The sequence below is a fragment of the Mesocricetus auratus genome, unplaced genomic scaffold (genome assembly GCF_017639785.1).
Source record: "Mesocricetus auratus isolate SY011 unplaced genomic scaffold, BCM_Maur_2.0 Super-Scaffold_100013, whole genome shotgun sequence".
Classification (NCBI taxonomy): domain Eukaryota; kingdom Metazoa; phylum Chordata; class Mammalia; order Rodentia; family Cricetidae; genus Mesocricetus; species Mesocricetus auratus.
Genome location: NW_024429196.1, coordinates 44,601,095 through 44,743,452, shown reverse-complemented (window position 1 = coordinate 44,743,452; position 142,358 = coordinate 44,601,095). Strand labels below are relative to the sequence as shown.

The window sequence follows — 142,358 nt, the reverse complement described above, 5'->3', positions numbered from 1 at the left end:
AAGCATTCAAGCAATGAAAATCTGACCTGATTGGAGAGCAGCCAGGCAGTGTGCTTTTAATCCACGGCTGTTCTCAGCCTCCTTCTCCCAAAAGCTAGGGTTCTTTTCTCTTTGATGCCATTTGCTCTTAGTTCCATCCAATCTAATTTGTCCACAATGGCCTTGTCTCTTGCCGTGCCAGGGTAAGGAAAGAGTGACAGACAACCCACTGCCACTCCTTTTCTCCACAAAAGCAATACATCAAGTCCCACTTTTCCTTTTTCTGATCTCTTACACAATTCCTGTTTGTTTTCTGTATCCCGGTTAACACCTTCATTGTTCATGTGTGCTGTGAATGATCAAACAGATATGGGGTGTTGTGGTCACTCTTAACAAAGCTTTCAAAATCCTTCCAGAGGGATTGCTACACAGATGTGAAAGGCACCATCTATGACTACGAGGCTTTTGCTATTAACGGGAAGGAACGCATTCAGTTCAAGCAGTATGCAGGCAAACACGTCCTCTTTGTCAACGTGGCTACCTATTGTGGTCTGACAATGCAGTACCCTGGTAAGAATTAAGAGTCATATGACTCTATGACAAAATTTTTCAGCTGACGATATTCTAAATTACATTGGGAATTCTATTACAATTTTATGTGTCATAGTAATTTATGTCATTCTCTGATGTCTTAAATTGGCAAGCAATGGCCCACACGTTAAACCTAGTCAGTTTATTTTTGTAAGGGCTTCATTGGAGCACAGCATATCCTTACCTATGGCACAACATATCCCAAGGCAGAGGTCAGTAGTTCTGTGGATACTAGTGAAGGGAAGCATGTGATCTGCAAAGCCTGAAACACCTTTCAGCTCTCAGCAGAAGAAAACAAAACTGCTGGTTCTATCCCTGGGGAGGCCTGGTGTCTGCTTTGAGATTGACACTGGAATCAATATATATTAATGAATTTGATACTTCTCAGAAAATTCCAGAAGTGTCCTTGGCAAATATAGGAGAGAAGATCCATGTTTTTTGAGACTTTTCCAGAGAAAGCTATAATGACCATGAGAGGGCCATGGGGACTTTTACCTGGTGTGGCGTATGATTAGAGTAGAACCTGATGGAGAGGACTGCTGGCTGCTTGAACTGATAAGGCCTGCTTGTGAATTACGGTGTGCAGTGTGCTTTGCAGAAGTAATATTTTCATAAGGAACAAAAGTTAAAGGAACAAAAAGTCTTAGCGTAAAAACCTCTTTCCTTCTTGCCCCTCTGAAAAGACTAGCGTGTTTGTGAAAACATTCTTTCTTCTGAAGTCTCTGCCATCAAATATTGTAAATACTATCTGATGACTTCTAGATTAATAAAGCACATTTGAAGTCAGTCCAATTCCTCATTCTTTTCCACTTGAGCCAAAATCCATCATATCAGCTTATAGGGACCTTAAAAATGAATTTATACCCTGGCATGATGATGCATAGCTGTGATTCCTATACTGCAAAGGTTGAGAAAGGAAGGTCATGAGTCCTAGGCCAGCCTGCGCTAATAGGACGACCATATCTCAAAGAGAAAAAAATCAATGTATTTAATTGCCACGTAGCATGTAACAGATAAGTAATCCTGGAAGAGTTGCTATAGGGCTGAAGGCAGGCTTCCTAATTTCTTGTCTCTTTCCTGGAGAGAGGGAGGGATTGTCTGGTGAAGACAAGAGGGGTTGGGGAGGAAGAAAGCAAAGTGTGTGGAAATAGGGAGGCAATCTTTAACTTTAAAAAGGGCCTTTGAGAGATGCCAATTGGCCAAGCTGAACCCTAGTATGACAGACTTGTGTTTGTCAAGGGGCTAAAGGCATAGAACCCAGAAAGGGTTAACAAAGAAAACAACTATCAAAGTCTGAGCAAGGCAATTGGAACACTTCATGACAGTGGACAGGAACACTGGAGTCTATGCTTTGGTTCAGCTTTGAGGACTTTTTAAAGGTAGAATTCATCTTTGACTTCCCCAGGACAGTTTCTGAGTATCAGGAAGTTCAGCATGAAGCTCTCAGATGTCAAGTGTGTCTGCACCTGTTCAGCATGAGCTAGCCTGTACCCAGGAGAGATCCTCAGTTCTCATCTGTGCCTGTACCTTTAAGAAAAGAATGGTCCATCCAACAAAGATGACTAGATGATGAGCTGTGATATTCCTAGCTGGCTTTGTTTAAATAGTGTCAGGGTTTTAAGTAACAAACACGGGTGGGCTTCATCTCAGAGGAAAGGAATTGGAAATGGAACCTGGGAAACCCTGTTTGTTAAAGGACCCCGTGTGATTGTGAGTGTGAGAAATGTTGCACCATAATAAGGGGGCTCAGAACACACGTCTAACTCGAGTCATGACATTCAGATGTTCCTCTGATCTACAGAGATGGTCTTCTCCTTCTGTTTCTTTCTCTGTAAAACGACCAGCTCATGGGGTCTTTTTCCAGTCAGCCTAGGCTATATGAAGTTCCATATGTTGATTATAGTAGAAACAGATTAAAGGGATCCTTCCTGGATGTGGGGTCTCGAGTACAGGGCATCATGTTATCCCTTTTCTACCACAGAACTGAATGCACTCCAGGAGGAGTTGAAGCCATTGGGCTTGGTTGTGTTGGGCTTTCCCTGCAATCAATTTGGAAAGCAAGAACCAGGAGAAAATTTAGAGATTCTTCCTGGGCTCAAGTAAGTACCTGCATGAAGCCCGTTAGAGGCCTTGTCACCTTCCTGTCTCAGAGGCCCTTCTGGCCTTCTGAACCACCTGGGAGGGTAGTGGTTCAAAGGCTCGGGGGCACCTGCAATCGGATTTTAATTGAGGAGAATCTGACAAAGTTCATAGAGCCTCTCTTCACTCCTGAGACCTGGATGGATGATGGAGAAATTGGAGATTGACTACTCCTGAGGCAGAAGCAAGGAAAGGAGTAGAGACAGACTACAATCAAGAAATATGAAGTAAATCAGAGACCAACATGTAAAGCAGGCCTTTGCCTCCTGCATACCACCCCACCCCACCAGCTCTCTGCCTCTTTCTGTGCTTTCTCTGTCTGCATCTCAACGTCTTGTCATGGCATTTACCTCCAAGTCCCTACCTCTGGCATGTTGCAGGTATGTTCGTCCTGGAGGAGGATATTTACCTAATTTCCAGCTTTTTGCAAAAGGGGATGTAAATGGTGAAAAAGAACAGAAAATCTTCACCTTCTTGAAGGTTAGTGAGTTGCTGCAGTATGTACAGCTCCTTTCCCCAATCTTCCTAGCATCACTTGGGGGCTTAATATTTCCCTCTGTTGGTTATGGTAGAAACAGACCCAAGGACTCGTTCCTGTTTTGCATAGAGATTTGAGCTAGTCTTTAACATCTGTAGGACGCTGGGTTTGTGAGAAATAGACAGCTGTGTGCAATGGCAGCTTTTACTTGGCCTATTGCTCATTCATTTCCTCATCCATCCAAGGTATTTTTTGATGAATGTCTGCCACCTATAGGGTAGCTCATGTAGTAACAACATAAAGAACTCAGAGTGTACAACTGCACGACTTTTCATGTACTGATGAAACAGAACAGTGTAAGGAGGGCTTCATTAATTCCATCCATCTAATTTTTAAGGTGGCCCTCTATTGTAAGGTCATGGGCCACGTGCAAATTATTCTTATAGTGGTCTTTTTAAAAGTAAGTGGCAAAATGTGGTTTAGCCTTTTTTCTTCTTTGATAAAGTCTTAGTAGCTCTAAGTTGTTCTCCAAAGGTATTTTTTGAAATTCCACTGACCAGTAGGACCTAGACCTTGGAAAGAATATTCTAGCCCAAGTAATTCATTCACTTTGCAGAAAAGGATAATGAACCTGCAGGATAGTATTTGTCTGCCATCCTAGCACATGGGAGGTGGAGTCATGAGGATCAGAAATTCAAGGTCATCTTCAGATACATACTGAGTTTGAGGCCAGCATGGGCTTCATGAGACCCTGTTTCATAAAGCAAACAGCAAGAAGAAATGAAAGTTTGAAAGGCAATGCATCTTAACCTGTGTGATGTGACTGTGAAAGCCAGAATGAGGGAATGCACTCAGGCTACGGCATCAACAACATTCTTGGGGATTGGCATAATGGTGGTTAGGAGAATGTGTGGCATCCAGCAGGAACCACAGGAGGCTAAAATAGCTGGGTCCACTGGGAGGGGATTACCAGTGAGTGAGGAGACCCTGGACATCCAGGAACAGAAATCATGTGTTTTCTTTTCTCTACTTCTCTGCTGCAGCACTCCTGCCCTCACCCCTCAGAGGTTGTGGCCTCAAACAAACATATCTACTGGGAGCCAATAAAAGTCCATGACATCCGGTGGAACTTTGAGAAGTTCCTGGTGGGACCCAATGGAGTCCCTGTCATGCGCTGGTTTCACCAAGCTCCAGTTAGCACTGTCAAGGCTGATATCCTGGCGTACCTGAAGCAATTCAAAACCAAGTAGGAAGACTAGTCTTCAGAGCCCATCCTACTTCTCCCTTAAAGAGCTGTTCTGAAAACATCCATCTTCGCATCCCACTCTTTACTTACTGCCCAAGTCACTCCTAACTTGCCTATGTCCCTTCCCTGCACAAAGTGGATTTATGTCTGGAAAGCAGCTGAGAGGGAGTGGGGGGAAAGTGGGGAAAACCAGCATAATTCTATTTTAATTAAAACATTAAAAAGAAAAACTAAGATAATGCCCCTATGTATTTGGGGCATTCTCTTTTCTTTTGTTTGTTTGTTTGCTTGCTTGCTTAGGTTTGGGGCAGGGGGTTCAAGATGATTGATGTATGCTCCTGTAAACAAGGGGTGGAGGCAGAGAAAAATCAAGAATTCAAGATCATCCTTGGCTATATAAAGAGTGTGAGAGCAATATGTCTACAAGATTCCTGTCTCAAGGCAGGGGAGGGGAAATGACAAATGATCCTATTTATTTCATCACTTAAAACTATTCATAATTAGCTTGATGTAATTTGACTCACCACATCGTTCTAATGTGTCTATTTCCTCTATGAGAACTCATCTGTTCCGATCGGTGTCCTTTTGCAGAAGCCTTTCGTCCTCTTGGCGTCTGTCTTCTCGTATTTTTAAATGTCTGTTCTCTGACTTCTCCGATGTTTTGGGTTCTCAGGCTTCACATCCACCTGATGAATGTGGGTGATCCAGCTCCTTAGAAGTGTGAGAAATTTGCGTTTCCAATGGGGCGACCTTTAAAAGGACTTGAAAAAGTGAATTCTCAAGAATCATAAACCTTATACACATACACAGTACCGACAGTTGTGTGCCTACTGCAACCCCAACACACCCTTCACAGACCAGGATATGATTCAGACTTGTGACCTCCCATCCCGCCCCACCACAGTCCACAGTGCGCATAAACTGGCCGCCACAGAGATTGTCCGACTACCGTTTATTTCCAAACTCGAGGCATGAGCGCTACCAACTTCTTAAGCAATCGGTCACTGCAGCTAGAAAGATAGTCATAATAAGGAGCTGTAAAGACAGTTTCAATAGTTGTGAAGAGTTAAGTAGCGCAAAGCGCAAAAAGAACAACCACGAAGGGATTCGAACCCTCAATCTTCTGATCCGAAGTCAGACGCCTTATCCATTAGGCCACGTGGTCCTACGGCAGGCTTAAGGTGGAAAAGTGTAACAAATGTCTAGAACGTGAGCGGGTGGTCTATATTTTTTTCCAGGTTTAGCTTAACAGTACATTGTCTGCTACGAACGTTATTACAAATAACATTATTCTAAAAATCTAAGTCACTTCTTGGATATAGCTCACTAACAAGCAAAACGCAGATCGTCCGCTTTTAATCTCGGTACCCTAGAGGCAGAGGAGGGTGGATTTCAGGGAGTTAGGACCATCTTGTCAACATAGTGAATTTCAAGACTGTCAGGGCTACAAAGAGATCCTGTCTCAAAACAAACAAACAAACAAAAACAAAAACAGCAACAATCAAAAAAAGAATCAGTATATTCCAATGGTCTCCAAACGCCCAAAAGTGAGTAATGTTCCACGTATCTCTCTACTGATAAGGGTTTTAATAAAGAAGCAAAAAGGAAAGAATTCATTATTCCTCTATAATCCTTGCTACTCATGGTTGGCCAGTTTAGTCAGGTCTGAGACCCTCTGGGAATAAATGATAACCCTGTAAAGGGAGAGGAAAGACCCTCCCAGTGACCCTGCGCTGCGCGCATGTCCCCAGCCCACAAAGCTTTCATTTACCTTGCTATGCTTTCTCCAGTGTGACCCTTGGAGAGTGAGTACAGTGTAGTGGTTGGTCCATTGTCAGCTTGCCACTCAATCACGTGAGTAGGGAGCATCAACTGAGAGCATCACCTGAGAAATTATCCTGATTGTCCTAATTGATGTGGGGAAACTCCCCCCGAGGGTGAACCGTACTTCTGGTAGCAGCACTGACTTAAAGACAGAAACAAAGCAAATCTACATGGTAGAAGGAAGATTATTCGCTTTGGCTGGTTTGAACCAGTGTTTCCAGGCATCGCTGACTAGGGACCAAGAATCCTGTAGGTTTTCCGTGCCAGATTGTGACTGCTGAGGTTCCCAGCCCAGCGGGCTCTCCGATGTGAGACTGCCACTGTGGGACCGGCCCTTCGCGGAAGTAACCAGCTTCCAAGCTGACATACATACATACAAACAAACATACATGCATACATACATACATACATACATACATACACACACAACACACACACACACACACACACACACACACACACACACACACTATCCGTGCTGATCATTAGGGAAATCCCAAATTGCACCAGGAAACACCCTGTGGTTTCCTTCCCCAGCCACGCTGGGGTCCCACTCATCTGGGACTCATTTCCCCAGCTTGGAAGTGTGGAAGAAATTTGATTTTCTGAAAAGTTCGGCCAATCAGAGACTGTCTCCTCTAGCTCTAGGAAAAGTGAGGTCCAACACCCTCTGAACGTGGACCACTTAGTGTTCGTCAACCAGCCTGGCAAGGGTCAGTATATAGCCGAGATCCAAACTTACTCTGAGACCTAAAAACATGAGAGGTTTCTGATTTGTTTGTTTTCTAAGGAGCAGATTAGAGTTATCGATCAGCAAGAACACAGTTGGAGAGAAATTTGCCCAAATAATTTGAAAATTTAAACGAAACCAATTATGTAAGAAATGTCACTTACAAAATTGGATTTAAAAAGAAATAGAAAACAACGTCTCTAAAGCTGCTTCATAAATTGCATAGTCAAAATTTCTCAGAGAAAAAAATAAACCCAGATATGTTTAGTGGGATGTTCTTCAAAATAAGTATTTTGCCAGGCTTGACCTCTTCCAAACACAGCAACACAGGTAAGACTTTCCTCTCTCATCCTAACTCTAAAACCAGACAAAGACAACGTGTGCCAGTCAGAGACGAGCCTTATGCATGATGCTTTAACTAGCATTTGAAGGTTCACATGTGACATTCTTACTAAGCAAGAATGGCTCCCCTAACGTCAGATTTCTCCACTTGCATTGTCGAGATAACTGCCCCCCTTTGGAAGACTGCTGATACCCTTGCCCATTTATTTGTTTCAGCCGGAACTCTTGGGAGGAAAACGACCGAGTCACTCGGTCATCCAGACTGATGTTTTTGTGCACATGGAATAAATAAACATAGCATGAGTGTTCTGCTCCGTGTGTACCCCTGTGTGGGTGTAAATGAACTCTACAGTAAAATTCCATTCCTTCTTTGCTGGGAAGGGCTTGCAAAGGACCGGTGTTTCTGGTGCTGTAATTACACGGCAGTTTCTTCTCCCGTTTCTCTTGGCTGTTTCTTTGCTTTGTACTCACCATGATGTGAACTCAGCCTCAGAAACAACCTCCGAATTGATCATTGCTCTCTGCCATGTCCACTCACTCACTCACTCACCAAACAACGGGAACTCTGCTTGAGGAGCTGCAGCCTCCCAACTGGCTAGCAGAAGGTGTTCTTTCCAAATTGTTGTAATTGCGTTGGTCAGGAGTTCCCCCAAGTTAGTTCCAGTTACCAAGCCTCACAGCAACTTCCAGGCTGGCAATAGCCTTTCCTATTCTGGAACATCAGCTGCGGTGTCCCGTGCCCCCTCACTCCCACTGCCGGGCCGCTGTGCTCCCAGAGGGCACACCCAAGCCAACGCTCCTAAAAACGATCTTGGCATGCTCCCTCAGTAGGTACCCTTTTTATTCTTGGAAGGTTATTTTGACACGCCCGCTCGGGGCCCTGTTTTTATCCTTGTAAGTTCCATTCATTTGTTTCTGGATGAGAAGAGGGTTTGCAAAGTCTGTGCTCGTTCTTTGTTAGCCCACCATTTTAAAGGCTAACTGCTCCTTTATCCATCCACGCACCTAAAAAAAAAAATGCTGGAAGGAAAAAAAAATTGCACCACAGGCCCCACTGGGATTCGAACCCAGGATCTCCTGTTTACAAGACAGGCGCTTTAACCAACTAAGCCATGGAGCCAACTGCTGTGGCAGCAGTTAAAATAAACCTCTATTTAATTTCTACAGATCATTTTGTTCATTTATATTTGAAATAATTGGAGTGTAGTTAGGTTTTTTTCTCTCTCTTTTACTATAGATTTAATTTTAATTTATTGTTTATTGCCCACGTGGAATGGTATTGAGAAGACAAATAATATCAACTATCTATGAAAACGCTCAGCCTTCATTCAACTGCTGTCCCACAGGGCCCCTGCTCCCACAGAGCAAGTCCGGGAAAAAGTGGAAGACATAGGACAGAACAGCTTGCAGAAGCCTACTTCTGAATTCTTGCACCAGGATTCTTAGGGACCAGAAATGTGTGAATCTCTATGTGTGTATGGGGAGGGTGCATTTACCCTTCCCTCTTTGATCGCGACTGTTGCATGTTTAACGAAAAATTTACTTTTTTTTTTTTTTTTTTTTTGAAATAAGGTCTCACTTTGTAGCTCAGACTCGACTCCAATTCAAGGCAATTCTCCTTCCTCAGCATTGTGAGCGCTGGGGTTACAGATGTGAGCCGTCACACTTGCCTATCTCCTTTAAACGTTGGGGAAATTCTGCTGATTATTTAACTCTTGATGTATCTTTTCATTTTAAAACCCCCCCTTTACTCTTATCATCCCAAAGTTCGGGTGACTCCTCTATCAAGGAAGTATAAAGTATAGGAAGGCCACATTTTCAGAGTTAGGAGCAGACAATAAAACACACACACACACACACACACACACTTTTGTATGATCTCCAGAAGGATCCAGAGGTTGCTCTCAGCAGGGCAGAATGAAGACAGTCTGGTTTCCATCCAACATTAGTGTATCAATTCTGTTTACATTTCATTATCCTAGCATGGGTCTAATTGGCTCAGCCAACGGCTGTGCAGTGGGCAGAGTAATCTCACCAAGGAAGAGGAGCAAATACTTCTCGTAATGGTCTATTCCAATGAGCAGCCTGTGGTTCTGTTTGCAAAACGCAGAGAGATGTTTTTTCATTTTTCTTTTTTGTGTTCCTCTCCCTATCTGTGTTGAAAATATTGGGGTTCGTGGCTTTAAACTTGTAATTTTGGATACATGAACATCAATTCTGTAAAGGAAAACTGAATTCTGCAGAGGATGGTGATATTTGTTTGTGATCTAACAAATAAAGCTTGGATGAAAATCAGAGTGCAGAGCTAGCCACACTGGTTAGCCATAGAGGCCAAGTGGTCATCCCTCTTCCTCTTCTACTCAACAGAGTCAAGTCGTCTTCAAAACTCCGCAATCACATTTTGAGCACTTTCTCTTTATGTTTCTCTTCTATACTATCTCTAATTTATGTTGCTTTTCTCGCCATTTATGGTTTTTATATGAAAGGAACAATATTTGTGTATTCTTCTACAACCTGACTTTAAAAAGTAATATATCTTATATGTAGCCATTACTGATATGCATAACTGTAGGCTATTTGTTCTTACATATTTTTAATTTCTAATTTATTTGCTTACTACAAGACATGGTCTTGCTATGCAGCCCTTGGTTGCCTCAAATTTCCCGCAATCTTTAAGGTTGTCTCCTCAGCACTGGAGGTGCTGGCCTGTGCCATTGTCTCAGTTAGGGTTTTTGCTGCTGTGATAAAACATCATAAGCAAAAGCAACTTGAGGAGGGAATGGTTCTTTTCATCTTACACTTCCAGTAACAGTCCATCACTGAGGGAAGTCAGGGCAGGAACCCAAGTAGGACAGGAACCTGGAAGCAGGAACCCAAAAGCCGTTGAGAAATGCTTCGTGCTATCTTGCTCCTCATGGCTTGTTCCTCAAGGCTTGCTCAGCCTCTTTTCTTTTCCAGGAACTCACTCTGTAGACCAGGCAGTGGTTAAGAGCACTGACTGCCCTTCCACACAGTCCAGGTTCAATTTCAAAGCACCTGCATGGTACCTGACAACATCTGTAACTCCAGTTCAGGGGATTGAAAAAAGAAAAAGAGGTAGCCAGCACAATTGGCTCCTTGTCAATTTGACAGAAAAACGCATCAGCTTTCCTTTCTTGTTGTCCCTAAGATGCCATCAATAACAATATCACAATATAAAACATCTTCTAAATTTAAAAAGTTACATTCTTTTAAAATAAAAACACTTTAAAAATTCAGTCTCTTTAAAATTCCAAAGTCTTTCTAAATTCCAAATTATCTTTACCTGTTGGCTCCTGTAAAATCAAAATAAGTTAAAAACGTAATTATTCCTGAGATGAAAACCAGAGCATAGTCACAATCAAGCAAAGCAAAGCTAAGCCCAGCAGTATAAAGTCTCAGTGTCAGACCTCTAGGATTAAAGGTCTCGGCAGTGGCATTTCTTTGTCTCAGTCATCCAAAGCACAAGTGGCTTTTCTCCTAGGCTTAGGTCAGCTCCACTCCACCGCTGGTGCTGTCCTCAGTGGTTATCCCATGGCACTGACATCTGCAAAAAGCTCTGATCTGCACTGCAACTAGGCTGCGTCTTCTCCAATAGCCTCTCCTGGTCTCTCTCATTGTGCCAAGCCTCAACTGCTCTCCATGACCCCTGCATTCCTTCAAAACCAGTACCATCTGGGAAACTCTCATACATTACCAAGTTTAACTACCAGCACAAGCAAGATACAACCTTGGTCCCTTCTAGACCACAGCTTCTCTGTGATGATGACCTTAACTTGAAGATATACTCCTAGATTTATGATCCTTGATGATGCTGGTCTTTTCTAAATCACCACTAATTTCTCATCTTCAACTAACCAATATCAATTGTCCCATAAAAACAAGTGTCACATTAGTGATTCTAGTGTTTTATTAATCATAGCCAATTCTTTAGCCACAGCTGACCTGAACTACAGATTCTTAATTGGAAGTCTGAAATTTCACAAGCCTCTATTACATGCATTATACTCTGTGTTTTTATCTTCCAAGTTGCAAAAGAACAGCCTACTAAGTTCGAGCCCAAAGTTCAGATGTCACTATGACCAAAAGCATTTGGTCAGGTCTGTCACATTAGACCTCATGGCCTGGTACCAATTTCTTTCTTAGAGTTTCTGCTAAGACATGGTGGCCCACCACTTTAACCCCAACATTTGGAAGGCAGAGTTAGATAAATATACTGTGAGTTCCAGGACACCCAGGATTATGTAGAGAGACCCTCTCTGAAAACAAAGATTTTTAACAGGAGAGATTTGGTGGGCAGTAAAGGCATATGCACTTGGGAGGCAGAAGCAGCCTGGTCTACAAAATGAGTTCTAGAATAGCCAGAACTATTACAGAGAAACCCTGTCTTGAAAAAAAAAAGAAAGAAAATGAGAGACTTTAATACCATCTCAGCAAGCTCATAATAATTACTTTTGAATTTTATATAAATTGAAAGAAGTGATGTTGTGTTTTTAATGTTTATTTTCAATATTTCGTAATTAACTCCAACAACACATCTGTAGAGACACAGTTAAATTTAAGTATCTTTTGATGAAAGAAATAGATTTGGATCCATGAATTTCCTACACATGGATCTTCTTTAAATGAAAAATAAAATTCAAGGGCCTCTAACAAATGTTTGATAACCTTTGCAGATGTGAGGTATCAAGACCAGTCCTCACTTTATTCAGAGCCACTGTCACCTACACAACATGTCCTAACCATCTGTAGAAACTGTTTTCCAGCTTTTCAACTTTTGTTTTTTTCTTTTAACCTTACCTGCCACTGAAAAACTTGTTGCTTTTCCTTTGTGTAGAAACAAAGATTATGGTGATATTGTAAATAACAGACTAACAAGCCTGGCTATCCAGTTCAAGACTTCAAAAAGTTGACACCAAAGGGATTTCTTGCCTCATAGCAACACTAAGAGTACATTATGTATTTCAAACAAACTTGACAGAACATTTCTCCACAATCACCGTGTCTCAGTCATCGGTTACAGTTGCTTGCACTCAACTTCCATATTATCACATGATAAAGAGAATAATCCCTTGAGTTTAATGCATTTGACTTTACATAATTAACAGTGTTTTATTCTGTTAGCAAGACTACTGTGTAGTTCAACTGATAGTTTTTTGTTTTGTTTTTTCTCCATAACAAGACACTCTTGGGTAAAGCAATGAGGTTTTTTAACACTTTGGTGCATACCCATTAAAGTTGGTAACCACTTTGGAATATGTTCCTCTCTGTTGCTTCTTCAGTTTTACAATTCTATCTACATACACAGTGAATAATTTTCTGCAAAAAACTTTCTCTCTCTCCTCTTCTATTTTTTTAAAGTATCACTATAGACTTAATTTAAAATGCATTCTACCCTGAATTGTTATGTTCAAATTGCTCCTAATTTGTTCAGTAGAAATCTATCCAAGCTTCTTAGAAACTTTAAGGCTGTTAAAACACCCAAAAGTGTGTTATGTTAATATTTTAATGTGTAATAATCTTCCCTCCCCCCATGTGTATGTAGTTCTGGGTATTGAGCTCAGGGCCTCACATATGTTAGGCAAGTACTCAACTACTGAGGGGCATCCCCAGCATACCACTATAAATTTAGTGTAAATTTCACTGATTTACAGAGTTTCTAAACATTTCTACACGTGAATCTTCCTTCCATGGCTGGAACTGTGAGGAACTCAAGGTCTTGCATATGCCAAGCAAGTGCTGTACCACGTTCCTGCATTGCCAGTGGAATTGTGGATCTTCATTGCCAGTTAAGTAGAATCTTTGTTGCCATGTGTTAGGTAGAATCTTTTCTGACTCTTCGATTTTTTGAAGTCTTGTATGCACTGAATAAAAATAAGTTTTGAAAAGAAAGTAACTTCTTAAATTGTTCTGAAAAGAATTTTACCCTCTGGGATTAATTTCATCTTCACAAATAATTCTGATATTATTAGCAAAAGTAAAAGTTTCTGGCAATTGAAATTCTGATTTATATTTACTCAATATGCTCAGCAGTTCAAAGAAACAGGCCTGTACTCTTCAACTGAAGGCTCTGAGCATGATTCCCTAGGGCTGTGTGCCACATAAAGTGGAAGCAGGCTGGCCACCATGCGCTCCTGTGAAATTTGATCTCCTGTAAAAAGTCTCATAGAAACATATTTCACACAAACTAACTACTCAACTAGTTTGCCTTGTCAAATTCTCTTAGGTAAGGCAAAAGAAAATAATGTGGTTTACAAACATAAGATCTAATGTAAGAAACTCATCAACTCATTCTCTACAACTAACAAAAAAAATCCATGGAAAATAGCTCATGCCCTCCTGGCGTTTGAAGGTTTGGGTAATTCTGAATTACACCCTCAACCACATGATACAGGATCATGAGAATGTTTATATGATCTATCACAGAGAAGACATCATAATACTTTAACTTCTCCCCAACCCCCTATCTTTTTTTTGGGATAGCTCAGCCTGGCTTCACTCATGAAATCTTCCTCTTCCTACCTCAGCATCCAAGTGCTGATGCACCAATGGGCTCAGCTATCATTTCTCAATACACTCTTTGACTGTGCGATTACAAACACTATCACAGCTTGCCCTCCATGCTGTAGAGTCTAGAGTCTAAACTGTCTCACTTTCTTTCTGAGAATTTCTTTCTCTTAACCTCATGCTTAAAATCTAGATTTGAAATGTCTGCCAATAAGAGGCGCTTCATGGTGGTTCATCAGGACATTCTTTTCTGTGGTAAGCCCATGGATCACTAAAATATTTACAGGATTCCTCACTGCTGCAGGCAACAGTTCAGAGCTGTGCCCCTCCCTGCCTTTGCTGCCACTGACAGGTGCACTTTTACAGCTCAGTGAATCACTATTGTGGTTACCAGAAACTCCTCTTGCGGTTTATGGTTTGACTGGCAGCATGCCCTTCTGAGAAAAGCATCTGATGGTATTCAGGACTGGCAGCATGAGGCTGGGTGCCTCTGTTCTGCCAGAGGAAATGACTGTAGGCCACCAGAGTCAGACAGAAGACTGAGGACACAAGAACCCTCCCACATTCTAGCCTTGGATTCCACTTGCCCCTCCCCACCCACATGTCCCATAGCCTTAAGGGTACTCAATAGATAAGAGATGCCTCTTTTTCTTTCTTCTTCAGTCTCTATGCTGATTGCTCATATTTTGGCATTTCTATTTTGAGCAGTTTTGAATAATCAGAGTTTTTTTTTTCTAAATAGATTCTTATGAGGCCTGGAACCGAACAGTCACTAAACCCAATTCAGCCATATGTAAGCATTTTGCTCAAGTCCTGAGGTCATCAAGAATGAGGCAGAGCTTCCCATTTGTTTTCCTGGCCATGGCTAATGTGCTGCGCTCATCCTCATTCTTCTAGCTCTTTCACATTCTGCATGGCATAATCACAGCCATATTGTGCACAGAAGCCAGTGACATGTAGTAAATGTGACTTATAAGAATGTCTCAAACTGAGGGACATTGCTTTTTTTTTCACATTTTTATTGCAAGTACTAAAGTGATGTATACTTGCAAAAAACCCACAAACAAAAAACCCACAGCAAAATGCTAAATTACTTCATCTCCAAGATGAAGCCAAAAATTTGATGCATATCTCTTAAGCCTATTTGGAAATAAACATATATTTCACATATTATGACTTATAGAATGTAATATTATTGACAAAATCAAGACAAACATGAGTGATCCTGGCCCTGGGAATACAAGTTTAAGTTACCCTAAATTCCATGTTCCAGTGAGAAACAATGTAGTCTCATGAAGTTTTTGTAGTAACAGAAGAAAGTTATAGGTCAGGGCACTTTTCAAATACATTTGTGGAAACATCAGACAGGTGGCTTACAGCCAAGTGGAAAAAAAAAACTGTCAGCTATAAGCCCCAGATGCTGTCTGGCAGCGTTCAAAAATTCCAATTAGTTTTTATCTGTTAGCCCAAAGCATAGGTGGGCAAGCGATGGCTATTTAGAGGGCTGTAGATAGTCCAGGATAAATTGTAATTAGGCTCTGGACCTGCAACATTCCAGACTCACCACATCATTGAGGTTCTATTCGGTCCATTCGCCTTTGCAGACACAGCTTCTTTCCAGGAAATCCCCTTCACAATGTACATTACACTTCAGCAACAATGGTGTCTTGTTTGTTTAAACCTAAATACCTGTTCCCCAGCTCCCAAGCCATCAAGTAGCACACACAGCCCCGTTCTTTCTAGAGGCAATTAAAAAGATCCGCATTATTCCAAGTTTGTAGGACGGTAAATGCCTATTCTTAGACATGCCTAAAACATTTCTAGACAAGTTTTTTTGGGGGGAGAGGGGATTGCAAACATAGATTTTTAAATTCAATTTTTGGTGTGTATGTGTGTGTGTGTGTGTGTGTGTGTGTGTGTGTGTGTGTGTGTGTGTGTGTGTGTACCTGTCTGCTTGTCTGATGTGTATCACATGTGTGCAATGGTCTTGGAGACCAGAAGAGGGAGTCAGATTCCCTGGTTCTGAGATTGTAGGAAGCTGACTGTTGCGGGGTCTGAGAACTGACCCCCACACCCCACACACACACCCACACACATCCCACCTACATCCTCCACAAGCGCAGCCAGTAGTCTTAACTTTTGAACCATCCCTCCTGCACTGTCAAGTCACACGCTAGAATGATAATTCTCAAGAGTGTTAAATGTCAAAATTTCTCTTCTGAGGGGTCCTTCCTGTGGCCTTAGTAGAGGTTACTCTATGTAAAATGCGTTTGTGTAAAACTTGCAAAAGTATTTATTATAATGGAAGTTCCCTAAGACTCAGCAGGAAATCTTGCTCCAGTTTTACCCGTACATCACACAAGCTTTTCGATAGCCGTGTCTAATTTTGTGTTGGTGTCTATCCTTTCTCTTAACTAAGTTCTAAATTGTTTAAGACCTAGGTCTCATAAATCTACTCCTGAGAGAGAGAGAGAGAGAGAGAGAGACAGAGAGAGACAGAGAGACAGAGAGACAGACAGAGAGACAGAGAGACAGAGAGAGAGAGAGACAGACAGACAGACAGAGACAGAGAGACAGAGAGACAGAGAGAGAGAGACAGAGAGACAGAGAGAGAGACAGAGAGAGAGAGAGAGCTGAATTTCTGCTAAAGATAATGTGTTGCCTTATCTTTCCCTAGCTCTTCCAAAATGTAGTTCATACCAAGTTCTACAACTATGATTACATATGCATTGCCATTTGTCGGTCCCATGGTGTAATGGTTAGCACTCTGGACTTTGAATCCAGCAATCCGAGTTCAAATCTCGGTGGGACCTGTAGAGGCTCTTTTATAGAGGACCTTTTGTAATTTCCAGTATGTCTAAGCGTGGAAAAACCTGTTATTCTACTCCACGTGGCAATGAACTCTCAACACAGACACAGAGGTAACAAGCTCTGTAGAAAAATTCCTTTCCAGGTGGAGGAGTTCCCAATAGCTGTGAAAGAAACGCCTTCCCGTGTCTGCCTGTGACCACCTCAACCCCGCTTGCTCCTGAATCTCATGTTTCTCTTTGCAATTTTCCTGATTCGTGTCCCCCCTTTCCCGCACCGCAAGAGAAAAAACTTATCTCCAGCGGGCTGGAGCCACGAAGGTAGCTGGGATGCCTGTGCAAAGATCGCAGGCCCAGCCCTGAAATTGAGCCCTCCTGGGTTCCCAGTACAAGAGGCTGCTACGATAGAATCCCTTCCAAACAAACTGGCGAACCAACACCTCATGACACCTTTGGCAGTTTCCTGGAGAAACAACAGCCTGATCCTGCAATGTGGGCTAGGAATAAACAGTCCTGAGGTAAGAGGGGGGCAGGACGAGAGAATCCCCTCAGCGGGATAGGAACTAAATTAGGAAAAAGACCAAATGTCTGGAGGTTGTGTTTTGGTTAGTTTTGTTGCTTGGATCTTTTGTTTGTTTGTTTGTTTGTGACAAGCCTTTATGTAGGCTACTCTGGCTTCCATCTCCCAAGTGCTAGGATTACAGGCAATGGGCCACCACACTTGCCTAAAAAGCGTTAAATCTGATGATCCGTTCTCAGATGCGCTTCTTACCTTTATGCTTTAGTTTTCTCGTACATAACGGGAAAGTGAGTTGAGTCCTATTTCAGAGACCAGTTGCCCATTAACTCATTAATATGTCATTAGCTGGTATTATGAGTTATCCTTCGTTGTACATAGAAACTTTAACAAATCGCTTGCTAACTTCGTGGAAACAAATCTTTTGGATTCCTGTAGTGTTTGTACTTAGTTTGTGTGAACTGTTACTGTAACACCCTCACAGGAAACGACTTTTTTCTGGTGGCATTGCCTTAGTGGAAGTGCAAAAGGGGCCTGGCTTCTATTCCATCGATACTGTTGGAATGAGTTCTCACACAAAGAGCTCTCTTTTCTGAACGGCCTGACAGCATCCCTCCATCCCTTGCCGTGTATGATGCTTATAATCCCAGGCATTCCTGCAACCAACGCATCCAGTCTGTGGCTCTGTGAGGGATCCACACACAGCACTGGTTTTCTACCCCAAACGAAGTGACTCTTCAAACAGATCCCAATGTACCAAGCACCTTCCTTGAATTTTATGAAATGATAGGAACAAAAGGGTCCATTTTCAAAAATTAAAAGATAATTCAATGGTATGATCATTACATTCATATCTATAGAGCATCCACTGTCCTGGTTCAAATCTAATCATTCAAATTGACTGTACATGATGCCTGACCCTGAGGGGTGGAAAAGCCTCGGGAAGCCTGGGAACACTCCCTACTGCCTAGAGTTTCTTATTCCTTCTGGAAGCTGAGAGAATTCCTTGACAATGATATCTAATTGGGTCTCTCTCTCTAACCTTGGTATCCAGTCAAAATCATTTTAGGAATTTCCTATCCAATAACCCTTATCCTGCCACTGGCTGTGATTCTCAGCTGTTCAAGATACATCTGGATTTAAGTTCAATCTCCCTCTCCTAATACAGTGCCCTTGCATATAGCGTTCTTGTCTGTTTAACAGCATTTGGTACAAATCTTGATACTTCTGTCAAAGAAATCCAACTCAGGACTTAAGATGTGACCAGCTTCTCAAAGCAGACATGTCAGGAGTGCTCATCTGACAGACCCATGGTGGCCAGTTTCCTGAAGAAATCCAAGCAGACTCTGGTGATGACACAATGATACAGTAACAAACAAAGATCTTACAATCGTCTCAATATAAACAAAAAAAATTCACTCCATCAAATTCAGTGTCCCTGCATGGTTTAAAAACAAACAAATGAAAAACTCTCAACAAATTGGAGGCAGCAGGAATAAGCTTCAACACAAAAATGCCATAGAGGACATAGCCTTTGTGAACATCACTCTTGGTACAGGTCAAGAGGTACTTACTCTCACCAGTTCTTCTCAGCATAGTATTGGAAGTCACTACCTCTAGCAACCAGGCAAGATAAAATAATAATAATAATAAAAGAATACTGATAGATAGAAAGAAAAATGTCTATCAATCCTTGGTACTGAAATTTTATATTAAAAAAGCAGAAATAAAGAAATTATCTGTATTTGACAATGAGGTGATTTTATATAGACAAAATCCAAAAAATTCCACTTCAAAACTATTTGAACTTATGAATTCAGTGAAGTTGAAGGACAGAATTGTGCTTTAACAAAATAATAGTGTTCCTGTGGTGTAGTAATAGTGTAGTGCCTGAAAAGGAAATCAAGAAATCTTTGGCCAGGCAGTGGTAGCACACGCCACTAACCCAGCACTCAGGAGGCAAAGGCAGAGGCAGGAGGATCTCTGAGTTGGAGGCCAGCCTGGTCTACAGAGTATATTTATTCCTGGACAGAGAAATCCTGTCTCAAAAAGAAGGGAAGGAAGAAAGGGGGAGGGAGAGAAGGAGAGAAAGAGACAGGTTTAGTGTCGGACTCACAGAGATCCACCTGCCTCTTTCTCCCGAGTGCTGCGATTAAGGTCACGCTCCACTAACGCCCAGCCAAAAACTTACGCCCAACGTGGGGCTCGAACCCACGACCCTGAGATTAAGAGTCTCATGCTCTACCGACTGAGCTAGCCGGGCGCAGCTGACCGTTGCCCTTACACATCCAGAGTCACTTATCTTTCCAGGGACGACATAGCTTGCTGTGGCCTGGACCCTCCCACAGCAATCAGTAATAAAGACAATGTCCCCTAGACTTGCTAATCCGATGGCATGTTCTCAGTTGGTGCTTCTTCTACCCATATGACTCTAGTTTGTGTCAAGTTGACAAAAAAGAAAAAAGAAGCACATGAACCTAAAAAACGTTTTTTATATATCATGGCATTTAGATAAAATAAAAATGTGTGCTTAGTGCAAGAACACATGCAAAGAGAAAGACACGTTGGAAACTGTCAGGGGAAAAGTAGGGAGGACACGTGGGCACACAGGCACAGGTAAGGACTTCCTGGAACTTGACTTGTACAGGAAATGAGACCAACAATCAACAAACTGAACCTCACGTAACAACAAGCCTTCTTTACAGCAAAGGGAACAGTGAGTTGACTGAAGCGGTGCTCACAGAATGGGAGAAGTGTTTGCCACTTTCATATATGAGAGAGGATTAGTGTCTAGAATATGCAAAGAACTCACAAACAGCCTAATCAGAACGGTGGACTGTGGAACTGAGCAGAGTCCTCAGAAGAAGGAAGACAAATGGCTACATGCTTTTAAAGTGCTGAACATCAGGGAAATGCAGATTAAATATCATCCCAGTCAGAATAATGTCATCAAGAGATGGGATATCTGAAAGGACCGATATTGGCACAACACACCCCGAGACCAAGTTCTCAGAACAAAGGAGATATATTTGTCCCAGAGAGACAACGGGGAGGGAATAAGTGACAAAGATAGGAGATAAGGGGGAAGGAGAAAGGAACCAAGGAGAGGAGAAAGGGACATTTGTCCCAGAGGGACAGAGAACTGCCTCTAGATAGAGAGGAGACAGATGAGGCCCACAGGAAATGACAGTTGGTTTGTTTTGATTGGGCACGTTTATTAGGGCAGCCAAAAGGGGGCTTCTGATTGCTGGACTTCAATGCTTTGATTGCTGAACCTTAGTAGTCAGCCTCAGAAAAAGAAAGTGCCCAAGTAAGGAAATAGATCTTGGTTGTTAACTTTAGGAATGTAATCTAATGTGTTTTTGTTGGTTTGTTTTAGTTTTTTTGAGACAGTATTTCTCTGTGTAGCCCTGAGTGTCCTGAAACTCGCTTTGTAGACCAGGTTGGCCCCTAACTCACAGAAATCTGCCTGGCCCTGTGCTGGGATTAAGGTGTGCGCCACCACTGCCCCACAGTCTGATGTTTTTCGTATGGTAGAAAGTATAGGGGGAGGACAAAGCCTGACAGTCATATTTGCCATGCTTGGGCTTATTAGAGTCCCTTCAATATCTTTATCAACTCTCCTCCCAAGGCTCAGGGAATATCACAAATGGATGAAAATGTAAGACCTGAATGATGGGGAAAATCATGTGAGAAAAAACAAAACGCTATTTTCTGGATGTGTCACAGCCGTTGCACTCATGAATTTATAATAACCAGGGTTACTTGCACAAGACCTGCACATGATCAGTAAGCACTCTAACAGGCAGCAATAATTGAACTCAGCTGTTGTGTGGAAAGGTGGGGGTGGTGTGGTAGGAATCAAGCACATACATGTAAACCTAGAATTCTGGAGGCCAGGGCAAGAGAATCACAAGTTCGAGACCAGTGTGGTTTATAATCGTGAAAATTTGTCTTAAACAACAACAAAAAAGGATAGGCTGGGCAAGGTGTTAATCTCAGCCTGCAGGAGGAAGAGGCGGGCAGAGCTCTGGTCTATAACAAGTTCCAGACCAGTCAGGGGTCCATAGTGAGACTGTCTCAGAACAAGGTGGAAGGGGACATAAGAGGGGAAGAGAAATATTTTGGGGTGCCTTGAAAGAGGGAGAGGAAGCAGTTGTGAATATGACGAAGGCACATTGTTTGTAAGTTCTAGGAAGAACTGAGATAGCAACCATGGAGGAACATTTCTTCCTGGCTAGCTTCTGGATCAAGCTCAGCTGCCAGCTTTCTCGTGCAGTCCAAGCCCTGCCGCCTCGGTGTGGCGCAGCCTCCAGTAGGTTGAGCCCGCCGGTATCAATCATCAATCCCGACAACAGACAATCTTTCACTTCGGCTCTTGCTTCAGTTTCTGTCCTGAATTTTCTCAATGACGGGCTGCGATCTGTAGTATAAACTGAAAAGTGTTTTATCAGAGCAGCAGAAAGCTAGTTAGGACACATACAGTGTGCACAGCAATGCTTACTTTAGTGAGTATTCCTGTAGATTTAACGGGCATGAGAAAAGACACAAAATGCAACTTGGAAAGTGTCCGAACTTCGACAACTTTTCATCTGTTTAAGTGAGATGTTTGAGAACGCAATAGAATATTTTATAAAGATTAAATTGAAACACTTTCAATTTTCTGTTAGACATTCTTCTTAGCCTTGAGCTTGACCATTAGAGAACTTGAAGTATTTGTACTGGAGGAAGCAGAAGTAGTGGCCAGACAGACTGAATTTCCAAATAATAGATTAGGTTATATAACTAAATATGATTTCAGGTTAAGAATTTGTCAGGGCCTGGTTTCAAAAATCTTAACAAGGCCCCGCTGGGATTCGAACCCAGGATCTCCTGTTTACGAGACAGGCGCTTTAGCCAACTAAGCCACAGAGCCACCTGAAAAGGTTATCCTAGCTTTTGACCAAATCACAGTAGATCAGGTGAAAATCTTAATTAGCATTGTGTGTGTACTGTTAGGATAGATTGACACTGTCGCCAAAGTAAAAGCACTGCCTTCAAACCAACAAAACACTTGAACACACTCGATTATTTGGAAAACGCACGGAGCCAGTCCCCGAAAGCGTGCAAGTCAGGGACCCGATGGGATCTGAGAGATTACCGCTCCGAGTGAGGTAGGACTGGTTTCCCGTTTGGCAATTCAGAATCACCATGTGCCTGGATGTTCATCAAGCGCTATTCTCAAAACATAACAGTCAATTTTTAGCAAAATCAATGACATTCCTGGCGGTTTAGAAAAAAGCACATTTGAGTACTGAAAAAAGCAAATCCAAGCGCCTTGTCTCCAAACAGACTTGACTCAATTGCAAAAAGCTACAGAGCCCGGGGCGCTAGCTCCATGCTTCTAAGATTCAAGCTCCAGAACCCAATGTTATCTATCCCGCGGCTCTTAGGAAGGTGCTGAGATGGATAGTTGCAGACACTGTCTCAAAACAGTCTTGGGAAGGCGTCGGGAGTCCTGGAACTGCTCCTTCTCCGCTCTGCCTTCCTCGTTTTGGTGGTGGTTCTGCGATGCTCCCCACGGATCCTCTCGTGGGGAAGCTAAACGCTATGCTGGGCGTTTTGCAGGGTAGTTGGTTCCAAGACCCCGCGGGTGCCAAAATCTGCGGATGTTCAAGTCTTGGTACAAAATGTGAATTATTAATATATTCATGTACAACTTTACGTGTAACTTCAGACCATCTACATTTGAATCCCAAAGAAGTTGGTTTTAATACCAACAAAGGAATAGGTCAGCAACAGGATGGATGGGACTTTGCTAGGGAGGGCAAGCAAGGAAAAAAACAAAGTTTCTTCAGAGTCCTTTTATCTGGAGTGCCACCAGACATGGGTCTTCCTGCATCAAATAATCTGATTAAGAAGATCCCTCACAGGAGTGCCCAACAGCTTGTGTTTTATTTGAGTCCATATGCAGTCAAATTGACAACTAAGATTAACCATCACAACCATATTCTGTTGAGGGCCAAGAAGTGACGACAAAGGAAGGCAGGGAGAGGAGTAGAATGGAATAGTTACCACAGTCTGAGGCTAGTTACCAAGCCAGGAATGGTGGCCAGGTCTGTAATCCCAGATACATGGAGGCTGGGGTAGAAGGAGACTACCTTAGGCAATTTAGTGAGACCTTGTCTCAAAATAAAAAAGTAAAAAGAGGTCTAGGCATATAGCTAAGAGGTCAGAGATGGAGTGACTGCCTACATGTACACTCTAGGTTTGATCTCCCCCCTCCCGCACAATAAAACAACAGCAACAGCAACAGCAACAAAAATGCCATTAAAACTATTGCATAGAAGTCTTGGTATTTGGCAAGTGCCGAATAGACTGTAAGGGAACGATATAGCACAAGAAAAATGCAAGGCACTAGCGAGGAAAAGGTCTGTGAACTCTTAGCCTGTGACTTGGAAAGCTGGCAAATGCTGTGGCTATCTTTTAATTAACTATTTAAATGTCCTTGTATCTTCAGGGTTGCATTTCTCAGGCCTATAATACTGGTCAGTAGTTGGCTGCACAGGGCGATTTAGCCAGAAGTCCAGTCTAAGATTCTCACCTTAGTGTCCTCTTAGGGTCAGGTTGCTTGAACAGGAGACCCTACTAGAACCTGATTGTCCAAAATGCTGTAGTTAGATGGAAAGAAGAGCCGGTACCCACAGTTCTCCTTAAGAACTTGACTAACCCCTGCCCCCAACCCTACGACCCCAGGTTTAAACGCTCTTGATTTAAAGCTCAGACTGCCGGTGGCGGTTGCCACAGGCTTGGTTGGGCGTGGAGGGTAGGGACGATAAAGCCATTGTAAAACTTTTCTAAACTCCCTTTATTCGTTAATGTCACAGAGTGTCGCAGATTAGAAGTTGAAGCAAAAGTTCAAAGGGCCCACCACACAAAGCCCCGCAGAAGTGCTACTAAATCACTGTTATAAAGCGGTATGGTTTCCAGTATAAGTGGAGAGAGGGGGAAACACACCATCCTCCATGTTCAGAGTTGTGAATCTGCAAAACTCACAGATTTGACTAAGGAACACTTTATCACAGGTCTTACGATGTCGCTTTGTGATTTAGCACTAGGTAGACTCAGGAGAAATTTTGAATTTTAAAAACAAAAGCGAACTTTTCCTTATAAACCTGGAGATGCTGGGGATCGAACCCAGGACCTCATGCATGCTAAGCATGCGCTCTACCACTGAGCTACATCCCCAATGCCTGAAGTCTGGTTGCTCCAACTTACCTTTATGAAATCTAAGGTCCTTTTTAGATTTGCAAATTTCATTTTTTTTTCTTTAAAAAAATAAAATAAAATGATCCAGTTACCAGAGTATTCTGATCAACCTGTACTTTCTCAGACACTCAATAACAGGTGTGAACAATCTGGGATCGGAGATCTCAATAAATGTCCAGGATCCTCCCTTGCGCCTTCCTCTACTTCAGGACTAAGGAGGCATCCTTCCAGAAAGCACCGGTAATGCTTTGCTTAGTCTTATCTATAATTACGGAGAGAAAGAAAGCCCGGACCTGCCGATGCCCTAATGTCTCCGCATTCTGTTCCCGGACTTCGAAATCCAGTCAAAACTGGGAACCTTGGGGAACAGGGTTCTCCAACAAAAGCCAGCTTCCCTGTCTCAGCCACTGGGAGAACAAAAAGGTCAAGATGTCAGACTGCCACCCCATTGCTCCAGGCTTTATCCAAAGGATGCCAAGGAAAGCAGTAGTACTCGAAATCACAGACTCTTGGGTGAGCCTTCACAGCCGGCAGGGATGTATGTCAGCAGCGCGCTTCCTCGCGGACTCAGCTTCTCTTCTCTGGGGCTTTACTTACCGTGCACGGAGTGGCTCGCCCACCTTTGGAAGGTTCTCACTCAGGTTGTCGGATCTTATTCCTGCATGGAGAGTTCAGAGAAATCCTCATGTACACAGACACTTGTGGGCAAACAAGAAGGATGGGAAAACCAGAGAAACTGAAGCAGAACTAAGGCTTCAGAAGGCAGAGATATAGCAGAAGAGAACAGGAAGACAAAGCCGAGGCTAGAAAATCTTTCTTGACAAGACTCCAGCTTTCCTTCCATTTTTCCTTATCAAGAGAACCTAGATTCAGTATTAAATCAGACAAATTTTGACAAATAGTGACTGGTTTAAATTATCTACGTTTTCCCTGTTTCACTAGGAAGATCATGACATGGGTCCTGGGGATCGGACTCAGGTCACTGAGTTTGGCAACAGGCACCTTTACCAGCTGAACCGTTATTTTATTTTATTTATTTTGTTATGAGGAGGATTTATTGGGCTGACTTACATAGCTATCTGAACCCAAGAGAGGCTGAAAACCTGGTAGTCACTTTAGAACAAGTCCCAATCTTTAGTTTTTGAGACCCGGTGTCTCTCACGGAACCTGGAGCTTGTCAGTTAAGCTAAACCAGCCATGGCTTTAATATGCATACGGTGGAATTCAAGCTCATGGCCTCATGCTTCTGCACTTTTCCCATTGATCCATCCCCCACCCCCCAGGTTCCAACTTGTTTGTCTGTCGGTTAGTTGATTGTTTTTGATGTGGCTTGTTTGGTTGCTTGTTTGAGACAGGGTCTCACTCTGTAGCCCAAGCTGACCTTAAACCCACAGTGATTCTCCTGCATTCAGTCTCCTAGATGCTGAGGTTGTAGGTGTGTGCTTCCTATTCCAGTCCCCGATGAAGTAAAATTGATAAGGCACTGATCACATGAAAATTCAGAAATGGTGCAAGCCTTGGATGAGGGACAGACAAGATAACAGGCCATATGGCAAGAGAATCATTTGAAAAGGTAGAATGCTTTAAACTTCAAAACCATAGTCTAGAGATCAGTATTGTAGGACTTTGGGAAAGGTGAATGGGACTTGGGTTTCATGTAACTAAGTGTGATGGGCAAACAGTGACTCTTGGCTGTTTTCCATCTGTCTTCCTCGGTTTTCGTTATTAGTCTCACAAACTTAGTTTTTCTCAGGCAGCCATGTACCTGATCACAGATGGTCAGTGGTTGGCCATGCAGGTAAGCTCACAGATGGTCAGTGGTTGGCCATGCAGGTAAGCTATGCTTCTTAGCCCAGCAAAACCAATACCCTTCCTTTCCAACAAATATTTTGTAACTTTTTCTTTTTTTTTTTTTTAAACATTTCCTTATTATGTATACAGCCAGAAGAGGGCACCAAATCTCACTACAGATGGTTGTGAGCCATCATGTGGTTGCTGGGAATGGAACTCAGGACCTCTGGAAGAGCAGGCAGTGCTCTTAACCACTGAGCCATCTCTCCAGCCCCAAGAAAAATACCAACATTAGCAGAGGATGGTTTCGATCCATCGACCTCTGGGTTATGGGCCCAGCACGCTTCCGCTGCGCCACTCTGCTAACACGTTAACTTTTTCTTTATTATTCTGGAATAAAACAGAGTTCATTTAAACTAGATACATACTTTTTCTTCCAAATCAATAAACCCCCAGCTAGTATGAGAAATAGAAGCAAATTAGTTTGGCCGAACAAAAAATAATACAGGAATGTTTAGAATGGCTATTTGGAAAATAGCATTATATAGTCATGTTCTTGTACCCTTAAAAATAATGTCTATGAAAGAAGCAAATACAAAGAGATGCAGACACTTGGTGCTGAATTAAAACCAAGCACATGCACACCTTGCCCAGGATGATTTCCAGTGTAACCGGTGATTCTTAGTCAAGTTTCAAAGCATATTTCCACAAGTAAAGACATGTTTAAAAATAAATTAAAGCAGAAGTTATATTCCTGGTCAATTTACTGGTGTGAAAAGTGTTCAGTAGAAAAGGAACATTGAGGTTATATATATTTAAGCTTCAGAACTAGAACTCTCTGCTCCGAGTTTCAGTTTGATTCCCCAACCGTTACAACACAGAACCCAGGAGCCAGAAAATGAGTAACTCAGTGTCCAGAATCCAAACTCAGTCAGGTTCTCAGGACCGCGGTCTTTTATGGGTTTCCATGACAGGCTCTACAGCTGTCCTTTGTTGTTAAGATGCTGCTTCTGGGGCCTGAACCTAGAGCCTCCTGCCAGATAGGCAAGCTCAGCACCTGTGGACCATATCACCATTCACCTGACTTTTAAACTTTTATTCTAGGTGGCTCAGGCAGGCATTCATTGTTCAAACACTTTTGATGCTTTTGCCCCAGCCTCTACGAAGCTGGGGTTCCAGGCACAGCTCCGCCATTTCCCTTGATCTCTCACACTAAGCCGTTTGTTAATAAGGCCGAAGTCACAGTGAGAAATAAAATGGTAACTGGTTAGTACCTCCAATGCGTGAGAGATTATATATTCAGGGGACCCCTGAATTCCTATGTACAATTCTCAACGAATTTTAACAATGGCTGATATTAGTACCTCTTCCATTCCCACTATTTCCCAAAAATAAGTTGAAGCCATTTTACTTTTACTGATTGTATCCCCTGGTGGAACTGGCAGGGTACCCTTCCTTCAGGATGCTCTCCTTCTGACTTGTCCAACAAACACTTCAGAGCTTTCTCTAGGAAGGTCGTGGCGTCTAGGTAGTCATACAGAAGCGGAATAAACATAAGGATACAGAATACTTACAGAAATTATAGTGGGGAAGAAATTTAAATATATATTTATATATTATGAGAAAAAGTGACGCTGGAGATGCCGGGGATCGAACCCGGGGCCTCATACATGCGAAGCATGCGCTCTACCACTGAGCTACATCCCCTGGTACACTCAAGTGGTCGTACACAGTTCCTATCTTTTAAAAGCGTATTATGCAGTGGTGTCCTGTCGTTGGGGAGGCACTATTTGATTACTAGTGATAATTTTCAGCTACACAATAGCAGTTCCTTCTGGGACCCCAACAAACCTGAGTCTCAGAACCGCTGAAAGGAAAACAGTTTCAAAAGCTTGGGCACTGTGGATTCCCTCGGTGACCAAGTAGCATCCTAGGCACAGGCAGGAAGGATTGATGGAACAGGAATTCCCCACCGCCTATTCTGGAGCATTTTCTGCAACTCAAAGTCCCAAATTTACAAATGTAGATTGGCGTCTCCCTGAGAAGGAATTGTGGAAATGTTATAACATGAAAACGTGAACATTTGCGCTGGTGTTTGTCCACATCGGCAAGGGCTACGCCCACTTGAGCTTCACCAGGGATCCGGGAATGTCGTGCAGTAGTTCGTTGAAGGGCTCTGGCTGCAGCAACCTCACCCAGGCTTAGTGCTGCCAGGATCTCGGACAGGTGCAGCCCCCACCGAGTCACTAACCGCCGCCTCTGCCCAAGTTTCCTCTGAAGCAGCAGGTTTGGCTTCTCATTCCAGCAGAGAACAGTGTCTCTTCAGAAGCAGAAGTGAGCGCCAAAGATAGGATCCCGGAAAGCACTTGTTAATTATATATTGGACTTCATTAAAATTAAAAAGTAGCCTGTGAAAAACTCAAGACAATAAGACAAGCCCCAGGCTGAGAAAAAAATTATTCATTCACACCTGATTAATGTTCTAAATATCCAAAGCGTGGTGGAGAAGGTACCTCCGGAGTCTGGAGCGTCAGGATTGCTGAGTTTGAAGAAGACTGGACCAACCTGGGCCACAGAATCTGGTTCCTGTCACAAAATAAAACAAACTAAGGATTGACATGAATTAGCCCACGGTGTTAACTTCCACTGGCTCTGAAGTTTACAGGACATGTGTGCTGTGTACTGGTCTGTAAGTTCGAACAGCACCCCTTCTGAGTTGGGTTGTTGTCTCTGTTTTTTCATAGCCGAGTTCCACCAAAACTATATGGGCAAATTCTCTGAAACCACATATATGGCTTTTAAAAATCAGACTTTTATCTATAGCTTTACAATTGACTGATAAATATTGCCTGACATGAGGCTCTTGCTTGGCCCAATGTCCCTTACTGCAAAAATAAACTTTCTCTGAATCTACTGTTGCATGGTGGTCAGAATTCTTTCCATATTTGTGTATTGGCCTACTGTCATAAGAAAAACTTGCCCCTCAACTTTGTTCTTCCTTTCCTTTCTCTTTCCGATCAATGTAAACTTGGATATTCTTGTTGTGTTCTATACATCATTGTCTTTTATTGTTTAATAACTGGCTTCATTCTTGGTGTTTCTAAAATCTACAGTAGATCCTGTGACCTTCTGAGCATCCCATTATTTTCTGAGCATCTCCTTATATTCTGGCATAGAACTATGTTCTAGACTCATACTGTACTTTCCCTGACCTAGCCCCTCTTGCAGCAACAAATTCTCCCAGAACACGGGTTTCATTTTGGTGGTATCCATATTAAGTAATTAATATATAAAGCTAGATCTGTCCATTGCCTGTGCACATTGTTCATGCACTGTTAGCAGACAAAGCTAGGATAGAGCTGTTCTTTGCCTTTGTGGAAAGTTTGTATAGTTAGGGTTAGGGTTTCTACTGCTGCGATGAAACACCCATGACCGAAAGGCAAATTGGAGAGCGTTGCTCTTCATCCCTGAAGGAAGTCAGAACAAGAACTCAAACAGGACAGGATCCAGGGAGCAGGAGATTGTTTCCCCTGGCTTGCTCAACCCATCTTCTTATAGAACCCAGGACCAGCAGCCACAGACAGTACTATCCACCAAGGACTGGAACCTCCCTCATTGATCACTTATCGAGAAAAATGCCTTGCAGCTGGATCTCATGGAGACATTTCCTCAACTGAGGCTCCTTCCTCTGGTGACTCTAGCTTGTGTCAAGTTAACACACAAAACCAACCAGTACACCCTCTCTCACAGTGAAAGCACTGCTTACAACATCAGCTTTATTCCAACACACACACACACACACACACACACTTAAAATTACATACTAAATGTAACTCAAAATTCAAGTGTGGTTCTATTGTATCTAGCAGGAAATTGTGTCAAAGATCTGCACTTGGATTCATCCTCTTCTTTTTCTATTGTGTCATATTTTAAAAATATTTTTAGTTATTCTTTGACAATTTCATTCTTGTATATGATGTATTTGGACTAGTGTTATATTTTTAGGGTTTTTTTTCCCTTGTTGGTCTGCTACAGTAGGATGAATTCACTGTTGATGATACTTATCATGTTATTATTCAAATATCTCCACAAACTACCTTCTGCTTAAACTTTCACAAGTTCTCAACCTCCTTCAATGAAACCTTTTTTGCCACTCATAATTTCACTCTTACTAATAGTATGTGTTCTTTGACTTTACCATGTACTTTTATGAATTACCGTTTCTTACCTTCTTAGACAGTCTCCTCATCTATTGTTGTACCATACAGATGATTCATGTAGTTTGCTCTTCAGTTACTTTGAACTATCATTGACTCTGAATGAACTCTGGAGTAGTATTAGCAACTTCCTGTATTAATTAAACATCAGGGGAAGTCACCCCAAATCATATGTCTTATGTCTGAAATTGCTTCCTGCTGTCTTACCCATTAACCTCAACTCTTTGATAGATTAATAGTCTCAGCAAAAGCTAATAGTTTTAAACAGGCTAATATTCCTTAAATACATTCCTTTGGCTGCTGCAATTAAGTAAAATTTAATTACCATATCATGGAAAAGAGCTTCTTTGAATGGCTAACAAATGAACCAACCAAAAACTTGCAATCTTATTTTCTTAAGAAAAAAAAATCGAGCCGGACATTGGTGGATTACGCCTTCAACCCCTGCACTCAGGAAGCAGAGGCAGGCTGATCTCTATGAGTTTGAGGCCAGCTCTGGTCTACAGAGTGAGTTCCAGGACAACCTCCAAAGCAATACAGAGAAACCCTATCTCAAAAAACAAAAACTAAATAAATAAATAAATAAATAATCTTGAGCTGGGCAGTGGTGGTGCAGGCCTTTAAATCCCAAATGCTTAGGAGGCAGAGGCAGGCAGATCTCTTGAGTTGGAGGCCAGCCTGGTCTACAGAGTGAGTTACAGAACAAAAATCTTGTGGAGAGATCTGGTCGTGATGAAAAATATGTCATTTTTAATTTTCTGGATTTTTTGCTAATAGTTATTTTGTGTAAGTTTACAATTTGGTGGCAGATGCTCAGGCTGATAATGTTTATTATATCTTCTTTCAGGAAAGTTGTACTGTCAGTGAACCCTCAGCATCTTTGAAAACTGTGAATGACTCAAGACCTAGACTAATAGAAAAGTGAGACTCAAGTATTTTTCCTTCAGTTTCCTTAATTTTCTGAGCTGTGCCTTCTAGGATGTGGAGGACCAAAGGGCACAAGGGATTCAGTCTCTCATCCAGCCATCCTCTCCACACCGCCAGGTGGGGCTCTCATCAGCCAACTGTAATCCAGAATAGACTCCAGGTCCTTCTGAATGGGGAAGGTAGGTACATCAAACAGTTAACGACACTTTGAAAAAGAGAAGAGAGGGGAAGGGAAAGGAAAACTGACAACAAGAAATGAAAGAAAAGCTCTTTGCTGTGTGACGGAGATGGCTCAGATGGGAAAGCACCGTGGGCAAGATCCGAAGGCTCTCGGTTCATTCCTGACTCTTGGCAAAGCTGACTTTTAAAGCCAACTTTACTCGGGAGGCAGAGGCAGGCGGATCTCTGTGAGTTCGAGGCCGGGCTGGACCGATTGCCTCCGAAACAATACAGAGAAACCCTGTCTCGTAAAAACCAAAAAAAATAAAAAATAAAAATAAAAAAAGCCAACTTTACACATCAGATTATGAGATTCTTCCTCTGTGAGATGGGAATTCCGAATGTTTACTACAATAACCCCTGCATTACTGGTGTCATATAGTGCATTGATGCTCATGTCTTCACGCAGGAAAACTGTATGCTTTTGAAATGATTTTCAAATTCAGTAATTCTTTATTTTCGTCTCCTTTCCAGTCTCTCCTCTTCCTTCCTTTGCTTTTCTTTTTTCTTTTTCTTTTTTCTTCTTTTTTTTTTAAAATACTGTTGATTCATCTTAGGGCTGAGTGATTAAGACATTTGTCATTCAGTAATGAGCTTGACAATCAAAGCCCAATTTTACTCTTTTAACTATACATACATTAATAAGGAAAAGTAACAGAATGTGGTAGGTACACATATATGACTCTGAAAATGAGTAGAAGCAGCGCTCAGTCACTACAGTTCAAAGCGCCCACAGAAACTGGATAGGAAACTGTCACACAGCATCTCCAAGAAACCCGAGTTATCACTGTTGTCGTCGTCATCTGTACAGCACCCTTTCAGGTACTTAGAGAGCTTTACAGCACTGCCTACCTATACTCTCTCCTAAGAGAAAACTATCTTCTTTTGTGGGGGCTCTGTGGCTTAGCTGGTTAAAGCGCCTGTCTAGTAAACAGGAGATCCTGGGTTCGAATCCCAGCAGAGCCTCAGAGGTAGTTCTCTTTTTAAAAGTTGGGTTTTAATGGAATCTTGAAATTTGCAGGCAAATGGCACTAAAGGAAACCATCCTGACTAGAGGAAACCATCCTGAGTGAGGTAACCCAGACACAAAAAGACAAACATGGCATGTACTCACTCAAAACATGGCATGTACTCACTCATATATGGATTTTAGATATGGATCAGGGGAGTGCCAGCCTACAATCCCAGTGCCAGTGAGCCTGGGAAACAAGGAGGTTCCCAAGAGAGATGCATGATACCCCAGAGAAATGGAATAAGGCAAGATTCTAGAGCAGATTGGGAACATCGGTGGAGGGGAGAGGAAACCAACAAAAAGAGAGGGGGAGAAGAGGAGGGGAGAAAAAGGCATGGAGGAGCAGGAAGGTTGAGTCCAGGTAAGAATAGAGGAGAGCAGGATGAGAGATACCATAATAGATGGAGTCATTATAGGCTTGAGGAGAGAGCTGACACTAGTGAAATCTCCAGAGAACTTTGTACATGGAATTACAGGCAACCAAAAAAAAAAAAAAAAAACCCTGAAACAGCCCATCCCAGTAACCTCCCTAGGGATCTATCTCAAGGAATCACAAGAGCAGACCTTGGCCTGGACTGACAGAGTGGGAGGAAGAATAATGTTTTCCAATGTAGCACTCACAACTAATGGCATACTTGGGGGCAGAAAAAGGATAGAGGTTTTTTGTTTGTTTGTTTTGGTTTTGGTTTGGTTTGTTTTTTTGGACATCAGGAATCCAAATCCTTCCTACCAAGCCTGACCTGAGAACAACCAAAATCGAGACCAATCACATTTGTTGCTACATAGCATCAAGCTGGTTGTATGACTCAGAGGTAGACTGCAGGCTAAGCATTCAGGAGTCAAGTGATCTTGGACTCCATGTTGCTTTTCTTCGTATATACCTCAATAAAGACACCCACATTTCCCATCTTTAAATTGTTGTTAATTTTTCTTGCTCATATCTAAAGTAAATTCATCATGAACAGACTATCTTTAAATATCAACTCTAGTTCCTAGCGCCTGCAAGCCTTGCTCCATCAGTACATGTGTGGGGATGTATGTATTCCTCCAGCCCTTGTTCACAGCCTTCTGGAAAATAGAAGAGGAAAAATTCTGAAAGTATGATGCTGAAAGTACAGCTCAGTGGTGTAGTGCAGCGTTCAGTATGAGAGGTCCCGGGTTCAATTCCCAGCACACTAAAGGGGGTGCTGCACAGTCCATCTTTGATAACACTTGGCTGAGTGACTATAGAATGAGGAGTAAACCACCCGCTTTTCGCTCTTCCCACTTCAGTCCCTCACTCATTATTGACAGTAGTTGGAACCAATTGCAAAAGGTGTTGGAAAGAATGGAGATGCCCATACCTGTAATCCCAACACTGGAGAGGTAGGGGGAGAAGGATCAGGGAGTTAGTTCAAAGTCATCCTCTGCTACACAGTGAGTTGGAGGCAAACCTGAGCTACACATAACTGTGTCAGACAAACAAGGTGGTGGATAACACAGCCACCATCCCGGCATCTTCAGAATGACAGGATGAGAGAATGTCGTAGAGAAACCTGGGGCAGCCTTCACTCGGGAGTGTTGTAGTTGCTTCTGAGACCCACACAGAAATATAAGGGAGACGTTTCAGAAACCGAGTGAGAACAGCAAAGTGAATTAAACTTTTGCAATAACCTTCTCACTTCTGGTCTCCAAGCTCCTGAACAAAAGATTCTCTAACTGCAGCTAGTCGAGAGGTACAGAGAATAGATGTTTCCTGCTATTTCCAAAACTTCGGGTTTCCTCACATGGTCCGGTGAATCTTATGTTTTCTTTCATTTAAAGCTACTGCCATAGCGTTAGAAGATCAGTCTCTCTTCCTATCATAGAAAACAATTTTCTCAGCTGAAGATGGGAAGCATCTTTCCTTGGGGCAGCATCCTAAAGACTGGTGCTCCGGGGAAAAGGCTGGTTCACCGAGTGTGGGTACGTGTAGGGAAAGTCTTGTTTGTTCGCTGTGGGGGGTGAAGGAGAAAGGGAACCCGGAGACAAATGAAAGAAAAACCGGGCTGAGGGCACCGGGACCGGCGGTTAGGTTGACTTTTTTTTAGAGATCATGAATTCGTAGTTGTATTTCCGTACATCGTCTCACAGTGTTTTCCTCGCGAATAAGCAATTGTTTTGTGGGAGAAGCACAGCTAAGTGTGCACAAAATAAGCGGTAAAGCCTAACGACAAGTTCCGGGAATGACTGCAACCCACAAAGTTAGAATGGAGGTGCTGGGGATCGAACCCAGGGCCTCGTGCATGCAAAGCACGCGCTCTACCACTGAGCTACACCCCCGCCGTTAGTCGGTGTCTTAGAATATTCCAAATTATGGTTTTTATCTTTGCCGTTAACTTGGCGCTCTAGGTTGGTACCATGAAATCTTGTTTCTGAATTTTTGAATTATTGGCTCTAGACAGAGAAAGGTGTTCTGTATAAAAGACCTCAGACTTTTCCCACAGTTGTCACCTTCTGCGAGGCAACAGATCCCAGGGCCCCTCCAAGGAAAATCCCAAAATAAGAGTCTTTTAAGTGGGTCTTCAGAATCTCCCTTCTTAAGTCTGCCGATGAGTCTCAAATGGGAGTGCCAGGAATTTTTCTTAAAAAGGAGCCTATGACTGTTCTGAGAAATGTAGATACAGGTGGGAAGATAAGGAATCGACTAAAAGTAAAAGTTAAGTCTAGCAGATTTAAGACCCAATTCCATACAGCTCCTGGAAGGAAAACAAACCCTCTTGACAGGGCTGCGGCTAGGATTCAGTGTACAGCCCCTGACGGCCCTTGATTGTCTAAGATGTGTTAGGCACATGGGGGCGGAGGCGGGGGCAGAAGCCCCAAGTACACTCTCTCACAAAAGAGAAATATCTGTATGCCGGTGTGAAAACACTCGAGACACACTCTGAAAAGCAAACAGTGTAGCCAACACTGATAAAAGAAGTCTAGGAAAATAGACGCACCGTGTCCACAGTCTGCATGGTTCAGCCTGCAAAAATCTTCATAAGCAGGGCTAAGACAATTCTTATCGAAGTCCGACAAGAGTTAGGTATGGGTGTCAATGACAGAGTGCTTGATGAAAATGCTCAAGGCCCAGAGGTTTTTTTAAACCATTAAGCCATCCGCCCACCCTACCCGCACCGCAACCATTAAAAAAAATCCCCGCAAGATATGTTGTATAGACTAGATGATTCTACAATTTGTACAGAAAGTCACAATAATTCAAATATGTGTATGGAATTATAGCTGAAATCCTCCTAAGCAAGATAACACAGGGTCAATCTAGCTCCCCCTTCTAGGGGAGGAAGTGGAGCAGGAAGATAAAAATAAGGGGAGAGGGGCCTGCGACAGCTTTGGGCTGACACAAGGTTTAAAGAGTCTGGGAGGAAGGAAACATCCTGGGTGCAGCCTGTAACCGAGATTGTTTCCTGGGGAGATGTGCTAAGCAGTCACAACTATAAAGCAGTATCAACGAAGTCTTCCGCAGGCCTTTTTTTTTTTTTTTTTTTTTTTTTTTTTGAGGTAAGGTCAGACTCAAAAAAGGCTTCGGTGTCTCCTGCAAAGTTACCGTAATTTAGGACAAGTCACACAAAAAGCTTAAGTGGAGGTGCCGGGGATCGAACCCGGGGCCTCATGCATGCAAAGCATGCGCTCTACCACTGAGCTACACCCCCTGCTCCTGGTAGTTTGCCCTTAGTGCCCCTCTAGAAATGAATTCTGTTTTCCAGCTTTGCTCCATAAATCAAGATATTTTGAACATAGGACCCTAAACACAGGAAATGATTACAATAAACCAAGGAACTAACTTTTAGTCGTAAGTCTCTCCTACTGCGCTTGACAAGGAATCCACTCCTGGATTCTCTTGATGTCTTCCAGAATTCCTTCACCCGAGACACAAAGTAATAGAAACACCCTCCTTTTCTCACCCAGGCGACTTTATTTCTATTGTTCGCTCAGAGGAAATGCGAAAGGCAAGGGCTACTGGAAGAAGGCACCCTCAGAAAACACTCTGTAAGATACTTGTGTTTTCTAATCTAAGTTTCCAAATTAATTAACCTAATATAGGACACCTAGCTAATAGTACTAAAGAGACGTTCACCAGTCTTTAGTGAAACAATATTGTAGTTTTTGTCAACTTAACACAGACATACCTGGGAAGAGGGAATCTCAATCCAGTGATTGCCTCCAACAGATTGGCCTTTGAGCGTGCCTGTGGGGGATTTTCTTAAATGTTAATTGATGTAGCTGTGTCCAGGCCTCTGTGAGCAGGGTGACTTTCGGTCAAGAGGTCAGAACCGTCTAGGGAAAGCTATTTGGTCGATGGAGGAAAAGCCAGTAAGCAGCTTCCTCATGGTCTCTGCCTCATTTCAGCTCGTGACTCCTAGCTTCCTGTCTTGAGCTCCTGTCCTGGCTTCCCAAGATGATGGACTGTTTACCTGGAAGACGAAGTAAACCGTTTTGTGCCCAACTTGCTTTTGGTGACTGCGTTTATCACAGCAACAGAGAAGCAAACCAGGACAAATAGCATCAGGGATACAGTAGATGTTGAACAAACCCAGCAGCTGACGATGGAATCTAAAGGAGAAACACCAGAATGCTGGAAGTACTTACTCGTTGAGTAAAACCAACAGGACATCCCAACGGAAGGAAGAACAGAAAGGGAGTTTTTTAATATCTCATAGGAGTAGGGTTAGTTGAGAAGATATAGCAGTTTTGGGGGTGCTGTTACCCAGCCAGCCTCTGGCCTGGAATTTTTGAAGAATCAGTTACTATAACTAGCTGAAGAACAAGTTAAAAATTACAAATCTAAAAGTGAAAGAATCAAACACTTAGGCTTCTGTGGAGTTTTTGAGCCCCAGTATTTGTCGAGATTAAGGTTGTGTTTGAGCTACAGAAGAGTAGCAAGAAAAGTTATTTGTGACACCAGGTTCCTAGAGGCTAGTAATTCTTTAATATGGGCCTTTGCTGGTGTTTGTCGGAAGAACAGCCTCTTTAGAAACTTGCAAGTGAGCGTTGTCTGGTGGCGCTCTGCTTCAGTTTACTATGTAATTTTTACAATAAAAACAGGACACAATGAAATGTAGGGTTTCTTAATTAAAGGGACAATTACTGATAGCATGTACTTGTTTGACTCTATACACCAAGGCAGGAGAATGACCTTGGTGTGTTCTCCTAGAGTCATGACGCTGTGAGAACACTATTGGAAAGGTCTGCAGAAACACTGCATTGTACTGTGAGGCTCCTGAACAGAACTGTCAGTTGAATTCTTAGGAACTCATGTAAGAAGGACATGACATACAAATATTAAAGGTATCATAGCTGTCAAGCAAGAAGCTGTCAAACCCTGGGATTTAACTAGCTACCTTTAGATCATTATCCTCTTCCAACTGAGCTATTTCAACTATGTTGACGTCTCCTTTTTCGAGACAGGGCCTCTCTGTATTGCTTTGGAGGTTGTCCCGGAACTCTGCCTGTAGACCAGCCTGGCCTAGAACTCACAGAGATTCGCCTACCTCTGCCTCCCACGTCTCCTTTCTTAATCATTCTCTTAGAATACTGAAACTTTCATTTGTAGGAGGGGTATATTTTTAATGTCTTATCTTTACAACTGGACCACCCACCATTCATACCCTTAATGTGGGGTCAGTGTTACCTGTGTCTGAGAATAGGATCACTTGAGAAGAGAATGGGCAGGTTCCTTTTGCAGTTGCTGGGGATGGAACCCAAGGTCTTTCATGGCTAGACAAATGCTTTGATCCTAGGCCTCGTCCCCAGACTCCTATTCTTCATTTCAGGACACAGTAGAAAAAAATGGAGAAAATGGACGTGGAGCTCTGATGTGCTTCCTGGTTCCAATTGAAGAAACCCGAAGGTAGCAGATCCCCTGTGCTATTTTTTTGTTGTTGTTTGTTTTTTCCCTTTTAGCTGCCCTAGTTGCATTGACAGTCACTCGGGGTGGTGCAGAACACTGGGATTCAAACAGGAATGGTTACTTGCATGAACACATGTGCCAGATGCACAGCTTCACCAGAAAATGCCATGAAGCTCCTCCTTAAAACTTAGTCAGAGTTCTTCACTCTTGCTAGTTGGGGAAAGAGAATGGCTGAGCACTTGGGAACACACACGAGGAGGCATTTTCTTATGAAATTGGGGAACCTCTGCTTTTGGCAGCTCCTGAGGGAGCCAGAGGATTTCCTAACATCCTGTGGGGAAGAATCATCCAATTCTATTGGGGTTTACGCCACGTAAAAAAGCTCGCATAGATTTGGTGGACTCCTAACTCAGAAACTCACTGATACTGAATTCCTCTCACAGAACTCTTGTTAGCAAAGAGCTCCTTCCACCCCGACACCCTGCTCTTGGCCCAGAAGGACTCAGAACCTCGGGAAGTTGAGGCAGGCCAAGGGAGGTAATATTTCCCTCCTCCATCCTGATAGGCCCAGAGGTCACACAGTTGGGTCTTTGGGGGCAGTCAAGTGGGCTGACTTCATATTGCCCTTATTCTGGAAGATCTCCAGGTTGCTTGGTCCCTGAAGAAGAAAGACTACATTTCTGCTTTGTAGGTGTTTAGTTCCAGATTTTTCTCTTTCACAGTGGAGACAGCTCTGAAAATGAACATTGATTCAAGCTCTTGTGGAGTATCATGCTGTGAATTTCCACTTAGCACTGTGGTTACAGGGCCTGGCATTGGAAAGAGATTTGCTTTGGAGATGACCCAGAGTTAAATAGGTAGAGAGTAGATAAAGGGAGGTTAGAAAAGGTGCATTGTAAACCTGGCATGGTGGTCCATGTCCACAATCCTGACACTTGGGAGGCCAAGGCAGAAGATGGCCAAAGTTCTTAGTGAGACCCTATCTCAAAAAAAAAAAAAAAAAGGAGCAAACAGAGCCTGCTGCTGCAGCTGAAACTTATCATTAGTCTTTCATGAAAGAGCCAAGATGGGAGCTTTCCAAGGCCTAGCTCTGGAGCTCGGAATGTGTGGGACTGCAGACAGCAGACCTCCTCAGGAGAGACACAGGGTAGCAGCCCCTCTCCTAGACAGCTGTGACCTCTGACTCTTTTGTCCTGTTTGTAGTTGAGAAGTGATTATGTTAATTCCAGTTTGCAGCTAACAAAAACTGAACCTTGTGTAATAAATGACTTGCTCTCAGCTCCATTAATGAATGTGTCTGGAAGTATTTGGAAAGAATGAATGTATATATGAGGTGATAGCAGTGGCTTCAATGAACGGACATGGATTGCTTCCTCACTGATGCCTCAACATCACTTGGCAGGGCGTTTTGGACAGCAAAAGCAGGAAATTGGAGGTCAAATGAAGGCAAAACCAATCACAGATAATAGTTGTTCCCAGATCCTTGGGTGTGCTAAGCATCCACTTGGCTACTGAAGCCACTGGCAGGGAGTGATCCAGAAGGCTTTCTGATTAGCTGCCACCTTTGCATTCCGTGATGTGTCTTAGGATTAAAATAAACTCCCTGAGTGTTTTCAAGCTTTCTATAGTATGTATTCTTAAGCACAGCTACACCAGTCCTAAAGATGGAGGAATGGAAGAGGAGGAAGAGAAAAGAATATTGTTCTTGATCTATGGCCAGCTGGTGAAATTTGGCCACCAAATTTCATTTGCCAACTATATTAGTGAGGGTTCTCCAAAGACACAAAACTGATAGAATGAGTATAATATATTATAAGGGGATTTATTAGAGTGGCCTATAGGCTGTGGATTGAGTGGTCTAACAGTGGTGGTCTCATGAGGGAAAGCCCAAGAATCCGATAGTTATTCATCCCATGAGACTTCATGTCTCAGCAGTAACTATCCAGAGCTGGAGTCCCAGAGGATTCCTGGAGAGCTGCTGCTCTTCAGTCTGCATTGCAACCCAGAAGTAGGGTCTTACACCTTTTGAATGAGTGTCTCAGCCACAAAACAGATGAGCTTGCCAGCAAGTATGAAGACAAGCAGGCAAAAAGCAAAGCTTCCTTCTTCCATGTCCTTTTCTCTGGGCTGTCACCAAGAGTGGCTCAGTTTTAGAGTGTGTCTTCCTATCTTAAATGATCCAATCAAGAAATCCTTACAGATGTGACAAACAAACAAACAAACAAATATATTCTTCTCAGGGTTTCTTCTTATGGGTGTAGCTAAATGAACTCACCTGATCCAGTACTCTGGTAGAAATACTTGTGAGTGAAGTGTTTAGATGGTGATGCAATCCAGGCACAGGGGACGGGGGACGGACACAGGAAAATCAAGAATACAAGTCAGCTTTCAGCTTTGACCACATAGCCCATTCAAGGTAGGCTTGGCTATTTGAGACCTTGCCTCAAAAAGAAAACTAAATAGCTAACTAAGTACATAAATACTTGTGGGTTACAGTTTTCTAGAGAAGCAGGAAGAGGGCAGTGAAAACTGAAATTGTCCTTGGTACTTGGGGACCAAGAGTTCATTTTCTGATATGTATAAAAAGTAAGAAAAAAAAAGGGGGTAGCTGGAGGGATGGCTCAGCAGTTAAGAGCACTGACTGCTCTTTCAGAGGACCCCAATTCAATTCCCAGCACCCACCCGGCAGCTAACAATATCCGACACTCTCACACAGATAAGCATGTAGGCAAAACACAAATGTATATAATTAAGAATAAATTATTAAAAGGTGAACTTCCTCCTAGAACCCTTGTAATTTACAGTGATTATCATGTGGCCTTGGAACTTCAAACCTAAAATACCAGGAGTCAGACTCCCAGCCTTCTTCGTTTGTCTGGGCTGTTGTTTGTTTACCTTATGAAATTCACCCCTTTGAGCTTGGAAACACCTTGTCCATTTAGCAGTTTTGGCCACCACCAGAAATTGCAGGTGTCGCTGAAATGGAAGGCTGGGGAAGTGTCACCATACAACTGCAAGCTAGTGTGTGTGTGTGCGCGTGTGCGTGTGCGTGTGCGTGTGCGTGTGTGTGTGTGTGTGTGTGTGTGTGTGTGTGTGTGTGTGTGTGTGTATGTATGTGCTAGAAGGTGGGCACAAGCAGAAAATTGTCTCTAAACTGTGTGTGAAGAAATCCCACACACCAATTAGTTTACCAGAAATTCCTCACAATACAATCTTGGTTTGCTTTTCTGTTTTCTCCGGGGTGCACCAACACTATGAGAATTATTAATTTTCTGTAGCATTGTTGAAATACTTGTCTATAGGGGAAGTAGTAAAATAAGCTCCAAATATTTGATTCGTTTGAAAAACTAACCATTGATCTCAGAAGGCAGAGCTCAGGCTTGGGGTGGAGTTGAACAATGGACTACATTTAGCTTGTGAGGCCTGGGTTCAGCAGAGAGTCAAAACAAATCCCATACTCTTCCTCTACTCAGGAAACTACGGGTGCAGAAAGTGTGCTTCTGGTCCATCTGGGTCAGGGAGAAGATTGTAACTGCTTCCGTGCTGGCTTTTAAAACTAACAGATCAAACAAGAGGAATTCTCTATGACATTTCCTGAGGAGACGAGAACAAATGTTTGTTCACTCCAGACAGGGCTCTAACAACAGACCAAATAAACAATTCCACCCAAGTCTAGCTTACAGGTTCAATGCATTTGTTGAAGTACTTACAGGTCTGTGGGTGAGGAATTACTGGATCAGTCAAAACCCCACTCCAGCATGGACCGTGATTCACAATGCTCCACCCCAAGAGTCCTGTAAATTTCAGCTTTCTGAAACTTGTAAGTTGTTTGCTTCTGCTGTCTTATGAATCAATCCACACTCTTCTGGAAGGAGTATTTCAATTCAGAGGAAACAACTACACAACATGGAAACCTGAAGTTCTGTTTTCTTTGGTGTTTATGACATTTTGGTTGGTTGCCTTATAGGGTGTTAGGTTATATTGCCAGGAATCTCTCACTTTGTCTAAATGTGAAAGAGAGTGCCTTTATTGGGCAGCAAAGGAATAAATAACTTTAAACATCAAATGTCTTTGAAAGAGAATAAAGCACAGCATTTTGAGTTGCAGGATAGCCTGACTGACACATACACTCACACAGCCTCTACCTTTCACAGGATAGCACTGAGTCTTACCACCATACCCCTGTTCTTTCAGACTTTACAAGTTTTGAGCTAGAATTTAGCTTAGCTGCTTGCCTAGAATATGTGAGTTTCAGAATACCGCAAAAGAAATTACAAAAACAACAAAGGATTCTCAATCTTTTATTTCTCCTGAAGAAAGTGAAACAAAAAGATGAGCTCATTGAAGGACAGTCTCAAAATAAAACAGCAGAACCGAGTAAGTGTGACTCAATAAGACCAAAGTTTATCAGGGCATGGTGGTGCATGCCTTTAATCCCAGTACTTGGGAGGCAGAGACTGGTGGATCTCAGTAAGTTTCAAGTCAGCCTGGTATACAGAGTGAGTTCCAGGACAGCCAGAACTACAAAGTAAGACCCTGTCTCAAAAACAAAGAAAAATAATAATAATGTATCTGGAACTTCTATCTTATATTTCATATGGCTTTCTCGGCCCAAGTTTTTTTTTGTTTTTGTTTTTGTTTTCCTTCTTTACAGTTCTGAAATGGAAGCCAGAGCATCACTGTCGCTAGGCAAACCCTACCACTGAACCATACTCCACCCCAGTTCTGGGCCTTCCTCTCTCCTTCTTCCTTAAACGTCAGAGGTAAATATCCTCGGTGATCCTCGGTGAAATCTATCCCATGTTTGCAGAGCCCTAACAGGATGCAGAGAAACAATGATAATAACCACTGTGTTCTCTCCTGTTATGATCATTTCCTTTCACAGCATGGACTGATGAATTCCCCTGGCCGGTACTTGTTGGTAACTTTGTCCTGACACAATGGTGACAAGAGAGACTGTGAAGCTCCACTATGGCAATGAGAAAGGGAGAGGGATACAAATAGGTCGTTGAGAACAGAAGACCAGCCATTGGACTCTCAACAGCAGTGGAGCCTCTCTGCAGAGCAACACATCCCAACCGTAAGACACAACGTTCTGAGCATGAACGTCTTTTGGAACTTTCTGCTTTGAAAATTTCCTGCTGGTGTCACAGGACAGTCGTCTGATATCGTCCCTGATGAAAAGTAGGGACTTCCCATTTCAGGGTGCATCTTTCAGTTCATATTTTTCTTACAGTTGCAAAAGATTTGAAGTTAGTATGGAATCTTCCACAGCTTAAAACTGCTAATACAAACCTTCCTAAATATTAGCTAGACAGAATCCAGGCAACAAACATAGATTTTATCCTATTTAAAAGCACAATACAAAGAAACAAACGTTTCAGTTTACATTATACAAATTAACACAATCTTTACAGCAACGTTTCAAAAATGTTTAGTAAAAAGAAAATGAATTTCACATATTCAGCTACGGTACAGTCGTTCAGAAATCATAAACATCTTAATACCACGAAATGAGAAAACAAAGTCAAAGACAGGAGCAGGAAGGTTATTCGGGAATAGAAATACATATTTCTATTCTCTTAATCTTTTGAGAGCATTCAAACTGACGTCTCTTAAGCTTTAATGTATGAGCGATCATCATGGACTACAATCTAAAAAACGAGTTTATTTTTTATAGACTACGAATCCAGATTGCTATTTCTCTCCAGGGGTGTGGACGCCACCCTTCCCACAGACGGCGCCACTGTCTCAGGTTAGTCGACTCGGTGGATCATCTTAGAACAAACCGGGAACACTTGTCTTCGGCGGAATGAACTTCGCTGTCGAACAGGGCGATGCTGGTGTTCGCCGGTGAAAACAGCTCTGTCAGCAGGAAAACTTTGGAGAAACTATGCCATTCTCCGGTTAAATGTTTGATCCGTTTCTTTCCTGGAGAAGCAAGTATATGGTCTCATCACCTTTAGCAGCATTAATATTCTGTTAAATCCCTTGGCTTTCTGTTTGAGCCAGGAAAACAGTAAAGTTGTGGGGAGAAAAGAAAGTTGGTAGGCTTCATAAACTTTAAAACATTGGAGGTGCCGGGGATTGAACCCGGGGCCTCGTGCATGCTAAGCACGCGCTCTACCACTGAGCTACACCCCCGACAGAGATAAACCCTCGGGAATACATTCAAGACAGAAATCTGATTTTTGCTAGATTTTGGAATCATCAAGAGCAAAAACCTAAGGTGACACTTATTTTCACCATTCTAAACCCCAAGTCAAAACCCGGCGTCTGCCTAGCACAGAGCAGCACACTCACGCGTCTGCACCAACGCTGTTCGCAGCTCTTGGTCATAAGTATGTGCAGCCTCTTCTCCCAGCCCGGGAAGAGCCAGGATGATTCCGTTTATCTTTCTTCTCCTCTCCCCCGCTGCCTTACTTTCAAAGAGTTGCAGAGCCAGGAACGATGAACTTCCTCTGTAATCCCAGCGCTTGGAAGGCAGAGACAGAAGAATTGCCTCGAGTTGCAAGACAAGCCAGAACTACCCGGTGAGAGACTCTTGTTTCCAAAACGGAAAGAAAAATGAGAGAGATAGGGGAAGAGAACGGACTAAAGATGGTTTTTCATATCGAAAGTTGTGACTACAGATGATAAATCAATGTGAACAAAGGGCAGGTACACAGTGATCACAGGTTACATAAGAGTGAAAACCTAGGTTATTTGGGGAATCGGAGGGGACCAGCCAGAGGAGGTTGGGGCAACGGAGAAGGGGTGAATTATATTAAAATGCCATCATTAATGTGTGTGCCGACATAAAAATTAATAATAGTAATAATAAAGTATAGTAATGCATGTTTCTTCTCATTTCTCCTCTTAAAGGAAATGACAGGTACGTAGACAATTGTACCATCATAAATTTTAATTTACAACTGACAGATGTAATGTTATTACATTAATATCACAAAAGCAAAAAGACTAAAGCTTTGTAAGCATTACTTTTTATATATGACTGGAATTAAATTCTTATAAAGTAAGGTGATCCCAATAAGTGAACTTGTAGACTGTAAACAGACTGTAGAACTGGATTTTAAAAACATGGTTCAAGTGAGTGACATTAACAAGATGGTGGAATTTTTTTTTTTTTTCGAGACAGGGTTTCTCTGTGGCTTTGGAGGCTGTCCAGGAACTCGCTTGGTAGTCCAGGCTGGTCTCGAACTCACAGCGATCCGCCTGCCTCTGCCTCCCGAGTGCTGGGATTAAAGGCGTGCACCACCACCGCCCGGCCAAGATGGTGGAATTTAAAAGTCCTGGACCCACCTTTTTCCATGGAAGTGTGAGGTTAACAGCAATGTACAGAACAATATGCCTGGAAATTCTAGAAGTCAGTTAACAGTCCCCTCCCTGCCAAGACTAGCAACATGCTAACATGTTGCAGGTTGGGGTGGGAGGAATCACAGAAATTCTCTCCCTCCGCAGCTGCTCCTGCTCTCCACTCCCTGCTTCTCCCCTATCATTGGTCTTTGGAATGAATGAGGAAATTCCCAACTTGCCTCTTCTTCCTGGGAGTGCAGTGGGGGTGGTTAAAAAAAAGTACAAAATACTTAAAAATCTATCAATGTAATGCATACATTCAGAAACCGACAAAAACACATGATTGTTTCAAAGATACAAAAATATTTTTTTCATTCAACAATCTTTTATTTACTTTTATTGTCAATTGAGGGTTGAGCCCAGTGATTTACACTGAGCTATACCCCAAGCCAAGTCTTCAACATCTTTTTGGTGTGTTGGTTTGAGAAGATCCCCTATAGGGACTACAGGCCAATGGACCCTCATGCCTGGAATTTTGTGGAGATGGGAGAAATAATGGCACAAAGCAGATAAGATCTTTGGATAATGCTGAGACCAGAGTCTCCAGAGACTTTCTCCAGATTGAGCCAATGTGTCCGGGGGTCTCAACTGAACCGTGGAAATGGGTCAGAATAGAGGGAGGAGCAATTTGCTTGAGGTAGAACAATGGCATTATCCATATACTGTGCCCGGTGCTATGAAGCCATGTTTTACACACTCACACTCACACTCACACACACACAGAAAGAGAGAGAGAGACAGAGCAAGAGAGAACTCAAAGCAGGCTTCTGTCTCTAGATGTTCATCTCATATCACTGCATTTGCTATTCTCAGAAGCTGTGAGAGACAGCACCGATTCTCTTTCGTGGCAAAAAAAATATATCCATTCCTAACGATTTAGTAGTTAAAGCCAAATGTGGTAGCCCATGTCTGTAATCTTTGTGCTTGGGAGGCTGAGACAGGTATGGGAAGCTATTATCTATACTGGGTGAAAACTTTTACTTTTGGTCACCTTCACTCACTCATGCCCTGAAAGTTAGCCCAATAAATCCACTGGTCCTCTAAGTACCAGCCAAGGGCTTCCTTTCTTCCCCATACCTGGCTGTTACATAAGTCAAGCCGCCAGTACACTTTTGGAGTGTTTTAGATAAGCCCATTGGAGGGATACCCCAAATACCTTGCCAGATGACCCCATCCAACTGCCATCATGGATCTTGTACTGGCTGGTTTTATGTGTGAACTTGACACGGCTAGAGTCATCAGAGGAAGGAGCCTCAGTTGAGGTAATCCCTCCATGAGATCCAGCTGTAAGGCATTTTCTCATTTAGAGATCAATGGGGAGGGCCCAGCCTATAGTGTGTGGTGCCATCCCTGGCATGGGGGTCCTGGGTCTATAAGAAGGTGGGCTATGAAGCCATGGGAAACAAGCCAGTAAGCCACCCCCTCCATGGTTTCTGCATCTTTTCCTGCTTCTGGGACCCTGTCCTGTTTTGAGTTCCTGTCCTGACTTCCTTCATGAAGAACAGCAAATAAACTCTGAAGTTTAAGCCAAATAAACCCTTTTCGCCTCAACTTGCCTTTTGATCATGGTGTTTCATCGAAGCAATAGAAAAACACTAAGACAGGTCTCACAAACGCTCCTTAGAAGTGTCTGTACCAGTCCGTAATAGCCCTACCACTGCAGTATCCCTACCTGGCTGAATTGACATCTGATGGTGTGAAGGAACAGATCATTTACAAACTGACCAAGAAAAGCCTGACTCCCTCCCAAATTGGTATGTGGCACGAATCCATTTTGCGATAGAGATAAAATCTTGAGAATCCTTAAGTTCAAAGGATTGTCCTGATCTCCCTAAGGATCACTACCATTTGGTCAAGAAAGCAGTAACTACCTGTAAGCATCCTGAGACTAACTGAAGGGATAGGGATGCTAAATTCCTTCTGATTCTGATAGAGAGCCAAATTAAAACAACAAGACTGACTCACAAGGCTAAGCGAGTCCTCCTGCCCAATTAGAAATATGAGTCATCCACACCCTTTGCTCTAGTGGCATACATTTTTCTTGTGTGCATGAGCAATAAAATACTTAAATTGAGCAGTGGTGGTGCTGCCTTTAATCCCAGCACTCAGGAGGTAGAGGCAGGAGAATCTCTGTGAGTTCCAGGCTAACCTATATGTGGGATTTCAGTACAGGTAAGACTAAATTTGGAGACCCTGACTGTCTCAAAATGAAAATAAACAAACAAACAAACAAATAAATACAATCACTTAAAACAAAAGCACCCATTAGATTTTGAATAGGTAGCACTTATTTGGGAGGCTGAGGAAGGAGATTACTGTGAGCTCATGGCCAACCTGGGCTACACATTGAATTTTAGGGTAGCTCAGGCTACAGAGTGAAATCCTGTCTCAAAAAAGACAAGCACACAAGAACAAAATAATAGACTAACAGACACACACATACACACCACACACACACACACACACACACACACACACACACACACACACACAAGAAAAGACTACACTAAACAACAGTATTGAAAATATATTTTCTCTATGTGGTCTTAAGAGCCAAAGGAGACATATAGAACCCTCAAAACTCATACTCAACAAAGGGTTTTGATACTCTCAACACAGATATTTGATGGGCCTAGTTATTCTCCAAAATACTAAAACATATGTTAAATGAAAGCTCCCATAAGAGCAGAAACAATTGTGTCTCAAAATTTCAAAATTATTGTCACAAAAATTGTAGCCAAACAGCTGTTAGTAAGTTCAACCCCCGACCCCAAACAAAACAAGAATCCTAAAACTGTCTGGGGAGATAGTTAGGCAGAGGCAAGATGACCCTCTAGGTCATCAGTTCTCAACCTGGGGTTGAGACCCCTTTGGCAAATCTCTATCTCCCAAAATGTTTACATTACAATTTATATCAGTAGCAAAATTACAGTTATGAAGTAACAATGACACTAATTTTGTGGTTGTGGTCACCACAACACCAGGGACTGTATTAAAGGGTTGGGATATTAGGAAGGTTGAGAAGCATTGCTCTAGGTAAAGGTGCCTCTGCCAAACTGAAAACCTGAGTATAATCTTTGGGACTGTCAACACAAAAACCACAGCTCTCATCTTAGGGAAATAAGAGATTATTTATTCTGGAGCCATTTTAAGTAACATACCTTAGGTTACCCCAAACTCCATGTTCCAATGTAGAAGCAGTTCCATAAAGTTTTATAATTTGCAGAAGAAAGAAAGTAAAAACTCAAGGCAAGTTTAAAATACATTGGTGGGTAAATCAGAGAGGCGGTTACCAAAAGATGGTGACAAGTTTACATAGGACAAATACACTGTCTGATGGCTGCCTTAGTTTTTGGGTTGATGGAAGCCAGTGGGTCTGTTAAGTCAATAAATTCCAACTGTTTAGTCACAGGATGCTAGTTACCACACAGAGGTGGGAAAGGAATGGCTGTTCCAGGGAGCCAAAGCTAGCCTGAGATAAGGTAATTAGCTTCTGGAGCTGCAACATTCCAGTTTCTTCACAGGACTGACTGAACTCCAGGCAGAGCCTTTTTTGAGTTTGCATTCACAGGCTCCACATGTTGGAAAGAAAACTACACAGGTTGTATTCAGATTCCCATGTGAAGGCCCTCCACGAGATAAACAAATGTAAGGAAAACCATCTGAAATCCCCAAACTCCAGTTTCCCATCTCAAGGACTATTTGGACAACTACAATTGGACAACTACAAATGAACTCCATATAATTACTAAAGTATTTGAAAAGCAGAGTGTGCTGGTTAGTGTTCTGGTTTTATGTCGTCAGCTTGATACAAGATATAGTCATCTGAAAGAAAAGATCCTTAATTGAGAAAATGTTCCATAAAATCTGGCTGTAGGCAAGCCTGTAGAGCATTTTCTTAATTAGTGATTGATGAGGGAGGAACCAGCCCATTGTGGATGGAGCCATCCCAGGGCTGGTGGTCCTGAGTTCTGTAAGAAAGCAGGCTGAGCAAGCCAAAAAGAGCAAGCCAAGTAAGCAACACCTCTCCATGGACTCTGCAATAGTAAACATAAAAGAGACCCTAAGCATGTTTATTATGTTCAAAAAACAAAATTAGTGTAATATTGGTTGTATTGAAGTCTTCTCTACCAAAAGATGACCACTGTTGTTAAATAATGCAGGGTCCTCCCTGCAGGTAGAGCGGGGGAAGGGCAGGTCCAGCCGGCCTCTTCCGGGGGCTGAGAGGGATGGTGAGTGTCGACGACTCAGACCCTCCCCCCATTAGTTACCGGGAAAAAACACACACTGAGTTGGGAGTCTGTCGAAGCAGGATCTTGATTTATTCCAACACGCAGGAATTTACATAGGACTGAGGTAGGGGATGGGAATCTTAGGATAGGGTAAGGGACATGAAGAGTTAAGGGCCAATAGTATTCCATCAAGCAGGCAGGTAGCTAGGCAGGGGGCAATCTTGCATCAGGTCTGGCTGAGTCACCCCCACGTGGAGATTACAGGTTAGAGACAGGTCGCTAAACTCTAGCCAGGCTCAGGAGGTTACACTGGGCCTCACGTCCGAGCCTTTCTTAGACCCAACAAAAAAATTTTTTTTGTTTTGTTTTTTGAAAAAGGGCTATTTCTCTATAGCTTTGGAGCCTGTCCTGGCACTCACTCTGTACGCCAGGCTGGTCTTGAACTCACAGATATCTGCCTGCCTGTGTCTCCCGAGTACTGTGATTAAAGGTGTGTGCAACCACTACCCAGGGTCAAATACAATTTTTGTTACAATAACAGGAATTTATTGCCTTAAATGCCCCTTGTAGCTATGTATTGCACCATTGGACTATGATAGTAAATAGCTGTGTGACTGGACTTAGGAAACATAGCTGCACCCCAGCAAACCAGGGTTAGCACCTGGCCCCGATAAGCCATCTAAAGGATCCAAATTGATAGTAACAAGAAAATGGACATTTATTCAATGTGATCACATTGGGAAGAGGGACAAAGAGAAACAGTGACCCTCCCCAAGTCCATCTTTGGTGTCCTGACAGGAGGATAGGATTTAAATAAAAAGCAGATGGGCCAGGATGTAGTCTCTCACACACTGTGTGCTCAGCTCCAATTCTCTCTTGCAAGGTCAGTGACTCCTGTGATTAGTTGTAAAATCTTTCATCTAGGAGGCAAGTTCCTCCTCTGAATGCTCTTAGGGCTCAGTCATTTCTTCTCCTAGCAAGAAATTCCTGGGAGATTCTAATTATTGAGGTCCATTCTTTCCATAGTCTGATAGCCAAAGAGGGAACACAAATGTCTCTTTAGAATATATCCAGATAGGCTAGTTATAACTGTGTTAACAAAAATGATAGCATTCTCAACATTTGGGAAGCTGAGGCAGCAGAATTATCCTAAGTGTCATGTTAATCTTTCCTACAGAGTGAGACCCTGTCTGAAAATCAAAACAGCAATAATAAATAGTTTTAAAAGCATGCAGCTCTTTCTACTTGGAAAATCCTCTACATGCTTTATGAATAGAGACATTTTCCTTAGTGTTGAAACGGCTAAGATTTTTCTCATGTAGCCTATTTGGTAGAGTGTTTGCATGAAGAAAGCCTTAGAACACAAGAGAGACCCATGGTAGCACATGAATTTCGTTTAGCAGAAGGAAGGGCAGGTGTTCAGAGTCACCCCTCAGTTAGAACAGGGAGTTGGAGGCCACCTAGGATGAAGGAGATACTGTCTCAAGATAAAAAGCTTAGTTTTTCTCATTAAAAAAATACACTTTCTTATTTTAAAAAAATCATTAGTCTCAAAAGTAAAGCAAATGCATTTTAAAAAAATCAACATTAGCTAGGTGTGGTGGTGTGTGTCTTTAATCCTGGTACTCAGGAGACAGAGGCAGATGGATCTCTATGAGTTCGGGGCAAGCCTGGCCAACCTATCAAATTTCAGGCTAACAATGTCAGACCCCAAAACAAACAAACAAAAGTCAACATTTTCAAGTCAGAGGTGATATCAAACTACTCCCCATTCCAGTACTTGGAAGGTGAAGGCTAGGATCAAGAGTTCTAGGTAATTCTCAGTCACATACTTAGTCTAAGGCCAATCAAGAGTCCTTATCAAAAAGAGGAAAATGAGAAGGAGAAGGAGAAAGAGAAGGAGGAGAAACAAATATTTTAAAATAAATAGCAAAATAAATATTAAATTATTTTCCTTAAAAGACCTATTTCTAAATTATGCATGTGTGCACATGAGTGGAAGAGTCAGCCAGAGGCAACTGGTCTCCCAGGAGGTGGAGTTGAACCTGAGCTAGTGAGAGATCACTGACTCTGGACTGACAGCTGGGGAACATGCATAAGACCAAACTGGACCCTCTGAATGCAGGGTGCTCTGAAAAAGCAGTAGGTGTTTGTAAAGGTCTCCCAAGCTGGTCAGAGTTTCAACCCTCAGTAACTGTTAACTCTTTTTTTTTTTTTTTCTTTATTTTTAACGGCTAGGAAAAAGTCCTCAAGAATCATTCAAGTTCCAGTTTTGCCCTAAATCTCCGGAGTCTCCATTTGAAAGGAATGCTGCAATTCTGAGACCATACCCTACAACAGTGGGTCTCTGTGTTTTGAAGTCAGCCTGGTATACATAGCAAATTCCAAACAACCAGAACTACATAGCAAAAGCCTGTCTAGAAGGGGGGGAGAGGAAGCAAGGGGTGTACATTAACATCACAACCCCGGGCATGGAGTTCACATCTTTGTTAAGCTCCTAGAACTACCTGCAGATGCAGTCCTGGGCTGCCTTTCCAGGGTCAGCGCAGGGCACTCTGCGGAAGGTCTGTGCTGAGGGCAGCCCTTTAATGTTGGTGTCCCCCATGCTGAGAGGTAGCCGGAGTGTTGTGCATGAAGTTTACAAGTGTGTATGAGGTGTTCACACATTCCAAAAATATGACATGACAGCAGGGAGCGAGTGAAGATAGTGGGCTTTGCCTTCATTATTACTTCGGGCTTGATTAAACTTAGCACAACCAAGAACTTTTATCTGGATCAAAACCTAGCGTTATACTTTTTAAATTACTCGAATGCACACAAAACACAAAAATGGAAGATGACAGGAACCAGGTGGAAGATCAACGAAGGGGAAGTTGCAGTGGGGAAAATGAGAGAGAAAGTTTCCCGTTTTCCACTGTGGGTTGCTCTTTCTTCCCTCCGTCCCTCCAGTCTTTCCTATTCCTCTCCTGCCCCCTACTGTATCCTCTCCTGCCCCCTACTGTATCAAGGCCTTTCGCCATTCGGTGTTGTGGATCGGAGCGCCTGGATATAAAACGAATGACAGAAGACTAGACAGAGACAGGTCATTCATTGTCTTTGTGTCTGCCCGTGTGGAGTGAACATCCTGATCCGAAAAAACGTCATGTGTAAAGCACATTATGTCTACACCTTGAAAACTGGAGGTGCCGGGGATTGAACCCGGGGCCTCGTGCATGCTAAGCACGCGCTCTACCACTGAGCTACACCCCCTCGGTAGCCGGCACCCTCAAAATATTCCTATGACTGGATATTGCCATTCCAGCAGACAGGTGTCCTGCAATTAATTTGTAATATATACTAAGCCCTGCGTCTCGGGTACTATGTGGAACACAAGCCAGAACAAGGAAAACACAAGGTGATCTGCAAAGTCTGGATCTCCACCAGGGGACCTTCCATGACCTGTCACCTGGGGCGGAAAACAGGCCTTCTACCAGGCTGCTTCAGAGAGGGATCTGAATGCTGACTTCTGCCGTGAAAGGTAGCAGACACTGCAGGTCGTTGACGGAAAGTCAAGAGGGCAAAGCAAGCTGGAGGGAAAGCGTAGTTGACTGTGGACGGGCTGTCAGCAGGGTGCTGTCTCATGTAGACCCCGGGAAGCAGCAGGCTCCAGGGCACCGGGCCGAACCCCACCACCCCTCCCTACTCACCGCGCCGACTCCCCCACTCTCAAGTCTCCATCAAGAAACAGACGCGGAAGTGGTTATCTGCACATCCCTCCGTGCCCGGCAGCTGATGCTCCTGAAGCAAGCTCAAGCGCTCTCCGGTTCTCTCGGACTTGGTACACCAATTTTCGTGCCTCTTGCTTATAACTCTGCAAGAGTGGTCAGAAGACGTCCAACTGTCTTAGTTAGGGTTACTATTGCTGTGATGAAACACCATGACCAAAGATAATTGGCGAGCAAAGGGTCTATTTGGCTTACACTTCCACTGTCCGTCATTGACAGAAGTCTGGACAGAACCTCAAACAAGTCAGGGACTGGAGGCAGGAGCCGTGGAGGGGTGCCGCTTAATGGCTTGCTCTTCCTAGTTTGCTCAGCCTGCTTTCCTAAAGACTCAGGAGCACCAGCCCAGGGGTGCCACCAGCCCAGGGCTTGGCCTGTCCCCATCAATACTAAGAAAATGCTCTATAGGCATGCCTACAACCTGAACTTATGGAAGCGTTTTCTTAATCGAGGCTCCCTGCTCTCAGATGACTCTAAACTGTGTCAAGTTGACATAAAACCATCCAGCACACCAACTAAACTCAAGATCTAACCACAGAATATTTCGTCCTGTGCCTACACAGTACGTTTTATACAAACAGAATAAATGAAAGTGAACACCTAAAATAATGGGTGTCTTAGTGATGATGATGATGGTGCATGTACTCCCAATTAGGAGTCTGAAGCGGGAAGACTGAGGCTACAGTCTAGCATGAGTCACATACTGAGACTCTGTCTTTTATTATTATTTTTAAGTAAACTGATATGTTAGCTACAAAGTAATAAACAGAGGAGGGAGTCCACCACAGGCATCTTTTGTAGCTCACTGAACTCAGCACAGTTAGAATGTGTCCTGCAGATTCCAATTTCTATTTATAGGAGACTCTTAGTCTGTGGGTTGTATATCAATGAAGTCAACCAACTGACCATTAAAGTATTTTAGGAAAAAGTCCAGAAAACTCCTCAAACCAAAATAGATTCATGGCTGAGCACTGTGCTGAATTCCCAAGACTCCAAGCACAGCTTAAGAGGTGATAACTTCAGATCGTTTGAGCCTCAAAGTAGAATATTCTTTGTTTTTCGCATTACTCTTTTGTTTTTGGGGACAGGATCTCTTGTAGGCAGGCTTGTGTGTAGCCCAGAACTCTTGGTATTTGAGGATGACCTTGAGCTCTCGGGTCTCTTGCCCCCACCTCCCAGGGATTGCATTTTCTCCATCCTTTCTAAACTGACTTCGCAAACTTAGGAACCACTTTTTCCCCAGTCTTAAGCCAACTTCGTACTTTCACACAAGCTTCCTTTAAAGCTCGCCCACTGCAAATCCTTTCTGATTCCCATCCTCCATACACCAGTGTTGCTCCCTCTCTCCTTTGCATTCCATGGTCCCTTAAGTTCTGGCTGACCATCTCTGTGCTTTAGGATCATAGGAAACTTAACCGCGTTTATACGGAGGAAGCATTGAGCTACCTGCTAGCTAGCTTACAACTCCTCAAATCTGCATTTCAGAAGTCTCTGTAAATTTTGATTCCTAACTAGGAACTTTTGATTATACTGAATCTTTGCTATTTCCAGTAGAAACCCCACCCCTATCGGTCACGTTTAGTTTGACTGTTACGTGGTCACCCATATCCACCGCTCGGCCGCGTGGCCTAATGGATAAGGCGTCTGATTCCGGATCAGAAGATTGAGGGTTCGAGTCCCTTCGTGGTCGTTAGGTTTTTAATTTTCTTGTTTCACTGTTTTTGTCTTCTGAGAATTTGAAAGATGTTTTCCTTCCTGTAGTTCTCGCATCTTGGCCTGACAGTTTTTGCTGATAGTTGGAGTTCGTGTTTAACTGTGTACTTGTAGTGTTTCCTATGTAACAACTGCCTTACCAAGGAAAAGGCTAAACTAGTCCAGGGTTTCTTTAACAACACCTGAACAAGGAAGGGAGAAACCTCACCTGGCCTCAACTCTAGACAAAGAACAACAATCAACTGAGGGCAGGAGAAGTAGTCTTCCTCAGAGAGGAGACCCTACTGGTTAGCCAATGTCAAGTAGTCAGTCATGAAATAATATGCATAAAAGTAACGTTATACGAACTGAGCAGCTTGTCATTTATATATATAGAAGTGTGTGTGTGTGTGTGTGTGCGTGTGTGTGTGTGTGTGTGTGTGTGTGTGTGTAAAACAATTAAAGAAAAGGAGGGGAGTACAAAACAAACAAACAAAAACCCTAACTGGCACAGGGATCTTGGTGAAAAGAAATGTTAGCATGGTTTTCAGTTCTTAATGCTAAATATGGTAGTTTCTCTTCTGTGTTCACATTCCTTGTACTTTTTTGATACTGAAAATTTCTTCATTGGATGATAGTAATAAAAGTCAGATGTGGTATCACACACTGGTAATTCAAGCATTTTAGAAGCAAAAGCAGGAGGATTGTGAAAGTCTTATCTCAAATGAAAAAAAAAAAAGAAAAAGGTAATAGTGAAACAGTAGATGAGATAAAGATTGAATTGGGCATCCCCTCCCCCACAAAAATATCTTAAGTTGATAACAACCACTACCACCAACGTGGCAATTAGAGATGCAGCCTTTACAGAGGTTAATTGAATGGTGCTGTGGGAGTAGAGGGTTCCTGAATGGAATCAAAGACTCTTTTAGATGGGAGAGAGGTCTCTCATCTATGCCATGTGAGAACATAGCAAGAAGTTGACCATTTATAGATACAAAGAGCCCCCACAAGAAACTGAATCCAAGGAATCTTCATCTTTTGCAGAAGATTAATTTCTGTTGTTAAACTACTGTGGTAGTTTGAATGTAACTGGCTCCCATAATCTCACAGGGAAATGGAACTACTAGGGGGTGTGATGGGGGATGTCCTTCTGGATGCTGTGAATATATGTTTCTCTTATTGGTTGATGAATAAAGATGTTTCGGCCAATGGACAGGCAGGATTTAGCCAGGTGTGAAATCCAAACAGGGATAGAGAAAGGTAGTAAGTGGGTTGGGGAGATGCCATGTACCTGCTAAGGAAGCAAGAGACCTGGGCATCACCGGGAAGCCAAGACTACGTGGAGATACACAGATTGATAGAAATGGGTTAATAATTAAGAGAGAGCTAGCCAATAAGAAGCCTGAGCCATCAGCCAAACAGTTTATAATTAATAGAATCCTCTGTGTGCTTATTTGGAACTAAACAACTGCAGGACTGGATGGGACAGAAACTTTGGTCTACAGGGTTATGGTTTTGTTGGAGAGGGTGTGGCCTTTTTGTCATTGTGGGGGAGGACTTTGAGGTTTCCTAAGCTCAGGATACCACCCCGTGTTTCATACAACTTCCTGTTGCCTGAAAGATGTAGGACTGTTTCAGCTACCTTTGCAGCAGGATGTCTACCTACATGTCGCCATGCTCCCCACCATGATGATAATGGCCTGAACCTCGAGCCACCCTAATCAGATGTTTTAATTTACAAGAGTTGCCATGGTATCTCTTCACAGCAATGCAAACCCTAACTAAAACAGCTGTGTAGGCCTGAAGGTCCTGGGCAGGAATTACTCTATCAGCCACAGAATCAGCTCTCTGCTGTGTGTCTTAGGGTACTGCTAATGTGGAAGAGTTCTGGGTGCCTCTTGATTCCCAGAACTAGGAGACAATCTCTCCAGGGTGGAATTTCTTCCCATGATGCTAATTTCCTGTTTCCAAATACATCTTTCTTCACCTTCAGTAACTCAATTCCTGCAGGTTCCTCTGGAACTTGGAGTGGTAGAGCTGCAGTCTGGATAAGCTTTATGGTCTTCTAAGTTCTAGGAAGACCCACAAAGAATTCTTTAAACTATTCTTGCTTAGGTATTTCTTTTGATGCTCTTTCCCGTATGCAAAGTAGGAAACTCTACCACTTATAAAGATCAAGGAAACCCAGACACCCATGCGTCCTAAAGGAAACAACAGAAGAAACTACCATATTAGAAGCTGGAGGAAAAATTATTTATATATTATCAAATGATGATTTTCAGACCAGTTACATGCAAAGAAAGTCTGTAAGATAATATATCACAGACAACTCCTGACTAAAAAGATTCTCATTCTTGTCTTCCTTATTTCCAAAGGCTTTTTCCTATGTCACAACACTTGCACGAGAATTTTCGCTTCTATGTCTATCTCTACCAAAAATCCTGACCTCACTCTGTTTATCTAACAACTGTCCTACTGACACAGACCCCCAGAATGTACATAAGTGGTTTCACAAACATTTGGGTAAGAGGGAAAAATGTGAACACAAAGTCTCACTCCGTAGCCAGGCTGGTATAGGGCCCAAGAGGAATTGTCCTATGCTTCAGGCGTGAGTGCCTTGTGTGGCACATTTTCTGTGTACCAATGCAACAGGTTGAGATGAAAAAGCTAAATGTGTCTCCCAGTGAACTCAGGGGGAAAGGATGGAGAGGAAAAGTTCTTACTTAAAACTCTTAGCTGTGACACATTCTCTTCCAGAAACCAGAGAAATGGCAGGGACCAACTGTAGACCAGTCCGGGTTGAAATGAGTTCCTTGGGCAGAGTCTGCCTTGCAGGCCCACAAAACCTCCTGTGTTCAGTGCCTAAACCACATCCCCGGAGCTCAGACCCACCTCACTTTACTGGCCTCTGCCAAGCCGGACAGTAGTTCCCAGTTTTCAGGCTCCTGAACTCAGGAAGGAGGAGTACAAATTAACTTCCACCTGACCAGATATAGCGATCTTGGGGTGGATTTACACATCAAACCCCAAGGCTACTTCCGGATCCTCTCTAGCTCTCTGGAGGGCTTAGTGATTTTCCTAACTTAAGTTTCCTGCACCAGAAAAACTGCCTACGGGCTCCAGAGTTAACCTTTGTTTGCTTCTCTTGACAGCTTTCTGGACTGAAGGCGGCTTGGTGTTTTTCTAGTAGCGTTGCAAACACCGTTTGTAGGCGTCTTACTCTGTGCCGCGAACAGAAACAAGGCACCCGTCTTAAAAATTCTACAAGACTGACTGACTGACTGATTAAACTTCTGGAGCAATGAAGATCTGGAAGGTTGAAGGTCCACAGGCAAATTATCTTGGGCTAGCTTTTTACTTTTAAATACCCATCTACTGTCCACTTACATGTGTGCATATGCATAATAAGTATTTTTTTTGGAATGTACAAACAGAACCCTAGCTTCTACAAACCCAAACCCACCAACCTAAAGGCTAACGTCATTAGATAGCCAATAACTAGAGGTTTCCTGCCCTGTTGTAAGCTACCTACCTGATGTTGTCATCAATGTTTAGTTGTGTTTTGTTTCAGACAGCTTCACTATGTATCTGTGACAGGTGTGGGACTCTGGCCTTGAACCAGCAGATATCACCTGACTCTGCCTCCTGAGTTCTGAGATTAAAGGTGTGTCCTGCCTGGTCTAGTCACCAGTGTATACCTGTCTTTAAAGATGCATTTATTTTTGTTTTATATGGGCGAGTGTTCTGGCTGCATGTATGCATGTGCACTTTGTGTGTGCGGTGCCTACAGAGGCCAGAAGAGGCATTGGATCTTCCAGAGCTCCTGTTACAGATGGCTGTGAGTCAAATGTGGGTGTTGGGAACCAATAAAGGTACCTCATAAAAGAAGGGACACCTAGCTGGGCAGTAGTGGTGCGCGTCTTTAATCACAGCACTCTGTAGGCAGAAGCAGGTGGATCTCAGAGTATGAGGCCAGCCTGGTCTACAGATTCTACAGATTAAGTTCCAGGACAGCCAGGGCTATTACACAGAGAAAGTGTCTCGAGAAAAAACAAAAAAGAGTACAAGGAGGGACACCTAACACTGTCATAGTCACAACCCCATCCACCTTCATCAAACTACTATGTGTGTGTGCACCAAGGGACTGAAAGACCAAGGACCTCCAACTGTCCCTAGGGTTCCAGCTTAGTACACTACAGTATCCCATTGCTTTACTCATTAACTCTATTCTGTCCTTTTGTCCATCTGTCCATCCATCCGTCCATCCGTCCGTCCATCCATCCATCCATCCATCCATCCATCCATCCATCCATCCATCCAACCCAGTCCTAGGCCTCACTTTGACAGTTCTATTCCTCAGTGGCTCATCTTTGCTGACCCAGCCTGAATGAATAGTTACAGGTTTGCAGCTGTAGATTTAAAATATTGCAGACCCAGAGGCAAATTATCTGGTGCAATTTTTAGTTCCATTTATTCCCCCCACTACCCACCATACCTGCCTGTTAGGGAATATCTTCAGATTATACTTTAAGACCATTAGCTTCCATGAAGCCAGAAGTTAAGAATACTGCCCGACAGCATCTGAAACCTAAAGTAGAGATTTCCCAGCTTTGTTGTAAGCCAACTACCTGATGTCCCCACCAGTATAACTTGGTAAATGCCTTAATTTATTACTTTCCTTGTTCTGTGCATAACCTGAATCCATGTTCCTGGGCCATGGTCACTCATACTTGGCTCAAGAATAAATTATCTCTGCCTTTAATCCCAGCACTCGGGAGGCAGAGGCAGGCGGATCTCTGTGAGTTTGAGGCCAGCCTGGTCTACAAGAGCTAGTTCCAGGACAGCTTCCAAAGCCACAGAGAAACCCTGTCTTGAAAAAAACCAAAAAAAAAAAAAAAAAAAGAATAAATTATCTCTCACTCTCTTTAAAGTGAAAGATGTGCTTTTCATTTACAAAGGAAAATCAGAATTACTTTGTATACTTCATCTAACAAACCAACTGGGCTTGTGAATTGTTATTGAATAAATTCCGACATAGTTTGTGCTTTCTGACATAGTGTGAGCATTCTCTTAGGGCAGTCATCTTTTTTTTTTTTTTTTTTTTTTTTTAAATCTGGGAGCTACATAAAGCTGGGAAGTTGTAGTGTTTGGGAAAGTTTCTGAAGAAAAGGGATTTAAAAACAGGCATCACCTCCACCCCATCACACAAATACTTTACTTTTAACAGTGGGAGGTTGAGGGCGAGACCACTCATTCCACAAGCTTTGTGAAAGCTTTTCCAGAAGGTAATCAGGTCCTATTCTAGGCATGTAAATATGCAAGAAAAAAAAAATCCAGACATATAGGATGGGCACTAGGAAAGAACCCGTGTGCGTTAGAGTGGAGTCTGAAGGGAATTTAAAATCTTTCTTTTACATGAGCTGTTTCGTTTTCTTGGAAAAAAAGTTTTGTGGAGGCAAAGTGTGCAGAGTTCACAGGATTCCAGGGTCAATAGGCTGGAAGGGAAAGGGAGAAGCAGGGAGATAGAAGGGGAAAAGGAAGGAAGGAAGGAAAGAGCAAGCTTTTGTACGGGAGATGGAACGAATTCCTAGAAATTTTCTATTTTTATTGAACGTCTGCAACCGCGACAAAACAGGCTGCATTCATCCTGCTGATTTACAATATCTCCTTCGTGATGAAAAGAAAACAGTTGTTTAACTTACAGCCGAACAAACAGTGAGTGAAAATAAAAAGAAGAATAGTATGTGTTGCTGAACTTCGTGTTTGTTAAAACCAAACCAAAACAACGAAAGCCCACCAAGTAGTTGATCACACCGGTGCATGCAGAGAAAGCACTGTCTAAAAGGCCGCAAGCTGCTAGCGCTGGCTGTCTGGGCTAAGGCGATGAAACCATGATTTACCTCGCGACCCGCACAGGGGGCGCTGTGGAGCCAGCAGTGTTTCGGGGTTGGGACACTCGTAGCCGGCAAGGCGCGTGGCCAAACGTTTGCTGCGGTAAAGGGGAATCTCCGGTGACCCGACCTCCAGTACCCGCAGCTCAGTTTTCCTCTCGGTCCGCGGTTGCCTCTTTGGGCAGGCAGCACGGCAGAGCAAATTTCCCGTCCTCAAAACCATAGCCGTGCTTCCGCTTCTATCGTCAATGTCGGCTGACTTATTAGTAGAAAGTTTTCATAGTCAATTTTTAAAATATGTGGTTCGATATTTCTTAAGTATGTGCTTAAAACAGCACATACTTTCTGTAACTAAAAAAAATAGTAGTTGAGAAAAATATTGCTGTGTCAGAAGTGGGATTCGAACCCACGCCTCCATACGGAGACCAGAACCCCCAACCAGGGAAGCTAAGCTTGAGTCTGGCGCCTTAGACCACTCGGCCATCCTGACACACGGCAGGCCAGGGCAGATATTTTCCTGATATAGAGAATAGCCCATCACCACATCTGACGTAGCAACGTTGGGATTTGTTGGTGTTAACCGTGACCTGTAAACTGAAAAAGAAAAAATATTTTGCCGATGAAAAAGAAAGGAAAAGTCCGTGTATAAATGTAGCTGCTTTAAAGATAGACCTTTGTTCTCTATCCGTCTCATCCGCCAAATGTTTGAGGAAGGAAGGAAGGAAAACGGTCAGCAGACGCAGCTTCTGCTGCTTAGTTGCTTCCGGCCTCAGAACTGCACTCCAGAGGCCAGGGACGCTCTACTGAATGCCACTGGGGTTAGCACAGCATTGAACCTTCAGTATTTGAACTATGGTGCTTTAAGTAGTGTGTTTGGGAGCTAAATTCAGGGAGGAGGCATACAGAATTGCAAATTTTAATTAACTTTGATAGAATTTTGTGTTTGTTTTTATTAGCACAAAGACTACTTTTTTTCTGCAAAGATTAAGTTTTTTTCTCTGCACTAAGAGAATACTTTGGGGTCAATATTGCCTTCTCTTAGATTTCCAGATTCTTGCTTTCACAATCTATTTTTAATGGTTAAAAAAATAATCGGGAGTATAGTGAACAAGGAGCCTCCCTCCAACATACAGGATGGTTCTGTTGTAGTTTCTTTCATAAGCCATTGTTTTTTGGGAAGGAAGTTATAGGGGAAATGACACCCAACACGGCATCATTGTAATGAATGATTATAACTAAGGCACCTTTACAATTTTTCCCAATTTTAAAGTCCATATGAATTGCAGAAAATGGAAATAAGTCAAAGCTGAAAATTGCCCACAATCTCATGTCTCAGCTGTAACTGCTGCTGACATTTCCCATAATTACACTAATCCTTGCAAAACAAAACCCCCAAACAGTCATTTGTAGGGCCCACCTTGTCCATTTGCTTTTCAAAGTAACACAATACAAACACAAATACATTCTAAGTCAGTGGTTCTCAACACCTTTGGCAAATCTATCTCCAAAAATTTTTACAATTCTTAACAGTAGCAAAATTACAGTTATGAAGTAGCAACAAAAATAATTTTAAGGTTGGGACCACCATAACATGCCACAGCCCACCGGGCGTTGGTGGCGCACGCCTTTAATCCCAGCACTCGGGAGGCAGAGGCAGGCGGATCTCTGTGAGTTCGAGGCCAGCCTGGTCTACAAAGTGAGTTCCAGGACAGCATCCAAAGCCACAGAGAAACCCTGTCTCGAAAAACCAAAAACAAAACAAAACATGCCACAGCATTAAGAAGGTTGAGAACCACTGCTCTAAGTGTCAAATATCCTTTTGCACAGATTTTAGCAACTGAAGGTATTCCACGATGTGGGATCTCTCTTCTCAACTCCATGGGCTCTAGGCATGAAAGTAGTGCACATACATACATGCAGGTAAAACACTCATACACATAACAAAATAAAATTAAAACAAAAGAACACACACATCATCATCATCTTTGTGTAAATCTTTTGTGGTGGTTTGAATGAGAATAGCCCCTATAGGCTCATATGGTTGAACATTTGGTCTTCAGCTGCTTGAGCTGTCTGGAAGAATTAGGAGCCTTGCTGGAAGAGATGTGTTACTGGGGATGGGATGGAAGTTTCAAAAGCGTCTCTCTCTCTCTCTCTCTCTCTCTCTCTCTCTCTCTCTCTCTCTCTCTCTCTCTCTCTCTCTCCCTCCCTCCTTGTCTGTCTGTCTGTCTCCAAACTGCAGTTGAGGATGTAAGCTCCTACATACTATTGTAGTGCCTGCCTTTTCCCATGCTCCGGGGCCATGAGATCATGGACTCTCTTTAGAAACATAAGCCCCAATAAATATTTTCTTTTATAAGTTGCCCGGGTGTCATGGTGCTTTGTTACAGCATTAGAAACATAACTGAGACAGTTTTCAACCACTCACCGTTTCTTTAAAATTTTAACAGGGAAATCACCAGATCAAAGTTTATTAATACTGACCAAAAATGTAACTTAGATAGTCTAAACCTGACCAAGAAAGGATGCTAGGATTAAACAAGAAATTTGAAAGAAAAAAAAAAAAAAGAAGTCATACTAGAGAGAAAAATTAAAACATTTTAAGAAACTGGATTTCTAGCCAGGTGTTGATGGTGCACGCCTTTAACCCCAGCACTCTTGAGGCAGAGGCAGGTGGATCTCTGTGAGTTCTAGGCCAGCCTGATCTACAGAACTAGTTCCAGAACAGCCTCCAAAACAATACAGAGAAACCCTGTCTCAAAAAACAAAAAACAAACAAACAAACAAAAAACTGGATTTTTAAAATAGATTTATAGTCGGGCGTTGGTGGTGCACGCCTTTAATCCCAGCACTCGGGAGGCAGAGGCAGGCGGATCTCTGTGAGTTCGAGACCAGCCTGGACTACCAAGCGAGTTCCAGGACAGTCTCCAAAGCCACAGAGAAACCCTGTCTGGAAAAACAAACAAACAAAAAAAAAAACCAAAAAAAAAATAGACTTATAAGGTTTAGCCTTTATATTGGATTTTTGTACTTCCTCAGTAAATCACTTTCTAAGCTTTTATTTCTAAGAATCGTATTTATTCATGTGTACAGGTGTTTTGCCTGCGTGTATATGTTGCTGCTGGAGGCCACAGCAGGTTTGATCTCCGAAACGGGAGGTAGACAGTTGTGAGGCGCCATGTGAGCACCTCGAATCCAACCCCAGGGCCTCTGAAACTTTCCAGGTGCTCTTAACCACAGAGCCACCTCTCCAGCCCCTTACTACATTTTTTAATGAAAGTTCGTCTTTCCTCACTAATTTGGAAGACTCACTTTATGAAAAGCAAACCCTTGTGATACAGCTTCTCTACTTGTCAAGAGCCCAAGTAGAAATCCTTATCTCTTATTAACAAAAGATATTAACCGATATTAACAAGGGAATTCCATCAAGTCCCTTTGAACCATCAGCGTCCTTCCACCCGGTGAACAATGAGCTGTATGATCAACAAGGATTTTGTTAATCTTTTCTTTTCCCTTCCCTTCTCTCCTCCTTCCCCTTTCTACCCCTCATCTTCCCCTCTCTCCTCTCTTGGCTGGCCTCCAACTCAGAGATCTGCCTGCCAAGTACTGGGTTTAGACATGTGTGCCACCACTACCTGGCTAAAATCGTATGTTTTAATTAGCTTATAAAGTAACATAAGGTTTTTCATAAATCCTTAGTTTGGTTTAACGTATTCCCATACTTTCTTCTCCCCTCTCCCCTCTCCCCATCCCCAGAAATCCTACATTAATTTTTGTTTGTTTTCTTTTTTTTCTAGACAGGGTTTCTCTGTATTGTTTTGGAGCGTGTCCCAGAACTCGCTCGGTAGACCAGGCTGGTCTCGAACTCATAGAGATTCGCTTCCCTCTGCCTCCTGCTGGGATTAAAGGCGTGTGTCACCAACAGCTGGTGCTACATTAATTTTTTTAGATTTGTTTTGGGGGGTTGGAGAGCCGGCTCAGGGGCTAAGAGCACTGGTTGCTCTTCCAGACAGACACCCATATGGTTGGTGGCTCACAACCATCTACAATAGGATTTGATGCCTTCTTCTGGCATCCAGGTTTACATGCAGAACACTCATTCATAAAATTTAAGAACAGATTTGTTTTTTGTTTCTGTATATCTGTAGTGAGTGTATGGCATGTGTGTATGGGTGCTCATGGAGGCCAGAAGGCTGGAGTTACAGGTATTTCAAAGCTGATAAGGGTGCTGGAAGCTGAACTTGGGTTCTTTGCAAGAGCAGCAAATGGTCTTAATGACTGAGTCATCTCTGCAGCTCCCAAGCCTACATTTTAATGAAAGCATCTTACAACAGGGAATCTGAAAAGTCTGAATGATTACTGGAAGAAGTGGTGGGGACCCCCACCCCCCAAAAAGCAAGCTGACAGGTGACTGTGCCAGTTAAAACAGCAAGAGCAGGGACACACTTGTACTCTCTTAGGTAGGAGGATCAGGAATTCATTCTCAATCTGGGCTACACAGGCAGTTCAACGTCAGCTTATATATGTTGAGACTGTGTTTTAGAAAACCAAAACAACAAAACCCCAAAGCCTTATCACATAGTAATTATGGGGGCTGAACCCAAGTTCTTGCACAGGTAAACAAGGACTCAGCACAGGACCCAGCCCTGAGACCTTTATTAAGAAGTTCAGAAAGTACCTGATTTCCCAAACTCTGTCCAGAATTTACTTTTGAGTAATATGAAAAGATTGAAATTAAGATGAAGTGAAATTCAAACTAGGATTCAATACGAATTGGTAACTGTTGAGGTTGAGAGGCCCTAGGTTTGATTTCTAGTATTAGATAGATGATGGTGATATGTAAGTAGGTAGGTAGATGATAGTGATAGATGGTAGATGATGGTGACAGACAGACAGACAGATTGCTTTCACTTCCCGATATTATTGTCTTCTGGTATCACAAACCTTGAACTGAATTTATAGATCACATCTCATACATATTCTGCATATAAGGGTACCTGATGCAAACACCTTCAAATGTCCTACTACATTTCAAACTTTGAATACAAAATTAACCCCACAAAGAAGGCAGACCTAAGTCAATTTATGCTTCTCTTCAGTACAGGAAGGGAGATGTGAAGCATGTGATGTTTGGTTTTAATTGGCAGCTTTGCAAAACCTAGAATCACCCAGAAAGAGGGTCTCAGTAAGAAATTGGATTGGGTTGGCTGTGAAGGACTTTTCTTTCTCATTGTGTGTGGGGTTTTGCCTGCATGTATGTCTGTGTCATACGTATGTGCCTGGTGCCCAAGGGCACTGGATCCTCTTGAACTGAAGTTATGTGGTTATGAGCTGAAGTGGGCATAGAGTTCTCTTTCCAGCCCTAGGGAGAAACTTTGATTGTGTTGAGCCGGGAAGATGCATCCTGGATGTGGGTAGCACCTTCTCATTGACTGGGCCCTGGACTGAGTGAAAAAGGAAGAGAGCCAGCTGAGTGCTGGCGGGCGTGATGCATCTTCTTTTCTCTTGCCTGTAGATGTGACCAGCTGCTTCAAGTTCCTGCCACCCAGACGACCCTATGATGACCTGTAACTGGGAATTGGGAGCAAAGATAAATTCTTTATCCCCAGTCACTTTTGTCAGGATATTTTTTATCATGGAAATTAAGTGAAAGTAAAGCAGGGCAATTCTGTGTTCACACACCTTGAAATATAAATGTAACAACCCAGTAGAGTCAATTCTTCAGTAATATAGTCCTACCAGTTTGTATTTCTCATTATTTTTCAGAGACTTCATACAGGAGGAAGTTTTGGGTTAGACAAGGGACAAGGATTTAGTAATTTAATTTAATCACAAAACACTTTATAGCTGGAATTAGGTATGGGTACCAGTCTCATGGCCTCAGGAGAAAGAACACAATGACTATGCATTAGCTCAGTGGTGAGGTCTAGCTTTGCACGATTAAGGTTCTGGGTGTGACAGTAGGAGGATGGAGGGTACCGGAAGGATATACAAGAGAAGTGGAGACCTAGCATTTCAGCTTCCATTAGTTACCATAATGCACACAAAGGTCACCTACAGTGATGCTTCATTTATCCCCAATTCTTTAATTGTGCTCACTTTTTAATCCCTGACTCTTGATTGATTTTAACTTTTTCAAGAACAGAAGTTGTGTTATCTTGTGTTTCCCCAGGAGTCAGGTTCAGATGCAGCACCCAAAACTAGATATGTATTTGAGTCAGAGTTATTGTCTTTCATGGAAGAAGAAAAGCACCATCCTTGGCACACAAGGAACCATTTAAGATTTTTATTGGTGGGGGGGGGACAGAAAGGGAAGTAATTTTTCCATATACATCCTTTGATCTGGACTTGTGATAAACGGTAGTAACAAATAACTTCATTAGCCATGTGACAGATGCTTGTCCTTAATTTTTTAGTGTCTTTAAACAGTTGGAAAGTATTATACAGATCCTCAATTCCAATGTACTTGGTGGAAGGCAGAGGCCATGTTTACTTTACCTTTATTCTCTGAGCATCTCTTCTAGGCCTCCCTTTCCTCCTGGAGGTTATGTACCAGGAAAAAAGGAGTGGCCAAAAGCATGTATAGACAATTTCCTGTGGCAATAAAAGAAGTAAGAGTTTCTAAACACTAACGTATAATTAACTAGATGCTCCAAGGACCAGGAGTCTAGAGAACCTTACTGACCCTCATGTCTGCCATTAGAGCTCATATTCCAATCCAGTGAATGAAAACGCTACTTACCTTTCTGCACATGAACAAATTCAGAATTAGCTTCAGGTTCATTTAGATTTTTAAGAAACTTTGTGTTTGAGGGCTTTGCATGCATATATGTATGTGCACTACATCTGTGCCTGACACCCGTGAAAGTGAGAAAATTGCATTGGATCCCATGGAACTGGGGTACAAAGATCCAAATCAGGGTCCTCTGCAAGAGCAACAAGTGCTCTTAACTGTTGTGCCTTCTCTCCAACCCAGTTTTAGTCATTTAATCCCATTCAAAATGGCAAGACTTTTTATTTATTTGATTTTTTGAGACACAGTTTCTCTGTGGCTTTGGAGGCTGTCCTGGAACTAGCTCTTGTAGACCAGACTGGCCTTGAACTCACAGATCCGCCTGCCTCTGCCTCCCGAGTGCTGGGATTAAAGGCGTATGCCACCACTGCCTGGTGGCACGATTTTTTTAAAAGTTAAAATCTTAAATACTCATGAGCTCATCACCACAAAAAACAATGACCAATAACATCACTCTTGGCTGCCTCCTCTTGCTCATCTCCCCACATACTCAAGTAACGGTGATCTTTGCTCATAAACTTAACATGACTGATACTTTTTTCACTCAACATTAAACTCTACCTTTAACATTCAAAAATACATTTATTTGTGCAAATGGACACACATCCCTCACGTACCACATGGTACTTGTAGAGGTCAGAGGGCAACTTCAGTGAGTTATTTTCTTCTACAAATGCAGCTTGTCCTTTACCTACTGGGTCATCTTGCTAGCCCTAAACAAAATTTAAATTCAGTATTACTTACTGAGTCTGCACGCCAATGCTGGATGTGTGGAATCAATTCTCTCAAGTGGGTTCCAAACTTCGTGGAACTTCATGTGAGTTTCTGGGGTCACATTTAGGTTGCCAGGTTTGCTCACCCAGTGTCTTTTTCTTGAGCCATCTTACTGGCTTATGTTCACCTCTACATGTTTTTTTACCCAAATCAGGAACTTTAGTAAGCACAGGGCTACTCGTCTGCTTCAGTTTTGCTTCTAGTAAAAGTACAGTGAGAAGCTGCAACTACTGTATCAGGTCAACTGGACCCCAAGTAGACCCTGTGTGAGATCCTGTCTGCCTGAGATTACTAATGAAAAAGGACAAACTGCTGCAGAAAGACATTGGACTACAGAGAAAACTTCTGAACTGAACCAACCGGTGTATTTTAAGGATGACCTCAGTCTGGAAACCAGGATATGTGTTATGTTAGGGAAGGGGTTTTGCCTTTGTTTCCACAGGAGAAGAAAAACTTTGGATTCCATAGAAATTAATCAAGATTCGATCTGAACAGAGGACGCCTCAGGAGGAGGAAAGATGACAGCTTATCTACAAGGTCATATTCTACCATGGGTAAGGTGACCTCATAAAAGGAAAGAGAAGTGCTTTGTTTTTTGTCTTCACAGGAAAGCTCAGCGAAAAATAGTGGATATTATTTTCTCAGATTCATCTTCTGCAGCACATGGCGACATCATCCACAAGCTTGGCCTGGTTATTTTATATTTGGAAGCATGTTTTAAGCTCTCCAATCTATTCCATTCAGGGCTGCATTACTTTAGAAACAAAAACAAAAGCAAACAAAAACCCAAAACAACAAAAACACACATTCAGATGGGCATATGGCTTCTATCTGTTAATTCTAGCACCCAAAAGACCAAGGCAGAAAGATCACACCAAGAGATGACAGTGTGGATTCAAAGAGATCCTGTGTCTCAAAAACAAAAATCCACAACAACAGTAATAATCAGATAAACATACTCAGGCCTGGAAACTATATTCTCCCAGTGAAATTACAGGACTGGACAATACAAAGGCTATGCCATGGATATACACATTATCTTCTCATTATTACAAACAGTGACACGGCACTGAGAAACTAGTTGTATAAACTACTTGGAAACTACCATGTAGGAAGGGATTATAGGCCCATATTGGAAAATCAATAGCCCTTACCACCACTTTTCACCCAAGACCCAAAAAAGAACAGCAATGTAAACATAGTCACTTTATTTTTAAACAGTAATGTCAGTACACAGTCCAAGAATGGAATTGTGTGAGGGAAATTTTGAATGCTTGTGAGAAAATGCCAAGAAAACAAGACATGAGTCTTATGACCTGTTTCTTAAAAATATGGATTTGTTCTTGGAATGTGATTTCACACTCCCCCCCCAGGTGTAACAGATAGTTTATTCATTACAACTGGATATTGTTATTTATGTCTGTGGAAAAATGTTTTTGCCACATTCAGTTTACTCAGGTCAGTCTTAACCCTCAGAGTATAAATGGTCTGATGCTCTGAATAAAGCATGTCACTCTAGTGCACCTCATTGTTAGGCTCCATTCTCCCAGCTCCAAGCCCCAGTTAGATTGGTAAACACAATGGGGCATATAACCAAAGGAGAGCAGGACTAAGAACCACAGTAGGGTAGTTCAAAGTGGCCTTAGCCTCTGACTCCAAAGACTGGATGCAGTTGCCTCAAATAAGCACACATAAGGAAACACATTGCACGCCCATTCCAAAGGGATGCAACGAAGCTCCTCAGTCCTTCCAGAAACTGAGTTTGATGGCTACCAGTCCACAAGCATTCCAAAGATATTCTTGGAAATGCACAGACCTTCCAACAGTATGCAGGGAGCAAACAAAGCTTCTGGAAAGTGACTGAGGAAGAGACACTGGTTAAAACATATGTCACTATACAGATGGGGTAATTTCTTACCATTAGTGTAAAATAATTGTACCGGAAACATAAGCTGTATTAATGGGGTTAGTAAAATAACTGGCAATCAGGGTAGAGTTACTGTTCCATGAAAGAAAAGCTAGGAGAAAGGGAGCTCTTTCAACAGTCTGTGGTTCCATCCTGGTTTCTCAGACGGGAGACATGGTTCAAAAGTAGTGTGTCTTAGTTTGTTCTATACTCCTATGATAAAACACTGACCAAAAGCATCTTAGGCAGGAATGAGTTTATTTGGCTTACACGTCTACATTACAGTCCATCACTGAATGATGTCAAGGCAGGAAGGAGCTCAGGGCTAGAACCTGGAGGTAGGAACAAAGGAGAACCACAGAAGACCACAGTCCACAGCTTATTGGATTGCTTTTTTTAAAAAAAAGATTTATTTATTTATTATGTATACAGTGTTCTGTCTGCATATATGCCTGCAGGCCAGAAGAGGGCACCAGATCTCATTATAGATGGAGTGACCATGTGGTTGCTAGGAATTGAACTCAGGACCCCTGGAAGAGCAGTCAGTGCTCTTAAATAACCATCTTTCCAGCCCACCTTTTTTTTTTTTTTAACAGCTTAGGACCACCTGACTAGGGGCAGCACTGCTTAATGAGCTTGTCCTTCCTCTTATCAATCATTAATTAAGAAAATGCCCTGCCAGGCAGTGGTGGTGCATGCCTTTAATCCCAGCACTCGGGAGGCAGAGGCAGTGAATCTCTGTGAGTTTGGGGCCAGTTTGGTCTACAAGAGCTGGTTCCAAGACAGTCTCCAAAGACACAGAGAAACCCTGTCTCGACATATCAAAAAAAGAAAATGCCTATCAGACTTATCTACAGGCCAGTCTGATGGGGACATTTTCTCAGAGGTTCCTTCTTCCCAGACGATTTTAGCCAGATTCTGCTGGCAGCTGCACTCATGCACATGTACACGTACACATACCCACACAAATAGTAATAAAAATTATCTTAAAGTTATAGTCTTTAAAAAATTCAAACACTTTAAAACTTCAAGTTCTCTTTAAAATGTTCAAAATCTCATTAAGTGGATTCCCGTAAAATCAAAATACAAGTTACATACTTTCTTATTCCAAGAGAATATAACCAGGGCACAGTTACGAACAAATCAAAGCAAAACCAAACTCAAATAGTTAAATAACTGAATGCCCAGCATTTGGGACTCATGATCGTCTGGGCTCCAGAGGCTTACATAGCTTCACCGCTCCAGCTCTGTTGTATACAGCACAAACTCGTTTATAGGCTCACACCAGCTCCACTCCACATCTGCTGTCGTACCTGATGAAATCCTACAGTCCTGTTATCTCCAACATGCCGGAGGCTCCACTGCAACTGGCTTCACCAACAGCTTCTCTTGGGCTCTCTTCAGGGACTATGATCCCACTAGAGGATGCCAAACCTCAGCTTCTCTCCATGACCCCTTTAATCTTGTTGTTCATGCAGCCAAACCAAGTACCACATGGGAGATGCTTACACATTACCAAGTTTTGCTACTAGCTTGAGTGCAGGGCTGGAAGACAGGTTCTGTGAGCTGACCCTGAGGAAATACTTCCCAGAAGGTTTCACCTCGACAAGGCTGATCGTCAGCCCCGGCTAACCAGCATCGACTGTCCCAGTAAAGCAAAGGTTTCACTTCGGTGGTTCTGGTCTCTTGTTATTCACAGTCAATTCCTCAGCCCCAGCTGTCCAGAAATCACATATTCGTAATTCAAATATATTTCACAAACAACCCCAATACTTTTTGATTCCCTCTGAATCTTCGCAAGTCTGGTCTCTATCATTTGTATTTCTCTCAACACTCTTAAAAACTCCCACAGCCCGTTATACTTTTTATATTCAATGGCTTTTTCAAACCAAAGTTCCAAACACTTCCATAATCCTTCTTACAACAAGGCCAGGTCTATCACAGCAATAGCTCACAATCCTGATACCAATTTCTGTCTTAGCTCTTAGCTTCTCTGTTGCTGTGATAAACAATGATCAAAAGCACCTTGGGGAGAAAATGGTTTATTTGGCTTACACTTCTACATCACAGTCCATCATTGAGAAAAGCCAGGACAGGAACCTCAAAAGTGGTTCTCCAAATCCTATCCAAATTCTTTATCTACTTTAGTCATATGTAAAAACAAAAAACAAAAAACCAAAAAAGGTGTGAAACACAGGAGGAGTAATCTGTTTTTATTTCTGGGAAATAGCAATACTTCTCAATACATCTCACAATCTCGCAAGGGAAGGGAGACCATGAACATCTTGTCTCTCACTGTAAGGGCACGGAAAATGGTAAGGATACCCAGCTTTGATGGACAGGAATTGACAAGACAACAAGATCCCTTGTGCCTGGGGTATGATAACAGCCAACAGCACTTGTGGTCTAAGTTCACTTCCTTAAGGGGATGTCTCCATGGAATGACCATGATTCCCAACATGGCCAGAAAACCCATCAATCCCACTCATAGGGCAGATTATCAAAGGAGCTGCACTCTTCCCTCCGGAGTAACTTAGGCTGAAGTAGGGCCGGACTGGCCCACAGAAGGTAGCATGAGAGAAAGTAAAGGTATGACATCTCTCTGTCACATTGTAGAAGGAGACCTCACCAGCATCATAGTCCAAGAAAATCCCTACCCGCTGAAGAGGGGTCCGCAGGGGGAGGGCAGTCATTGGGGAGGTAAGAGCCCAATATTCTTTCCCATACCACAACGACACTGCCCAGAATCCATTCTGGGGTGCTGAGGTCACCCCACCTTTTCTGCACACTGAGTCTTCACAGACACCTATGGTCCACTTGGCTTTATCTCCTACCTCTACCTCCCAGTAATGTCTCCCAGCGATGAAACATGGAGAGCCCAAGACACAGGGAAACAGATTGAACCGTTCAGGGTTGTCTGGTAGGTCCTGCTGGAGGTAACTGTACCGTACTTGGCGAAGATTATCAGAAAGGATCAGGCTGGGGTAGGCTGTGTCTGGGTCCAAGGTCACATCAACTGTAGAAACAAAGAGGTTGAGGGTCAGCTGAAAGTCAGAGGAGCTCACTCAACACCACCTGACATTTCACCTACTTCCCTGGAACACAGCTTAAGATGCAGCTGGGTATTACCAATATGTAGTGAGGTCTAGCACTACTGTGTACACTCAATATCAACAGACATGCTGGGAAACATACATAGGCATATCACAACAGACACAGGCTCTTGGCTATATAAATTCAGGGGTTGCTCTTTTAATTAATTTGATGAAAAACCAATGAAATTTTAGCTTACAGATTATGGAGTTCAGAATTCTTGTTAAGGGACTGAAATCTCCCCAACTTGCCATCTTTCAACTCATTCTTTTATTTCTTCTCAGATTCGGTCCTGCAAATCCACACTCTAATCATGGTTTCCCCTTTCCTTTTCTGAGATAATTTATGCAGGTCAGATATTTTAGCTTCAAACACATTATGAAGCAAAACACGGTCGTAAGCTGCCAATCCCCTTAGCTTTGCAACTACTGGGGTTACATTTGGCCTCTGCCTAGGTTCTGCTTTAGTTTGAGACAAGGTCTCTCTACACAGGCCCGGCTGTCCTGGAATTCACTCTGTAGACCACTAGCCTTCAACTCAGAGATCCACCTGCCTCTGCCACTCAAGCGCCAGGATTAAAGGTGTGCGCCACCTCACCTAGCTGCCTGGTTTGTCTTTAAGTAGCTTATTCATTACTCCAGCTTTGAATCTAACATTGTAGATAACTAATGTCATGTCCTTTGGCATATAGTACTATTGTCCATACAGTCATGTGCATTCCAGCTTCAAACCTACACATGTCTCCTCTTATCCTGTTCAGGACAAGATTCCCACACACTATCTCTCAGAAAGGAAAACCCAGTCTGGTCAAACCGTTCCAAAAAAAGGTCCATGATAGGGCAGGAGAGACAGCTTAGAAGTTAAGACAGCATACAGAGGATCAAAAAGTCATAAAGCTTGTATCCACTTCTCATAGGTCAAAAGGACTCCAGATAAGTTTTCCACCTGTTTCTGAGGATGGGATTTTCTTCCCTGGTCTTGGGACTCCTGCCCTTCCTGATCACTGTGGGTCTAAGAGTTCTGATTGAGTATATAGTTTTAACTTCTGTTCCTAGTTTAAATGTGTCTTAACAGGTTTCACCAAGCATCAGTTGCTGGCTACAACCTACTCCTAGAGACTATGAGCCCTAAAATTGCTGTAGATGTGAACCAGTCCAACCAGTGTGAACACTCCCTGTATCTTCAACAGAGTCTATAAACCAGCTGCTTCTGATAAACATTCCCTTGCCTAAAAATCCTTTTTGCTTTTGACTAGCATTTCAGCCTGCTTGGCCCCTGACAACACCCCAAAAGTCAGCAGGAAGTAGCACAGGAAAGAATACGTCGCTCCATTTCCCTGGTTGAAATGCCAAGTCAAAAGAAAACTCCCTTACATGGGGACAAGATAATAGAACTTGTACCCCAAACTTCCCCAGTCTTTTAAATTATCCACTAATAATCCAAGAATGGGTTACCTTTAAGAAAAAAGGGGGGGGGGAATATAAAAGCAACGTAAACTGCAGAGGAGTTAACTCCATCCTCAGAAAAAAAGCCACCTTGAGAAATTCCCTGCGTGGCACAAGGCTGATTCAGCTCCAGCCATGGAACCATAAACAGTTCCAAGGAGCACCCAAACTGTGCCCACCCCGCTCAATGACCCCATCCGGGTGGTCAGGCAATGACTAATTTTGGTAAATAACATCTTATCACAACTGTCCTTGTGGGCAACTGTTAGCAACAATTTTGAAATTGCCTAGCCCCTATATCAGTGAATCCAAAGGTCACCCACTCGTACCCAATGCTGAACAGTCAAGGCATGTACCACCCTGCTTGTGGTTTTGTCCTTTAAGACCTCCTTACATCTGAGGCCAGGCATGCTTTGTCTGCAGCTGCTGTGTCAATTTGTTGACAGGGTCCCTGCCGAGGATTGTCACTTAACATTAAACCTTATGCACTTGCATCAGTGAGTCAGGTCCTTGGTTGTCTTTTTGGGGTCTCACCAACTTGGCATAACAAAAAGCCCTTTGACAAAATTCAGTATCTCTTCATGATACAAGATCTGAAGTGATGGGGTATGAGGGACACACCTCAACACAATAAAGGCAATTCACAACAATCCTGTAGCCAACATCATTCTAAATGGAGAGAAACTCAAAAGCACTGCCAGTAAAACCACGGCTAAGACAAGGATGTTGCTCTGGTTGGTTTTACACAAGTTAGAGACATTTGGGAAGAAGGCATCTTCACTAAGAAAACACCTATATATTATCTTCATATAGGTGCTCAAATTTTCTCAGTGATTGATATGGGAGTGCCTACCTCTGGGACATGTCACCCCTTGGTAGGTGGATGTGAGATGTTTAAGAAAGCAGACTTAGCTGAGTGGTAGAATGTTTGCCTAGCGAGGCCAAGACCTTAGGTTCAGCCCTCAGCGCTAGAAAAGAAAAAAGCAGATTCAACAAGCCATGAGGAGTCAGTAAGCAGCTTTCCTCCATGGCCTCTGTATCAGTTTCTGCCCTGACTGTCCCACCTGAAAGTGCAAAAAGAAATCAGCTCTTTCATAGTTGTCCTGTCCTAGTAACAGAAACCCTAACAAAGACAAAAATTTGTACCTGAAAGGGAATTGCTATACACACTGACCGTGTGTTTTGGGGAGGGCTGTGATTGCATTTGAACTTTATGCTGGAAAAGCCTTTGAGTACTCACGGCTCAGTGGGCTGTTCTGTTTGAATTTGGAAGGCAAGAGTGTTCAGAGAAATGCAAATGATGGAGGCCTGGCTTGTGAAGTTGCAGGAAGAAGCAAAGACTACTGTGGTCTTTGTGTGGTATTTTTAATTAAGAATCTGTGGTGTCTGGTCAGCTGGAGCTGAACAATCAGCTGTGATTAAACAGAGACCAGCACCAATGAAGTAAAACTTTACTTTGCCAGGACAGGACAGATGTCGCCTTTCTCCATACCTATTCAGTTTAGTTAGTACTTGAATGAAGTCTTAGCTAGTCCTGGACTAGAACAACCAAAGGAGATCAAGAGGCTACAAGCAGGAAAAGAAGAATTCATTGTATCCTTATTTGAAGGATGACATAATGTTTTATGCATAAAAGACCTTGAAGAGTCCATCAGGAAACTTCTAAAGCAATATAGCAGGATATAAAATTAATACACAAAACAAGTAGTGTTTCTATATACAAATGACAAACATACTTAAGAAGAAACCAGGGAAATAATCCCATTACAATAGCATCAAAAACTGTTTTTTTAGCCAGGCAGTGGTGGCTCATGTGTTTAATCCCAACACTCATGAGGTAGAGGCTTTCTAAGTTTGAGATCTATAGAACGAGTTTAAAGGACAGCCAGGGATACACAGAGAAACCAGTCCCAAAAACAAAAACAAAACAAAAAGAAAAAGGGAAAATTAGGATTAAGTGTCACAGGTGATGGGAGGACTGGGTACAAAGGGTTATTATGGAGAGATAACACTAAAGTCTTTTTGAAAAAGTCACATTGAAACCTAGTATTATAGAAGCTTCCTAAATATACATATATAAAACGAATTTAAATGAAGTTAACATACAATGGGATTCTGGGGACAATGACCCAACAAGAAAAATTGCCAACTTTCTTCCAGGACTATAAATGGGTTACATCTTTTTTTTTTTTTTTCTTTTGACTTGTTGTTCAATGGTGTCTCATAGACACTGGCCCTCTCCTCACATCATAGGCCAACACTACTGGTTATCCTCAACAATTTGATGGTCTCTGTTGCTGAAGACACCACATATACATATCACAGAACATGGAGAAATTGAGTTGGTGCTTAAGTGGAAGCTTCACTCCTATCTGCTAACATTTAAAAGAGCTATACATGCTACTCGGAGAGAAAAGTAATCATCAATCTCACCCAGCTCAGAATCCTGAGAACTGTAACAATGACATGTCTGTAAGACATGTCCACTGGTAAAACAGTGACACAAATGTTATGGTAGTAACCAAATACTTAATGATAGAATTTTAGGCTTGCTTCATAAGATGGAACCTATACTCAATGCTGTCAGTGAGGTTAAGAACCTGAGACTATATAGATCATTGGCATAGTGGACAGTCATTCTGTTAAATTAACAGTACAATAAAGTAACTACTAATGACATATTGGTCAGTTCATTGCTTAACCCTTATCAGAGAAGCCCTACAAATAGTCAGTGTAGATTTGGGAATGCTCAGTCCTAAATGGGATGTCTGCATAACACTCCTCTCAAGGCTCAGGAGTTTATGCAAATGAAGGGGTGGAAAGATTTTCAGAGCTGGAAGTGGTAGATGACTTCAGGGAAACTGTCTTCCAACACAACAGAGCAGATATACATATAGACTCACATACAATGTGACAGTATGTACAAAGACCTGTATAAGCTCAAGCCAGGCAAAATTCGAGCATGGAGGAGGGAAAGTGAGTACAAAGTGCCACCCCAGCAAAGAAGCTATCCATAGAGGGGAAATCAGTTTTCCTCAACAGAATGCCACTGAGTACATCAGCTACACTCCAGGATAGGCCCAATGCTCAGTTGTCAGCCAACACAAATTGGGTCTATGGTTTTTGCTGCTGCTGCTGCTGCTGCTGTTGTTTTTTAAGAGAAAGAACATGAAGTAGGATGGTAGGGACGTAAGGAAAGATATCGGAGGAGATGGAACAGGGGAAAGACTATGATCAAAATATCTTGAATGAAATTCTCAAATGAATAAATAAGCATTAAAAATTCATGACAGGTAACAGGTGAGGTGACCTGTGGTTCAACAATCTCTCCACAAAAGTCACCTATCTACTCTCATGCACTTTCTTTTAGTGCTATGGGTTTAACAACACACACACTTCACACCTATCAATGAGCTATATATCCAGTCCCAACTTGTCTTTCTTGTGTCATGAGTACACTCCGTATCTCAAACCAGACTGGAAATTCCAAGGGCAGAGTAGTGCTCTCTAAAGCATCTTACCTGCTAGCCTGTGCTAACATGTGACACACCCAGCCAGTATTCAAAGAAATAAGTATCAAAGGCAGGAGAGATGGCTCAGCAGTTGAGAGCAGTTCCTGCCATTGCATAACCCCTGGGTTTTGTTCCCAGCATTTACATGGTGGCTCACAACCATCTTTTAAGTCTAGTTCACAGGAAACGGACACCTTGTTTTTGGCTTCTGTAAGCAGCAGTCATGCATGTGGTACACATATATACATGTATTCCAAACACTTAAAATGCATACATATATAAACATCAACAACAGTCTTTGTCCCAATTAAGGAAGACCTAATAACTAAAGGTTGGAGGTAAACACACCTCAGACTGGAGTTTCCCGGAACCAGGCTGACCCAGTCTCTGACTAAGTTAAAGATGGATGTCTAGGGGTTGTCAGATTTTAACCCAGAGCACACTTTTCAGGTTAAGAACCCCAGACTCACCAGCATGAAAAATAAGAGCTGATTCAATAATTTGTTTGTGGCAAACAGCACATTGCCCAAGATACTGGATGGGAAGGATGTAATAGAGTGGGATTTTTCTGTTTCTGGGGAACCATGTGTTTATAATTCCATAACTCTTTAAAATGACAAAGTTGTCAAAAACAACAGCAGCTTCCAGCTGTATGCTGTTTGTACATATGTAACTAAAGGATCCAAATTCAGGCAGCCTCAAACCACCTGTAACAGGGTTTTTATTCCTTTCTTCAATATTGTTCTCTAGCACGTACCTGAGTATAACTGAGCCTCTCTCAATTCTGAAAGAACAAGAAAGAAAGAAGTTACTGAACCCATGTGTCTTTCTAGGAAACATGTTACGTGAGTTTAAAAATCATCATGTGGTTAAAAATCGTAAAGCAGTAGAATCTACTAGCATTCCAGAGCCCTAGTGTAAACTGGGCACTGATTCTACATTCACTGTTATAACTCCATATCTGCTTATCTACCCAGGAATTTTTTCTTTCTCTCTTTCATTTTTTTTTGGGGGGGGAGGGGGGAACTTGCTTTGTGGACCAGGCTCAACTCGAACTCAGAGATCCGCCTGCCTCTGCCTCCCAAGTGCAGGGATTAAAGGCGTGTGCTACCACCGCCCACCTTTTGTTTTTTAAAGACAGTCTTACTATGTAACCCAGGCTGGCCTGAAACTCACTATATGGCCCAGGCTGGCCTCAAACTCATGATAGTTGTCCCTGATCAGCTGCCCAAGTATTAGGTTTACAGGCATGACCATTATGCTTTGCTCATGGAAGGATTTTTAGGGCTAGAGGGCTTGGGAACTCTGGCTATATAACATGTGTGAACACAGTATCAGATTAAGTCACAATCAAGAATTCCACCTTCCAGAGAGCTACCAAATTCTGCAAAGGCAAAAAGTTCTAATGCACGACGTAAATATTTACAACTCTCAATTTGTACAAACCGTCTGCTGTAGAGGCTGAGTGGTTCAAATGACACCCACTGCCATCATTAATTTATGTGGGATTTCTAGTTGGCCAGGGATTTCACACAAGGGTCTTTGAAGTGGCAAAGGAAGAGGAAGAGAAATAAACAAGAATCAGATTGAGGAAAGCCACTTCTGAACTAGCCACAGAACCAAATGTAGTTGTGGAGTGCAGGTATGGCACATCTATAATCCCAGAGGCTGAAGCCCTGAGGCAGCAGACTGGTGAGTAGTAGGCTAGACTGGGCTATACATTAAGACTGTCTCAACAAAACCCAAACTAAAACAACAACAATAATCAACAATGTGAAATAGGGACGTATATGCATGATGTATGTGTGTGAGGGGTGACACAAATCATACTGCACAGTAGAGTCTGGTCTCTCCTTATACCAAGTCCCAACTTCCAAACTCAGGTCAACAAGTTTGCACTTACTGAGCCATTTTGCTGATCTGACCCTCCTGAACTCTCAATATACTCAAATTCTTCTCAAGAAAGAAAACATCAAGAGCCCAGTAAATAGGCAAATTTACCTTGGATTTTCTCCATATCTGACTGCATTTTTTCTAAGGACAAAAGAGAAGAGATTCAGTTTGTATTACTTTGTTTCCTTTGGGAAATACATGCTCAGATGACAAACAGACATCAGAATATAAACCTATTTCATCTCCTCATATTACCTGTAAACTGCTTCAGACTTTCTGTCAAAAACAGGCATTTTTGGGCAAAAATGTGGATTTTCTCTTGTAGATCTGGAGGTGTGATCCAGGGCTCAGGGATCCTGATTCTTTCAGCCCTAAAATAAAACAACAAACCCCATATGACTCCTTTCCCTCAATTCTTCAACTTCCTGAGGTCCCAGGCAAGGCCTAGCTAGCCTGTCTAACAATGTCCCTCTAAGTTACCATCAGAGACGAGACTGAGAGACAGCCTTAGTCATTTTCATCTTTCCCAAAGCACTGGCTCATGACTTTGCAAATATTAAGTCTTTGGTGGGTGTACTGACTCCTCCCTGCAATTCCAGTCCTCAGGAGGCAAGTACATGTAAGGGATCACTGCTTGCTTCAAGCCATCTAGGGCTACATAGTGGATCTTACCGTAACACTTCCAAAACAACTAGGTGGCACATACTTTTAATCCCAGCACTCAGGAGGCAGAGGCAGGCAGATTTCCCAGTTCAAGGTTAGCCTGGTCTACAGATCTGACTTCCAGGACAAACAGAGTTACACAGAGGAACCCCGTCTCAAAAAAAAACAACAAAAAAACAAAAGACAAAAATCAAAACAAAACAGAACCCCAAACCAAACCAAAACAACCTTCTAAACGAAGCAGACAGAAAAGCAATCTTCAATATTAAAGTGAATTATGAAGCTGATCTTACAAGCAAAAGTTTCCATGACAAAAAACCTTATGGGCAATTATCTAGAATCTTCAGGTTCCCAAATAGAGAGAATGCCATCTTTAGAAAGAGACGTATGTGTGAGGTATAAGACCCAATTTCCTAATCACTAAAAAGGGGACTGTACAGCAAGGACTTGCCTTCTCCCATCTTCCACACATTGTAGCTCATGGCTGGTCAATCTTCCACCTGTGACCTTATGACTGAATTGTAGCTAACGAGAGATTAAGAAGCATCTAACAGAAATTTCAAAAATCTGCTTAAAGGGTCAAGGAGGACAGCTCATCAGGAAAAGGAATCTGCAGCTAGAGTATTCCCTAAACCCATACTGTAAAATCGTCTGATCTCTGTATGTGTTGTGTACTCATTCATCATGTGTGTGAGATCACAAATGTACACACACACACATGAATAACTTTTCTTTAAATCTGCATAGACCTCATTTTAGCATTCTAGCAGTTCTCTTGGTCTAAAAAGAGGACCACACTGCAGGCATGTAAAATGGGAAGAAATTAGCCACCATACCAACTACAGAGCTATCTGTAGCCATCTACACACTTATACCACTGTTATTATGCTTACACCTTAGGTCAATGACACTTTAGATTTCAGAACTCATAGAGCCAAATCTATTTTTTTTTCTATTAAAAAAGTATAGGTCCAGCAGGCAGTGGTGGCAACCCATCAAACTGTATTTTCCTTCAAAGGGCTTTAATCAACTTCCAAACTCAGCTTTGTCAAAGTCCGTCTCATCCTGTAGGTATTCCTGTACTAAATATGGGAATCTTTCCAAAGCCTGAGTAGCTGTTCTGCAACTATAACTACTTTGTCTTCTTGCCTGCTCTAAAATTTCCCTTTCCTCTGGCCTGGTCTTCCCTCTATTTCTAGTGCATGGCAAAAGCAAACACATGTCATACCACTGAGCTACACTCACTTTCCATTTGACAGCATAGTAGAGAAGTGACTGCAAGCCAGAATCAATGTGACCCATCAATACATCTTCCGTAGGCCTTATTTCCTCCATTATACTCAAGAATGAGACAAAAAAACGGGAAAAATCTGAAATTTGAGGAAGAGTCATAATCTGCTTTTGTACTGGTGTCAAGCCCTGGAAGAAGTGTCCTCACATCTAAACCACAGCACCCCATGAGTGAACTATCTCACTCTGGTATCAATTTATCAAACGTTCCAAAGTTATTTTTATGTTTTGTTTTTGAGACATGGTCTCACTATGTAGTTCTTCCTGTCCTGGAACTCACTATATTGACCATGATGGCCTTGAACTCACAAAGAGCTGCCTGTCTCTGCTTTGAAAGTGCTGTGATTAAAGGTGTGCTCCATTGGGACTGGCCAAGTTCTACTAAGGAGGTAAGGTTCCTCTAGTTCTCCAACCAATACTTTTTAGTAACAGACAGCAACTTAATAAGCTGTCTTCTCAGGGCTAGTCTCTAATTCCGGTTTACAGATGTTAATCCACACAGTCTTGATTTACATCACAAGGACAGAAAAGTATACCTGCTCAGTGTGTCTCCAATGTCCTGCAAGAGAAAAGAAAAGGAAAACAATGAGATGCTATGCACTAGAGTTTTCTTCCACATGTTCACTGAAAACCCAGCTATCGGCCTACCCTCCCAGAGACACTACAGACAAGACTAACTTCGGACACAATTCAACTTCAAGAACCTAGAAATAGGCGCCAGGCGTTGGTGGCGCACGCCTTTAATCCCAGCACTCGGGAGGCAGAGGCAGGCGGATCTCTGTGAGTTCGAGACCAGCCTGGACTACCAAGGGGAGTTCCAGGACAGCCTCCAAAGCCACAGAGAAACCCTGTCTTGAAAAAAACAAAAAACAAAAAACAAAAAAAAAAGTACCTAGAAATAGGCAAAGGAAGTAAGGATTTACCAACTTAGGCATCATCCTGGGCCTCAGATGCCTATGTGTGCAGTATACTTTAAAAAAAAAAGTGAAATAACCACAAATAAACAGAATAGCCATACATATGATTCCTGTTTATTCTTTCCATGTTTACTACCCTTTAATTCCTTTTCTTTCTCTCTTATACCATCTATCTTTCCCAGAATTGTGTTTTCTTGTCAAATTCAGTTGTTATGAAGTTTTGGGGAAAGGGTGGGTGGGAGAACAGAAGGGAGGAGGAACTGGTGTTGGTATGTAAATGAAAAAAAAAGGAAAAAGTTTGGGGGGGCCGGTGGTGGTGGTGGTACAGACAGAGGCAAATGGAGTTTGAGGCCAGCCTGGTCCACATAGTGAGCTCCAGGACAGCCAGAACTTCACTGAAAAATGCCATCTCAAAAACCCAAGTAAACAAATAAAGTTTGGGGATATGAGCATTAATCTCAATCATAGTCCATATTCTAGTTTAATTAACTAACTTAATGTTTTTCACAACTATCACACATAGCCCTATATTCTGTAATACAGAACATGCATTAGTTACTATGACATGTATCCTTAAGTAGAGGAGTTGGTGATATAGATTGTGACCACTATCTACTATTTTCCCATTTGTAATTAGTAAGTAGTGTATTTGTGACAATTTCAGTTCTTATCAAACATTATCCTTAAGATTTGGCATCCACGGAAAAGTTTATTTTTTTGTTTCTTTTTTGATGAAAGCCCAATGCTAGGGATTAAACTCAAGGCCTTGCATAATAAGCCACACCTCTAGTCCCAACAATTGTCTAAATTTTTTACTTGATAGTTGCAAAAAGTATTTCATTAACTTTAAAATCCCTTCCATATGACTTGAACATAGTGCTTGAAGAATCTCTCCCTTCTTATTGTGGATTTTTCTACTTTTTAAGTTTTAAAAATTTTACTATTTTTTTGTGTAGGCTAGTTTTGCCTACATGTATGTCTGTGCACCCATGCATATCTGATGCCTGCAGAGGTCAGATGAAAGAATGTGATCTCAGATTTATAGCCAGCCACATGGGTGCTGGGAATCAAATCCAGGTCCTCAGAAACAGCCATCAGTGCTCTTAACTGCTGAGCCCTCAGCCCGATCCCATCTCCCTTTTAAGACAGTGTCTCATTATGTTACCTTGACTGGCTTCTAACTTAGAGATCCACCTACCTCTGCCTCTTAAGAACAGAAATTATAGATTATTACTCTATTTAGTGGGTTGTAACCCATTGCTATTTTTATTTATTTTGGCTTAAAGAAATCTAACAATTTATTCTAGTCCTTGTCACTCCTCCTGACCCCTCCTATCTTATTTGCCTATTCCCCATGATTTTGTTTCCTTTGCAAAACTAGCTCATATGGGTATTGCCAATCTCTTTTTCTTACCCACAAAGTATCATACTCTATTATTACTTTAAAATTTTATTTTTGAGAGAGAGAGAGAGAGAGAGAGAGAGAGAGAGAGAGAGAGAGAGAGAGAGTGCTGTCTGCACAAAAAGCCTTGAACTCACTGGATCTCCTGGAGTTGGAGTTATGGACAGCTGTGAGCCACCTGTGAGTGCTAGAAATTGAACTCAGGTCTCCTAGAAGAACAGGAAATACTCTCAACTATTGAGCTATCTCCCCAGTAATATTTCGTTTACATTTTGATTTTTTTATATCCTTATCAGTTTACTAGTACCAACCCTGTCGTCAACTCTCCTCTTGAGATGGGACTTTACTATGTAGCTAACCGAGGCTGACCTGAAATCTATACACAGCAGGTTGGCCTCAATACTGCTGCATCTCCTACCTCTGACTAAGTCTACGCTACCACTTCAGGTCTCTCAGTTACCTTTCTTCTTTTTAAAAGTTGCATAGTATTCTACTGGGCATGTGTTTATCTAACTAAAATAATCTTTTAGGTTTGGAAGTTAAGACTATTCCAGGACTTAAACACAATGTTGAGGCAAATCATTTTGCTATATATTTTTATACTCGGGTCTGACAACTTCAAATTCCTACCTGCAGATGTCTTTCACAACATCCCAAACACTTGCTATTCTAACTGATAAGAGACACCTTAGTGTAGTTTTAGCTGGCAAATAGTGCTGGTATGCTTGTCTACACCCATGGGCCAATTTTATGCTTCTGCAGCTTGTTTCTTTGTGACTTTTACCCATTTTCCTATAGAATATTCCTTCAACCTTTTTTCCTTCCTCAGATAGGGTCTCATGTGGCTCAAGAAGGCTCGAACTTATGATCCTTCTACCTCTACTTCCCAAGTGACAGGGTCACTCTGTAAGATCTTCAACTTGGCAATTTTTTTTTTTTTTTTTTTTTTTTTTGGTTTTTCGAGACAGGGTTTCTCTGTATTGTTTTGGAGGCTATCCTGGAACTAGCTCTGTAGACCGGGCTGGCCTCGAATTTACAGAGATCCACCTGTCTCTGCCTCCCGAGTGCTGGGATTAAAGGCGTGCGCCACCAATGCCTGGCTTTGGCAATTTTTTGACTTAGTGTTGGGAGGAAAGGTATGAGCTACCATACCAGGTCCCCCAGCACCACCCCCACCCCAATTCTTACGACTCTAATTCAACTGGCTAAACGTCCAATGAAGTTTTAAACAGCACGAAACAGCTAGCAACTATAGCACTTGAGAACTGAGATAGAAGGTGAGCACAAGGCCAAACTGGGTGATATGAGACCCTCATCTCACAAAACCAGAAAGTGAACAGAAGTAGAATGTGCATTCTGCCTTTTTCCCTGGCCTCTGGACAGTTTCCTTTCCAAAGACTTAAACTTTAGACAACCCTGAACAGCCATCAGACTTTTCCTTCTTATTAGATACATGAACACATCCTTTGCACACTCCATCCAGTAAAAGACATTCTCACATGCTTGGGTGTAGTTGTGTTGCCATGAAATTGTAGCACTTTAGAGGTCAAAGCAGAGCATATGAGTTTGAAGCCAGCTTAGGCAACATAGCAAAACTTTGTCGCAAATAAACAAACTACAACAAAACCCATTATAATTCCCCTAAACATGCTAGATGTGGGTGCACACCTCTAATTCCAGGTCTCTGTAAGTCCAAGGCCAGTCAGGGATATGCTGTGAAAAAGAGTAGGAAGGAGGAGGGGCTGAAGAGATGATCTGTTCAGTGGTTAAGAGCATTGGCTGCTCCTCCATGGAGGACCCAGGTTCAATTCCCAGCACCCACAGTTTCTACTCACCCCACCTGACCACTTTTCAACTCCAACATTCATTTAGAAAGCTCTGATATTGTTGGGCATATCAACTACACCAAGATTGTCATCTGTTTTCTCTGTCCTGGTCATTCTGCCTCACAGGTCAGTAGTCAAATTGTCCCTTTTTTTTTTTTGGTTTTTCGAGACAGGGTTTCTCTGTGGCTTTGGAGGCTGTCCTGGAACTCGCTCTGTAGACCAGGCTGGCCTCGAACTCACAGAGATCCGCCTGCCTCTGCCTCCCGAGTGCTGGGATTAAAGGCGTGCGCCACCAATGCCCGGCCAAACTGTCCCTTTTCAAACTGTCCCTTCTCTCTCTAGCAATAAATAAGTGACATTCATCAAGGCTTAAGTTGTCTTCCCTTACTGTACTAAAACATGTTAGTAAACTTTTTCTTGAAGAGTTAGATGGTAAACAGTTTAGGTTTTACAATCTACACAAATACTCAGTATAGCTGATATAATGGGAAAGCAGTGATGAATGTTATATATATATATATATATATATATATATATATATATATGAATGAGCATGGCTATGCCTAATAAAAACTTATAGACATCTAATCTCAGTATCATACATTTTCGCCTATGATGAAAAACATTGTCACATTTCCCAAACATCTTAATATATAAAAAGCTGCTTAGTTCCAAACACCAACAAAAACAAGACAGGCCATAATTTTCTCTCAATTGTACTATCCCATGACTCCTTTAAAATAGCACTTATTATCATATGTGATAACCATTTACTTACTAAAAAATTCAAACTGAAACATAATTAAGGAAAGCTTATTTATCTACCACTTAATTCCAGTGCCCTCCACAGTGCCTATAACAACGGAAGATAAGACAGGAAGACAGGCAGTAGATCATCTACTGTGGTCTTTCCCTATGAGTACACTGGCTTTTTTTCAGCTATACTAGTACAGGCAAATTACAGCAATGTTCCAGCTAACTGTACCTGCTCTCTATTCCATGTCTTCCAGCTGTGGTAGTATACACATACATATATTAAAATTACAAGGTAATGAAAGGGTCTTGAATGATATGTGGTCCAAATGTTTTATTATAATCTATACTGAGCAAATGAAACCAATGAGGCCCTAACAGTGTCATGGGCCTGGCCCATGATTAAGACCACTTAGGGCAGGACAGGCCCAAAGACTAGGTTTTTCTTTTGCCCTTTCCATGATACAATGCAACTGAAGGACTGAGCTGTCAGTCACAACTTCTAGTATACAGGTTTTCCTTCCAAAATACCCAACACTTAAGAAGTTACAAAGGATAAAGGGAATCATGAACACAGCCTGCCAACAGCAAAATATGCCTCGTCCTGCTGTGCTCACCAAGCTGTCCTGTAGGGCTCTCCTGGTTACCTGTAAGAGTTCCCTGGTGGGCTGCTGCTGCTTCTCTTCCAGTTGGGCAATCAGGCCACTGAGGTGAGAGATATTGCAGGAGAACTGAGTGATGGCACCATTGATACTGTTGTAGATGGCCAAGTCTAGCTCCTCAAGGCGAGCTAATAGGCGATACTCATGTTCCTTCAAGGAGTGATACAACTGCTCGAACTCCCAAACAATCTTTTCTCTCTCCATCTGGGTCAGGCTCTGTACGTGACAAGCAAAAGCACCGAGCAGGAAGGACTCACTTCTAGAACTCTTCCAAGTATTCCCAATGACTTAACCCCAACACCTCATCATTTCATCTCATACTAAAACAGATACCTACACTCTCTTTCTCTAGTCTTTATTTACCAGATGCACAATGACCATGAACTGAATTACTCCAATGGTAATTAAGAAGTAGTCTCTGACCTTAAGGGACTTGGTCAAGTGAGAGTCAGATTTATGAGACACTGTCATGATGGGTAAAGACTATGGGGTGATCTGGAACGATTAAGCACATTCTCCTAGAATTGTTTACTTGGTCCCTTGGTGTGATACATGCCCTATGATTTTTGGGGGTACTTATGAGTTTGGCATTGAGGAAGGTGTTCTCCTCTAGGTTCTCCACACGTGTTTACTGCAGTTGGTCTGTCTTTCCTTCGCCCAATTCCTCCATTGCCAAGAAGTTGTAGAGGCAAGTATACTAGTGCATGGCTGTATTCCTAGCACTTGGAAGGCAAAGATGGGAAGACTGAGACCTCAAGGTCATCTTTAGCTATATAATAAATTCAAGATCATCTCAAAAAAACCTAAGAGTTCTAACGAAGGAATCATAAGGAATCATAAGTTTGTCAGTGCACACCTGGGGAGACTGAGCAAGGAATATTCAGAGTTCAAAATATCCCTGGGCTACATAGTGAAATTATCTCTAAATAAATAAATGGCCAGAAAATGGCTCTAGAACAGTCAAGAAATACTGTCCTTGAGTCCAGCCACACCCATTCACTTATGTATTAGACATGGCTGCTTTTGAGATATAATAACTGATCTGTTTAGTTGTGATTCAGCTTGTGTAAACCAACAAAGTTTAAAAATACTACTGGCCCTTTTTAGGAAGTTTACCAAACCTGATCTGAACTCAGCTGTTCCAAGAGCCCCCCATCACAACTCTAACCAACCTTCTTAAGTCATCTTTGCATCAAGGGCTTATGCGTACTCGCACCCCTTGGTTTATAGACCCTTTCTATATGCTCAGACCTCTTTTTCAACAAAGGCATAAAACATACAATGTAATCTTAGATGTGCAAAATTAAAACTAAAAAAACCTTAACGACCAGTGTCTGCTAAAGGGTGTGACTAACACCCCGGCAGGACAATTTGCCTGGCATAGGTCTGCTGCTTGCTGTAAAACACGTACAACCTTGTCCCGCTTCTCCACTCAGTCCAGGACAAACCATTTATCATCTCAAGGGCAGAAAGAGCAGCACCAGCCTGCTGGAGAAGCACAGTTCTCATCTGACCTCTTTGCTTCACAAAGAGATTAAGGTCCAGAGAGGAGGCACCACCTCTCCATCTAAAATGGCTAGTGTCAGAGCCAAGAAGCAAACCCATGGTTCTGGATTCCTAGAGGCTGTCTCTCTCTGGAAAAAAAAAAACCTCCCAGAGACCTGACACTGCTCTAAGTATAAGTTCAGTCTACTCAGGACCATTGAGAAGTTTCCTTCATCCTATTTTCAAGCAAGTGGTGCCAAGGTCTCATTCAGCTCTATGTGGCAGAGCTGAGTGGTGGGACTGTCAGACACCAAGGGGATATGCTGTTTGGAAGTTTTTCACTGCATCCCGGCCAAGACCGAGACTTCTACTAGTAGTTCACAAGGTTACTATCCAGATGCAATGCCTCTGCAGGGTGGAGATCTGTACCCTTACCAAGAGCTCAGCTCTTGCCTGCTCCCCCTGTGCCCGACGTCTCTTCTTCAAGTCTTTCACTCTTCTTAGATGGTCCAGCCGATTCTGGATTTGCTCCTGAAGAAAGCAAACAGTTGGGCAGTTCAAGATTATACAGATCTCGGCATCAGAATAGTTATTCTGCTTATCACACAGGAACCCAAGCTACAGGTGCCAAGGTCTGGCTGCACTGTCCTCAGACCACAATGCCACTCCAGGGAAAGAGCCCCAAGCACAGGGGTCAGCACAGCTCTGCTTTAGTGACTTGTTTTAAACTCTGAGCCACCTACCAATCCTAGATGGGTCCTGCAGAAGTTATGAGACATCTGGGTAAGGAGACTCAAAAACTAAGGTGTCTCTCTTCCTCGGAGGAATACAGAGAAAATGATTTACTTTCCTCACACACAGAATCAGTAAACATCACTTTTCCAAACTACAACTCATCACCAGTGAGTGAACTGATACAGGTGTTAGCTCTGTAGACAGAACTGACATCTGGATGAACTCACATTTAAACAAATATAACTCTGTATGTGTATATTATCTCTGCAGTCCTCAAAATAGACTCATTGTCACTTTAGAGCTCCTTTATATGTAACATTTTTGCATTACTGTGTAGCCAAGCCAGTGTTTATTCAACAGTTCACAAAGGCCTCTTCAGGTCTTGTGAGTTCACTTACTTACTCTTCTTCATAATAACTGTTATCTCCCGAGTCTCAGAGTGGCTAAATGATTTACTCAAGCAGTAAAGAACTGTGTTCATTTCCATTAGCTTCTAAAACAGGTTACAGGGAAGTGCTGGGGACATGGATTAAGTGATAGGCATTGCTTGATGTGAATTCAGCCAGCAAACAGCAACTGTTTAGTCTGATATCCCGGGCCAGATGAGTTCGAGGTCTCCAAGGCCTATCGAAGTGGACATGGCTCGATGTGCATCTCCTTTGTCAAAGGGAGGGTCTCCTCGCGCCGTCCCTGCCCCGAACGCGTTGAGGCAGTTAACAGGGGGCGCTGGGAGAAGGGGTGGGGGTGGGGACGCATCTGGCCTCACCAGCTACAGGTTCTCCTTCCGAGTCTGAGTGCGGAGGCCCCGCCGCCGACAGGGAGGAAATGACGGCGCTGGGCCCCACGTCCGGCTCGCCATTTTCTCGGCGGCAGGCCGGGAAGCCCCCGGCTCGCCCCTTTGTCCGCCGGCCCGGCCCTACCTTAAAGCCCTCCACCGCCTCCTCCAGCGGCAGCACGCTGTGGCCACGGTGCTCCCGCGAGCGGTCGCACACCACGCAGATGGGCATCTGGTCCTGCTCACAGTACAGCTTCAGAGGCTCGCGGTGCTTCTCGCACACGCCCATCTCGCCGCCGGGCCCCGACGGCCGCTCCGTGCGCAGCTGCTTCACCAGCTGGGTCACGTTGGCCAGGTGCCGGTTGGGCCGCATGTGGCGCTGCGGGAAGGTCTCTCGGCACTGCGGGCACGACACATTAGTCTCCGCCGCACCCCAGCAGCGGGCCAGGCAAGCGCAACAGATGTTGTGGCCGCAGTCGAGCATCATGGGCTCCACGAAGTACTGAAGACACACGGGGCAGGTGGTCTCCTGCTGCAGGCACTCGGCCACGCTCCCAGAGGCCATGGCGCGGGCCCACTGGGCCACAGGGCATGAGCACGGAGCCGAGCTCTGGCGGAGCCCGGCGCGCTCGCTCGGCTTCTCCGCTCCGGAGCGGGGCGGGGCCTCCGAGGCCGGGATCCCAGACGCGTGCGGAGCTCTCGGGCGGCCACACCAATCCCCGCACAGCTGCACCCCGCGGGTAGTGAGGGAAGGCCTGGGCCCCAGAGCCCGGCAGGGGGCCGAGCCGAGGGTTGCAGGGAGCCGGGGGCCGCGGGCTGGCTCACAGGGCAACGTGGCCCCGTCGGAACGAATCCCCCGGCCGCGCAGACTCCTCAGGGCCGAGCGGAAGAGGTGGACCGGGGGCGGGGCCTGGCTTCGCGCGCCGCTCGCCTCCGGGCCAGAAGGAGGGTTTTCTCAGCGCTGTCCTGGAGACCCCAGAACGGGAGTCGCGGTACCCAGCCTGGGGATCGGTGGTGGCGGCCCAGTGCAGTGTGCGCAGGGTGCCCCTGGCCGTGGGGTCCGGACACTCCAAGCGTCTGTGGGCCCGTAGTCTTTTGTTGGGCTTCCTCGTAGTGCCTAGGCCTCGGCTCCTTTAAAAGTCTGATGGCTTTGTATAAGTGCCGCGAAGCCGGGCGGGCTGGCGGGCGGAGACACCAGATAAGCCCCTCCCTGTGTGTGAAGCACTCTGACACACACCCAACTCCAGGCGATTGCCAATTGCTAGAAAAAGATTGAATTACCAGCAACTTTTTTGAAGGACAGAAACTGAGAAGCCCAGTTCTGCTTCCACCTTGAAGTAAAGTTGGTTTACCGTGCCGAGCCTTCTTTTCTTCTCGTGTGAAGTGGGGATTGTTAGAATCCAGACCAGAGCGCTGATGATCAGACCCTGAAACCTACTGAAGTCCTCCCGATTCCCCGTTACAGCTACTGGGGAGTCATCCCACGGAGAGCCCGCTTTTGAGTCCCTGTCTTCTTAACAGGCTCCCTAAGTGCCCAAATTTCTCACTTCACCAAGCGAGGTTGCCAGACCGGACGTGTCAAAGGGCTAGATGGCAACACACCTCTTCCCTGCCACCTGATGAGGAATCAGCCTAGCTGCTGGTTCCTAAGAGACCTTCTTAGGACCCGGATTCTGCCTCGGGAGCCTCGTTCTCAGAATCCCACACCCACCCCGCCCCCACCTCCCGGCCTGCTCCCTATGGCGCTGGGGCCTGAAATTCTGAGAGTACACGGTGCTGTGTTCCCTCCGCACTTGGCTTAATAATTCTAGAAAGTTCTTACTCCCAACAATCCGCTTCAGTGTCCCCCTTGAGGCGCATACTCTATGTCTTTCAGGGATATACCCCAGCAAGGAGTTATTTTTCTTTTTTTATTAATTTTTTTACATTACATTGCTTTAAGTTTGAGCCATGAAGATGCTTACTCATTAGTTTAAGTAAAATACCCAGTTCATTGGATAGCATTGAGTAGAACATACTACTATCCTGTGATGATGGAGCTCACGTAACCCCATAATGTCCATTCTCCTAGCACAGAGTCATTTTTCAGTTCCGCTCACTGTCATCGCTGATGGAGCATTTCCTGCTTTCCTTGGGCATTGTCTCAGTGTTGACCTTGTATTTGAGCAACAGGGGCTTCTGCATCCAGAGCATCACTTTAGAGGATTTTGCTCAGATTTTCACCATGGAACAAGCAATTCGAGGTACTAACAGGTCTTGCCAAACCAAACCTCCCTTCTCCAACCTGCCCTTTGAAACTCCAGACCCAAATACTAAGCACACGTCCAGTAAAAGGTAGAATACTTGGCATAGACCACATCATAGTCTAGTCTGGTTCAAAACTGGAGTCAAACGAATTGAAAATTCCACTCTTTTACTCCAGAAGGAAGAAACAAGTTTTGCAAGCCAGTGTGTAAATATGAGATGCAGATGGCAGATGTGTGTCCTTAGGTCATCAGTGCTGACCTGGAGGAGTATATAGTCTTGCCATGAGTCTGGTCTCTGCTTTCCTAACCTCTGGAGGCAGATGGCCTGGAGGGAGGGCAGACAAACAGGTAAGTTGGGGAAGGTGGGGGAGGTGAAAGGAGAGCTTTCCTTTCTGTGTTTCCCCCTGGCTTCCTCCTTTCTCAATTGATGGCTGTTTTCTCTGTAACCACTAAATTTAGTAGACTTATCATTTGCTTTATTGCTTATTTACATTTTTTTCAGTGTTGGAGATCAAACACAGGGCCTTAAGCTAGGCAAGTGCTCTTTTACAGCTCCATCCACTCCATTTTAATTTTTGTTAATCCACCTTGACCTAAATTGTTGCAATAGTCTTATCAGTTTGCAAATGATTTGGGAATGAATTAGCAGTCAGATGAATGAAACTACTGCCATTAATTTTGTTCCCAACCCTTTCTTTCTGTCTTTCTTTCTTCCTTCCTTCCTTTTTAACTATTTTCATACCACTTCCAGGAAGAGTCATCCTTAAAAATTCTCCATGTTTCTTTCATTTTGTCAGTTTTGAAGTACTTTTTTGAGTTAATTTTTTTGACCTCCCTTGTTCATTATGGTCTTTTCAGGATATATGTTATTTTACTTTCCTCATGTTAGGGACCCATTACTTTCTGTATATATTGCTAAATGTAGATTCTGCATATGAGAGTAAATGTGATATAACTTTAAAAGTTTTTTATTTGTTCATTTCTTGCATCTGAAGTACTCTTTGATGGCATCCTAGTCTTTACTACACAATCACAATCAACCACTTTACTGGGTTTCTTCCCCTCTCAATCAATTTTATAGAGGCCTACCCATTGCTCTAGTTTCTTGTCATCCACCTTAATTAGATTTATTTGGTGCTCAGTGAAAAAGGCATTGCTATTTTACTTTGTCACAGTGGTTGCACTTTAAACTACTATTGACCAGGCTAGTAGCCTGGGGGAAATTCTGTTCCTGGAGATAATGGCTCTGTTGCTGCAGCTAAAGGTAGATTTGTCTCCATTGTTCTAACTATGAGTTCAGAGAGTTAGAGTAGCAACTGACTTTCTCTCTTAGCTGACTTCCCAGGAAGCCTCTTTCCTTCTGCACTGCCTCAGCTAAAAAAACCAAAACAAACAAACAAACAAACAAACAACAAAAAAAACCGATCCTATGAGCCTCCCTGCTGCTTCTTGTCAACTAGTTGCTAAACCCACCTCTCTGAATCCAGGTTAATTTTAATTAATTAATGGAAATGCAACATCATATCTTTATATAGTTAAACAAGTGTAGCATAAACAAATATAACACATCTTGGTCTAGTTAAACAAATATTCCACAACAAAGCCTCCACCAACTTGGCATACACTAGCTTTTTGCAATTAGATGCAACAACACAAAGATGGATTTGGCATTTGTCTAAAGCTTTGGCCATTTTGGAAATTTCACGTACCAGCTCATCGTGGATGAGGGCAGTCCTCAGCACCTCTTGTAAAGCAGTGTTAGGGACCATTACACCTTTAGCAGCAAACACCGTCTCAGGCCTTCATCTTATGTTCATGAGACTGTGGTGGAAAAGGAAAAGTATGTTCTGTCTGTCCACACCCCCCTTTCCTTCTCTCTCTTCTCTCTACCTCCTCTCTTCTGTTATGGGATATTTTGATCATACTCTGATGCTCCTGAGACTTGCCAATAAAGTTAAACCTTGAATCAGGGGGCAAAGCCAGCAACTAGCTGACTGGAATTGACTAATTTGGATAGATAAGATACACAGGAAAGAAAGGGCAGGTACCTAACTTAGGTGCTTTCCTTTTTGATTCTGGGTGAGGGAAGAAATGTCTCTTGTAGTGTGTTTGGCCAAAAAGCAAGGTCAGCTAGTTGCTACGCAACCTCTCCGAGCTAGGCTTTGACTCCCAGTCTTATTGGTGAATAGAACTATAGAAACTTAATTTAAACCTACATATTGTGGCTGCAACAGAGTGGCTGCAGACCTGCCAGGCTTTGGCCTGAGTGGCCAGTGGGGCATTGATTGAGGGACCATGGGGTGGTAAATGATAATTAAAATTATCAATAGAATCATGTGTAGCCGGGCAACTGACCAAAAAAGAAAAAAATCACTCTTCCTCTTCCCTCTTCTCCTCTTCCCCTCTCCCCACCTCTTCCTTTCCTTTCTTTTCCCCTCTCCTCTTTCTTCCCTTCCTGCCTCCTCTCTCCTCTCCTCCTCCTTTTTACCCTATTTCCCCTCTCTCTATGTAGCCCTAGCTGTCTCTATGTAGCCTGCTTCTGCCTCCTGAGTACTGGGATTAAAGACTCTGGTTTCTCATTCTGTCTGGTTTTGTTTTGTTTTGTTTCGCTTTGCTCTAAGACGTTGCCCAAACCCTTTAAAATACAGGACAAAGATACTAAAACACAGCCAGGTATAGTATGGTGGTGCAGGAGGCAGAGGCAGGTGGATCTCTGGGTTCCAGGTAAGCCTAGTTTACAAAGTGAGTTCTAGGATAGGTGGAACTACAGAGATATTCTTTCTCAAAAAACAAGCAAAAATGATATCAAAACACCACTTATTATTTATTTAATTTTGTTGAGAGTCTTCCTGTGTAGTCCAAGATGGCCGTGAACTTGACAATTATCCTTCCTCAATATCTTGGATGCTAACATTATAGGTGTGTACTAATACTTATAACTTAGTTTTTTTAATAAAATATTTTATTTTAAAATAAATTCCTCTTTGCTGTCTTTACTCTACCTACTCTACAGAGACCAGTGACTTCTAGAACCTGCCAGGCTTTTGGCACTGGTGGCTCTTCCCTCATCTGATCATTCATGCAGGCTAAGTGGGACCCAAGAGGCACAGAGTCTCTGTTTCCTTGCCTTTTCTCTTTTGCCCTTTACCAAGAAAATTTCCAGAGTTCGTGTTTGTCTTAGTTAGGATTTCAACACGATCTCAGCAACTCTCATAATGGGAAACATTTATTTAGGGCTGGGTTACAGTTCAAATGTTTAGTACATTATCATCTTTACCGGAGGCATGGTGGCACGCAGGCAGTCATGGTACTGGAGTGGTGGCTGGGAGTTCTACATCCAGATCAATAGGCAGGAGAGAGAGAGAGAGAGAGAGAGAGAGAGAGAGAGAGAGAGAGAGAGAGAGAGAGAGAGAGAGACAGAGACAGAGAGAGAGAGAGAGAGAGAGAGAGAGAGAGAGAGAGAGAGAGAGAGAGAGAGAGAGAAGACTGGGCCTGACTTGAGCTTCTGAAACCTCAAAGTCCACTCCCAATGAAATGCTTTGTAATAGGTCTTTCTTTGGACTACGAACTCACGAATAACTACAGAGAGACTTCTTATTAATCGTGAAAGCTTGGCCTTAGCTTAGGTTTGTTTCCAACTAGCTCTTAAAATTTAAACTGTTTATATTAATCTATGTTTTGCCACATGGCTTGTTACCTCCTCAGTACCATATGTCCAACTTCCTCTGCATCTGGCAGGCAAATCTCCAATCTCTGATTCTTTCCCAGAGTTTCTATCTCTCCCTAGAAGTTCCATCTATCCTTTCCTGCCTAGCTATTGGCCATTCAGCTCTTCATTAAACCAATGAGAAGGTGCCTAAGGCAGGTGAGATTAAACAGAGGCACGTCTTCACACAGTGTACAAAAAGATTATCCCAACATCCACCCCTTTTAGTCCAATACAGGCTTTTTCTCTAACATCTATAAACTATATACAATAAGAATAATTATCACATAGAAATTTTATTCACAATGTCTGGTCCATTTGTACTTGGCAACCTTGGGAGAAAGTACACTATTACATGTACTATTTTAGTGATTCCAAAGTTTTGTACCTAAATCACTTTGTATCATAATTTGTATTAACAGCCTAAAAACATCTTTTTAGATGTTAAAACATTCTCCTAGATAAACAACTTAAGCTTTTTTGTCTCTCAACCTTTATAACATTTACATTTCTTTTGGTAATGAGAAAAACTACTAAACTATAACCATCCAGTCTTCAACCCCATCAGAGACCTGGCAAAGATAAATATTACCTGAGTAAACAGGAAGCACAGAGCAAGCAACTTACAAAAATAATTGGCAGAGATAGCTGGCTGCCTGGACAGTCACCCACACTTCCTCTGCAAGATTGGAGAATCCATCTTTGGCCTACAGGCCCAGAATATCTGACAGACTTTTCTGTGAAGCAGGATAATGAAGGGCTGTATTACCTTGCCTTGGCAAAATTTAGCAGTTGCTTTCCTTTGTGTACTGCTGGTCCAATTTGCAAAGCATACTGTCAACAGTTGAGGCAAGGGCAGTTTCTTGCCCAGAGGGTAGCTTTGCCACATTTGAAGCAAACTCCATATGGAGGTTCTTTGATGTTCATCATCTTCTCTGAAGTATATTGGTGCTACCAGAAGCAGACATGTCTCATTGTCATGAAAAGCATTGGGTTATTAAAGCATCTTAACTGCCATATTCTGTAGATCTCAGAATTGTTTTGAAGACGACCTATCTATCTAAAATATACCTCTGTTTAATCTTAAAAACATGCCTAACAGCCGGGCATTGGTGGCACATGCCTTTAATCCCAGCACTCGGGAGGCAGAGGCAGGCAGATCTCTGTGAGTTCGAGGCCAGCCTGGTCTACAGAGTGAGTTCCAGGACAGCCTCCAAAGCCACAGAGAAACCTTGTCTCGAAAAAAAAAAAAAAAAAAAACAAAAACAAAAAAAAAACAAAAAAAAAACCCCAAAAACATGCCTAACATGACAAGTGTGATTGTTATAGGTGACTAATTACTAACCTGTATTTTCTAATTATTCTAAACAGTTTGTAATAGTAGTTTTCAAGGACTAGAACTTTACATTACATTTTAAAATGAACTGCATAGGTATAATACCTTAAACAGCAGCAAGTATCCTTAACTGCTGATCTATTTCCCTAACAATAATTAAAGAAAAAGGGGTCATGGATTTGAGAGAGAGCAAGGGGAGAGAGGCACATGGGAGGAAAGGAAAGTGGGGATGGGGCAGTTATAATCACAAAAAATAAAATTATAAAAATGTATGCATACACCAGCATTTATTTGTGTGTGTGTGTGTGTGTGTGTGTGTGTGTTGGGGGTGGGTGTCAGATGACAAATCACAGAAGCCCTTTTCCTCCTTCCTTTGGGTCTCAGACAGTCAGGCTTGGTGGCAATGCTTTTGCCTGCTGAGTCATCCTGAGACCCCTAGCTTACCTGTGGATACTGAATACACGAGAACTTGTCCCTGTTACAGACTGAGGATGAACTCTCAGGCAATATTTCTAACTGGAAAGAAAAGGGGTCAAAGAACAGGGTCAACCCAGCTTTCCAGAAATTCAGTTTCCTTTCAGACCTGGAAAAGTGCAAGCATTTTATTGAGTTGTTGCAGGGGTAAGGTTTATTAGTCATGAGAATGGCATTTTTCCCTTTGGAAATTTCTTATGATTTAGGGAGATTTTCCCATTTACAATGCAGATTAGTGGCCTGCTTGTTCCCAGAGAAATCCCAATATTACCCAGTATGTGGTGGTTCTTGTCTTCTGGTAAGACAAGACTAAAAGACAGGAGAGAAGAGGAACTTACTGGTGGCAGGTTCTAAGGGTTAAAGGTGTGAGAGAGTCTGTTGTCTCTTGTCCCATGTGTGTCCTTTTGTATTACTCTCTCTTCTGTTATAGACGGGCTTCTCTCTAGCCTGGAAACTCAGCAGACCTTGGAACATTGTGCTTTACTTTTTTGTTGTGAGAATGTCACTATTATGGGATTTCATGCTTTTATTTAAGTCTGTGTTTGCTAGAACAATTCTCCAGAAACTTCCTGAGAAAGTACATGGGACATGCAATGTTTTGAATTGCATAAATAGCCATTTAGGACTGGTTAGGTGTCTCTGTGTGTCCAGGTACTTGCTCCCATGCCTGTTTGATTCCTGTGACCCACATGGTAGGGGAGGAGCACTGACTCTGCAAGTCCTTTGGCCTCCGCATGCGCATCATGGCTTCTGCGTCTCCGTAAGCAAATAGATGTAAAGAAAATGGCTATTTACATTTCATCAGTAGTTTGCCTGGGGGTAGACATCTAGATGTGATCACGCATGACTCATTGACTACTCCAGAGGATGAGGCATGAGGGGTCAAGTTCAAGGAGTGACTGAGTAACTGTGAGTTCCAAGCTTGCCTGTGCAATTTAGCAAAATAAGGAGTGAAGCGGTAACAGGGGACGAGCCTTCCCAAGGCTCAGGCTCCACCCCCAGGGCTCTAGCAGGGAAAGACCTACCTTTGTTTTTTTTTGTTTTTGTTTTTTTTTAGCTTACAAATCATTGACTTTGTATCCTCTAGCTTTCGGTTTTACTGTGTCTAAAAAAGGACACCATTCTGAATCTGAATCCTTTATCATTATCTCTACATATGCCTCTCTTTTAAGAAAGACTATTCACTACTGATAGAAATGACAAGATTGTTTTGTATTTGATGGGCCTGTCCCATCTGGGGATTTGAGGTCTTCAGTCTGGTAAACTCTATCCCCTTTCTGTCACTTCCGCCTTTTCTTTTCCTGGAAGCCTCAGGGTTTGAGAGCATGCCTTCTACCATACTTTAAAAAAAGGTTTGGTTTATCAGGGTTTTCCCTTCCCCACCCATTTCCCAGATTTCTTCACCTTTGCTTTGTAACTTCAAAAAAAAAAAATCTGCCACTGAAGCATTGAAGAATTCCTACCTCTTCTTTTTACCTCCTATAGGAGTTTATTATAATAAAAAAAATCCTCCAAGTTTCTGTGTTGTATTTGTTCCCCCCTCCCTTAGGTCCTCTCCGATCCATTTTTTTATTTAATGTTTTTTTTACTGTAGAAATATTTCACAAGTACCTGGTTTTCCTTGGTTGTTATTCATACTTAAGATTAGAAATTAAAACTCTGATTCTGGATGCCGTGTAGCCTAGAGATTCTTCGGGGTCACACCAAGACCCAGCTATTTCTTCGGAATACTTCAAATGTCAGCGTTGTTACTATAGTACCATTTTTCAAAGACGGTTCCGCCTTTTCCTGAAGAAACACCAGACCATCTGGCCCGTAAGTGTACTGAGCGAAAGATCTGGGATTTGGGTTCTGTACCAACATTTCCTTCGTTTCACTCTGACTTTTCCCTTCCTAAGTTTCTACCCTTTAATTCCTGATCTTCCCACTTTCTCTTTCATCTGCCATCAGTTTTCACAGCCCAGGCCGCTGCCACTCTCTGGTCTGCACTGCAGCCGGTGTCCATGGACCACACCCCCTTTCTAACTTGTCTCTTACTACTGGTTCACTCCTTTGTAAGCTCTCTCCACCAACCCGGCGCTTTAGGACACCATTTCGTAAAGAGCCTGAGCTCTGAGTCCGGTCGAAACGCTGATGAATGGTTTAGGATCTCGGCTGTACTCTGGAAGAGCTCGGGATCCAGGAACTGATAAACGCTGAATTCCAGATGGGATTGAGAGCAAAAAACTTCGAGAGTTTTATTGTTCAAGTTCCTGACTAGACAAAGAAAAACAGTTAAGTTCACCTTGTATGGATTTGTATTTCCACGACGTAAATGAATCCTAAAACACAATAGTTATATACATATTCATTACAGTTGAAAAGATTCGTTAATTGCCGTGTAAGTGTCGTGTCAGGGTGGCCGAGTGGTCTAAGGCGCCAGACTCAAGCTTAGCTTCCTCGAAGGTGAGGGTTCTGGTCTCCCCTGGAGGCGTGGGTTCGAATCCCACTCCTGACACACTTATTTTTCAATCTCTCTCAGAGGCACTTCGTTTTCTCTTTTCATTTTCTCTTAGTCTACTCCGGATCTTCCATGAAGTCCGTCCACTAATTACGAAGCACGCCGAGTCCTGCGCTCGAGCCCTAAACGTGACTTTTCCACCAGCGGGAAAACACGGTGGCAGCAGGATACTGCATGAACAGTTTGAAGCTTTCCTGAACAACAGTGTAGGGAACGCGCACAAACTCCACAGTGACACGATTGACAGTTGAGTGAGGAGTTGACAGTGTCAGATACCACATGACATTTTCCACTGCCAGGGCCATCAAGAGCCAAATGCTGAAAGACAAAAGAACTGTTCCTTGCATGAAACGAACGCAGAAATTCAGTAGAACTGTGTTCAATGAATGAAACGAAGAAAGAGAAAGAAAATAAGGTAGGTTCCACCGAGATTTGAACTCGGATCGCTGGATTCAGAGTCCAGAGTGCTAACCATTACACCATGGAACCAACACGGCCAGTAGCTTCTCGTAATGTCCATCTGTGAACACTGAATAAAAAAAGCATTGTTTGAAAAAACAGTATCTCACAGTTGTTATTTGAAATTCTGTTACGAATTTAGTATGTTTCAAAGTAATATTGTTACTTTCCCATGAATTTCTGAGACGTATGCTTGGTTCTTCATTTGTTTATTTATTTATTTATTTATTTTCCTGTTGGGTTGTTTGCTATTCTCTTTCGTTGTCCAGTTACTTAGCACACTAACCTGTCTAATTGTGACACTTTCACATATACCAGTCATTAAACTTTGTTTTTAATCCCCCAATTCCTTCCCCTACCTCCCTTCTCGTCTGCCCACCTCCCCAGGTCCTCGTGCTTTTTGCAAGCGCTTGCTTGTTATACAAACGGAAGGGGAACACGGCTTTAAATGGATGTCCATCTCTGCCTCCTAATGATCCGAATAGTATTTTCATCGGAAAAAAAATCACCTTTTTAAGTAAAAGATCTTCGTCTTCAGTGTCTGGACCACAGAAACGGACAGGCGCCCAAACCTCCTGTCGTGTGTTCTGCATCTCAGGGTCTGGCAGAGTAGCCCCTGCAGTTTGGGCTTTTTCCCCCCATGACGAAAGGTAAACTGTATGTTAGTCCGAGCGTTAGAAATTGAACAAAGAAATACATAGTATCTCCTTTCTCCAGCTTCATTGACTCCTTACAGGTATCCGCAGACATTCATGAGCAACTAGTGTGTGCCAGGCGGCGTGCCCTCAGCTCATGAGCTTCTGCGGCTTGTAAATGTTTTTCCCACGTCACAAGGCAGCAGGTGCCAAAGAAGAGTCTTTCTCCCTCTTCTATAGCCCCAAGATCCTGTCTTGGCGTCTCCGCTGAAGTTTCTCAGTGCGAGCAGCGTGCACACGGAAAGCAAGACAGGTGAACCCGAGGAAGAACAGATGAAGGTTCAGTACTGTCAGTACCGTAGACCAGTTTTAGGCTTTCGGGGTGGTGGTGTCTCCTTTTACCTTCACTCCATAGGTTAATTCAGTGAGTCTAAAGGGGTCAATTCCTCCTTCTTTCACGCCCTTCCTCCCCGCCTCCCGGTTGCCCTCTTTCTGAGGGGCAGGCGCCCTCTTTCTTTTCCTGTCGGTATCCCCAGAGAATAATTGTAATCGCCGAGTTGGTAGGAGACTCAGGAAATGCTTCCGAAGGTGATTTCTGAGGAGGAGCTATGAGGCGCTATCAGACACAAAGCCTCTAGGAAGACCCAAGAGGCATCACATCAGGGAGTCTTTAGCTGTCGGATAGGGGCAGTGGCGGGGCAAGACATTTATTTTATTTCATTATTTACTAACTTACTTTTATTGTTTTCATATAACATAGTTTGATCATTTTTGTTGTTTTGTTTTGTTTTCCGTTTGCAAGGTATTAGACTCACACAGTTTGGAGGAGCATGATTCGGGTTCAAAATGAAATGAGATGGTGATCCTGAGGGCAGGCTTTCCGTCTCCCGGATGGGAAGGAATTTACATCTTTAGTGGCACAAGCCACTGGTCTGTCTCTGGTTGGTTGCAAATCGACTCAGGGAAAGAAAGAGAAAGTTCCACATTCGTTCGTACTGCGGAGTCTGCAGACCCTAGCACTTAGTAGATGCGGAATAATAGTTTTTAACATGAATGAATTAAAAGCTTATTATCTGTTGGCGCATCCTTTTGACTGGTGAAAATGAAGTGATGAAAGGGAGTAAATGTCACATATTACGTTCTTATTGAATGTTAACAGAAGCAATTAGTTGAAGGGATATCTTCTGCCGGAACTGCTGCGGGTATGGTATGTATTAATGGGCAAACAGCAGGAGAATCATGACTGAGAATCCTAAGGACCTAAAAACTGTCCACGTAAACAAAGAAAAGAAGCCATAGACCCCAGCAAAACTTATGGCAGCGGTGGGATTCGAACCCACGCCCCCGAAGAGACTGGAGCCTTAATCCAGCGCCTTAGACCGCTCGGCCACGCTACCCACATGTTCAGCGTCCCGTCTAGTCTTTCTGGAGTAATTGCACACTTTCAGGCTCCTTTCCTGCAGTCCTTTGCGCACGGCCTCTGTGGCGGGCTCTCGCTCGGCCGTCTCTATGGCGCCTTAGCACAGCTGCGCAGGCTCGGTTCCTGCGTTATACGATGATGTTCCACAACAGAAGCTGTTTTAGATATCATAACGGGAGAACCACAGTAACCCAAGGCTGTCTCGAGGAATATCATGAAGACATAATTCGTGAGGGTGTTTGTCACAGGTGCCTCCTTAGCATGGCACTCTCCACAGGCGCCTCCTTAGCGCAGTAGGCAGCGCGTCAGTCTCATAATCTGAAGGTCCTGAGTTCGAACCTCAGAGGGGGCAGCCCGGGTTTATTTTACTTTGTTTTTCTAAGTTCCAAATAGAGCTCTGGTGCGTAGGGTTAGTCAGCAAATCTTTGTTTCTGTCTCTCCTTATATGTATACATTATCGTAAAAAGTACAGTGTTATTCTTTTTCGCAAAAACAAACCTCAAAACTATTGAGATTGAATAGGAAATTTTCTTTTTGTATAATGTAATGGTCAGTTACAACGTTATACAATAATGATTTTTTTAAAATTATGATTTAAATACTCGACAAGCGTGATGAAGCAAACCTATAATATTCCAACACCCGGGAGACAGACCGGTGGATCTCTACATGGCTCTGTCTTAAAAAAGAAAACTTCACCATCATTCACACCAACTGAAGGCAGGAGAATTTCAGGACCAGGAAAACCCTCAGCCCAGGGTGTAAAAGAGAGGGAGGCCGGGGTGCGAGTGTGAAAGGTGTAAGATGTGTGTAATTGATGGTTTGGTTCTCTTTAACCATTCTTCTGGGATTGCTTACTATCGGGTCACTCCATTCCACCTATGATACTCTATGTCAAAAACGAAACAAAACTAAATACAAAAATAAATAAAAACAAAACACAAACGTTTCTGCTTACCACGTTGGGCTCTTGCTCTTGGCAGAATTTCTGTCATCCAAACTGCCAGACTCAGAAAAATGTCTAAAAAATAAATGAGGCAAGGAAGACGAATGTTCAGGAGCTGTCGGTACCTCTGTGGAGCCAGCAGAGAGCAACAGGTGATTTTCCCGTCCACTCATGATGCGGGGGTCTAAAGTTGTCCCTGTCCATCCATCCTCAGTCTGGATCCGCCGTCCTATACGCTGTTCTGTGACGGGGCCTGGTGTCTACAGATTACATCCCGAGACTCCATCGCCACAGGCTTTCCCTTAAAGTCTGTCAAAGGAAGAGCCAGAGAGAAACTAGCAGGCAGGAGAACCGACTTCGTGTCTGAGTTTTTGTTCGCCTGTCAAATTGTCCTAACCTCCATTCTCTTTGTGGGGTCCCAGAACATTTCATTATAGAAGTTACTAAAGGCTGAAGTAGCACCCCTGCTGCCCGCTCCCCAGCCAGTGCTTGCTCCTTAAAGCCGTGATGCCCTTCCTCGGAAACCCTGCAAGGCAGGAGCTATTTCCTGCAGTTACTTTTGCTGCATTGCCTCATTCTTTGTGCCCTTGCTGTTATATAAGGGGTGAAGGTTTACTGAGAACACAGGAGATGCTCTCTTGGAGTTTGCATTTTAGTGGTGAAATGACAGATAATAGATTCTTAAATTAGTTGGTCAAATGTAGAATCGGAGATAGAAGAAAAAAAAAAGCCAAATACCCACTACTAATGCTTTCTTATGTACCCTTATTGAGTCTAGAATGCAAGCTTCTCAAGAGCCCGGATAGCTCAGTCGGTAGAGCATCAGACTTTTAATCTGAGGGTCCAGGGTTCAAGTCCCTGTTCGGGCGCTAGTGTTTTTCTCCCTCGTGGATTCTAGTAGAATCCTAAATTCCGATAGTCTGTAGACCAGATCACAGTAAGTTTATTTCTTAAGGCTTTGAATAACCAAACTCATGTTTCCGTATGTCAGCCGCTTTTGTAGAACGATGTTTAACAAAACAGACGATCCAGGATGTGGTGGTAAGGAAGTTTCTTTTCAAAAACGAGGACTTTCAGGCAAAATCCAGCATCAGTGTTCATCTATGCATTCCTTCTTCCCAATAAGTAAGTTGCAGGTAGTTCATCTATGCATTCCTTCTTCCCAATAAGTAAGTTGCAGGGTAGATTGCTGTTTGAAGAAAGAATTTGGGTAGGAGAGTTCGAGGGCTCTTGTCAACTGGAAAATAGCGGCTATCAGCACAGATTCCTAGCATTAAGGAAGCAATTTAACATTTTGAGCTTTAACAATCCGAATACTAAAACAGCTGCCCCCTCTGAGGTTCGAACTCAGGACCTTCAGATTATGAGACTGACGCGCTGCCTACTGCGCTAAGGAGGCAAGTGAAAGCAAGCCTATGACATACTATTTTAGTAACAAATTATGTTTCGCTTACTCCAGTCCAAACCGTTCTTAAATTTCTTACACGATTTTTTTTTTCTCACCTGAAAAATGTCTGGAAAATTCAACATCTTCCGAAATCTGAACTAGATGAAAAGAGTCGCTTTGATCTTCTGCTCCCCCTCGGATCTACGCACGAGTTTGTGGTCTTAACAAAAGCATTTCCACAGTCAATCCTCACTTCATCTCACTACCTTCGTTGCAAGTCAAATTTGCAAGGTCGTCTTCCCAAGTCCCACTGATTTTTCTGCAGGCTCTTTACTACCCCCTCGACCCTCAGGAGTCCAAAAGAGACGTAGGAGATCTCAAACCTTAAATAATACATTGTTCTTTATACAAACTCTTGGGAATCTCTCTCTCTCTCTCTCTCTCTCTCTCTCTCTCTCTCTCTCTCTCTCTCTCTCTCTCTGTCTCTGTCTCTGTCTCTGTCTCTGTCTCTGTCTCTGTGTGTGTGTGTGTGTGTGTGTGTTGAGACATGGCTTCAGTATATATCCTTCACTGGTCTAAAACTCACTGTATAGGTCAAGCTCCACCTCAGAAATCTGCTGGCCTCTGCCTCATGAGTACTGTGATTAAAGGTGAACGCCACCATAACCATCTTACATTACTTACACTCTTGATGTCCTCACACCCTACGCCATAAGGTGGACAGCTTTCTGTTTTCCTTAAGGTTTAGGGTCACTTTTCAATTTTATCAAAATGTAACGAAATGCTTAATGTGATGTTTGACCTCATGGGAAAGGCAGGAGATAGCAGTATTAGCTATGTGTCTACTACAAGTTGCTTATTGCTGTCACTGGTCACAACAAAGGTGTCAAAAGGTAGGCCTGTTGTTAATCACATTTCCAAACTGTAGTAGAAGAGGAATGATCTGTAATTTGGAAAGGTTGAGGGATTAACATAGGGGAAAGGACTTGAGTAAATTATAAATTTGTATTTTCAATAAACAAAAAATTGAAGTGATTTTTATTAGTTGGCTAGTATGCCATCTATCAAACTGAAAGGTATTCCAGGGAGGGAATTGTGGGAGGAGACTTTATAAGTGTAAAAGGATCAATAAAGTAGAAATAAGGAATAAGAAAGGATTGACCATTTCATGTTTCCTTCTATAGTTAAAACAGTGGCTTATCCTCACCACAGTGACTTGGGTAGACTGAGCCCCTTCCGAGTGGTGGCTGGCATTGCTTGTGTTTTACACTTATCAGGACCTTGCCAAAGTTTGGTTTGATTATTTAATAGATAGAACAAGTAGCCCTGTTCTAATTTGATCTTTTGGAAGGTTCCCAGGGCAGAAAGGAACTTCATTCTGAACCATGGCTTTCATAAATTTTGTTTAGTGATACCTTATTTACAGATCATGACAAAAATTCACATGCTGAAAAAGAGAGAGAAAATTTGAAGTTGTTAACTTTTTAGATTAAATATTTACAGGAGCAAACAAAGTCACGGGTCTTATTATGGTATTTCCATCACGTTTTGTTTTCAAAGTCACGGGTCTTATTATGGTATTTCCATCACGTTTTGTTTTCAAAGTCACGGGTCTTATTATGGTATTTCCATCACGTTTTGTTTTCAGTTGCTCATGTCCCCTGCTGCCCTGGCTCTTGTCACTTGTGCCGTCTGTAGGCACAATTCTGAGTATCCATGCTGTCTTTGTCAATGTCTATTGCTGTGAAGAGTCACCACGACAAAGGTAACACCTGTAAAAGAAAACATTTAATTGGGCCTGGCTTATCTTCGGAGGTTTAGTCCATCATCATCCTGGTGGGAAGCGTGGCTTGCAGGCAGACACGGCACCGGAGAGGTATCCTAGAGCTTTTCATCCTCATCGATAGGTAACTGAAAGAGGAGACGCCGGGTCTGGCTTCAGCACTTGACAACCCAAAACCCACCTCCACCAAGGCCACACCTCCTAATCCCTGGCGTGTAGCTTCAACCCACAACACATGTCCGCACGTGTGCAGTGGGTAGTGCAGTGGGTAGTGTGGCTTGACTGCAGTGAAGCTGGGAGCCTGAGCAATACTGACTGTGTAAGAGCAGAAACGGGCTGAGCATCAGCTCATTGTGCAGGGCCGGTCCCCTGGCTGGGACTTCTGATTTTGATCACCAGTCATTAATAATGCAAAAAAAAAAAAAAAAGAAAGAAAGAAAGAAAGAAAGAAAAAGAAAACACTATCGTAAATTTTATCTTAGACTGAATTCAGTTTGTCACTACCTAAAAAAAAAAGATGCCTTAAATATTACAAGCGGTTTGCAAGAAACAATATTAGAAGCAGTCATATAAGGTGCAGGATACCCTGCTGTAGCAGGAAAGTATTGTTGTTATTTTTAATTATTACTTGTTTTTAAGACAGTCATACTGTATAGCGCTGGCTAGGCTGGCATTCATTATGTATACCAGGCTAGCCTTGAACTCCCAAAGATCCTCCTGCCTTTGTTTCCAGAATGCTGCTGCCACCACAAACCAGTCCTAATAGTTTTCCTTTTTTGGCCATGAGTCTTAGTCTCAAACCATTTGCACTCCGGAGGCAGAGGCAGACGTATCTCTGTGAGTTCGAAGCCAGCCTGGGCTAAGAGCAAGTTCCAGGACAGGCTCCAAAGAAATACAGAGAAACCCTATCTCCTAACACCATAAATAAATAAATAAATAAATAAATAAATAAATAAATAAATAAATGGATGATGGAAACATGGGTCACTTCTGTTTAAGACTTTTCTTGTTTTTACATTTATATTCTTATTGTATTGCATTACATTCTTTTGTATTTTGTGAACCGGCAACAAGAGGGAATACTGACTGACAGTGCTGCTGGGGTCTGTGTCTTGCTTTTATCAATGTCATCTGTGACATCTGGGCAATAGAAACCGGACGTCTTTATATTATTCTTGGAAATGTATGTAAATTACTTAAAAGAAGAGCAATTACTTAAAAGCAGAGAAATAAACTAAAAATCAAACTGTAGGCTCCAAAGCAACCATTTCTAAAAAGTTACAGTAGTAACGTGATGAAATATAATCATCATACAATTGAGAGAAGAAAGAAGGAAAGAAAGGAAGGAAGGAATGAAGGAAAGAAGGAAGGAAGGAAATGGGTGGGAAATCGAGTCCCTAGTCCAAAGGAGGACTCTTTAAGGAACAATTGTCTTGTTTGCATCCCATGAAAATTAAGCATAGGGCCAGAAAAGAGCCACAACATCTGGATGGCGGCCTGTAACTGAATCTGGCTTGATTGATGACGGTAAGACATGAGAACCTGGGGGTCCGTTCTGTGGTCTAAACACGGAGATGTAAACGTTTTCCACTCTGTTGAGAGGCCAGTGAGAAAGAGAAGGATCTCTAATATATGCTGTGTTCTCCATCCATCTATTTTGACCGCAGGTCCCTTTGAACTAGAAGTGAAGTGTTCACTAAAGACCTTTACCGCATGTTGGCTTTGGGATAACTTCACGAAAATAAAGAAGAGGTAGGTTCGGAGAAGGAAAAAGATGATTCGGAGAAACAGATGTGAAAGAGTTCAAAAGAAAAAAGAGGATAATAAATACAGTAGTAGTAGTAGTTTTATATTGGGGAAGAAAAAAAAGCTATGTTGCCGAAACCCGGGATCGAACCAGGGACCTTTAGATCTTCAGTCTAACGCTCTCCCAACTGAGCTATTTCGGCCCCGCCCTGTGTGTTCTTGTTCTAAGTTGTAATGGCTTTGTTACTTAGGTCCCTGTTCCTGCTATGAAAACTGACAAGAGAACCTAAGATTAACTAAGAATCTTGATGTTCGAATATCTTAACTGTATTATAAAGAAAATAAAAGCAAGAAGAAAATTTAAATTGCTCTTTAAAACTTGCCTTATTGCGGGGAGTGATGGTACACGCCTTTAAACCTAGCATTGGGGAGGTAAAGGCAGGAGAATCTCCGAGTTCACGACTAGCCTTTGTAGAGTTCCAGCTCAGGGCTGAGACACTGTCTCCAAAAAAGTTGTTTTTTTTTTTTTATGACTAATTGGGTAAAAATCTAACCACGATAAATATCTTATCCAGGTCATACATCTTGGAAAGGCAGCTTCCTTCAGGTTCCCTGGTGGTCTAGTGGTTAGGATTCGGCGCTCTCACCGCCGCGGCCCGGGTTCGATTCCCGGTCAGGGAAGATGTCTTTTAAATTTGCGCCCCTTATCAAATACACCGTATGTATAGTAAAAATTTCGTTTTCATATGGGAGCTTATGCTTTCTCTCCAAATAATTTTGGGTCTTCCAACTGCAAAATTTCAGATGATGCAATGTCATTATTTTCAAAAGTTTACTAATAATTATTTCATCTTGTGAAGACTGAAATTATGCGATGATCCAAGAGCTCTTGCTAGAGGACGTGGGGTCGGTTGTCAGCACCCACCGGGCAGCTCACAACTGCCAGTTACTTCATTTCCAGAGGATTCAATACTCATTCTTGCCTCATGGCCACTGACATCCACGTAGGACACCGACGCTCGTACAGGCAAAACACTCATGTATTAAAATATATACAAAGAACTCTTATCACATTTGTTTGTAGTATTCGTGCACTATATATAGGCACCAAAGTACCTGCAGCGGCTGGAGTTAGAGGAGGTCTCGAGTTGCCCTGTTGAGCCCGGAACTTCTGGAATAGTGACTTCTCTAAATTGTCGGGTCTTTTTCCTTTCTTCTTTCCTCATCTCTCTTTCTGGGCTTTCACATTTAAAAACTCATGTTGTAGGGTGATTAAGCGAGAACTGGATGGAGTTCGTACAGCGCTTTTTAAGGTTCTTGAGATGGAGACCAGTGGCAATTCCCGGTGCTGCCCACGGGCTGGGAAGTTTTGGAGTGAAAAGCGGAGGGGCTCACAATTTCTCAGTTCCACTGGCACAAGACAACTGTTTAAAATGTTTTAAGTTAGTATGTCTAAAGAGAGGGCACATTGAATTCTAAGTGCCTTGATTTGACTAAGATTCTAAGACATCTTCTGACGAAGGACCTCAGTTAACCCAGGCACCAGAGAACCTGTCGGAGAAGCTCACCCTATGATGACATCAACCCCCTAAAGGAGAGATCCACCCTTGACTGTGAGACAACAGCGGAGCCGGCTGACCATTTCAAGGAGATCGGCTTGCTCCCCTCAGTGAGCAGGAGAACAGAGAGCATGGTCCGAGCTGTTCTGGTAGATATGCATACCCCCAAACCTTCTTCCACATACATAATATATGAAATATTCACAAAGTTCCTGTTTGCCCTGTAATGATGGACGCAGGGTCATTGAACCCCTTTATCTGTTTTCCAGTGTGTCCACCTTGATTAAATGTCCTCTCTCTGCTCTTCACAAATCCTCTCTGGCATGTGAGACAGGCGGTTGGTTCTAGTTTGGTGTCGGGACTCAGGAGCTAGAACTTAGTTACAAAAGTCCAATAACATACTTATGACTGCATTATCAACGTTTGCGGGCCCTGTTTAATTCGAGACACTTGTAGGCTCCTGACTTAGCTAGGACCAGGTAAAAGGCAGTCCAGGAGGTGGCGATGCTTCTTCCTGAACTAATGGATCTTGATGTTCGTTTGTATATATGATCTTATTCTCTGAAATTCTTCCTTCGTTTTTCTACTTGTAGTTCTACTTGTAGTACAAAAAAAGAAAAAAGAAAACACTAGAGAGAAAAATCAGTTCCTGGATTGACGTTTTTAAGAGACAAGAAGCAGTTGATACAGCATTAAACCAAATAACGCCAGAAGAGTGCGTCCTTGCTCCAGGTCGGTCCCTAAAGGTTAACTTTCAAGTGTTGAGATCTTGACCTTAGAAACATCCAGTGTGCTGGCTGAGGAGAGATCACCCTTAATACAAAGAAAAGAGATCAACAGTCAGGTAGAGCAGCTCCGAGTCACACAACAGGTGAAATACAAGGCTTCGGATTAACAGAGAGGCAAAAGAAGTGGATAATTGTGTTGTATTAACTTTCTTGAGAATCCTTTCCCTCCCTCCCTCCCCTTTTTCCCTCCCTCCCTCCCTCCCCTTTCTCCCTCCCTCCCTCCCTCCCCTTTCTCCCTCCCTCCCTCCCACCCTCCCTCCCTCCCTCCCTCCCTCCCACCCTCCCTCCCTCCCTCCCTCCCTCCCTCCCCTTTCTCCCTCTCTTTCCATCCTGAAGGCTGTTTCCCCTCTGTCCTCTCCTCCCAGTCACCACCCCCTCCAGCATCCACTGCTCTGCCTCCATTTCTCTTTAGCATCCACTGCTCCGCCTCCATTCTCTTTAGAAAAGGGCAGGCCTCCCATGGATATCAACCAGCCTTGGCATATCAAGTTGCAGCAAGACTAGGCATGTTCTCTCCTATTAAGGCTGGATGATGCAACCCGGAAAGAGGAAAGGGCCCCAAGAGCAGGCAACAGAGTCAGAGACAGTCCTCTGTTCCCACTGTTAGACGTCCCACAAGAAGACCAAGCAACGCAATATATATGCAGAAAGTCTAGGCCAGCCCCATGTAGGCTCTCTGGTTGTCAGCTCAGTCTCTATGAGCCCCATGAGCTCAGGCTAGTTGACTATGTGGGTTTTCATCTGGCTCTCACAATTCCTCCCCCACTTGTCTGCAGGAGGGAATAGTTTTTTTCTCTTAGTCATTATCTTAATTTCCCCAGGAAATAATATCTGCCAAGTTCTGAGACTGATGCAGGGTGATATGATGCTTACCAAGTCAGCCAAAGTCCACTCTTATAGAAAGGTGTCAAAATAGGGATACATGTGAGCTGAATCTGTGAGATCTTTCTTTACCTAATTCTTCTTCCTGTTCTAACTCATCTTTTCATTTTATATATATTCCCTGACTAAATGACTCAGACTCCTCTAACTGAGTCAATCCTTCTGGATCAGGAGCAAAAACTCACTGAACAACCCCTCTCCAGTTCTAGGAACATGGGGAGGAGGGCTGGAGGGAGGGCAGAACTTTACTAATACAGATTATGTCATAGCAGCAACTGATCTCTAGAGTATTTGAATCCTGGCATTGCAAAGTGAGCGGCTTTTGGCTTTTATGCCTGGGGACAGTTTGGTGGGAATTCCTCAGCATGAGGTCTCTCAGTGAACAGCTGGGCCTCAGACTCTACAGTGGAGTGAGGTGGGGTAGGAAGAGGTGGGGGTGGGTGGGACATAAGGGCTTTTATCTCACAGATCCCAGGCACAGGTCAGTGAGGTGTCTGTGTGCCTCCCTCCCCTTCCTGGGTGATTAGGGGAACAGAGGCCTCTGGTGTTCTCCAGCACTGGTCAAAGGTAGCTGGGGGTGGCAGCCAGGGGGCAGTTAAGGGCCCAAAGTTGCACATAGGGGAAAACACAAGAGGAAACACTTATGTAGTGGTGTGTCCAGGCCATCTAAGGTGCTGGATTTACGCTTGTATCAGGGAAGAATCCCACCACTGCCAAAGATTTTTCTTGTTAACAATGCACCCTCAACTCCCAAGATTCTACTCTGCTACACTATTGCTAAAAGGCTTCTATGGCACATACTTCCTGCCTTAGTTGGATTTCTATTGCTGTGATAAGACACTATGAACAAGGTAACCAATGAAAGAAAGCATTTAATTTGGGGCTCATGGTTCCAAAGGGTTAGAATCCATGATCATAATGGCAGCAATCATAGAGCTAGAGCAGTAACTGAGAACTCCTATCTCTGCCAATAAGCACAAGAGGAGGGGAAGAGAGGACAGAAAAAGAGTCAATCCCAAGGACATCAGTGACACACCTCCTGCAACAAGTCCCTATCTCCTAATCCTCCCCAAAGGGCTCCACCTACTGGGGACAAAGCAGTATGAGTCTACGGGGGCCATTCTCCTTTAAACCAGCACTCTTCCTAATCATAAACTAGTGGATGAAGTCATTCATTTCAGCGATAATTGATGGGGACCATTTGGGAATCGACTTTCCATCTAGTACATGAATGTTTGCTATTAATATTGGCCATTAATATTAGTTCTAGCATCTTTACTCTGAGAAGAGTACATCTAGAACTGCAAATAAATTCTGTATGGTGGTTCTTTTTTATAGTTTCTTCAATGTAGCTTTGGAACTGGGAAAAGCATGGGGGAGGGGTTCTCAGAAGAAGCCAACTTCCTAAGCCTGGGGAGTGAACTGACCAGAGCAGAGGGAACCCTCAAGTCACAGGGACATGGGATTCAGAGTGCTTACATCTGGGTGCTGGGGGATGTGGGATGTCAGGCAATTAACACACAGGTGTTCTTCCTAAAGTCACTTCTCTGAGTCCTATCAGATGCTAGGGAGTTAAAGTTCTAGGACCAATTCATCCATTAAAATTATAATATAAAATATATTAAATGTATATAATATATATAATAACGTATCTATAAATTTTTGAAACAGGATCTCATTGGATGTCCTGAAACTCACCTTGTACTCACCTGGCCAGAACCAAACTCACAGAGAACTACTTGCCTTGCAAGTACAGAGATGGAAAAGGGTGTTCCAGGTAAATAGGCCCCCAAATCAAGCAGGAGTAGTTATTTAAATAGTTGACAAAATAGACTTTAAACCAAAACCAATCATAAGAGGTGGGAAGGACACTAAATACTGGTATTAAAAAAAAAGTCCAAGAAGATTTTACAATTCTAAACATCAGTGCACCAAACATCAGGGCACACAAGTTCATAAAAGGAACACTAACCACTACAGCTAAAATCACATATTGACACACAATGAAAGTGGGCTGCCTCAATACCTCACTCTTTCTAAAGATTTTATTTATTTATTTATTTATTTATTTGGTTTTTCAAGACAGGGTTTCTCTGTATTGTTTTGGAGGCTGTCCTGGAACTCACTCTGTAGACCAGGCTGTCTCTGCCTCCTAAGATTTATTTATTATATATAGTGTTCTGCCTGTATGCATGCCTGCAAGCCAAAAGAGGGTGCCAGATATCATTTCCGATGGTTGGGAACCACTGTGTGGGTATTCGGAATTGAACTCAAGACCTCTGGAATAACAGCCAGTGCTCTTAACCTCTTAGCTATCTTTCCAGCTCCTCCCCTTCTCTCTTACTAACAAACAAGTCATCCCATTTAAATACTGTCATCAAATGGGACTAACAGTCATCTAGAAAACATTCCTCTGAAACACTAAGGAATGTGCTTTCTTCTCAACAGCCCATGAAACTTTCTTCAAAATCAGCCATATATTAGGACAGGAAACAAGTCTCAATAGGTACAGGAAAACTGAAATAACCCCCTGCATCTTATATGACTATTATGGGTGGTCAAGAAAGAAAAGCTTTTTAGAATTGAATGAAAACAAAAACAACATACCCAAACCTACGGGACACAGTGAAGGCAGTTCTTAGAGTCAAGCTCATAGCACTAAATGCCTACATAAAAAATTGGAGAGATCTCATATTAGTAACTTAAGGACATATTTGAAAGTTCTAGAAAAACAAAAAGAAATAACACTCAAAAAGAGTAGATGGGAAGAAATTAACCCAGAGTTGTTATCAATGAAATAGAAACAAACAAAAATACAAAAAATTAGTGAAATGAAGAATTGGTTCTTTGAGAAAATCAACAAGATCGGCCAATTTTAGCCTAATTAACCAGAAGACAGGGAAAACGATGAAAAAAAAAAGATGAAAAGGGGGATATCACAATAGACACAGATGAGATTCAGACAATCTTTAAGGTCATACTTTAAAAATCTGTATTGCACCAAACTGGTAAACTTAAAGAAATGTGTGTATTGGTATATATGTCTTTGACATATATCACCTATCAAAGCCATATCAAGATGAAATAGCTTAAAGAAACCCATTAACTCTAGTGAAATAGAAGCAGTAATACAATCTTTCAACTAAGGAATGCCTAAGAGTCAGATGGATTAAGCACAGAATTTCACCACACCCTCAAAGAACTAACACCAATACTTCTTGTTTTTAATTTTTAAATTTAAATTTAAATTAGAAACAAGGTTGTTTCACATGTCAATCCTAGCTCCCTCTCCTTTTCCCTCCCCTCCTCCCATGCCCTCCCAACAGCCCCCATATCCCTTCCCCCAATCCTCACTCCTTTCCCCAGAGAGGGTGAGACCCTTCATGGGGGGTATCCAGGGCAGGGCCTAGGCCCTCCCCCAAGAGCCCAGGCTGAGAGAGCATCTCTCATTGTGGGATGGGCACCTAAAGCCCATTTATATGCCAGGGATAAATACTGAGCTACTACCCAAGGCTCCATAGATTGACTAGGCCTCCTCGCTGACACTCACATTCAGGAGGTCTGGATATCTCCCATGCTGGATTCCCAGCCATCAGTCTGGGGTTCAAGAGCTCCCCCTTGTTCAGGCCAGCTGTTTCTGTTGGTTAAACAAGCCCAGTCTTGACCCTTATGCTCATCAGTCCTCTCTGTCACTGGGTTCCTTGAGTTCAGCTCAGTGTTTAGCTGTGGGTGTCTGCCTCTGCTTCCATCAGTCATTGGTTGGAGTTTCTGTTTCCCAGACTCCCTAGCAGTGGGATTTTAGGCTGGCACTACCCCATCCATATCTAAAATCCATATATGAGTGAGTACATACCATGTTTCTCTTTTTGTGACTGAATTACCTCACTCAGGATGGTTTCTTTTAGTGCCATTCATTTGCCTGCAAATTTCAAGATTCCATTGTTTTTTTTTTTCCTCTGAATAGTACTCCATAGTGTAAATGTACCACATTTTCTCTATCCACTCTTCAGTTGAGGGGCATCTAGGTTGCTTCCAGGTTCTGGCTATTACAAATAATGCTGCTATGAATACAGTGGAACAGACATCCTTGTTTTATGAATGTACATCTTTTAGGTATATGCCTAAGAGTGGAATTGCTGGGTCCTGTGGTAGCCTGACTCCAATTTTCCTGAGGAATATCCTTACTGATTTCCAAAGTGACTGTATGAGTCAGCACTTCCACCAGCAGTGGAGGAGTGTTCCCTTTCTCCACATCCTCTCCAGCATAAACTGTCATTGGAGTTTTTGATTTTAGCCATTCTTACAGGAGTAAGATGGTATCTCAGAGTTGTTTTGATTTGCATTTCTCAGATGGGTAGGGATATTTAGCACTTTCTTAAGTGTCTCTCAGCCATTTTAGACTCCTCTATTGAGAATTTTCTATTTAGTTCTGTTTCCTACTTTTTAATTGAATCCTTTGGTGTTTTGGAGACTTGCTTCTTGAGTTCTTTGTAAATTTTGGAGATCAGTCCTCTGTCAGATGTGGGGTTGGTGAATATCTTTTCCCATTCTGTGGGCTGCCTTTTTGTCTTGTTGACTGTGTCCTTTGCCTTACAGAAGCTACTCAGTTTCAGGAGGTCCCATGTATTAATTGTTGACCTCAGTGTCTATGCTACTGGTGCTATGTTCAGGAATCGGTCTCCTGTACCAATTCATTCAAGGGTACTTATGGACCCTATTCTCCAGTAAGAGAAATGCTTAGATTAACAATTATGGGTTAAATACTTAAGTCAGAGCTAGACAGTAAGAAACTAAGCAAATGGCCAACAGCTTCGTAATTAATATAGTGTCTTTTGTGTGTTATTTGGGGACAAAGCCCAGGCGGCTGGCAGGGTGGGGGTGGGGATGGCAGACCCAAATCAGCTGGTGGAGGAAGGCTACACTCTACAAATGGTTGTCAGGAGTGAGATCATGAATTTCCATGTAGAGTGACAAAAGCTTAAAAGGGATTTTAGAAACAAAAGAACAGAGAGAAGCAAGGCCTTTTGGTAGCAGCATTTTTCTCAGTCAGGCTCTGTTTTGCTGGAGACAAGCAGCGACTCACGTGGCTCACTTAAGGGAGTCTTCCTGACTCAGCATAAGCAAAAAAACAAAACAAAACAAAACAAAACAAAAAAAAGCTAAAACCCCAAAAACAAAAACCAGCAAAGTTCTTTTAAGAGGCTCTTCTACCAATTGAAAGGTGTGTACATACAGCTGGAAGTGGCAGTGACCACATCTCCAAGCCCGCAGCATAGACTGAGGCAGTAAGCTGGAGTCAAACTTATACCCGCCATCTTGGAAAAACTGCAGTTTAAACAGCTGTGGTTTTAACAGATAAGACACGTGGCTAGAAAAACATAAAGATTTACAGTAAAGTCAGATTCAGATGAAGAAAAACCTCTAAAAGTTTAATAGTGTATTTAAAAATATATGTAGGATTGGGAGAGAAAAAGAAACGGCATAGTGGTAAATAAATACAGAAGCTGACTGTGGTGGCACACCTCAGTAGGATTTGCTCCAGAGGCAGAGGCAGGCAGATTTCCAGAGAAACCATGTCTCAAAGAAAGAAATAAATGAATAAAAGTAAAAGAAATAGAGTAATATAAGCCACATAAAGATGGAAAATACACAGAAAGTCTGGATACTGTATATACTATTGTGTTTTTCAGTTGTTCAGTGGCTAAGGAAGGATCAACTGCTGAAATATACTTGATTATAAATGCTGATGAATTAATCCAACTTATATATTTCAAAAATGCTTTGACTTTTAACTTAAATATAAGGACCGGTTACTTGGGAAAAGTTTTTGTTTATGTTTCCGCCGAAAATGGAAAGCTGTGGATTCATTCCAGGCTTCTGTGGTTTGATGAACCAAGACTCCCCGGAAGCAGTGGGTCAGGTGTTCCAATAATTAAGACAGCTAAGATGATGCAGCCTTATAGACCACAAAAATAAGGACTTCTACAGGTTTCTGTGTTTTGTCATGGTCCCCATGGTATGAACAGTGCCCCCATCCAGCAGGAAGCAGTTTGGAATGAGCAACCCAAATTTCCATATTGTTTATAAATCTTTGTTTTCATTTGAATGGGGTTGCTTATAATTGGTTAATGATCACAACCAATCTCTTTTTAAAGGTAAAAGGGGTTTATGGTATGGAAATGAATACTTTGAATTGGTATGGTTTTTCATTTATTGATACAAATTCAAGGTCAATTTTGTGATGTGTATATTTCTCCTCTTGATTAAGTATTTTAAAATGTAATGCATAATTAAGTACAGATTATAGATAATTACTTATAATAATCAGAACTTATAGTTAAGTAAGTTAGGTTTTCTAGATATACAGAGATATATTTAAGATAGATAGTCTTCAAACCTTTCAAAGACAGAAAATGGCATTTAAAATGGTTTAGGGTTTTTCTGCTCCTGGTAGCACCAATTATGTCTGAGAGGAAGATGGGCATTGGTTATGGAGTTTGCTTTCAACATGGCAAGATTAGCCATTTGGGCAATAAATGCTCTTGCCTAGACTGCTTGACTGTTGCTCTATAAACTGAATATGCAGGACCCATCGGAAACTGACTGCTGAACTCAAACAGACCTTCAGGGTTCCTGATTCATCGAAGAGTCTACGAGACTTTCTGCAGGACACAGAAAAATGACCTATAGTCTGCCAGTGCAGATGGACAGTTTGAAATTTCCTGCTTTTCTGAAAAGTCTGCCACACACACGGTGGCCTATGGGCTGAAGATGGATGCCCCAACGTTACAGAGGAAATTCGGGTGATTTTTCCAGGTAGCAAGATGTCTCTGTCAATCCTAGTGTTTATATATTATCCTTCTGTAGTCTTTGATGGAGTTGAAGGCAGATAGTTATAATCATAGTTTTCCTTAGTTTTGATAAAAGATAGGCTACATATAAGACTTTAGACTCACAAAGATAAAATAGATAATACTTTCTTTAAATCTTACTAAATGCTGTTGGACAAAATATTGTAACTATGTTCTTACTTGATAACTGTTCTGTTATATATAATTTGACTATGTTAAAGTTAAAATCTTTCTTTTTATTTAGACAGAAAAGAGGAGATGATGGGGAATTCTTGTGTATATGTCAATAAAGCACTATTGGCTAATAGAGAAGCAAGATAGGTGGGACTAGGAGTCGAGGAGTATTCTGGGAAAGAGAGACACAGGGAGACAATCATGTACAGGCCAGAGGAGTAAGAGGTCCGGACCCTTTTCTCCAGTAAGAGAAATACTTAGATTAACAATTATGGGTTAAATACTTAAGTCAGAGCTAGCCAGTAAGAAACTAAGCAAATGGCCAACAGCTTCATAATTAATATAGCGTCTTGTGTGTTATTTGGGGACTACAACTGTGACAGAGCCCAGGCGGCTGGCAGGGAAAAAACCAAAGTAGCTGGTGGAGGAAGGCTATACTCTATAGGTACTTCCCACTTTCTCTTCTAAGAGGTTCAGTGTGGCTGGATTTATGTGGAGGCATTTGATCCATTTGGGCTTAAGTTTTGTGCATGGCAAAGATCATGGATCTATCTGCAGTCTTCTACATGCCAGCATCCAGTTATGCCAGCACCATTTGTTGAAGTCGCTTTCTTTTTTCCATTGTATACTTTTAGCTTCTTTGGTATAATTAATATTGTGAAAATGGCCATCCTACCAAAAGTAATCTACACATTCAATGCAACTCTCATCAAAAATTCCATCAAAAATCTTCATAGAAATTTAGAAAAAGATCTTCAATTTCACATAGAAACACAAAATACCCAATAAGCTTAAAAATTCTGGGTAATAAAAACATTGCTGGAAGTATCACTGCCCTATATTTTAAGCAGTATTATGAAGCTATAGTAATAAAAAGAACATGATACTGGCATAAAAAAGACATGAAGATCAATGGAATAGAAAACCCAGATGTAATTTTTAGCCATTTTAATTTCTTCTTTTGAGAAGTCTTTGTTCAGTTTCAGAGTTCATTTTTTGAATGTGCCATTTTTGTTTGTTTGTTTTGATTTTTTGAGTTCTTTATATATTCTGGTTATTAATCTTCTGTCAGATACATAGCTGACAAAGATTCTTTACTATTCTGAGAACTTCCTTATTCCATTGTTTCTTTAGCTGTGCAGAATCCATTCAGTTTTATGAGATCCACTTTGTCAATTACTGGCATTAATTTTTGGGTAAATGGAGTCCTGTTCAGAAAATCCTTTACATACATTTTATGTAAGTTATTACCTATATTTTCTTCTGACAGTTTCAGTTCCTACATATTTAGATCTTTGATCCCTTTGGAGTTAGTTTTTGTGCAAGGTGATGGATAAGAATTTAAGTTCAGGATGTAAGGGCGATCTGGCTTCGACATCTGTCACCCCATTGATCGCCAGGGTTGTCTGCTGATCTGGCTGGCTAGGCAGGTGTCCCCTTCCCCCCTCACCGCTCCATGTGCATCGCTCCTGAAGCTGCACCAAGGACCGGTCTTCAGTCAAGAGTAGCTGCGCTCCCCTGCTAGAACCTCCAAACGAGCTCTCAAGAATTTAAGTTCACTCTTGTATATGTGGACATCCAGTTTTTCCAGTACTATTTATTTTGCATTCTTTTCCCCACTGTATATTTTGGAATCTTCATCAAATAACAGATGGGTATAGTTATGTGTACTCATTTTATTTTTCTATATTGTTCCACTGGTCTATTTTTGTGCCAATACCATGTTGTTTTTATTACTACAGCTCTATACATTTGAGGTCTAGAATATGTGAAGTCTGTAATGGTAATCTCTCCAGCATGGATATTTTTGTTCAGGATTGTTTTGGCTCTTTGTGAAATTTGTGGTTCCATATGAATTTTAGAATAGTTTTTTTATTTCTTTGAAGAATGAGATGGGGATTTTGACTGGGATTGCATTGAATCTGTAAACGTCTTTTGGTAGAATGGTCAGCCTGTCTCTTCCACGACTCAGACCCTCCCTGCTACTAGGATGTGAGGAGTAAGGGCCAATAATATTCCACCAAGCAGGCAGGTAGCTAGGCAGGGGGCAACCTTACATCAGGTCTGACTGAGTCACCCTCCCACGTGGAGGTTACAGGCCAGAGACAGGTCGCCAAACTCTAGCCAGGCTCAGGAGGTTACACTGGGCCTCACATCCGAGCCTTTTTAGGCTCAACATAATTCTACCAATCCACAAGCACGGGTGTCTTTCCACTTTCTAATGTCTTCCTTATCTATTTCTTCAAGATTTAAAGTCCACCTCCTTTATTAGATTTATGGCTAGATATCTCACTTTTTGAGGCTACTGTGAATAGGAGTGTGTCCATGATGTATTTCTCACCTCACTTGGTGATGGTGTATAGAAAGGCTACTGATTTTTGTAAGCTGACTCTGTATATTGCCATTTTTCCGAAAAGTTTGACAATTCTGGATGAATTCTTGTTATATTTTTTGGATCTTTTATGTCATGTTCAAATAAGGACAGTTTGACTGCTTCTTTTCCTATTTGTGTCCCTTTAATTTTCTTCTCTTGTCTTAATGCTCTAGCTAGCATACTCAGTACATTATTGAAAAGGGATGGCGATAATGGACAGGTCTGTTTCAATCCTGATCTTACTGGTGTTCTTTCAAGTTTTTCCTCATTTAGGATGATTCTGACTGTGGGTTTCTCATATATACCTTTTATTATGTTGAGCTGTGTTCCCTCAAGTCCTATGTAGAATTTTAATCAAAATAGCTTATTGAATTTTGTTAAAGACTTTCTGTGCATCTATTGAGATGACTTATTGATTTTTGTGTTTGAGCCAACCTATGTGATTTATTAATTTGATTTGCTATGCTGAATCATCTTTGCATAATGCCACATTACTATGTGGAATAAATCCAATATGTATGAACATGTGGACAATCTTTATAATGTATGTCTGTATTCAGTTTCAAGTATTTTATTGAGGAACTTTGAGCCTATGTTCATCAGGAATATTGGCCTTTAGTTTCTTTTTTGTTGTTGTTGTGTATGTATCTGGTTTTAGTTGTAGAGCAATACTGCCTTCATAGAAGGAGTTTGGGATTGTTCCTTCTGGTTCAGTTTTTAAAGTTTTTAAAAATTCAAGAAATATTGGCTGTAGATTTTCTTTGAAAGCATGGTAGAATTCTCCTCTTAATCCATTTGGCCTTGGAAGGCTTTTTATTACTGTCTTAGTCTCCTTATTTGTTATAGGACTATTTAGGTTGATGATCTCTTCTTAATTTAATGTGGCGGTTTAGATTAATCCAGAGATTCATTCATTTCTTTTAGACTTTCCAACTTAATAGAGTAAACATTTTTAGATTACTCCCTTATCTGATTTTTTTTGGTATTTCTTCTGATGCTTTCCTATACCTTTCTGACTCTGCTGATTTGGGTCTTCTTTAGTTATTTTGGTTAGTCTAACTGAAGGCCTGCTAATCTCATTTATCTTCTCACAGAACTGGTTCTTAGATTTGTTGATTCTTTGTGTTGGTTCTGTTATTTCTATATTTAAAATTTCTGCTCAGGTTTTTAATATTTCTTGCATCTACCAGTTTTTATGTAGTGAGTCTTTTTCTGTCCCATCCAGCCAGCTTCCAAATCACAACATTGAGACTTATTATTGTGAAATCTCAGCCAATAGCTTAGTTTTGTTTTTAGCTAACTTTTATAACTTAAATTAACCACTTTCTATTAGGTTACATGCTGCAGTGAGGTTCCTTTACCTTATCTACGTACTGCCATCCTGCTTTCCTGTTTCTTCTGTGTCTCCTTGCCTTCACACTCCTCTTTTTCCCAGGGTCCTTTGTGCCTGGAAATTCTGCCTAGCTATTGGTCATTCAGCTTCTTATTAAGCCTATCAGCGACATTTCTTCACAGTGAACAAAAGATTATTCTACAGCATTTCTCCCTTTTTGTTTAAAATAAAAAGAAAATGTTTTAACTCTGACACAGTGAAACTACACACAATAAGGACAATTGTCAGGTAAGAATTGCATTCACAATGTCCTGTCGATTTGTATTTGGCAAATTAAGAGAAAATACTCCATTAACTATCCTCTCTTGATAATTCCAGAGTTTTCTACCTAATTTACTTTCTATTATGACTAAGGAAAACTCTATCTATCTTCTACTCCATCAAAGACTCAAGAAGGATATAATATTATTTGAGTAAACAGTAAGTGCAGAGCAAGCAACTTCCAAAATTATAAGAAATGACAGAAGCAGCTGGCTGTCTGGACAATCACCAAGGAACCAAGATGCTTCTGTGTAGGGTCCTCCCTGCAGGTAGAGTGGGGGAAGGGCTGGTCCAGCTGGCCTCTTCCTGGGAGATGAGCGGGATGGTGAGTGACACCTACTCAGACCCTTCCCCCATTAGTTACCGGGGAAAAACCACACACACTGAGTTGGGAGTCTGTCAAAGCAGGATCTCCATTTATTCCAACACACAGGAACTTATATAGGACGGAGGTAGGGGATGGGAATCTTAGGATAGGGTAAGGTGACATGAGGAGTTAAGGGTCAATAGTATTCCACCAAGCAGGCAGGTAGCTAGGCAGGGGGCAATCTTGTATCAGATCTGGCTGAGTCACCCCCATGTGGAGGTTACAGGTTAGAGACAGGTTGCTAAACTCTAGCCAGGCTCAGGAGGTTACACTGGGCCTCATATCTGAGCCCTAACCTCATGTCAGGCTCAGGAGCTTACACTGGGCCTCGCATCCAAGCCTTTCTTAGGCCCAACACTTCTGTAATGTTAGGGTATCCACCTTTGGCCTACAGGCCCAGAATACTGACAGACTTTTCTGTAAAGAAGGAATTTTGAAGAACTGTCTTACCTTGTCTTGGCAAAGTTCAGCAGTGCAGGGTCTTAGCCCAACCATGGAAGGCTGAGCTGGGTCTGAGGAAGGGTAAGTGTGCTGCTCTCCCCTTCCCCAACCTCCAGAATCCCGGAGACAGTCAGATGAAGCAGGAAGTCTAGTCAAGCAGGAACCCATTTATTGTCCCACAGCAAGCATTTTTTAAAGAAAAAAAAACACAGAGCAGTAAAACAGCTAGCCAATGGGTTTAAAGGTCATCTTATCACAAGCCTAGGCACCCTAGGAACATGTTAACAGCCTGAAGATTGAGGGTTCAATATGTGGGGCAGGTGGCACCCCCACAACCCTCTATATTCAGACCATCCTTGATGAAGAGAAGTCCGGTTTCTAGCATCCCAAGATTCTCAGACAAGACCACAAGGGTTGAAGAATAATGTGGGCCATCAGGTCTGGGGGACTGCCTCATTTATGGTACTGTTGAGGACATCTCCATTGGTGGCATTGATCACCATCCACATCATCTTTTGGAGATGATGAGTGTTCTGCTGGGTGGTCACTTGAGCAGTCAGAGTGGTCAGGAAGTGAGACATCATCTGTAATTTTTAAAGAACACAAGATCTTCTCAAGGGTCCGGCGCCCTTGGACATGGTTAAGTATCATTGTATTGGTCCTCTTGTTTCAGAGGGCGAGCCTTGACTACCATTGTCGCTTTCTTTCCTTGTTGGCTAACCTGTTCATGGTCATCCTCCTGCACTGTGGGAACAGACAGGAATTTTAGATTTCTGGCCAGAAGCCAGATGGGCACTTCCTTCCCTATGGGGAAGACTCATCCAAAGCCTCTTCCTATTGTAATTAACTGGTGTGGGCCCCTCCACTGGGATGTTAAAGGGTCTTTCTATTTGACCTTAACTTGGGGCTTGGGGTTTAGGTGGCCCCAATGTTTTTGGAACTTAGATTTAGTTGCTCCCCTAGAAAAATTAAAAATGTCAACAGTAAATAAAGCCATTCCTAGTTGTAAATGGGGGTTGATTCCCAGTTTTTGTTTTAAAAGTTGTTCTTTAAGACATTGATGTTTTTTTTGCCATGAGGTGGTGGTGTACACCTTTAATCCCAGCACTCAGGAGGCAGAGGCAGACAGATCTCTGTGAGTTCTAGACCAGTCTGTCTACAAGAGCTAGTTCCAGGACAGGTTCCAAAGTCACAGAGAAACCCTGTCTGGAAAAACAAAACAAAACAAAACAAAAAAACCAAAAAAAAAAACAAGAAAAAAACATTGATGGTTTCTTTCTACAATTGCTTGTCCCCTGAGTGTTGTAAGAGATTCCTGTAGTATGTTTGATGTGCCATCTATTGAAAATTTCTGCCATGGAATTACTAGCAAAGCAAGGGCCATTATCAGTCTTAACCTGTGTGGGTAATCCTAGTGTTGCAAAAGATTGGAGAAAGTGATCTTGGGCATGTTTGTTTGTTTGTTTGTTTGTTTTCTCCTGAATAAGTGTCTATGGAGACAAAAACACTTCTATTTGCCAAAAGCTGGAAAATGAGTAACATCAGTTTGCCAGAGGATATTGGGCCATAGGCCTCTGGGGTTAACTCATGGTGGCTGTAGAGGAGGAACTCTTAGATATGATTGACATGATTTGTAGCAGTGAACTATGTTTTTAGTTCTTTTATAGGAATCATTGGGACTCTATTATGTAGTCCCCTCCAACTGACATGGGTCATATCCTGTAGGGTTAGTGCCTCTGGGACTGCCGCCAGTCTATCCTCCCACTCATTGCCCTTAGTCAGGAAACCTGGGAGGCTGAGTGCCCTCAAAGGTGTTGAATGTAAATTGGTGCCTCTTGATCCTCTAAAAGGGCCTTAAGAGCCACCATGAGGGGGGATATAGGGCTGTTATCTAACCAAATGTGTGCTTGTGAATTATGGGGAAGTAAGTTAACCCCCATCAGTGAAGATGCAAATGACTACTGGAATGGGCTCGGATGGAAACAAGGAAGGTATCTTAAGGGGGAGTCTCTGTAAAAGAGATCATTTGGATGGCCTATAGTGTCAATCAATACTCCCCATAAATACTCCTAAGGTGAGAGCAAGGTGGGTTAGCCCGAGCAAGCCATTCAGCATCTGCCACCTAGAAGGGGAAGACAATGGTAAGGGGTCTAGCCCTTAGTGTAGTTGGGTCTGGGTTCTGCCCTTTATGATGGTGTTAGCGAGTTGATCTGCCTGAGAGTAGACCCCGGGGTATTCTTCCCAAAGATGTATGGATCCATTCCAACAACTCCCCCTCCTGGGTTAGAACCGCTGTAATCAGGGAGGCTCCAGCAAACAGCCAGAGGGACAAGGGCTTTGTCATTGAATAGCTCCTTAGACAGCATTTGTCCAAGGCCTTTTGAAAGACAAAGAGCATCTCATGGTGTTCCTTTGTCATAGTTATATTATCATGAGGCACCTTGCCCTTTAGCAGGCTGTACAGGAGTACCAGGTCTTCTGTGGGGATTGACACCCAGGGTCTCAGTCAATTACTTGCCCCAGTAAGCACTGGAGCTGGGTCAGTGTCATAGATTCAGGCACATCCAGAACAGGTTTAAGTGGACTAGCTTGTATCAACATGAGGTGAGACCCAAGTGCTTTGGAGGGGGCCACCTCTTGGACCTTTTCTGGGGCAACAGTAAAGTCCCCCTTTTTTAAAAGAAATTGGAGCACCTGTGTCACAAAGCCCTCCAGATATGCTGGATCCTGATGTCTCAAAATTAAATCATCCATATAAGCATATTTTTTATCATTTTTTATTTTAATTTTAAATAGCTTGTTTTCTATGTCAATCTCAGTTCCCTCTCCCTCCCCTCCTCCCGCACTCCCCTTCCGCCCCACCCTCCTACCCTATTGCCAAATCCTTCCACATAGGGGATATCTAGAGTCTGTCATTTCACTCTGGGTAGGGTCCAGGCACTCCCCCTAAGAGTCCAGGCTGAGAGAGCATCCCTCTTTGTGCTATAGGCACACGATGACTGTTTGTATTTCAGGGATAGACACTGATCCACAGCTCAGGGCCCCATAGGTTGCCCAGGCCTTCTCGCTGACACTCACATTTGGGGGGTCCAGATCAGTCCCATGCTGGCCTCCCCCCCTGTCTGTCTGGGGTCCAAGAGCTCTCCCCTGTTCAGATCAGCTGCCTCTGCTGGTTTTGCCAGCCCATTCTTTGCCAATTTTCTCATCACTCCTCTCTCTCTGTCACTGGGTTCCTTGGGTTCAGTTCAGTGATTAATTGTGTGTTTGCCTCTGCTTCCATCAGTCACAGGATGAAGGCTCCTGGATGGTTATAGACATCAAGTTCATTATCAGGAATGGGCATTCGAGGTGGTCCCTCCACTATTGCTTAGCTGGCCAATTGGTGTTATCCCTTTAGATCACTTGAGGTCACTCTGGTGCCTGAATTTTATTGTATCCTTTGACTTTAGCATAGGCCGTAAGAGAGTAGCAAGATACTGTGGACAGAAGGCCAGGCTATTAGCCATTCCCTGTGGTAGCACTACCCATTCAAAACGTTGATCAGGTTTGGAATAATTAAGTGAAGGAACAGAGAAGGCAAATTTATCACAATCCTCTGGATGTAGCAGTACAGAAAAGAAGCAATCCTTAATATCAATTACCATAAATTCTGTGGGAATAGCAGGAGTCCTTAAGGGGGTGCCCACAAGTTCCATCCTCTCATCTATCTTGCACAAATCTTGGAGCATGTGCCAAGCACTGGATGCCTTTTGAATTACAAACGCCGGGGTGTTCCATGGGCTCGTAGAAGGGCAGATATGTCCCAGTGTTAATTGTTCATCCACTAGCTGGTGGAGTGCTAGCCGCTTAGGATTAGTCAGTGGCCACTGCTCCACCCATATGGGTTTTCCTGGTGCCCATTTGATAGGCGGGCACTTGGGGGGCAGTGGCCCTTATGATTGGGGGTATGCCCTGATAGGCCTCTCAGGCTCCCCTTGTACTTGTGAAGGTTGAAAATAATCCTTCTCTGTGACCCCCTCTAGGTCCTTTGTGCCTCTTTCTCTTTCAGGATAAAAAAAGCCCGATGGTCTGTGGCCACAACAGCGTCCATTAGGCCTTGCATGTCCATCCCAACAAATTGGCAGTAAGGCCTTTGACCACTAAGGGCGTATCTTTCCTTGGTCCCTGTCTAAGCTAGTCTAGCACATTAAGGTCACTTTCTCTTGATTGGATGTTACCTCTCACCCCCAAAACCAAGCTCCCAGGTGGAAGGCACTCCCTCCTCCCGGAGCACTGTCCTGTCTGCCCTGGTGTCTACCAAACAGTGAAACTTCTTACTGCCTATAAAAATGGTCATCTTTGGACGAAGTCCTCCAATCAAGGGGACAGTCCAGTGGACTTGTGTTGTTGGGGGTATGAGACCTTCCAATCCTACCTTCAGAGAGGCTTCCTCCCTTTTTTAATGGGGCTGGAGGCTGCCCCTCCTCTAGTTTAAAGGCTTCCCCTCCAGGTCAAATTTTGATCTACAGTCCTTCCAGTTGTATCCCTTCCTTCACCGAGGGCATGGGGTGGAGGGGGCCTGTTAGTGGAGTGGGGGTGGGGTTGTTGAGGACAGTTTCTTTTGAAATGTCCCTTCTGCCCACATCTAAAGCATGTCCCTTTTCCCAGCAGCCTCAAGGACCCTTGACCCTAGGTTGCCAGGGCCTGGATGATGGCCTCTGTCATGGCTGCCGTCTGTGCCTATAAGACCAGGGCGAGAGACTGGGGTTGGTGTTGTTGGGTACCTACATCCTGGGAGGCTACCACCCATTTGCTCAGGGAACTGTCTTTTAATCCTCCACAGGCCGTTCTGTGGTCACCATTCATCCCTTCCCATACCAGCAGCCTGATAAATTCTTTTCTTTTTTTTTTCCCCATATATTTTTTATTTAACTTTTTACGCATGTCACTTTCAGTTCCCTCTCCCTCCCCTCCTCCCCCACCCCCTAATCCTCCCAACCTGTCACCCACACTCCACCCCCTCCTCCATTCCCCAGGGAGGGCAAGGGCCTCCTTGAGGGATTCTCAGGGTCTGTCACATCATCCCGGGAAGGGCCCAGGTTCTTCCTCATGTGTCCAGGCTGAGAGAGCATCCCTCCATGTGGTATGGGTTCCCAGAGTCCTTCTGAATGCCAGGAATAAATACTACTCCACTCTCCCAGGTCCCACAGATTGCCAAGGCCTCCTCTCTGTCACCCAGGTTAGGTGGGAGGGTGTCTGGATCAGTCCCATGCTGGCCCCTCAGTCATCAGTCTGGGGTTCATGTGTTCCCCTTTGTTTAGGTCAGCTGCCTCTGTGGGTTTGCCAGCCCGATCTTGATTCCTTTGGTGTAAGTTTTTCTCCTATTTCTGATTTCTGGTAAAGTTAGATTATCTATTGCCTTTGTTATTTTGAGTGTAGTTTTCCTTCTAGAACTTTCTGTAGGGTTTGATTTGTGGATATGTATTGCACAAATCTGGTTTTGTCATGGAATATCTTGTTTTCTCCATCTGTAGTCATTGAGAGTTTTGCTGGGAATAGTAGTCTGGGCTGAAATCTGTGGTCTCTTAGTGTTTGTAGAACATCTATCCAGGACCTTCTGGCTTTCATGGTTTCCATGGAGAAATCGGGTGTAATTAGGATAGGTTTGCCTTTATATGTTACTTGGCCTTTTTCCTTTGCTGCTTTTCGTATTCGTTCTTTATTATGTATGTTTGGTGTTTTGATTATTATGTGGCGAGGGGACTTTTTTTTTGGTCCAGTCTATTTGATGTTCGGTAAGCTTCTTGTAGTTTCATAGGCATCTCCTTCTTCAGGTTGGGAAAATTTTCTTTGATGATTTTGTTGAATATGTTTTCTGTACCATTGAGCTGGGCTTCTTCGCCTTCTTCTATACTTACTATTCTTAGATTTGGTCTTTTCATGGTGTCCCATATTTCCTGGATATTTTGTGTTAAGGATTTGTTAGATTTAAGACTTTCTTTTGTCAGTGAATCTATTTCCTCTAGTTTATCTTCAGTGCACAAGATTCTGTCTTCCATCTCTTGTATTCTGTTAGTTATGCTTGTATCTGTAGCTCCTGATTGCTTTTTCAGCCTTTCAAATTCCAGCATTACCTCAGTTTGTGTTTTTCTTATTGTCTCCATTTTGGTTTTCAGGTCTTGAACTGTTTGAATTGTTTCCTTCATCTGTTTGATTGTTTTTTCTTGGGTTTCCTTGCTTTCTTTAAGAGATTTGTTGATGCCGGGTGGTGGTGGCGCACGCCTTTAATCCCAGCACTCGGGAGGCAGAGGCAGGCAGATCTCTGTGAGGCCAGGCTGGACTGACAGCTTCAAAAACAATACAGAGAAACCCTGTCTCGTAAAAAAAAAAAAAAAAAAAAAAAAGATTTGTTGATTTCTTGCATTTTTTGGTTTGTGTTTTCTTCCATTTATTTAAGGGATTTTCTCATATCCTCTTTGAGGACCTCTATCACTTTCAGGAGGTTGTTTTGAAGGTCATTCTTTTCCGTTTCATCTGTGTTGATATGTTCAGGTCTTGCTGGTGTAGAGTTTCTAGACCCTGGTGGTGTCATACTGGTTCCTCTGTTGTTGGCTGTGTTTTTATATTGCCTTCTTCCCATCCTTTCTTTTAGTGGGAGCTCATGGGGTCTCTTCCTCTCCTTAAGCACCAGGAAAGGATTGAAAGACACAGGTATGGGTAGACTCAGGGTGGTCCTTCCTGGAGGTGCAAGTCTTCTCTAGGCACAGTAAATGCCCAGGGAGCCAGAGCCCAGGACGCAGGGAGTAGGGGCTCAGAGCAGGGCCCCCACTTACCTTAAGCACCAGGAAAGAACTAGAAGACACTGAAGACTGAGGTGTGGGCAGACTCAGGGTGATCCTTCTGGGAGAGGCAGGTCTTCTCTAGGAGCAGAAAATGCCCAGGGAGACGGAGCCGGGAGCTGTAGGGAGTTGGGACTCAGAGCAGGCCTCCACTCTGATAAATTGTTTTCTAAGATCTTCAGGTGGCAGCTTGCATTGAACGATCTGTTGGACCCAGTCTATAAACTCTGGCAAAGGCTCACCAGGCTTCTGCCTCACCCCAGCTATGGGGGACTCAGTAAGCCTATCATACAGTTTAGCCCAGGCATTCAACCCAGTCTGCCTCACCTGATTCTGAGGATTCCTGCTTGTTGAACCCCAGTGAAGTAACTGACTCCCGTTTCCAACAGCATAGCATAGGTAATAGGGATGGCGGGATTAGCTTGCCTATTTGCTTAAGCTTGTTTCCTACATTCCTCCTTATAAAAGGCACGCCATTTTTTTTTTACACCTTTAATCCCAGCACTCTGGAGGCAGAAGTGGGTGGCTGTCTGTGAGTTTGAGGCCAGCTTGGTCTACAGAGTGAATTCCAGGACAACCTCCAAAGCAATACAGAAAAACCCTGTTTCAAAAAACCAAAAAAAAAAAAAAAAAAAAAAAAAAGAAAGAAAGAAAAAAAGGCAAACCATTTGATAAACTGAGAACTAGGGAGGACTGCCTTAGCCACATCCAGCCAGTCCTTAGGGACACACAAATGATAGGCAATGTCCTGTGACAGGATCTGTGCCCAAGGGGAATAATTAGGGCCGTCTTCTGCCATAGCCTTAGGGAGCTCTTTAAGATCCTTGGCCTACCAGCCTAGAGGCCTGCCGGGCCAATTTTACTGGGTAGGCTTGGGGGAACCCTAGTTACATCCTCCCGTCCCTCCTTGATTGGGTAGGCCTCCACATAAACTGGGCCTCCAGGTCTCAACCTGTTATTCTCTGATCAATCATACGGGTCCAGGTCACACCGAATTTCCCTGAGGGCAGTATAGGGGCACCTACCGGGGAATATTAAGCTACACAAGGTATACAGGGAAGGGATGTCATATGATACTTTATTAGGGAGAAGTCACTTACATGAGAAGATGAGAACCTGAGGTCAGCACTCTGCTGGTCTCCAACACTTGACTGGAGCCCCAAGAGAGTGCACGTCTCCTTTCCCCCAGCTCTTATCTCTCTCTACTACATACCTGTGACAGTGCCCAAGCAGGCATGGTCAGCGGTGCAGGTGCCTAAGATCTCTCCCTACAATTCCCCCTTTAGTCTAAAGAAAAGATTTAGACTTAAAACAAAACTGAATTGTGTCAATATCCAAAATGATTCAAACATATATAAAGCATATATACATAGAAGATGAAAAGGATGTTTATGAATCAAACATCATGAATAGAAATAAGACTTTACACAGTATGATGAATTATGATAAACAAATTATAAACCACCAGAAGATATAATAATCTACCTATATCCAATCCTAAGCGTATCTGTTCCATCTAAACCTAAACTTACCTGAAAGAGATGTCCAAGTCTGAACACCTCCTTCCAATCCCAACCCTAAACAATTGAAAACTAACTCTAAACAGGTGTAAATTATCTTGTAATATCAACAGTAGGGAAAGGAGGTGTAGTAGTCTCAGAAATACTTCCTGCTGAAATGGGATGACGATAACCTCATGGGATCCTGTAGGAAGAAAATGTTAGTGTAGTGAAAGTCTCAAGTAGACTAGCTACAACATTTGTATCCAGTCTCTGTTTGACAGGAGATGCTTGATTGAAGTTATTTTTTTTTTGAGGGTAAGAAGTTTTATTTTTTTCTTTTCCCTTTTTTATATTTAAGTTAGAAACAAGTTTGTTTCACATGTCAATCCCAGTTCCCTCTCCCTCCCCTCCTATCTATCCCTCCCCTGCCCCCCAGCCCCCCACCCAATCTAAACTCTGGTCCCCAGGGAGGGTGAGGCCCTCCATGGTGGATCTCCAAGATCTTCATGTCATCCAGGGTAGGGTAGCCCTCCTTCAAGAGTCCAGGCTGAGAGAGCATCCCTCATTGTGGGATAGGCACTCAAAGTCTTTTTGTAAGTCAGGGATAAATACTACCCAAGGCCCCATATATTACCTATGCCTCCTCACTGACACCCACATTCAGGGGGTCTGGGTCAGTCCCATGCTTTCCACACAGCCATCAATCTTGGGTCCAAGATCTCCCCCTTGTTCAGGTCAACTGTTTCTGTGGGTTAAACCACCCAAGTCTTAACTCCTTTGCTCATCATTTCTCCCTTTCTGACACTGGATTCCAGGAGTTCACTTTAGTGTTTGTCTGTGGGTATCTGCCTCTGCTTTCATCAGTTGCTGTATGAAGGTTCTGTTTTCCAGACTCTCTGGCAATGGGATTATGTGCTGGCACTCCCCTGATTCATCTAAAATCCATATATATGAGTGAGTACGTACCATGTTTGACTGGGTTACCTCATTCAGGATGGTTTTTTATAGTGCCTTCAAATTTCAAAATTCCATTGTTTTTTTTTTCCACTGAGTAATACTCCATTGTGTAAATGTACCACATTTTCTCTATCCACTCTTCAGTTGAGGGGCATCTATTTGCTTCTAGGTTCTGGCTATTACAAATAATGCTGGCATGAACATAGTGGAACAGATATCCTTGTTGTATATTTTGGGTATATGCCTAAGAGTGGAATTGCTGGGTCTTGTGGTAGACTGATTCCCATTTCCTGAAGAATCTACATACTGATTTCCAAAGTGGCTGTACAACTTGGCACTCCCACCAGCAATGAAGGAGTGTTCCCCTTTCTCCACATCCTCTCCAGCATAAACTGTCATTGGAGTTTTTGATTTTAGCCATTCTGACAGGAGTAAGATAGTATCTCAGAGTTGTTTTGATTTGCATTTCCAGGATGGCTGGGGATGTTGAGCACTTTATTATGTGTCTCTCAGCCATTTTAGTTTCCTCTACTGAGAATTCTATATTTAGTTCTGTACACCACTTCTTGAATGGGTCCTTTGGTGTGTTGGAGACTTGCTTCATGAGTTCTTTGTAAATTTTAGAGATCAGCCCTCTATCAGATGTGGGGTTAGTGAATATCTTTTCCCGATCTGTGGATTACCTTTTTGTCTTGCTGACTGTGCCCTTTGCCTTACAGAAGCTTCTCAGTTTCAGGAGGTCCCATTTATTAATTGTTGATCTTAGTGTATGTGCTACTGGAGTTATGTTCAGGAAACGGTCTCCTGTACCAATTCATTCAAGGGTGCCTCCCACTTTCTCTTCTAAGAGATTCAGTGTGGCTGGATTTATGTTGAGGTCTTTGATCCATTTGGATTTAAGTTTTGTGCATGGCGAAAGACATAGATCTATCTGCAGTCGTCTGTATGTCACCTTCCAGTTATGCCAGCAGTATTTATTGAAGATACTTTCTTTTTTCCATTGCATACTTTTAGCTTCTTTGTCAAAGATCAGGTGTTCATAGGTGTGTGGGTTAATGTCAGGGTGTTCAATTCAATTCCATTGGTCATCTATCTATTTTTATGCCAATACCAAGCTGTTTTCAGAAATGAAAAAGGGGACATAACAACAGAAACGGGGAAATCCAGAGAATCATCAGGTCATACTTTGAAAATCTGTACTCCACTAAATTAGAAAATCTAAAGGAAATGGATGATTTTCTGGATAGATATCACTTACCAAAATTTAATCAAGAAGAGATAAACAATTTAAACAAATCTATATCCCCTAAAGAAATAGAAGCAGCCATGAAAAGTCTTCCAACCAAGAAAAGTCCAAGGCGAGATGGTTTCAGTGTGCAATTCTTCCAAAAATTCAAGGAAGAGCTAATACCAATACTCTTCAAATTGTTCCACATAATAGAAGCAGAAGGATCATTGCCAAATTCTTTTTACGAGGCTACAATTACATTAGTAGCCAAACCACACAAAGACACAACCAAGACAGGGAATTACAATCTCCCTCATGAGCATTGATACAAAAAAATTGTCCATTTCCTTTAGATTTTCAAATTTTGTGGAGTACAGGTTTTCAAAGTATGACCTGATGGTTCTCTGGATTTCCTCAGTGTCCATTGTTATGTCCCCCTTTTCATTTCTGATTTTGTTAATTTGCATGTTCACACTCTGCTGTTTTATAACTTTTGTATATATTGTTGATTTTCTCAAAGAACCAACTCTTTGTTACATTGATTTTTTGTATTGTTTTCCTAGTTTCTGCTTTATTGATTTCAGCCCTCAATTTGATTATTTCCTGGCGTCTACTCCTCCTGGGGGAGTTTGCTTCTTTGTATTCTAGAGCTTTCTGTTGTGCTGTTAATTCTCTACTGTAACTATTCTCTAGTTTCTTCATGTGGGCACTTCCCTCGTAGCACTGCTTTCAAAGTGTCCCATAAGTTTGGGTGTGTTGTGTCTTCATTCTCATTGAATTCTAGGAAGTCTTTAATTTCTTTTTTTAAAGTTTCTTCTTTGACCCAGGAATGGGGCAATTGTGCATTATTCAATTTCCATGAGTTTGTAGGTTTTCTGCAATTTGTGTTGTTGTTGAATTCTAATTTTAATGCATGGTGGTCTGATAAGGTGCATGAAGTTATTCCAATTTTTTTGTACCTGTTGAGGTTTGACATGTTGCCAAATATGTGGTCAATTTTTGAGAAGGCTCCATGTGGTGCTGAGAAGAAGATACATTCTTTCTTATTTGGATGGAATGTTCTATAGATTTCTGTTAATCCCAACTGGGTTATAACTTCTATTAGTTCCTTTGCTTCTTTGTTAAGTTTCTGTCTGATAGTCCTGTCTAGTGGTGAGATTGGGGTGTTGAATTCTCCCACTATAAGTGTGTGGCTTTATATGTGATTTGAATTTTAGTAATGTTTCTTTTATGAACATGGATGTCTTTGTATTTGGGACATAGATGTTCAGAATTGAAACTTCATCTTGGTGAATTTCTCCTGTGATGAGTATGAAATTTTATTTTAAAATCTAATTTGTTAGATGTTACTATTGTACCCCTGCTTGTTTCTTGGGTCCATTTGATTGGAAAATATTTTCCCAACCCTTAACTCTGAGGTAATGTCTCTCTTTGAGGCTAAGGTGTACTTCTTGTATGCAGCAGAAGGATGGGTTCTGTCTTTGAATTCATTCTGTCAGCCTGTGTCTTTTTATGGGTGAGTTAAGACCATTAATATTGAGGGATATTAATGACCATTGATTGCTCATTCTTGTTTGTTTTTGATTTTTGTTGTTGGGGTTATTGTTTGTGGATTTACCCCACTTTTTGTTTTGGCTTTCTTTGGCAACAGGGGAATACAATGGATTGGTAGATTCTTCAATATGTCCAGCTTTTACCTGTTCCTGAACCATCTTTTCTAAAGCCTCTAGCTTCTCAGATATCATAGGCCATTGTCCTATCTAGACAGGTTAATCTGTTAGTCATTTTAAAGGTAAGGCTTTTAGGTTTGGCATGTGTATCCTGTTTTTGTACAGTCTGTATGGTAGGCATCTGTTTTCTGTAGTGCCTTACAATGTTTTTTCTACCACCAAGAGCTTGTTTATGATTCATATCTGATGGGGGAAGTCCTTCTGTGTATATGCGTCTTATTGGTTGATAAATAATTCACTGTTGGCCCATGGGGAAGCAAGATTGGTGGGACTAGGAATCAAGTAGGAGTCTGGGAGATGTAGTAAAGGAGTGGAGAGCCGCCATGTGATCCTGGGAGGAGAGGACTTATGAGCCTAGCATTCTCTGTAAAATACGATCTTATAGAAATATATGTTAGCAGTCATTGGTTAATACTTAAGACAGAACTAGCCAATGATAAGTCCTGGACATTGGCTGACTGAATTGTAACTAATAGAGTCTCTCTGTATTATTTGGGATTGATGTGGTACTGGAATCAGACTGGCAGGAAGAATGCTCATTACATATATGGCACCCTCAATGTGAGGCAAGAATTTCCATGTAAATCTAACAGAAGCTTACAAGGGATTTTTAGAAACAAAAGAACAGAGACAAACATGGTTTCTTGGTAGCAGCATTTTCTTGGGTGGGCTCTGTTTTGCTAGAGAGAAGCAGAGGCTTACTCGGTCAGTGCTGGTAGTAAACTTAAGCCTGTCATGTTGGAAAGCCAGTAGCTAACACAGCTGCCCCTTTCATTTTAGCAATGTTGTTCAGCAATAAAGGACACATGGCCAGACCCAGCAATTCCACTCTTAGGCATTTATACAAATGAGGCAGGTTCATACAACAAGGGCATCTGCTCCACTATGTTCATAGCAGCATTGTTTGTAATAGCCAGAACCTGGAAGCAACCTAGATGCCCCTCAACTGAAGAGTGGATAGAGAAAATGTGGTACATTTACACAATGGAGTATTACTCGGCAGAAAAAAACAATGGAATCTTGAAATTTGCAGGGAAATGGATAGCACTGGAAGAAACCATCCTGAGTGAGGTAACCCAGTCGCAAAAAGACAAACATGGTATGTACTCACTTATATATGGATTTTAGACATGGATCAGGATAGTGCCAGTCTGCACTTTCACAGATAGAGAGTCTGGGATAAAAGATAAGCTACATATAGGACTTTAGACTCACACAGATAGGATAGATGATAAAATACTTTCTTTAAGCTTACTAAATGTTAATGAACTAAATATTGTAACTATAGTTCTTACTTGATAACTGTTCTGTTATATATAATCTGACTATGTTAAAATTAAAACCCTTATTTTTATTTAGATAGAAAAGATGATGATGGGGAAAGTCCTTCTGTGTGTATATTTGTCTTATTGGCTCAGGACTTGCCCATCTGACTTCCCCTCAGTACCATCTTTGGCTTAAAGACAGTATTGTCTTGAAGATTCAACCACCTGAAGAAGCAAACAGTTCCTGTTTCATTTCCTTCTTATCCTAACTTTATCTATTGTTATAATTGCCTCAGCCTTTGAAATAGGTCTGACTGACATGGTACTAAGTTGAATGAAAATGTGGTAGAAAGCTTCTTTTGGCAATTTAAAAATCTTATATACAGTGCATTATTGGTGTTCATTGTGACTAATCTCTCTCCCCATTTGACTCAGCACTACAGTCCCAGATTTTCCCTTTTGTGACCATAGCACCATCCATATGATCACAACAGGCCAGAGAACCACATGAACCTTACTTTGCTATATCCATTTTGAGTGCCAGGGGAGATTCAAGGAACTATGTGTGCATAATGGAACTATTCTGTTTGAAAACACAAGGGTTATTATGCATAATTTAATCTCAAATATTAATACTGGGGAATGGACAGAGGGACATAACACACACACACACACACACACACACACACACACACACATTCAGAACCTTAATCACCAGGGGTCCAGGTAACTTATCTCCTTGAGCCAAAGTATTGTGGTGTATGGTATCCTTTGGTGTATGTAAGCCCTTGGAAATGAAATCTGATAAACAATGTGATTACCTTAACTTAGAATGAGGATATATCTAAAGAGCACACACACACACACACACACACACACACACACACACACACACACACACACCTGAGACACAACCCTTCAAGGAATCCTGTCCTTAGATACTTGGAGACTCTTCCAAGAATGTCACAGCCCCTATATTGGAGGTTCTAGACAGGTGTGTCTAATGAGTTTTATTTCTCAAGACATTCAGATGCTACCCAAGACACTAACATAAAAATGTGTTCAACCACATTAGATTAGGTCCCCAAAGTGGGATACCAACAGATTTTATATGAAAAACGTGCTACCCTGCTTATGTCTCCATATAAACATGAATAGTTAGAACCCAGATAACATTTCAACTTTTGGTGCTTTCAAAACATCCATAAATATCACAATTTTAGTATTGGGGGCTTATTCAATCCTATTTTACATACTCTCATTGGTTATAAAGTCTATCTCTGACTTACTGAAGCCTCGACTGGAAGAAAAAATAGCTGCCCATGTGATATTGCTATAGAAATATAAGCTAGGATGATGCTCTTTGGCCCTTAAAGGATTCAAGCATCAAAGAGGGGTAAAGACCCATAAGAGTCAGGGAAAAGGAAAATAGTTTCTCAGGCCAAACAGTTTTCTTGAATAGACATTGAACTTTACCACAACCTCATATTACTTAGTCCTTCCTGAGACTTTGAAGAATGGACAGAGAGTCTGCCATGTGGTTTAGTCTTTTGTAAAATACTTACATGAGACCTTGCTACTCGCTCCAAGTGACCCTTCTTCCTTTACATTCAGGGCATCTTTTGCATTCCACCTTAAGGTTTCAAAATAACCAATAAACTACCACAGGGAGACAAAACAACAAAAAATCAGATAAAAGCCCCCAACCCCACTTTTGTTTTAACTGTATTTGTCATTTGGGTTCTTAATGAGAAAGATGTTGCTTAATTCTATGAATGCACAGTAACACCTTTTCCTTGAAGAAATCTTGGTGTCCCACTCATTTGATCAGAATCCCAGAACACTACAAGGCCACAGGTAGATATAATTTACACTATTTCAACTGGCATTTTTTTTTGGTTTTTCAAGACAGGGTTTCTCTGTATTGTTTTGGAGGCTGTCTTGGAACTTGCTCTATAGACCAGGCTGGCCTCGAGCTCACAGAGATCTGCCTGCCTCTGCCTCCCGGTACTGGGATTAAAGGTGTGCACCACCAACGCCCAGCTTCAACAGGCAAAAATTTTAAAGTCAAAAATGTCAAGCGCTGCAGAGTATGCAGATCAATAGAATGTTCTTTATGTAATAACTGATAGAAAACTGGGAAAATGACTTGTAAAGTTTACTCCTAATTTGTTCCACAAACCAGCAATTTCTATATTAGACATACATACACAAAGACTTTCTTGACTGTTCAGTGAGACCTGTATATAACCATTCATTATGGAACCATTCACATAAGCCAAAGACTGTACTCTGTGTCAGTGTCTATCAGCAATGGAATCTATAATAATAGTGTACTTACATAATGGACTGTGAACCATAGCTAGTCACAATGCATTGACTAAATCATACAAAAAATGTTAAGCAAAAGAAGAAAACCTTCCAGAGTTGCATATTTTCTTTGCTTAAATTAAAAGTAAGTAGCTGGATGATGGTGGCTCATGTCTTTAATCCCAGCACTTGCAAGGGAGAGATCTCAATGAGTTTGAGATCAGCCTGTTCTACAAAGTGAGTTCTAGAACAGCCAAGACTGTTACACAGAAACACCTGTCTTGAAAAAACAAAACAAACAAACAAATACATGTATACAAGAACACATGTTATTGAAGTACTCCCACATGAATGTAGGGCATGATATATTTTATTTTTTAAAGTGAGTGTCTAATGAACATGATCCATCATTATGATGTTTAAATTACTTTTAAATGTCAGATAGGAATGAGGGAGAAGTGGGAAGATAGAATCTCTAATATCTTGTTAAATTTCCAGTCCTCAAATTGGGGATAGCCTCAAGAATTTTCATCTATTAATTCATTGACAATGAAACAAGGATGATGCAATTCATGTACTAACAATTATGATTACTTCATAAGTATATTAAGAGAGCAACTATTTTCTTTCTGTAGATGCAACATTTAGATAATAAGTTCTTGAATGTGATATACATTGATCCAAAGACATTTCATATAAAGTGTTAATTTTTATAGTGTCATACTTATAATTTCAATGTAGGCTTAATACAATACTAAGTATTTAAACCTATGAAATTAACATTTTAATTAATAAAATTTATTTTTATTATAATAAGATTATAATGTAAAGTGCTATTTATTTTATATAAAATATAAATCTATTGTAGTAAAATTAATCAATAAAATTTAACTTTATTAATGAAAAATCTAAAGTAAAGGGAAGAGATGATGCCATTGTCTTAAGGGAACCTTTCATAAAATTGCTATTTGGATAGGATCTGACTATAGTTACAGATTTCGTTAATCACCTCTGTGCGACACCAATCCCCTCAGGCCTAAACCACACCAACACAGTAGCCTTTAGAGTTGTGCACAAGTACTTCTTCACTATAGTTAAGTAGCATTGAAATGAAAAACAAACACCATAGTGTCCTCATGCAAAATGTAAGGTGTAATTATGAATAATATAATGCAATAAACAATTTCAAATATTGCACCAAAATATGGTTAGCCAAAACTGATTTACTGATTTTTCCATTGTTTTTAGATTTAATTTTAATCCAACATTCAAATTAAAAGATACTATTACTATTAAATCTTAGTCTACCTGTTGCTTTTAAGTATGAATGGGTTTATGGGATGGTCCTTTCACATCTTTCTGTGCAAGAACTTTCTCTGCATTATTAATGAAAGGTGAGGTCATCCTAGTGGGAACATAGGTACATTTGGACTAGAGAAAAGTGTGACAACTTCAAATTCTTCCTGCTTAGAAACGTATTCTAATCATCCTATCCTCTGGTAA

General features: G+C 42.4%; 2 protein-coding genes, 1 long non-coding RNA gene and 23 other non-coding genes across 27 annotated transcripts in view; 8 read left to right on the top strand and 18 right to left on the bottom strand.

Moving 5' to 3' along the window:
- Gpx5 (glutathione peroxidase 5) overlaps positions 1 to 4,821 on the top strand; it is a 7,552-nt gene extending 2,731 nt beyond the window's left edge. Inside the window, exons 2-5 of one of the 2 annotated variants that reach the window (XM_040755645.1) lie at positions 396 to 549; positions 2,552 to 2,669; positions 3,090 to 3,189; positions 4,231 to 4,821. In XM_040755645.1, coding sequence (XP_040611579.1) covers positions 396 to 549; positions 2,552 to 2,669; positions 3,090 to 3,189; positions 4,231 to 4,437 — 579 coding nt within the window. In that variant the 3' untranslated portion in view covers positions 4,438 to 4,821. Of the gene's footprint in view, positions 1 to 395; positions 550 to 2,551; positions 2,670 to 3,089; positions 3,190 to 4,230 lie in introns of those variants that run through there. The other variant, XM_040755646.1, reaches the window with a different exon arrangement.
- The window catches only part of LOC121143544, a 9,297-nt gene extending 4,009 nt beyond the window's left edge, over positions 1 to 5,288 (bottom strand). Inside the window, exon 1 of the long non-coding RNA XR_005880791.1 lies at positions 4,958 to 5,288. This is a non-coding gene — a long non-coding RNA (uncharacterized LOC121143544). The remainder of the gene's footprint in view (positions 1 to 4,957) is intronic.
- Positions 5,289 to 5,525: 237 nt separating this feature from the next.
- Positions 5,526 to 5,598, bottom strand: Trnar-ucg. The gene has a single exon. It is a non-coding gene; the product is annotated as a tRNA-Arg (tRNA).
- A 2,777-nt stretch (positions 5,599 to 8,375) lies between these two features.
- On the bottom strand, positions 8,376 to 8,449 carry Trnat-ugu. Its single transcript has one exon. It is a non-coding gene; the product is annotated as a tRNA-Thr (tRNA).
- An 8,146-nt stretch (positions 8,450 to 16,595) lies between these two features.
- On the top strand, positions 16,596 to 16,667 carry Trnaq-uug. Its single transcript has one exon. It is a non-coding gene; the product is annotated as a tRNA-Gln (tRNA).
- A 2,701-nt stretch (positions 16,668 to 19,368) lies between these two features.
- On the bottom strand, positions 19,369 to 19,441 carry Trnak-cuu. Its single transcript has one exon. It is a non-coding gene; the product is annotated as a tRNA-Lys (tRNA).
- Positions 19,442 to 22,019: 2,578 nt separating this feature from the next.
- Positions 22,020 to 22,093, bottom strand: Trnat-cgu. Its single transcript has one exon. It is a non-coding gene; the product is annotated as a tRNA-Thr (tRNA).
- A 2,240-nt stretch (positions 22,094 to 24,333) lies between these two features.
- Trnaa-agc lies at positions 24,334 to 24,405 on the bottom strand. Its single transcript has one exon. It is a non-coding gene; the product is annotated as a tRNA-Ala (tRNA).
- Positions 24,406 to 26,509: 2,104 nt separating this feature from the next.
- Positions 26,510 to 26,581, bottom strand: Trnam-cau. Its single transcript has one exon. It is a non-coding gene; the product is annotated as a tRNA-Met (tRNA).
- A 1,271-nt stretch (positions 26,582 to 27,852) lies between these two features.
- Trnaa-cgc lies at positions 27,853 to 27,924 on the bottom strand. The gene has a single exon. It is a non-coding gene; the product is annotated as a tRNA-Ala (tRNA).
- Positions 27,925 to 32,472: 4,548 nt separating this feature from the next.
- Trnat-agu lies at positions 32,473 to 32,546 on the top strand. The gene has a single exon. It is a non-coding gene; the product is annotated as a tRNA-Thr (tRNA).
- A 2,275-nt stretch (positions 32,547 to 34,821) lies between these two features.
- Positions 34,822 to 34,893, bottom strand: Trnaa-ugc. Its single transcript has one exon. It is a non-coding gene; the product is annotated as a tRNA-Ala (tRNA).
- A 1,298-nt stretch (positions 34,894 to 36,191) lies between these two features.
- Trnaa-ugc lies at positions 36,192 to 36,263 on the bottom strand. Its single transcript has one exon. It is a non-coding gene; the product is annotated as a tRNA-Ala (tRNA).
- An 8,270-nt stretch (positions 36,264 to 44,533) lies between these two features.
- Positions 44,534 to 44,605, bottom strand: Trnaa-agc. The gene has a single exon. It is a non-coding gene; the product is annotated as a tRNA-Ala (tRNA).
- An 8,621-nt stretch (positions 44,606 to 53,226) lies between these two features.
- On the bottom strand, positions 53,227 to 53,298 carry Trnaa-agc. Its single transcript has one exon. It is a non-coding gene; the product is annotated as a tRNA-Ala (tRNA).
- Positions 53,299 to 55,427: 2,129 nt separating this feature from the next.
- On the top strand, positions 55,428 to 55,500 carry Trnar-ccg. The gene has a single exon. It is a non-coding gene; the product is annotated as a tRNA-Arg (tRNA).
- Positions 55,501 to 61,778: 6,278 nt separating this feature from the next.
- On the bottom strand, positions 61,779 to 61,883 carry Trnal-caa. Its single transcript has 2 exons — positions 61,846 to 61,883; positions 61,779 to 61,824 (listed from the first exon to the last, which is right to left on the bottom strand). It is a non-coding gene; the product is annotated as a tRNA-Leu (tRNA).
- An 11,170-nt stretch (positions 61,884 to 73,053) lies between these two features.
- Positions 73,054 to 92,241, bottom strand: Trim27 (tripartite motif containing 27). The gene is made up of 8 exons (XM_005086664.4): positions 91,463 to 92,241; positions 90,243 to 90,338; positions 88,308 to 88,538; positions 83,299 to 83,321; positions 81,065 to 81,180; positions 80,918 to 80,950; positions 79,674 to 79,700; positions 73,054 to 73,882 (listed from the first exon to the last, which is right to left on the bottom strand). The coding sequence occupies exons 1-8, from the start codon at positions 91,880 to 91,882 to the stop codon at positions 73,287 to 73,289; spliced, it is 1,542 nt and encodes a 513-aa protein (XP_005086721.1). The 5' UTR covers positions 91,883 to 92,241; the 3' UTR covers positions 73,054 to 73,286.
- A 9,229-nt stretch (positions 92,242 to 101,470) lies between these two features.
- On the top strand, positions 101,471 to 101,576 carry Trnal-caa. The gene is made up of 2 exons: positions 101,471 to 101,508; positions 101,532 to 101,576. It is a non-coding gene; the product is annotated as a tRNA-Leu (tRNA).
- Positions 101,577 to 101,996: 420 nt separating this feature from the next.
- Trnaq-cug lies at positions 101,997 to 102,068 on the bottom strand. Its single transcript has one exon. It is a non-coding gene; the product is annotated as a tRNA-Gln (tRNA).
- Positions 102,069 to 103,988: 1,920 nt separating this feature from the next.
- On the bottom strand, positions 103,989 to 104,070 carry Trnal-aag. Its single transcript has one exon. It is a non-coding gene; the product is annotated as a tRNA-Leu (tRNA).
- A 302-nt stretch (positions 104,071 to 104,372) lies between these two features.
- Positions 104,373 to 104,445, top strand: Trnam-cau. The gene has a single exon. It is a non-coding gene; the product is annotated as a tRNA-Met (tRNA).
- A 1,390-nt stretch (positions 104,446 to 105,835) lies between these two features.
- On the top strand, positions 105,836 to 105,908 carry Trnak-uuu. The gene has a single exon. It is a non-coding gene; the product is annotated as a tRNA-Lys (tRNA).
- Positions 105,909 to 106,365: 457 nt separating this feature from the next.
- Positions 106,366 to 106,438, bottom strand: Trnam-cau. Its single transcript has one exon. It is a non-coding gene; the product is annotated as a tRNA-Met (tRNA).
- Positions 106,439 to 110,085: 3,647 nt separating this feature from the next.
- Trnaf-gaa lies at positions 110,086 to 110,158 on the bottom strand. Its single transcript has one exon. It is a non-coding gene; the product is annotated as a tRNA-Phe (tRNA).
- A 406-nt stretch (positions 110,159 to 110,564) lies between these two features.
- Trnae-cuc lies at positions 110,565 to 110,636 on the top strand. Its single transcript has one exon. It is a non-coding gene; the product is annotated as a tRNA-Glu (tRNA).
- Positions 110,637 to 142,358: the final 31,722 nt, after the last annotated feature.

Coding starts and splice junctions, on each gene's coding strand:
- Trim27 (XM_005086664.4), bottom strand. CDS start 91,882: ATGGCCTCTGGGAGCGTGGCCGAGTGCCTGCAGCAGGAGACCACCTGC. Junction 83,322..88,307: donor CCACCAGGGAACTCTTACAG/GTAACCAGGAGA, acceptor TTTCTCTTGCAG/GACATTGGAGACACACTGAG. Junction 81,181..83,298: donor ATTGGAGACACACTGAGCAG/GTATACTTTTCT, acceptor GTTTTATTTTAG/GGCTGAAAGAATCAGGATCC.